This window comes from Phyllobates terribilis, unplaced genomic scaffold (genome assembly GCF_046119375.1).
Source record: "Phyllobates terribilis strain yellow unplaced genomic scaffold, ASM4611937v1 Scaffold_6__1_contigs__length_29720123, whole genome shotgun sequence".
Classification (NCBI taxonomy): Eukaryota; Metazoa; Chordata; class Amphibia; order Anura; family Dendrobatidae; genus Phyllobates; species Phyllobates terribilis.
Window position 1 is genome coordinate 2,082,799 of NW_027362766.1, and position 144,179 is coordinate 2,226,977.

The 144,179-nt window shown below is 46.7% G+C and overlaps 1 protein-coding gene across 1 annotated transcript; it reads right to left on the reverse strand.

Annotated features, from left to right (window-relative positions):
* Positions 1-2,430: 2,430 nt before the first annotated feature.
* Positions 2,431-80,514, reverse strand: KCNJ10 (potassium inwardly rectifying channel subfamily J member 10). Its single transcript, XM_073637248.1, has 2 exons — positions 80,193-80,514; positions 2,431-4,385 (listed from the first exon to the last, which is right to left on the reverse strand). Exons 1-2 carry the CDS (start codon positions 80,262-80,264, stop codon positions 3,249-3,251), a joined length of 1,209 nt encoding a protein of 402 aa, XP_073493349.1. The 5' UTR covers positions 80,265-80,514; the 3' UTR covers positions 2,431-3,248.
* Between the last annotated feature and the right edge of the window lie 63,665 nt (positions 80,515-144,179).

A 144,179-nucleotide genomic window follows, 5' to 3' on the forward strand; every position in this document is an offset into this window, starting at 1 on the left:
GTGGTGCGAGCGTGGCTTTAGCTGGTCCGGCCACCAGGAGGCGCCTCAGCTGTGCAGTGATTGCAGAGCAATGGTCATCTGTCCTTACAGGTGACAGGTGGTCACAGAGCCTGAGTGAGTGATAACAGGGAGCAATAGCCTGCAGTGTTGTGCCTGGTAGTATATTGCTACTATGCCTGCTTGTGCACTGTTAACTGCCAGCACCAGATCTGCAAGATTATCTCCGATTATAAAGACGACTCCGACCCAGCGGCATTTGTGCATTAATAGGTTTAATTTCCTAATTGTGGTTGTGTCCCTTCCATCAGCGGTGACACGTACATTCATGAATAAAGTGCAGGTTAGTTCACACAGGAAGGATCCTCCAACTCCTCCGTCTGTAGCAGCTCTAGTGTCTTCTCATGTCCCCAGTCTGTCTCTGGGTCTCCACGTGTCCTCCGTCTCTCTGCAAGTCTCTGGGTCTCCACGTGTCCCCCGTCTGTCTGCAAGTCTCCCCGTGTCCTCCATCTGTCTGTCTGCAAGTCTCTGGGTCTCCACGTGTCCCCCGTCTGTCTGCAAGTCTCCCCGTGTCCTCCGTCTGTCCGTCTGCAAGTCTCTGGGTCTCCACGTGTCCCCCGTCTGTCTGCAAGTCTCCCCGTGTCCTCCATCTGTCCGTCTGCAAGTCTCTGGGTCTCCACGTGTCCTCCGTCTGTCTGTCTGTCTGTCTGCAAGTCTCTTGGTCTCCACGTGTCCTCTGTCCGTCCGTCCGTCTCTGGGTCTCCACCTGTCCTCCGTCCGTCCGTCTCTGGGTCTCCACGTGTCCTCCGTCCGTCTGCAAGTCTCTGGGTCTCCACCTGTCCTCCGTCCGTCCGTCCGTCCGTCTGCAAGTCTCTTGGTCTCCACGTGTTCTCCGTCTATCCGTCTGCAAGTCTCTGGGTCTCCACGTGTCCTCCGTCTGTCCGTCTGCTAGTCTCTGGGTCTCCACATGTCCTCCGTCTGTCCGTCTGCAAGTCTCTGGGTCTCCACGTGTCCTCCGTCTGTCCGTCTGCTAGTCTCTTGGTCTCCACGTGTCCTCCATCCGTCTACAAGTCTCTGGGTCTCCACCTGTCCTCCGTCCGTCCGTCTGCAAGTCTCTTGGTCTCCACGTGTTCTCCGTCTATCCGTCTGCAAGTCTCTGGGTCTCCATGTGTCCTCCGTCCGTCTACAAGTCTCTGGGTCTCCACCTGTCCTCCGTCCGTCCGTCTGCAAGTCTCTTGGTCTCCACGTGTTCTCCGTCTATCCGTCTGCAAGTCTCTGGGTCTCCACGTGTCCTCCGTCTGTCCGTCTGCAAGTCTCTGGGTCTCCACGTGTCCTCCATCTGTCCGTCTGCAAGTCTCTGGGTCTCCACGTGTCCTCCGTCTGTCCGTCTGCAAGTCTCTGGGTCTCCACGTGTCCTCCGTCTGTCCGTCTGCAAGTCTCTGGGTCTCCACGTGTCCTCCGTCTGTCCGTCTGCAAGTCTCTGGGTCTCCACGTGTCCTCCGTCTGTCCGTCTGCAAGTCTCTGGGTCTCCACGTGTCCTCCGTCTGCAAGTCTCTGGGTCTCCACGTGTCCTCCATCTGCAAGTCTCTTGGTCTCCACGTGTCCTCCGTCTTGTCCGTCTGCAAGTCTCTGGGTCTCCACGTGTCCTCCGTCTGCAAGTCTCTTGGTCTCCACGTGTCCTCCGTCTTGTCCGTCTGCAAGTCTCTTGGTCTCCACGTGTCCTCCGTCTGCAAGTCTCTTGGTCTCCACGTGTCCTCCGTCTGCAAGTCTCTGGGTCTCCACGTGTCCTCCGCCTTGTCCGTCTGCAAGTCTCTGGGTCTCCACGTGTCCTCTGTCTGTCCGTCTGCAAGTCTCTTGGTCTCCACGTGTCCTCCGTCTTGTCCGTCTGCAAGTCTCTGGGTCTCCACGTGTCCTCCGTCTTGTCCGTCTGCAAGTCTCTTGGTCTCCACGTGTCCTCCGTCTTGTCCGTCTGCAAGTCTCTGGGTCTCCACGTGTCCTCCGTCTGTAAGTCTCTGGGTCTCCACGTGTCCTCCGTCTGTAAGTCTCTGGGTCTCCACGTGTCCTCCGTCTGTCCGTCTGCAAGTCTCTGGGTCTCCACATGTCCTCCGACTTGTCCGTCTGCTAGTCTCTGGGTCTCCACGTGTCCTCCGTCTTGTCCGTCTGCAAGTCTCTGGGTCTCCACGTGTCCTCCGACTTGTCCGTCTGCTAGTCTCTGGGTCTCCACGTGTCCTCCGTCTTGTCCGTCTGCAAGTCTCTTGGTCTCCACGTGTCCTCCGTCTGTCCGTCTGCAAGTCTCTGGGTCTCCACGTGTCCTCCGTCTGTCCGTCTGCAAGTCTCTGGGTCTCCACGTGTCCTCCGTCTTGTCCGTCTGTAAGTCTCTGGGTCTCCACGTGTCCTCCGTCTGTAAGTCTCTGGGTCTCCACGTGTCCTCCGTCTGTAAGTCTCTGGGTCTCCACGTGTCCTCCGTCTGTCCGTCTGCAAGTCTCTGGGTCTCCACGTGTCCTCCGACTTGTCCGTCTGCTAGTCTCTGGGTCTCCACGTGTCCTCCGTCTTGTCCGTCTGCAAGTCTCTTGGTCTCCACGTGTCCTCCGTCTGTCCGTCTGCAAGTCTCTGGGTCTCCACGTGTCCTCCGTCTTGTCCGTCTGCAAGTCTCTGGGTCTCCACGTGTCCTCCGTCTTGTCCGTCTGCAAGTCTCTCGATCCTCCTGTGACTTGTTTGTCTACAAGCCTATTGTGTCCTCTCAATATATATATCTCCTGTCTGCAGGAGATTTCCTTGTGTCCTCTGTCTGTAGGAGATCTTCTCATGTACCCCGTCTATAGATCCTCTTGTGTCCGTTGTCTACATGCCGTCTCCTTAACCCCACACACAGCCTTCAAGGCTGTCGATGGCTACTCTGGCTGGACTGTGGATCTGGTCATCTTCTCATGGTTTGCACCAGTGGTGGTTGCAGGAACATGTCTGCCTTCTCCTGCCTGGATAAGAGCAGGGTGTGATTGAGGGTCAATGACTTACTGAAGATGGGTACACAGTGGAGAGCACCCCACCCATAATGTGAGACCCGCTGCTAACACTACATCTGCTCCAGCTCCTGGACTACAGGACACGTTTTTGTCATTGTCTGGTACCTGCAGAAACATTCACCTGGTGGGTTTTCTATCCGTTCCTAGAAGGTATTAAGAAATAAGGCAGTGCATAGCGACCAAGTCTCTACTATAGGATGTAAGAGTGCCCCTCTGAGCTTCTAGGCATCAGACATTGCTGATGCGGACACTTAGGGGACTCCCGTCTTTTTCAGATTTATCCCTGAATGATTCTTCCAATTTCAGCTTTTCAGGGTCTCCAAAGCGGACAGTTTCATGGAAGCAACAGGGTGGAGATACTTTAAGGACTTGATCGAACAGACTGAAGTCAGCCACATACTTTCCACTGGAAGACAGTGAAATGATAGGGCTGAATTCATAACCCCAGAGGATCTCCTCAGGAAGGTAGGAGGTGCGCACCTGGCATGTGGCACTTGTAGGCTCCACCGTCCCACTGAGAATGACCACCAGCTCGAAGTCTCCTTCTCCAGAGCGAATGGCGACATCTCTCAGAGGACTTGACTCATCCACCACGTGATAGAAGGTGAGCGGTAGGATCAAGAAGGGACTGTCGGATGAGGTGTCCACTTGAAAGTCTACATTGATCTGGTTGAGATGAACGTTCTCGCCCTCCTTGGTGACCTGCGTGTGGAGAAGCTTTCCACTCACTTGGCATCCGATCAGTAGACTTCTACGCATGTTGGCCACTCGAATCATCAGACGGAGCTTGTTTTCATGTTGAGCCACCACAGCATTTTGACTGAATTTGATGGTTTCTGCCCTTTTCTTTGGACGAGCAATTTTTGCCAAGAAGGTTCCAGTAATGAAAATTTCTAGGATTGTAGTGAGAACCAGTTGAGTAATGAGCAGCACAATGGCCAAAGGGCATTCTTCACTGATGTAACGAAAGCCATAACCAATGGTGGTCTGCGATTCCAGGGAGAAGAGGAAAGCTCCGGTCAGTGTGTGCACCTGCATGACACAAGGTGTGTGGTTTGCCGGGGCATTAAATTCCAGCAGATCGCCATGTACTAAGGCCACCAAGTACCAGATGACTCCAAAAATGAACCAGGTTCCTGCAAATGTTGCGGAGAATAAAAGCAGCTTGTATCTCCATTGCATGTCGATGAACGTAGTCCACAGATCTTTGAGGTAGAGGAAGCTCTTGTCAGAGATGTGGTCTATGCGCACATTGCTTCGTCCATCTTTCGTCATCACGCGTCTCCTTCTTAGGCTTGAGCCAATAAGGGGCCGACTGTCAGTCTGTGTGGTCTGGCTGTAATAGACCTTCACCGGAGAAGTCATCTATGAATGGCAGAAAACAAGGAAGCATTAGCAGGAATTATGGTGACTGCTGGAGATTGCGTAGAAAGCTTACTGAAGACTGGACAGTAGTCAAGCAGGATCTGTCCGTGTCAGTTGTGGGGTCTGCACTATGGCTATACAGCTAAAGCTAGGAAGAACAATCTAGGGGATATCAGATACTGGCGCTTCATATCTGTAATACCATGTGGGGACGCGGTTTCCCTATTTGGATTGTGCTACCTCCTTAGTGAAGTCACGGATTGCTGTATTCATGCCCCTTCCTCACATAGAGGAGCTACCATGACCCCTCATTCCTGGACCCAGGACTACTGGTTTGTTGTGAAGGGGCTATGAAATGTAATTGAGCCTCTGCTTCTGGCTAGTTCTTGAACTTGGGCCCGTGCATCTGTAGTATCTGGGTATAATCTGCTCGTTGTCCTGACATCTTGCAGATGAGCCTGGTCCAACTGGGGAATAACTTACTCCTCTAATGGCGTTGTGGAGCCCTATTCTATAGCCTGAAACCGCTGCCAAGCTCATCATTTCTGAACCCATTGTTGCGTGCTAAGGACCATCCATGACCGGGTCTGAAGCAGAAACGCCTACCTCAACCTATAGACCAAACATGTTGTGAACTATCGCCCATTGCTACTACTGTACAGCTAGCTATATACCACTTGTCATCAATTAGCAAAAATGATACCATGCAAGGAACATCTCATCGGAGGGTTGTAGGCCACACTCGTCTCCTCATCGGAGGGTTGTAGGCCACACTCGTCTCCTCATCGGAGGGTTGTAGGCCACACTCGTCTCCTCATCGGAGGGTTGTAGGCCACACTCGTCTCCTCATCGGAGGGTTGTAGGCCTCACTCGTCTCCTCATCGGAGGGTTGTAGGCCACACTCGTCTCCTCATCGGAGGGTTGTAGGCCACACTCGTCTCCTCATCGGAGGGTTGTAGGCCACACTCGTCTCCTCATCGGAGGGTTGTAGGCCACACTCGTCTCCTCATCGGAGGGTTGTAGGCCTCACTCGTCTCCTCATCGGAGGGTTGTAGGCCTCACTCGTCTCCTCATCGGAGGGTTGTAGGCCACACTCGTCTCCTCATCGGAGGGTTGTAGGCCACACTCGTCTCCTCATCGGAGGGTTGTAGGCCACACTCGTCTCCTCATCGGAGGGTTGTAGGCCACACTCTACCATACCTACGTGGAAAGTGTAATGTACGTTCTTCCGGCATACTGATGAGCCACCACTAGAGGAAGCTTGTACAGAGTATGAGCTCTCTACAATGAAACTCCACAGCGGATGGTGCCGCAAAGTTTCCAGCACTTTAATTCTGAGCGAGAGGTTGGAGTGTAAGAGAGTCCAAGAGGCAAGAACTGCACAAGTAATGGAAGCAGGGTCTTAAATGTCTGACTCTCAGACATTTCAAAGCGATTCCCTAAATTGCAGTTTTCAAACGATTCAATGGACGTAGAGCGTCTTATCAATGTCATGTGCAGCAACGGAGACCACGAAGATGGAATCAAAATACTGCGCGAAATATGACTGAGGTTGACGTGAGTGAAGCAGCAGAGGCTGGTTTCAAGGAAGTGGAGATATAATTTCTGCCTGTGTGTACGGCGCTTACATATCTTTAGAACTGTTATGGCAGCATGCCGCAGCCAGGATAGGGTTAAAGATTTTAGAACAGGCTACCAGTGGGTGTGAAAGGGCTCGTAGCCTTTTATACATTCACCTCACCTAAACTAAAGCCAAAATGGTGATTGTAGCAGATGTTCCTGATTGTTCTAGAGTAACCGGACACATCCTGCTTCACTGCCCTGCGTCAAAGGTCGGTACAATGCGCTACCACTTTATCTTAAACCATATTCACCCCCCGCAGATTCCCAGATGTGAGCCAATGAGTGTCCAAACTACTGCGGGCTGCATAGGTCCAGTTCCACCAGTGGCAGAATGAACGTATGGATTTTTGCCCAGCTATTAGATTGAACGTGTCTGTTCAGCCTCATATTTCCTGACGTCTCCAAGCCAGATCCCCCACAAACTTTATGATCAGCAATTCGTACCTCAAAGTCTGAGAGAACAAACCTGTCGCAGTTTGAAAGATACCTGGTACTATGTGAACTTTCAGAAGACCAGTCTCGCAAGGAGTGACCAGCCTGAGAACTAGAGTCTGGACGTAGAGCAGAAGAACTTGGCACTCTTTGAGAATAAGAATACAGTAGCGTCCCACACGGGGCAGGACTAAACGCTGTTGAACATTATTTCAAAATGAGGGCAACTCACTGTGCTGAGCATAATCAATTAGGACTGAGGGTCCGGTCATACACCCTGACTTTAATTATCTTGTCTTCGACCGGAAGTGCTTCCAGCAGCTCAGGGGCACGGCTATGGGCAGTCCCTGTGCCCCTACTTATACCAACTTTCTCCTGGGCTGGTGGTTTTCAGTGATCAGGAGATGATGGCATTCATCTGGGCCAGATATATCGACGCCATATTCCTGTTGTAGTCTGGCCCAGAGGCCGATTTCGCTTCTTTTCTTCAGCAGCTTAGTATGAATGATATTGCTCTTTGGTTCACCGGCACGTATAGTAAGCATGAAATTACCATTTTAGATCTGGCCATTCGAAAAGATAGGGATGGACCCCTGAGTAGCTGCACTTATCACAAACCAATGGCTACCAATAGCCTATTGAAATGGGACAGCCATCACCCATTATCGTTGCGGAAGGGTATCCCCAAGGGACAGTACCTTCGGATTCAGAGGAACTGTACCCGTATTGGGGACTTGAAGATGCAGGCAACTGATCTCCATAGGAGATTCTGGGACCAAGGATACCCCTGTCAGATCTTGGACCACTCCTATGCTCACGCCATCAATGAAGATAGAAAAACACTCCTTCAGAGTCTGGATAAACAACATAACGCCATCATCCGACTCATCGGCACATATGACAACCAGGCTGAAAGGGCCCACCAGGTTTTTAAAAAACATTGGGGCATCCTTTTGGCTGACCAAAACATCAGAGACCTGGTCCCATCAACACCAAGGATCACATATCGTAGAGGGCGATCTCTAGGTGACCATCTCTCACGTAGCCTGTATTTAAGACCCCCCAAAAAACAGCATAGGCTGCACCTGCAGGTGGATGACAGTATGCAAAACCTTCACAAGTTCCTCAGCGTGGCACGCAGGCACTGGCACGCTGGATAAGTTTGTCTATGCCTCAGCGTGGCACGCAGGCACTGGCACGCTGGATAAGTTTGTCTATGCCTCAGCGTGGCACGCAGGCACTGGCATGCGGGATGCGTTTCTGCCTCCTCCTCAGCGTGGCACGCAGGCACTGGCATGCTGCATGCGTTTGTCTGCACCTCAGCGTGGCATGCAGGCACTGGCATGCTGGATGCGCTTCTGCCTGCTCCTCAGCGTGGCATGCAGGCACTGGCACGCTGGATGCATTTCTGTCTGCCTCAGCGTGACACGCAGGCACTGGCACGCTGGATGCATTTCTGTCTGCCTCAGCGTGGCACGCAGGCACTGGTACGCTGGATGCTTTTGTCTGTGCCTCAGCGTGGCACTTAGGCACTGGCACGCTGGATGCTTTTGTCTGTGCCTCAGGGTGGCACTCAGGCACTGGCACGATGGATGCTTTTGTCTGTGCCTCAGGGTGGCACTCAGGCACTGGCACGCTGGATGCTTTTGTCTGTGCCTCAGGGTGGAACTCAGGCACTGGCACGATGGATGCTTTTGTCTGTGCCTCAGCGTGGCACTCAGGCACTGGCACGCTAGATGCTTTTGTCTGCCTCAGCGTGGCACGCAGGCACTGGCACGCTGGATGCGTTTGTCTGCGCCTCAGCGTGGCACGCAGGCACTGGCACGCTGGATGCGTTTGTGCCTCAGTGTGGCACTCAGGCACTGGCACGCTGGATGCGTTTGTCTGCCTCAGCGTGGCACTCAGGCACTGGCACGCTGGATGCTTTTGTCTGCGCCTCAGCGTGGCACGCAGGCACTGGCACGCTGGATGCTTTTGTCTGCGCCTCAGCGTGGCACGCAGGCACTGGCACGCTGGATGCGTTTGTGCCTCAGCGTGGCATGCAGGCACTGACTCGCTGGATGCTTTTGTCTGCGCCTCAGCGTGGCACGCAGGCACTGGCACGCTGGATGCTTTTGTCTGCGCCTCAGCGTGGCACGCAGGCACTGGCACGCTGGATGCTTTTGTCTGCCTCAGCGTGGCATGCAGGCACTGGCACGCTGGATGCTTTTGTCTGCGCCTCAGCGTGGCACGCAGGCACTGGCACGCTGGATGCTTTTGTCTGCGCCTCAGCGTGGCACGCAGGCACTGGCACGCTGGATGCGTTTGTCTGCCTCAGCGTGGCACGCAGGCACTGGCACGCTGGATGCTTTTGTCTGCGCCTCAGCGTGGCACGCAGGCACTGGCACGCTGGATGCGTTTATCTGCCTCAGCGTGGCACGCAGGCACTGGCACGCTGGATGCTTTTGTCTGCGCCTCAGCGTGGCACGCAGGCACTGGCACGCTGGATGCGTTTATCTGCCTCAGCGTGGCACGCAGGCACTGGCACGCTGGATGCTTTTGTCTGCGCCTCAGCGTGGCACGCAGGCACTGGCACGCTGGATGCGTTTATCTGCCTCAGCGTGGCACGCAGGCACTGGCACGCTGGATGCTTTTGTCTGCGCCTCAGCGTGGCACGCAGGCACTGGCATGTTGGAGCGCAGGGGAGTGACTGCCTCCGCTTTCATATGACGTCACTTCCAGCCGCAGCGTGCGCACCAGCGTGGAACGCACGGAAACATCCATGCACGCGGTCCGTTGTATTGGATAGCCTTGGCAGGACTCCTCCATTTCATGCCCCCTAGGGTGGCGGGGAAGAGGGCATCTTGAACATGTGATCTGCCCTATCCCTGCAGTACATAGGCATAATATAAGAGACTGGGACCTTGTCACATGACCACAATTGGGGGCGTGTTTATGGGTTGTTTGAAGGTATTGAGCTCCCATCCTCTGAGCCCTGTCATACCACAATGGGCCTCTGACTACTCCGTATCATACCAACCTGAAGATGCCACCTGATGATGCAGCATATGGCGAAACGCGTAGAGGTGCAGTGGATCATTAATGACCATCTACTGCCAGAAGTGTTTTTTTTCTATTCTATCCTGATGTGCCTATATATCTCCTAGTATAGGAACTATGTTGTCTAGTGTCGGGGAGATATTGAGAAAATGTGAACCATTTCTCCCTGAAGCCCCATCACCCCTCCCTTATCTACCATTTGTCCCAAGAGAAGAGCTGACAGTCCAGCATCTGTCTCTCTGCAAATTATCACCTACAGCAGAAGTGACTTGTAAAGCTATAACCTATAAGCGATATTAAAATACGAGGGTCTTTCTCTCTAGCAGCGGCAGGGGATGATTAGACACCGGGTTTCGATCAATTTACATGTAGCTTTTGAAGCTTACTTCCCAGGACGAAAAAGGGAATTTAATAGAGGGTCCAAGGATGCCCGGCACCGATACGATATATGGAATAGCTCAAGTTTCATAATTCTGATAAGGGGTCCCATATTTTTAGTGGCAGGGTCAGCCAAGGAACAATATGCTTGTTTTTTCGTAGCCGTAAGCCCCTCCAGGGAGGTGTAGCACAAGAGCACCAGAATAACGGATCGCAGCTACGCCATGTGTGGTCTCTAAATGAAGGTAAAATCATAATAGAAAATATGGTATCACTTTTGGGCTTCTGGGATCAACCAGTGATAAGTTATCCCAAAAAACAGATATCTTAAATAAAATGTGCAGGCTAGAGTACAGCCCTGTGATGTCAGCACAGGGGGTGTATAGGCAGATCTTCCCTTAGGCATAAAAAAGTCCACGGAGGATAGATGAGCATTCTTTGCCAGGGGAGTATAGATACTATAAGCAAAGGATCGCGTTCGATAACGCTAAAATCAAATCGGGGAGCCCCTCCTCCAGCTATACTGATTCGTCTCTGTGAACTCTATAGTATGTTTCTTCTGTAATCCTGTTTATTTTATGTAACTGTCTATTCTGTAATGTAAATGTCCAATTGTAAAATCTTGTATATTTTTCCTAAACACTGCCTCCCTTTTGGATTAAATATAAAATTTAATAGTCCTGATTCTTTTGTTCTGTAATCGTTCCCTTCCCCGAAGCCATATACACTACCAGAACGCAGGCGTCCAGCCAGGCCTGTATTATATTTCAAGCTCGGCCGGTGGTGGCAGCGAATAATAATAATCGGCTATCGTGAAGCTGACAGTGACCGTACAGGGGGCGTATACCCATATTCCATGCGTTGGAATCCAGAGGTGTGACGCCATACGCTCACTGGTTGCTTGCCAATACCTCCATAGTGAGTAGTGAGGACCGTGTGCTCACGAGTCCCTGACGAAATCCTGACAGCAACGGCAGGATAGTGCATGATCTCCCCAGTGTTGTCTCTGCGAAACCTTGACAAATTATCTACCATTTTATTGTTGTATTTAGCAGGGACAACTCGGATAAACGAGGGAGGGCCACCGAGAAGCAGGGGTGCAAAATCCCATATCACTAGGGTGCCAACCTCCGCTGTTAGGCCGGTACAGCGTGGCGTCTAACCTATGGAGACACAGGCTCATGTATGGTGTTATGACCTGGGATGTTCTAAAGATACATTTACTGTTGGTCTGACCAGGGATAGTGTCCTGTCAAGGTTTATACCGGTCTCCTTCTTTATACAATTTCTATCTGTTCTGACTGTACTATCTATTGGCCGTGAGTATTGGATCAGACCTTTATCGTGTGGTTGGTGCTATATATACGATAACTGGCTGCTTTAGGGGTGACTGTTATTGGTCGGACTTAGAAAGGTTTTCCTGTGGACGTAGGCTGCATGAAGATCACATCGATTGAGCACATCTTGCGTATCTGATCAGACAGTAATTTTGGTGATACTACAATAATCACCCGATATAGGGAGAATCTTCACTGTCTAGATCTTCCCTATTTTTGTCATTTATCATGTGCTCGGATTGCCCCATTCTAGGTCTCTGAGCATTGCAGCAGATACTTATACGGGGACTGTTTTCTTCACTACACATTTCGGATGGCTGGTGCTCTTTAATATATTTACATTTAAAAATAATCTTTTAAAGGGTTTTTATATTTAGACTTTTTTTCTACGTAAACAAATTCTACTCTCAGCACTTTTTCCTCTTCTTTCTTCAAGAACCAAATTGCGAATCTACGGCAAACAACCGCAAGACCCTTCTCTGTAATCCACATCCCAAAGCGGAAAGGAGGAATGAAGTCAGACTTCATATAGAATACACAGTGGCTACAGAAAGTATTCAGACCCCTTTACATTTTTCACTCTTTGTTTCATTGCAGCCATTTGGTAAATTCTAAAAAGTTCTTTTTTTTCTCATTAAAGTCCACTCTGCACCCCATCATGACAGAAAAAAACAGAAATGTAGAAATTTTTGCAAATTATTTAAAAAAGAAAAACTGAAATATCACATGGTCATAAGTATTCAGACCCTTTGCTCGGACACTCATATTCAAGTCACATGCTGTCCATTTCCTTGTGATCCTCCTTGAGATGGTTCTGCTCCTTCATTGGAGTCCAGCTGTGTTTAATTAAACTGATAGGACTTGATTTGGAAAGGCGCACACCTGTCTATATAAGACCTCACAGCTCACAGCGCATGTCAGACCAAATGAGAATCATGAGCTCAAAGGAACTGCCCAAGAAGCTCAGAGACAGAATTGTGGCAAGGCACAGATCTGGCCAAGGTTACAAAATAATTTCTGCATTACTCAAGGTTCCTAAGAGCACAGTGGCCTCCATAATCCTTAAATGGAAGAAGTTTAGGACCACCAGAAGTCTTCCTAGGCCTGGCCGTCCAGCCAAACTGAGCAATCGTGGGCGAAGAGCCTTGGTGAGAGAGGTAAAGAAGAACCCCAAGATCACTGTGGCTGAACTCCAGAGATGCAGTAGGGAGATGGGAGGAAGTTCCACAAAGTCAACTATCACTGCAGCCCTCCACCAGTCAGGCCTTTATGGCAGAGTGGCCAGACGGAATCCTCTCCTCAGTGCAAGACATATGAAAGCCGGAATAGAGTTTACTCAAAAACACATGAAGGACTCCCAGACTATGAGAAATAAGATTCTCTGGTCTGATGAGATGAAGATAGAACGCTTTGGTGATAATCCTAAGCGGTATGTGTGGAGAAAACCAGGCACTGCTCATCACCTGCCAAATACAATCCCAACAATGAAGCATGGTGGTGGCAGCATCATAGTATGGGGGTGTTTTTCAGCTGCAGGGACAGGACGACTGATTGCAATTGAAGGAAACATGAATGCGGCCAAGTACAGAGATATCCTGGATGAAAACCTCTTCCAGAGTGCTCTGGACCTCAGACTTGGCCGAAGGTTCACCTTCCAACAAGACAATGACCCTAAGCACACAGCTAAAATAACAAAGGAGTGGCTTCAGAACAACTCTGTGACCATTCTTGACTGGCCCAGCCAGAGCCCTGACCTGAACCCAATTGAGCATCTCTGGAGAGACCTGAAAATGGCTGTCCACCAACGTTCACCATCCAACCTGACGGAACTGGAGAGGATCTGCAAGGAAGAATGGCGGAGGATCCCCAAATCCGGGGGTGAAAAACCTGTTGCATCATTCCCAAGAAGACTCATGGCTGTACTCGCTCAAAAGGGGGCTTCTACTCAATACTGAGCAAAGGGTCTGAATACTTATGACCATGTGATATTTCAGTTTTTCTTTTTTAATAAATTTGCAAAAATTTCTACATTTCTGTTTTTTTCAGTCCAGATGGGGTGCAGAGTGGACTTTAATGAGAAAAAAATGAACTTTTTAGAATTTACCAAATGGCTGCAATGAAACAGAGTGAAAAATTTAAAGGGGTCTGAATACTTTCCGTACCCACTGTATTTTTGAGTTTGAGTCAGCAGGAAGTGGAAAGGGCTTGGATATGAGGTTTGAAGGAGAGATGAGAGTCCAGGGTTACCCCAAGGCAGCGAGCTTGGAGGGACTGGGGAGAGTGGGACAGTCATTGACTTTGTTGGATAGGTCAGATGGGGGAAAGATGATGAATTCAGTTTTGTCCATGTTGAGTTTTAGAAATCTAGCAGAGAAAGATGAAATAGCGGACAGACATTGTGGGATTCTGGTTAGTAGGGAGGAGATATCGGGTCCAGAGAGGTGGATCTGTGTGTCATCAGCATAGAGGTGATACTAAAAGCCGCGAGACTCTATGAGCTGTCCCAGGCCGAAGGTGTAGATGGAGAAGAGCAGCGGTCCTACAACTGAACATTGGGGGACACCGACACATAGGGGGCGAGATGAGGAGGTGGTGTGTGAGTGGGAGACCCTGAATGTCCTGTCTGTTAGATATGAGGAGATCCAGGATAGGGCCAAGTCTTTGATACCAAGAGATGAGAGCGTCTGCAGTAAGAGGGAATGGTCCACTGTGTCGAAGGCAGATGACAGGTCTAGGAGGAGGAGGACAGAGTAGTGTCGCTTAGATTTGGCGGTTAGTAGGTCGTTGGTGACTTTAGTCAGTGCAGCTTCAGTAGAATGGTGTGATAGGAAGCCAGATTGTAAGCTGTCAAAGAGGGAGCAGGAGGAGAGGTGGAAGGACAGTTCAGAATGGGCGTGTTGTTCCAGTAGTTTTGAGGCGTAGGGGAGAAGTGATATGGGGCAGTAGCTAGACAGAGAGGATTGGTCAAGAAAGGGCTTTTTGAGGATGGGTATGATCGAGGCATGTATGAAGCATGAGGGGAATACACCAGTTGTTAGTAACAGGTTGAAAAGGTGGGTTAGGGTTGGGATGAAGACTGTGGTGAGGTTAGAGATGAGGTGGGACAAGGATTGGGTCAAGTTCACATGTGATAAGGTGTGACTTGGAAAGTTGATCTTCCATAATGGTGGAAAAGCAGGTTTTGCAGGAGGAGGATTGAGTAAATGTGAGAAGGGGCTGTGGAGCCTTTAGGCAAAAGCTTTGTCTGATGGTGTCAATCTTCTGTTTAAAGAATGAGGCAAAGTCCTCGGCTGAGATGAGAGGAGGGGGAGGAGGCACTGGGGGACGGAGGAGAGAATTGAAGGTGTTGAATAGCTGTTTAGGTTTTGTGAGACAGGGAGGATATGAGAGATGAGAAGTAGGTTTGTTTTGCTGCAGTGAGTGTGGACTTGAAAATAGTGAGGGACTGTTTGAACGCGATGAAATGCTCATTGGAGTGGGATGTTTTCCATCTATGCTCAGCAACCCTGGAGGCCCGTCACAGTTCTTTAGTAAGTTTGGTGTGCCAGGGTTGCCTGTTGATTGTGCGAGCTTTGGTATGTGTGAGGGGACGACCAATTCGAGTGCTGTAGCTGTTGTGGTGGTATATAAAGTGGCAGCAACATTTGCATTGTGTAAGGACCTTTTGTCTGTAAGAGGGAGAAGGGATTCAGAGAGTGAGTGTAGGTCAAGGTGTTTGAGATTTCTGCGAGGGTGTGCAAGTTTGGGGAGTGGGGATTGTTGCCCTGGAGAGGAGAGGGCAGAGAATGTAAGTAGGTTGTGGTCAGAAAGAGGGAGAGGTGAGTTGAAGAGGTTAGATGGGGAACAGAGGCGGGTGAAGATGAGGTCCAGCATGTGGCCGTCTTTGTGGGTGGCTGTGGAAGACCACTGAGCAAAGCTGAAGGAGGAAGTGAGAGCTAGAAGCTGAGATAGGTGAGTGGGAAGTGTCAATGGGGATGTTGAAATCACCCATGATGATAGTGGGGATGTCAGTGGAAAGGAAGTGAAGTAACCAGGTGGTGAAGTGGTTGAAGAAGGTGGTGGCTGGCCCGGGGGGGGGGGGGGCGGTTAATGACAGCTGGTTGGAGGGGGAGTAGATGCGCACACAGTGCATCTCAACAGAGGGGAAAGTAATGGAGGGTGGCAGTGGAATTGGGGAGAAGGAGCAGTTATCTGACAGGAGGATACCAACTCCTCTGCCATGCTTGCCGCTGGAGTGGGGGGTGTGGGAAAGGTGAAATCCACTGTAGGAAAGTGCAGCTGGAGAGGCTGTGTCAGAGGGGGTGAACCAGGTTTCTGTGATGCCGAGGAAGGAGAGTTTGTTAGTAATGAAAAGATCATGGATGTGGGAAAGTTTGTTACAGACAGAGCAAGCGTTCCATAGAGCTCCTGTTAGTGGGACTGGGGAAACGGGGGCTGGGTATAAGGTTAGAAGGGGTACAGAAATTTGTGGTAGATCATCGATGAGAGGTAGAAGTGACTGTGGGGATGTGGTGGGGAGGACCAGGATTTGGAGAGATATCACCAGCAGTGAGGAGGAGCAAGTGAAGTGTTAGTAGGTGGGATCAGGAGAGAGCATGAGGTGGCTGTCTGTGTTTGGAGACAGAAGATTGAATATTGAGGAACAATTCTGAGGAGGAGGTGAGATGGATGGGGAGGATGGAGAAAAATGAACAGTTCATTACAATGTGTAGGGATTAGGTGGGTGGGGAGAGAGTGAAAACATATAGACACATTGCTTAATGTGAATTTGTACTATCTTTTAGGTGCTTAGTTAAAGAGGATATAAAGTGTGGTTAGTTACCAGAATCCTGCCCTGAATAACTAAATTACGTATAGCTAGGAGGTGAGGAAACTAAGATAGGAAGAGCTAACCATTCAAGTTCCCTTTGAAACCAGAGACTCCCTGCCGTCTTGGTAATGGTAAAATCATGATAAAAAATATGATGGTACTATATCTTGCCTGAACCCCCAGGCGTGAAAATATCCTGGAAATTGTAAATCTCATAATTTTTGGAAACTGAAGCCACATCCCTAGACTAGCCCTGTTGTGATTCATCAAGGGGGTGGAGGGGTGTTGGTGTAACTCAGGGGCTGATAAAAGGTCAAGGCCAGTTCTGATCTGGGTTCCTGTAGAGATATACATATCAGTGTATGCATGATACCATTCACTGAACGTCCCCAATCAAAGTGTTCTCCTCCGCTAAACTGAATCCTCAGTGAGCGCCTTAGTAAGTTTCTTTTGTTAATCCTGTTTTATGTAACTGTATATTCTGTATTGTTTTCTCTCCCTTTATAAAATCTCTTGTATATTTTTATAAACACTGCCTATTGTTCTGGATTAAATATAACATTTAATAGTTCTGTAAACCACACCCCAAAGCCATACGCTCCCGGAAATCAGGCGTCCAGTCAGCCCGTATAGACGACTGGTGGTGGCAGCGACTAGCTCTACGGTCATCATGGAAATAGCAGTGACCGTACCGGGGTATATATTCCATTCGTCGGAATCTGAGGTGTATATACCATACGCTTACTGTTAGTTTACCAATAACCGGCCTATTGGTGGAAGAAGCCGCGGCCTCCTCATCCGTTAATCGTCGGTCAATCGCGTTATTATCCGGAAGATGGGGGGCAGCAGAGAGCTGCTCGCTCCAAAGATAACAGTGGGTGGATCTGCGTGACCTTCCCGGGCTGTTATCTTTGACAATTGGTGGCAGCGGTGGGATCTGCGTGCTCTCTCCTGTGTCATCCTTGACAGGATGTGTGTGTTTGTATATAATATATATATAATATACAACTATATATATATATATATATATATATATATATACACACTCCAATTGGTCATGGGAATAGATCCCTATGTGATGTTGGCCAGCCATAACTATATTGGATATGCTATCAAAAACATGTGAATAGGCATTGTCATAAAAATTAAGATGCATAAAATCTCTAGGAGAAAGAGCTGACAATCTAAACCCCTTTTTTAAGTAAGACCGTATGGGAAGAGAGCAAATTACGTATGGCTAAGATGTAACAAAAGCTAATTGTCGAAGGAATAAAGCATCCGGAGGTCAAAGCATCTTTGTGGTCAGTCTGGCTCCAGGGCCAGATATGAATATTGGGGTCTATATCAGTCTGATATTTATGGGAATTCGATTTCCATTGTCGTAGTGAAGGGACGGACATAACGCATCAATTCGCATCATTGTAGGACCACTAGAATCCCTCCTCCTGATAGAGGGCGCTACACCTGTCATATTTGGTAACTATGTAATGGTAAAATCATGATAAATATGATGGCAAGGTCTAATGCCGGAGACCTTCAGAGGTGAAGATATCTCATGTAATTCTGCCAGACTCAGGGCATCAAGGGAAGATATGAGGGTGTAACTTAGGAGCTAATAAAAAGCAGAACCTGGGTCTGGATCAGTATCTAGGAAGACACAGCTCACTGTGAAGGTTCTGTCCATTTCCCAATCGGATTGCTTCCGTCCGCTAAGTTCTGAGCCATTTCCGTGACCAAGATTTAGTAAGTTTCTTCTGTTAATCCTTATTATTTTCAAAAAAATAAAGGGAACACTTAAACAACAGAATATAACTCCAAGTAAATGAAACTTCTGTGAAGTCAAACTGTCCACTTAGGAAGCAACACTGATTGACAATCAATTTCACATGCTGCTGTGCAAATGGAATAGACAATAGATGGAAATTATTGGCAATTATCAAGACCCCCTCAATAAAGGAGTGGTTCTGCAGCTGGGGACCACAGACCACATCTCAGTACCAATGCTTTCTGGCTGATGTTTTGGTCACTTTTGAATGTTGGTTGTGCTTTCACACTCGTGGTAGCATGAGATGAACTCTACAAACCACAGAAGTTGCTCAGGTTGTGCAGCTCATCCAGGATGGCACATCAATGCGAGCTGTGGCAAGAAGGTTTGCTGTGTCTGTCAGCGTAGTGTCCAGAGGCTGGAGGCGCTACCAGGAGACAGGCCAGTACACCAGGAGACGTGCAGGGGGCCGTAGGAGGGCAACAACCCAGCAGCAGGACCACTACCTCCGCCTTTGTGCAAGGAGGAACAGGAGGAGCACTGCCAGAGCCCTGCAAAATGACCTCCAGCAGGCCACAAATGTGCATGTGTCTGCACAAACGGTTAGAAACCAACTCCATGAGGGTGGTATGAGGGCCCAACGTCCACAGATGGGGGTTGTGCTCACAGCCCAACACCGTGCAGGACGCTTGGCATTTGCTACAGAACACCAGGATTGGCAAAGTTGCCACTGGCACCCTATGCTCTTCACAGATGAAAGCAGGTTCACACTGGGCTTTTATTCTTGGAGTGGACTACAGGATGGCAGTGGGGCGGTCCACTCCCTCCAGCCCGAGTCTTGCATGTGACTCATCTCCACAGTTTTCATTTAAAAACCTGCAGCAAAGGTTTGGGTGAGTCAGTGGTTTGTTTGCAAGCTGCAGAGCAGGAAGCTGTGTGCTATAGAGGCCTGTGTGACAGGAACACAGAGCCCAGGAAGGCAAAGCTTCTGACACCTCGGAGCGATATGGCGGTGCAATCACCCATGGCAACTGTGTATTGTGGACAACCCAGCTGCGATCCGGAGGATAAAGCTGCCTTCTCTGTGTGAGTTATTTGGACAATAAAAACTTTAAGTTGGACATTCTTGGGTCACTGCCTATTAAATCGCACTATGTGAACACCGCTAAACTACAATATGGTAGACAATGCGGGCAGTGTGAACTGAGGCATACCCCAAGAGCTGTATGTCCGTGATCAAGCCTGCAAAACTACAGCTTAGGCCTGCCGACAACATGGAGGAGCTACTGAAGCAGTTGGTACTCACCCAGCAGCAGCAGCTGTAGTTTCAGTGGCAACAGCAGGAGCAGCACCAGCATCTCCAGTGGCAACAGCAGGAGCAGCACCAGCATCTCCAGTGGCAACAGCAGGAGCAGCACCAGCATCTCCAGTGGCAACAGCAAGAGCAGCAACACAATCAGCAGCAGCTACTGTATCTATAGCAGCAGAAAACTAATGAACGGATCTTGCAACAGATTGCAGCCCTGCGAGAGACGCCCCCAACACCAACCCCGATTTGTTCTGAGGCCCGGGACAAAGTCAGGACAGTGCTGAGGAAGATGAGTCCTCAGGATGACATGGAAGTTTTCCTCACTTTCTTCGAGCGCACTGCGGAGCGGGAGAACCTGCCAGTTTCCCAGTGGGCTGAAGTGGAGCTCCATTCCTGATGGGAGATGCCCAGAAGGCGTACTTTGACCTCACCCGGGAGGATTCCCTGAACTATGGGAAGCTGAAAGGTGAGATCCTTGCCCGACTGCGGGTTAACACTTTTATGTGCGGGCACAACATGTGTACCAGTGGTCCTTTGCGGAGTCCTGACCCGCTAGGTCGATTAGGCATATGGCTTATTACAGGTAGTCAAAAAGTGGCTCCAGCCTGAGACCTTGAGCCCAGCCCAAATGGTAGAAAGGGTAGTGGTTGACTGGCTGGTGTAAACTCTGCCAGCAGCCATACAGCGTTGGGTGGGGCAAGGGGACCCGGGTAATCTAGATCAGGTGGTTAGCCTGATCGAGCGGTACACAGCCACCCAGGACTTTGTACGGGTCTCTGCCCCACTGCGGCTATCACGCCAGACCCTGCAAGCCCAGGAGCCTGGGAAAGGGTCACGTCCCTCTGCTGGGGACAGTCGGAAACAAAGCCCATACTGAGGGAGTACCCCGGAGTGAGGGAGGCAAGAGAATAGTTTCCCCTAAATCAGTCTTGAGGACTGCTGGTGCCACCACTATTAGGTGCTGGCGATGCCAAGGGCCAGGACATGTGGCTGTCAACTGCCCCCTGACTGCTGAACCCATGGACTGTGGGTTTACATGCCGGGTGTCTATGTATGCTCGCACCGTCTACACCACGGACCCTGTCGGTCCAACGACTGAACCACATCTGTGTCGTGTGTGCGTCAATGGACATCGAGTGGAGGCTCTCTTGAACTCAGGGAGCCTAGTGACCCTCGTCCATGGGTAATTGATCTCGGGATTAGAGCCCACTGGGGGTAAAGTCGGGGTCGTTTGCATACATGGCCAACTCCGCGAATATCCGACAGCCGAGGTTACTTTTTCCACTCCGTGTGGAGAAGTTAAACATGGTGCGAGTGGTAAAGACTCTTCCTTACGGGACTGTGCTAGGAAGAGACTTACCCTTGTTTTGGTCCTTGTGGGAGAGAAAGATTAACCCTCCCAGAATAAAGATGTGTCCGGGTGCAGAACCCAAAAATCCCGAGTCAGGGATACCTGCCGTAAGGGTCGCCAACCTAGGGACAGAGTGTAATCCCGGTAGGTTTCCCCTAGAGGTATTGGCAGGAGAGGTCTAGGTGACCCCATCGGTCCCAGAGCTGGAAGTGTCCCGGAGAACGTTTGGGACAGCTCAGCTACAGGATCCAACCCGGGCACGGGAAAGAGTAATAGAGGTAAAAGGTGGCTCAGCAACCAGGTGCAGAGACAATTTTTCCGTGTATGGTGGTCAATCAAAATTTATTCTATAGGGTTAACAAGATCCGAGACGAGGTCGTGGAACAATTAGTAGTGCCTAAGTTGTACCATCGGGCGGTACTCGAGATGACACACACACACCTACCTACCGGGTGAGCATCTAGGGTTTAAAAAGACACAAGCGCATCTTGCAGCGATTCTTTTGGCCTGGGAATTACCCTGAGGTCCAGAGGTATTGTGAATCTTGCACGGAATATCAGCTGACCACACACACCGCAAGCTTCCGTAGCCCATCGGTACTTCTGCCGGTTATAGAGGTACCTTTTGAACAGATTGCGATGGATTTGGTGGGGCCCATTGTAAAGTAAGCTCGTGGTCACCAACACATACTTGTAGTCACCGATTATGCCACCCGTTGCCCAGAGGCCATTCCGCTTCGCCACATCTTGGCTAAACTTATTGCACAGGAGTTGTTTGCCATGTTCTGTCATCTTGGGTTGCCTAAGGAGATCCTTACAGATCAGGGGACTCCTTTTATGTCCAAGGTGACGAAGGAACTGTGCAAGCTGCTGAAAATAAAACAGTTGCGCACGTCGGTGTACCATCCACAGACCAACAGTTTAGTCAAACAGTTCAATAAAACCCTCAAGTCAATGTTAAAAAAGGTGGTTTCCAAGGATGGGAGGGATTGGGACATGTTACTGCCCTATTTAATGTTTGCCATCCGTGAGGTACACCAGACTTCCACAGGGTTGTCACTCTTTGGGCTACTGTACGGCAGGCATCCTAGGGGTCTACTGGATGTAGCCAAAGAGACGTGGGATCAGGAGCCTACCCCACATAAGACTGTAATAGAGAACGTGGCCAGTATGCAGGACCAGATCACGGCGGTCATGCCCATAGTAAAGGAACACCTCCTGGATGCTCAGGCAGCGCAGAGCCGAGCATATAATAGAAAGGCCACAGTTAGATCCTTTAAAGAAGGAGATCGGGTATTGGTATTAGTGTCCACTGCAGAGAGTAAGCTCTTGGCCAAGTGGCGAGGGCCATATGAAGTCCGGGAAAAGGTGGGGAAGGTAAATTATAGAGTATACCAGCCCGGGAAGAGGGAACCCAGTTATATCACATCAATTTGCTTAAAGCCTGGAAAGACCGGGAATGTATGATTATGGAGGCGACTCCGGTCGTATCGTCTGTGGACCCTTCGACACCGGCCAGGTAGGAGGCCAGAGGAGAGGTAAAAATAAGTGATGCTCTCACTAAACATCAGCGGTAATAGACTCAGAAATTAGTACAGCAGAATACGGATGTATTCTCCGAACTAGCCGGCCGTACATCTGTGATCCAACATGACATTGTTACCGAGCCTCGGGTAAGGGTACGAATGAAACTGTACCATAGGCCGGGAGACGAGCCATCGTGGCTGAGGAAAAACAAATGCTCCAGTTAGTAGTCATTGAGGAATCTAGGAGTGAGTGGGTTAGCCCTAGGACTGCCTATTAAGGAAGTATAGCCAATTTTGGGTTTTGGAGATTTAGGTGCAGAAGGGGGAGTGACCCAGAAGGGTTAAGAGCTCCAGCAGCTTTGGCCTTTTTTTTTTCCCTGGGAGGTCGCGACGACACATTGTGTGGGAGCAGTCCTGCCAAAAAGGAGACCACCAGCCTCCCATGTGGCTGCCCCTGCAAGCCAGGCCTTCCATCTGACTGGTAACTGACTCTCAATAACAGCTTGTCTCTTTTGCACCCCTACTATTGTGTTTGCATCTCTGACTATTATGTATGTATAACCCTTATGTATATAGTGTATTGTCTAGTGTGCCCTTAAGGTGATTAAATCTATAATTTAACCTTGGGCTGCTCTTTTATCTCAATCCACAAATTCTCACGTCCGTTGTTTGGTCCAACGGGGCTGGTTCCTGGCCAGATATAATCCCCCAGTCCGCTAGCAGGAATTATATTTAACAGGAACTGGTGGCAGCTCTAAAAGGTCGACCAGGTTCTGCTTCACTGGGGCTAGTGAAGGGACCTCTCAGCCTGTCAGGGGTGAGAGAGAGTGTGGTGCCACGTCAGTGACTGAGTGGGCCACCTCTTCTCACTCCCGGTGCCTTCCTGTACCAGTGTGGACAGGAGGTGTCTGTGTAGAACTGTACCAATCTAACCTTATGCGTCCCTGAAGGGGTGCAGAACGTCACATTGGTGCAAAGGGCAGATCCATAGCACGTGTTCCGTCTGACGTAACTGTGACGTCAGGCGGCTGGCGAGGTGCGGATCCTTCACATGTGGTGGCAGCGGTGGGATTCTGCGGGATCTCTCTGGTGCCATTCATCACAAGTGGTGACAGTGGTGGGATTCTGCGGGGTATCTCCGGTGCTATTCTTCACAACACTTTTCATTTAAACATTCCTTACTGTTACGCTCGCGCCCGGACTGACTGGCGTGAGCGTGATTAGTGATCCCACTGTACCATGAACCGAGGAGTGCCTGGAGGGGCGTAACTAAGTATCAACCCGATCCGACCAAGGTCGCACGGCGGCTTAGTCGACTCCACCAAGGAGGAACCGAGCAGAGGGACCAGGTGCGACTCCAGGTCAGACCCCGGTCACAGTTGTTGACCCACACCGGGGAATGCAGGAACAGGCAGGTTAGACTGGCATACAGGCAGGTGGGTATTGGCAAGTACGGCTGGTATGCATACAGGTGGGTACTGGCAAGTACGGCTGGTATGTAGACAGGTGGGCACTGGCAAGCACGGCTGGTATGCAGACAGGTGGGCACTGGCAAGCACGGCTGGTATGCAGACAGGTGGGCACTGGCAAGCACGGCTGGTATGCAGACAGGTGGGCACTGGCAAGCACGGCTGGAGTGCAGACAGGGAGATTCTGGCAAGCACGGCTGGAGTGCAGACAGGGAGGTACTAGCAGGTTGGAGCCCAGTCTGGATAGGGTCCAGTACAGACTGGGAGACAGGTACAGAGCCACAGATGCGGTAGACAAGCAGAGTAAAACGAAACCGCCGGAGCGGAGGACAAGGCAGAGCAGAGAGGAACTGCTGGTGCGGTGAGCAAGCAGAGTGGAGCGAAAACTGCAGGTGCGGTGGGCAAGGCAGAGCAGAGCGTAACCACCGGAGTGGTGGACAAGGCAGAGCATAGAGAAACCGCCGGAGCGGTGGACAAGGCAGAGCAGAGAGAAACCACCAGAGCGGTGGGTAAGTCGGAGCAGAGAAAAACCGCCGGAGCGGTAGGCAAGACAGCGGAGCGAAACCGCAGGTGCGGTGAACAAGGCAGAGCAGAGCGGAACTGCCGGAGCCGTGGGTAAGTCAGAGCAGAGAGAAACCGCCGGAGCGGTGGGCAAGACAGAGCGGAGCGAAACCGCAGGAGCGGTGGACAAGGCAGAGCAGAGCGGAACCGTCAGAGCTGTGGGCAAGACAGAGCGGAGCGAAACCACAGGTGCCGTGGACAATGCAGAGCAGAACAGGGCTGAAGGTGCAGGCAGAGAGGACAGGGCTCTGTTCACATGGAACAGACTGGAAAATACAGGAAGATACGGAGGAAGGGAAAAGGGACAAGCAAAACCAGATACACACAAGGTACTTACAATGAAGTAGCGAGTGGACACTAAACTCACAAACACAAGTACAGAGACAACGAGTTGGAGTTAGGTGCAGGTTCAGATACTGCAGGAAAAGGGAAGGTACGGACATAGAGAAAAACAGGTAACAGGCTAGGATACAGTTCAGACAGGAACTGCTACTGCAATGAGATACAAAAACGAACCTGGGAATACAGCCCCCAGAGTGGCGGAAACAGACTAGAAGTCACAGGTAACAGGCCTGGGAATACAGCCCCCAGAGTGGCAGAAACAGACTAGAAATCAGAGATAACAGGCCTGGGTATACAGCCCCCAGAGTGGCAGAAACAGACTAGAAGTCAGAGATAACAGGACAGGACCTGGCAATACAGTTGCAAAGACAAACTGAGTGAAGGTGTTGCTCAGGCACCTCCTACTGGGTGGAGGGGGTTTAAATATCCAGTGACTCACAGCAATAGGCTGGAGACGCATTAGGGGTGCGCCCACAGCAACTATAAGAATCAGGAAGTAACCGGGCCGCCGCCCTAAGCAGTCAGTCAAGAGACATGCACACAGCATGAACTGGAGCAAGGTTTGCAGGCTGGACTGACAGGTAAGATTGCGGTCTTGCATAGTTGGAGGTGGTGCACTATGCAAGCACGCCGCCAGGGATGTTACACTTACATTAGGGATGTCAAACTCAAACACACAGAGGGCCAAAATAAAAACTTGGACAAAGTCGTGGGCCAATCAGAATACAGTATAATGGGCCCCACATAGTCCTCCATACAGAATAATGGCCCCACATAGGGGTGGTGATGGTGGTGTCGCGGGCCAAATATAATCACCCTGCGGGTCAGATTTTGCCCACGGGCCTAAGTTTGATATGTATGACTTACATAGAGTTGGATAAATCTAGTAAATGAGATGACCAGATGTCCCTTGATACCGTAGATCTGTGGGTCACATGGTGACATTGCTTTCTGGATCTGTTCTCTGGACTGTGTTTCCCCTGGATGCACAGCATGAAGACTCATTACTGTTTGTGAGGCCCTGTCCTTGCTATCCTCCGTGTAGCCATAGTCACCAGGTTGGCACTCCGCTGCCTGTACACACTGGGCAGAAGAATCTTTCCAAAGACAAGACTCGTGGGTCAGAGGTTAAACCATGTGCAGGGATTTGTTGGGACTGAGGGGCCCACAATGTTCTGTGCTGTTGAGGCATGAATGGTTGGAAGCCGATGATTAATGGCCGCTCATTGTTCACAGCTAAGATCACAGGACTGCGCAGAGCCCAGGGCAGCTGAGAAAGTGTGTGCAGAAACTTGGAGGAACTTCATGCAACTGCTTCCCGGGATCCAACTCTGCATCAGGAGGATACATGGTGACATGGCTGTGATTGCAGACTATTCTACTCAGAGATCTCATGTCGTTGGGACTGTAGTAAAAAAAAGACTTGGTGGTGACATGATGGTGGCTATAATGGACCATACAAGGTGGTGACATTATGATGGCTATAATGGACCATACAAGGAGGTGACATTATGATGGCTATAATGGACCATACAAGGTGGTGACATTATGATGGCTATAATGGACCATACAAGGTGGTGACATGATGATGGCTATAATGGACCATACAAGGTGGTGACATGATGATGGCTATAATGGACCATACAAGGTGGTGACATGATGGTAGCTATGATGACAGCTGTGATGGAGGATACCTGGTTGTGAAATAATGGTGGCTGGGTACCATGGGCCATAGAAGGTGCATGATGGTGGCTGTAGTGAAGGCTACTTGATAGTGACATGATGGGAGCTGTAGTGGAGGCTACTTGATAGTGACATGATGGGGGCTGTAGTGGAGGGTACTTGATAGTGACATGATGGTGGCTGCAGTGGAGGCTACTTGATAGTGACATGATGAGGGCTGTAGTAGAGAATACTTGATAATGACATGATGGAGCCTGTAGTGGAGACTACTTGATAGTAACATGATGGAGGCTGTAGTGGAGACTATTTGATAGTGCCATGATGGTGGCTGCAGTGGTGGATACACTGTGACATCACGGTGATGATATAAAGGTGGAGGATGCATGGCGATGTCAAAGTGACTGTAAAAGGTGACTGGGTGGAAGGTATGGATGATGCCAGAGGAGCCTGGCTGTGGTGATGTAAAGATGGCTGCAGTGGAGGATACACAGTGGTTATGTTACTGCCTCTCGTGGGATTTGGATCTGACTCCATATACTAATTGTTAGAACCTTTCTGTTAGGTTTTTTTTCCTTTGCTGGTCACATGACCTTGTTGGCCTATTTAATCCTGCTCCGCCCTTCTGGCTTTGCTGGACTTCATTGTATATCTACTTTCTAGCTAGCCTGTGCTCTGTATCTAGCTCTGTTAGTTTGCTTGGTCTACGGACCTCTATGTTCTATTTTGTTTGTTCGTCTGTCTGCTACTATTTCTGTTAGGAGGTGTCCCATATTCCTCCCAGTCCTTAGTACTTGTAGGGATTCCCTCCCCACATCTATAGGTCTCCGTACAGACTAGATTAGGACTTTAGCAGGTCTGATCGCAGGATCAGGTTCCCTGTTACATCGTAGGGATTCAGCTGAGTCCTATAGTAGGGACAGATCTCCTCTCTTTCCTTAGCTTTGGTAGCAGAACATAACAGTAAGTCCAGCCTGCAAATTCTCTAAGGAAAGATTTTTTTTTTTTTCTTTGTTCCATCATGGTGTCGGTTCAGGATTTGGCTAAACACCTGCAGGGACTCTCTCTGGAAGTGGCCGAGCTCCGTCAGCACGTGAGTAACTGTCCTGGAGCATATTTCTTGGAGCCTAAGGTATGTTTGCCGGATTTATTTTTTGGTGAACATCGAGAATTTTTTTCATTTAAAAATGCTTGCTTATTGTATTTTCGTTTGAGACCCAAGTCCTCTGGGGATGAATCCCAGCGCGTAGGGTTCATAATGTCACTTTTGCGCAAAGAGCCTCAGGAGTGGGCCTTTTCTTTGCAACCTAGTGATACATGCTTCAGATCAGTGGATAGTTTTTTTTCTGCTTTAGGATTATTATATGATGATCCTGACCGTGTGGCATCAGCTGAGACTGAGTTGAGACGTTTAAAACAAGGATCAGGTAATGTGGAAAAATATTGTACTCATTTTCGTCGTTGGTCCACTCAAACAGGGTGGAACGATTCTGCTCTGAAAAGTCTATTTCTTGCTGGGCTCAGTGAAAGGGTTAAAGACCTGCTAATTGCTTATCCTACACCTGAGGATTTGCAACAGGCTATGCAATTAGCTATACGGGTGGATAGAAGACTGCGTGCTAGGGTTAATGAGAGCAAATCCTCTGCTATGTCAGTTTCTGGTTATGATAATGTGTGTACTAACAGTGGTGAACCGATGGAGATTGGATCGGTGGCACCTCGCTCTCAAGAAAAAGACCGTCGTTTTTCGGAAGGCTTGTGTTTCTATTGCGGAAAATCTGGTCATTTGATTAAAGGCTGTGAGCTTCGTATGAAGAAAGAAAAAAAAATGGTCAGTCACGCCCGTATTGCCTGTTTAAATTCCAAGGGTATATTTTTAGCTGCTTCCACGATTGCTCAGGAAAAATTAATGGAATTTCGGGTGTTTGTTGATTGCGGGTCTACACTGAATGTAATTGATGGGGGATTCGTGGAAAAACTCAATTTAAAACCTGAACCTTTATCATCCCCCATTGCTGTGGTTTCTGTGGATGGTTCCCCTTTGAAGAATATTACTCTCAAGGTCTGTGAATTTCCTCTCACTATTAATGGTGTTCACCATGAGAAATTGGATTTGGTAGTGTTGAATAACTTGCCTTCTCCAGTAATATTGGGATTGCCTTGGTTAAAATGTCACAATCCTGTACTGGATTGGTCTACCAGTGAAATTAAATCCTGGAGCCATAAATGTTATGACAAGTGTTGTAACGGGCGTATTGCAGCTTTGGATAGGGGAGAATTGCCTGTTCCTATTCAGGATTTTTGGAGAGTTTTTTCTGAGAAGGAATCGCAGGTTTTGCCTCCCCATAGAGACTATGATTGTTCTATTGAATTTGTCCCTGGAGCGATTCTTCCTAAAAGTCGTTTATTTAACCTTACTATTCCTGAGAGGAAGGCTTTGGAGGAATACATACAGACAAGCTTGGCCGCCGGTCACATTAGGCCCTCTAAGTCTCCTGTGGCGGTTGGATTTTTTTTTGTAAAAAAAAAGGACGGCGGTTTACGTCCTTGTCTGGATTTTCGTGAGATTAACAAAATTACGGTACGCAATCCTTACCCACTGCCATTGATTCCTGATCTGTTTAACCAGTTATTGGGGGCCAAGTGGTTCTCTAAAATTGACCTTAAGGGGGCATACAATCTGTTGCGCATGAAGGAGGGTGATGAATGGAAGACTGCTTTTAACACTCCTGTAGGTCATTTTGAGAATCTGGTTATGCCTTTTGGTCTTACTAATGCTCCTGCATTTTTTCAGAATCTTATTAATGACATCCTTAGACCTTTGATCGGTAAAAATGTGGTTGTGTATTTGGATGACATTTTGATTTATTCGCCAGATCTGGAGTCTCATTGGCGGAGCGTACGTGAGGTATTACAGTTATTAATGGACAATTCGCTTTTTGCTAAGCTGGAGAAATGTGAGTTCGCTGTACAGAGAATTAGTTTTTTGGGCTACATTATCTCCAGCAAAGGTTTTGAGATGGATCCGGTTAAGGTTCAGGCTGTGCAGGAATGGCCTAGGCCTATTGGTTTGAAATCGATACAGAGGTTTTTGGGTTTCGCCAATTACTATAGAAAGTTCATAAAAAAATTTTCTAGTATTGTCAAACCTCTGACTGATCTCACCAGGAAAGGTGCTGATGCGGTTCAGTGGTCTTCTGAGGCCATTGAAGCTTTTGTGTATCTCAAGGAGAGGTTCACCTCTGCTCCCATCCTTATGCAGCCTGATGTTACTAGGCCGTTTTTGGTTGAGGTTGATGCTTCCTCTGTGGGGGTTGGCGCAGTATTGTCTCAGGATAACGGGGATGGATTACATCCCTGTGCCTTTTTTTCAAAAAAATTTTCGGAGACTGAATTGAATTACGATATTGGTAATCGGGAATTATTGGCTATTAAACTCGCATTTGAACACTGGCGCCACTTCTTGGAAGGTGCGGAATTTCCCATTCAGGTTCTTACGGATCATAAAAATCTGATATATCTTGATGCTGCCAAGCGCCTGAATGCCCGTCAGGCTAGGTGGGCACTGTTTTTCTCGCGGTTTAATTTCTCCGTTACTTACATCCCTGGTACTAAGAATGTTAAGGCGGATGCCTTGTCTCGCAGTTTTTCTCCCATAGTCGGTGCTGAGAAAGAGGAAAACATTTTACAAGAAGGTGTTGTGATAGCTGCTTTAGACTCCGTTTTGGAAGATGAGATTCTTAAAGCTCAGGAGAATGCCCCATCTAACACTCCTCATGGGAGGTTGTTTGTGCCTGGGACCTTTAGGAGAGATTTGTTTGTTGAGTGTCACGAATCTCGGTTGGCAGGTCATCCCGGAATCTCTGAGACCAAGAGACTGGTGGGTCGCAGTTTTTGGTGGCCTGGATGGCAGAAGGAAGTCATTAAGTGGGTGCGCCAATGTACTATATGTGCTAGATCTAAGTCCTCACATACTCCTGCTGCGGGGTTGCTTTGTCCTTTGGAGGTCCCCAGTGCTCCTTGGACACATTTGGCTATGGACTTTATAACTGACCTTCCCCCCTCTGAGGGTTTTACTGTCATCTGGGTGGTCGTGGACCGTTTTAGCAAGATGTGTCACTTGGTTCCCTTCGTCAAACTGCCCTGCGCTAAAACTCTCGCTAAGGCCTTTGTCAAGGAAATTGTCAGACTTCATGGCGTTCCTACTGACATTGTTTCTGATAGGGGTCCTCAGTTCGTGGCTCGTTTTTGGCGTGCCTTTTGTGACAGGTTGGGAATTCATTTGTCGTTTTCGTCCGGATATCATCCTGAATCTAATGGCCAGACAGAAAGGAAAAACCAGGATGTTGAGCAGTTCTTGCGTTGTTTTGTGGCAGACAATCAAGAGGGGTGGTCTGAGTTTCTGCCACTTGCCGAATTTGCTCTGAACAATCATACATCTTCTTCTGCTGGTTGTTCGCCTTTTTTTTGTTGTTCTGGGAGACATCCGTCGTTTGGGTCGTTCTCCAAGTTGGGATCTGCCGTGCCTGAGGAGGAGAATTTTTCCGGTGATTTGGAAAGAGTTTGGACGGATGTGCGTGGTAATCTTCAGGAGGCCAACAGAAAATCTAAAGACTACTTTGATAGGAAACGACAGGAGGTTTTGTTCGCTGTTGGTGACATGGTTTGGTTGTCCTCTAGGAATCTGCGGTTGAGGATTCCTTCTAAGAAATTGGGTCCCAAGTTTGTAGGGCCCTTTAAGGTGCTTCAGGTTGTCAACCAATCTGCTGTTAGGTTGGAGGTTCCTACCTCCTGGAGAATTAATCCGGTCTTTCATGTCTCTCTGTTAAAAAAAGCTGTTGTGTCGGATGGTGACGCCTCTGCCTCTGTTCCTCCGGTGGTGGAGGACGGGGAATATGAAATTTCTCGCATCCTTGACTCTAGACGGTATAGAGGTAGTTTGCAGTATCTTGTGGCCTGGAAAGGTTTCGGACCCGAGGATAACTCTTGGGTGAGGTCAGATGATGTTTCCGCGTCCAGACTTATCAGAGCGTTTCACAGGAGATTTCCTGATAAGCCTGGTCCTAGGGGATCCGGAGGATCCTCTTAGAAGGGGGGGTACTGTTAGAACCTTTCTGTTAGGTTTTTTTTCCTTTGCTGGTCACATGACCTTGTTGGCCTATTTAATCCTGCTCCGCCCTTCTGGCTTTGCTGGACTTCATTGTATATCTACTTTCTAGCTAGCCTGTGCTCTGTATCTAGCTCTGTTAGTTTGCTTGGTCTACGGACCTCTATGTTCTATCTTTTTGTTTGTTCGTCTGTCTGCTACTATTTCTGTTAGGAGGTGTCCCATATTCCTCCCAGTCCTTTGTACTTGTAGGGATTCCCTCCCCGCATCTATAGGTCTCCGTACAGACTAGATTAGGACTTTAGCAGGTCTGATCGCAGGATCAGGTTCCCTGTTACATCGTAGGGATTCAGCTGAGTCCTATAGTAGGGACAGATCTCCTCTCTTTCCTTAGCTTTGGTAGCAGAACATAACACTAATGACATTTGGTTGTAATGGTGGGTATGTAACAGTAGTTGTAGTGGTTGTAGTGACGGGTACATACTGAAATGGTGGCTGTAGAGGCGGATATAGGGATGATCATACACTTCTTCCAGTGGAGATTGGTTGTGACTCTGGCTTCAGCTCCATTATTTGTATTAGAGGGAACATGGTACTGATGTTACAGTAGTTGTAGTGGTGGATACATTGTGGCGGGGTGTGAGACGGAGCAGGCACAGACAGCAGGCCCATGAACAATCCCACAACCATTGTTGGGACTAGGAGAATATAACACCAAATGTAGCTATGGTTCCTTAGGGTCAGTAACACAGAAAGGGACAAATCCGGGGGTGCCACCCGGTAATCCAACGCCAAGTACAATGCAACAACAGTCTCAGACTAAGTCTTCAAATCCAGCAGGGTGGCAAGACATCACAATCCCACATGGCAACTGATCTCCAATGTCCAATAGTCCAACGGATCTCCAATAGTCCATACACGCCACTAGGATCTGGCCTCAGCACAGGTCCTAGCCCTTCACACAGCACAGCATCAACTAACTAAAAAACATATGGCTTATTGTTCTCCTTCTCTTGGGATCAGCCCCCAGGTTGGGCAGAGATACAAACACCCCACCTCCTTAAACATGTACTACAGGTAACTCGAAGAATAAAGAATCTTCTAGAACTCCAGTCTCAAGCCGGTCTGCAGAGTTGTGTATTTAAGGGAAGCCCCATTCAGAGAGTAACAGACACCCAGGCCCCCACCAGATGCAGGACAGAAAATGCTAATATAGGCCTGAGTCCAGTATGGTCCATGAAAACAGGCTAGGGGGGGACACTCTCTGTTACAACCATATTCTGGTGGAGGTTTGTCCAGACTCTGGGATCACACCCGAGTTCTAGAGGTGGCCGGTCCAGACTCGGGGATTGCACCTGCGTACTTGGGTCAGCAGGTGGATTGCGGCTGGTCCAGACTCTAGGATCATGCCAGTGCCGTGGCTGGTCCAGACTCTGGGATTGCACCTGCGTACTTGGGTCAGCCGGTGCAGACTCTAGGATCATGCCAGTGCCGTGGCCGGTTCAGACTCTGGGATCGCATACGAGTTCTAGAGGCAGCCGGTCCAGACTCTGGGATCACACCTGCGTACTAGGGGCGGCCAGTCCAGACTCTGGGAATACAGCTGAGTACTAGGGGCTGCTGGTCCAGACTCTATGATCATACCAGTGCCGTGGCCGCTTCAGACTCTGGGATCGCACCTGCGTACTTGGGTCAGCCGGATCAGACTCTAGGATCATGCCATTGCCATGGCCTGTTCAGACTCTGAGATCGCGCCTGAGTTCTAGGGGCAGCCGATCCAGACTCTGGCATCACACCTGCGTACTAGGGGTGGCCAATCCAGACACTGGGATTGCACCTGCATACTAGGGGTGGCCAATCCACACACTGGGATTGCACCTGCATACTAGGGATGGCCAGTCCATACTCTGGGATCGTGCCCGAGTTCTAGGGGGGTCGGTTCAGACTCTGGCATCGTGCCCGAGTTCAAGGGGCGGCTGGTCCAGACTCTGGGATCACACCTGCATACTAGGGGCGGCCGGTTGAGTCTCTTGGATCACGCCCGAGTTCTAGATGCAGCCGGTCCAGACTCTGGGATCACACCTGCGTACTAGGGGTGGCCGGTCCAGACCCTGGGATTGCCCCTGCGTACTAGGGGCGGCCGGTCCAGACCCTGGGATCGCACCTGCGTACTAGGGGACGCTGGACCAGGCTCTGGGATCGCACCTGAGTACTAGGGGTGGCCGGTCCAGGCTCTGGGATCGCACCTGAGTACTAGGGGCGGCCGGTCCAGACTCAGGGATTGCACCTGCGTACTAGGGGCGGCCGGTCCAGACGCTGGGATCGCACCTGCGTACTAGGAGCGGCCAGTCCAGACCCTTGGATCGCACCTGCGTACTAGGGGCGGCCGGTCCAGACACTGGGATTGCACCTGCATACTAGGGATGGCCAGTCCATACTCTGGGATCGTGCCCGAGTTCTAGGGGGGGCCAGTTCAGACTCTGGCATCGTGCCCGAGTTCAAGGGGCGGCTGGTTCAGACTCTGGGATCACACCTGCATACTAGGGGCGGCCGGTTCAGTCTCTTGGATCACACCCGATTTCTAGATGCAGCCGGTCCAGACTCTGGGATCGCACCTGCGTACTAGGGGCGGCCGGTCCAGGCTCTGGGATCACACCTGCGTACTAGGGGCGGCTTGTCCAGGCTCTGGGATCGCACCTGCGTACTAGGGGCGGCCGGTCCAGACCCTGGGATCGCACCTGCGTAGTAGGGGCGGCCGGTCCAGACCCTGGGATCGCACCTACGTACTAGGAGCGGCCGGTCAAGGCTCTGGGATTGCATTTGTGTACTAGGGGCAGTCCAGGCTCTGGGATCACATTTGTGTACTAGGGGCGGTCCAGGCTCTGGGATCGCACCTGCATACTAGGGGCACCCCGTCCAGACCCTGGGATCGCACCTGCGTACTAGGAGCGGCCGGTCCAGATGCTGGGATCGCGCTCGAGTTCTAGAAAAAGCCGGTCCAGACCCTGGGATCGCACCTGCTTACTAGGGACGGCCGGTTCAGACCCTGGGATCGCACCTACGTACCAGGGGTGGCTGGTCCAGACCATGGGATCGCACCTGCGTACTAGGGGCAGCCGGTCCAGGCTCTGGGATCGCACCTGCGTAGAGGGGGCGGCCGGTTGAGACCCTGGGATCGCACCTGCATACTAGGGGCACCCCGTCCAGACCCTGGGATCGCACCTGCGTACTAGGAGCGGCCGGTCCAGATGCTGGGATCGCGCTCGAGTTCTAGAAAAAGCCGGTCCAGACCCTGGGATCGCACCTGCTTACTAGGGACGGCCGGTTCAGACCCTGGGATCGCACCTACGTACCAGGGGTGGCTGGTCCAGACCATGGGATCGCACCTGCGTACTAGGGGCAGCCGGTCCAGGCTCTGGGATCGCACCTGCGTAGAGGGGGCGGCCGGTTGAGACCCTGGGATCGCACCTGCATACTAGGGACAGCCGGTTCAGACCTTTGTATCGCACCTGCGTAGTAGGGGCGGCTGGTCCAGACCCTGGGACCGCACCTGCATACTAGGGGCAGCTGGTTGAGACACTGGAACTGCACCTGAGTTCTAGAGGAAGCCGGTCCAGGCTCTGGGATCACGCCCGAGTTCTAGAAAAAGCCGGTCCAGACCCTGGGATCGCACCTGCGTACTAGGGGTGGCCGGTCCAGACCCTGAGATCGCACCTGCGTACTAGGGGCGGCCGGTCCAACCCATGGGATCGCACCTGCGTACTAGGGGCAGCCGGTCCAGACCCTGGGATCGCACCTGCATACTAGGGGCAGCCGGTCCAGACCCTGGGATCGCACCTGCGTACTAGGGGCGGCCGGTCCAACCCATGGGATCGCACCTGCGTACTAGGGGCTGCCGTTCCAGACCCTAGGATCGCACCTGCGTACTAGGGGCAGCCCGTCCAGACCCTGGGATCGCACCTGCGTACTAGGAGCGGCCGGTCCAGATGCTGGGATCGTGCCCGAGTTCTAGAAAAAGCCAGTCCAGACCATGGGATCGCACCTGCGTACTAGGGGCAGCCCGTCCAGACCCTGGGATCGCACCTGCGTACTAGGGGCGGCCTGTCCAGACCCTGGAATCGCACCTGCATAAAAGAAGCGGCCGGTCCAGACCCTGGGATTGCACCTACGTACTAGGGGCGGCTGGTCCAGACCATGGGATTGCACCTGCGTACTAGGGGCGGCCGGTCCAGACCCTGGGATCGTACCTGCGTTCTAGATGCAGCCGGTCCAAACCCTGGGATCGCACCTGCGAACTAGGGTCAGCTGGTTGAGACACTGGCATTGGGCCCGAGTTCTATAGGCAGCCGGTCCAGGCTCTGGGATCGCACCTGCATACTAGGGGCAGCCGGTCCAGGCTCCAGGATCGCACCTGCGTAGTAGGGGCGGCTGGTCCAGACCCTGGGATCGCACCTGCATACTAGAGGCAGCTGGTTGAGACACTGGCACTGCACCTGAGTTCTAGAGGAAGCCGGTCCAGACTCTGGGATCGCGCCTGAGTTCTAGAAAAAGCCGGTCCAGACCCTGGGATCGCACCTGCGTACTAGGGGTGGCCAGTCCAGACCCTGGGATTGCACCTACGTACTAGGAGCGGCCGGTCCAGTCTCTGGGAATGCACCTGCGTACTAGGGGCATCCGGTCCAGACCCTGGGATCGCACCTGCGTACTAGGGGTGTCCGGTCCAGTCTCTGGGATCGCACCTGCGTACTAGGGGCGGCCGGACCAGGCTCTGGGATCGCACCTGCGTACTAGTGGCGGCCGGACCAGGCTCTGGGATCGCACCTGCGTAGTAGGGGGGCCGGTCCAGACCCTGGGATCGCACCTGCATACTAGGGGCGGCCGGTCCAGACCCTGGGATCGCACCTGCGTACTAGGGGCGGCTGGTCCAGGCTCTGGGATTGCACCTGCATAGTAGGGGCGGCCGGTCCTGACCCTGGGATTGCATCTGCGTACTAGGTGCAGCCGGTCCAGTGTCTGGGATTGCACCTGCGTACTCGGGTAGGCTGGTCCAGGCTCTGGGATTGCACCTGCGTACTAGGGTCGGCTGGTCCAGGCTCTGGGATTGCACCTGCGTAGTAGGGGCAGCCGGTCCAGTCTCTGGGATCGCACCTGCGTACTAGCGGAGGGTGGTCCAGGCTCTGCAATTGCACCTGCATACTAGGTTCGGCTGGTCCAGGCTCTGGGATTGCACCTGCGTACTTGGGGCGGCTGGTCCAGGCTCTGGGATCGCACCTGCGTACTAGCGGAGGGCGGTCCAGGCTCTGCGATTGCACCTGCGCACTGGGGTCGGCTGGTCCAGGCTCTGGGATTGCACCTGCGTACTTGGGGCGGCCGGTCCAGACCCTGGGATCGCACCTGCGTGGTAGGGGCAGCCGGTCCAGGCTCGGGGATCACACCTGTGTACTAGCGGAGGGCGGTCCAGGCTCTGGGATCGTACATGCATACTAGGGGCGGCTGGTCCAGGCTTTGGGATCGCACCTGCGTACTAGGGGCAGCCGGTACAGGCTCTGAGATCGCACCTGCGTACTAGGGGCAGCCGGTCCAGGCTCTGGGATCGCACCTGCGTAGTGGGGGCGGCCGGTTGAGACCCTGGGATCGCACCTGCATACTAGGGGAAGCTGGTTGAGACACTGGCACTGCACCTGAGTTCTAGAGGAAGCCGGTCCAGACTCTGGGATCGCGTCCGAGTTCTAGAAAAAGCCGGTCCAGACCTTGGGATCGCACCTGTGTACTAGGGGCGGTCGGTCCAGACCCTGGGATCGCATCTATGTACTAGGAGCGGCCGGTCCAGTCTCTGGGAATGCACCTGCATACTAGGGGCAGCCGGTCCAGACCCTGGCATCGCCCCTACGTAGTAGGGGCGGCCGGTCCAGTCTCTGGGATCGCACCTGCGTACTAGGGGCAGCCGGACCAGGCTCTGGGATCGCACCTGCATATTAGGGGAGGCCGGACCAGGCTCTGGGATCGCACCTGCGTACTAGGGGCGGCCCGTCCAGACCCTGGGATCGCACCTGCGTACTAGGGGCGGCCCGTCCAGACCCTGGGATCGCACCTGCGTACTAGGGGCGGCCCGTCCAGACCCTGGAATCGCACCTGCATACTAGAAGCGGCCGGTCTAGACGCTGGGATCGCGCTCGAGTTCTAGAAAAAGCTGGTCCAGACCCTGAGATCGCACCTACGTGCTAGGAACGGCAGGTCCAGGCTCTGGGATCGCACTTGCACACTAGGGGCGGCCGTTCCAGACCCTGGGATCGCACCTGCGTACTAGGGGCGGCCAGTCCAGACCCTGGGATCGCACCTGCGTACTAGGGGCGGGCGGTCCAGACCCTGTGATCGCACCTGCTTACTACGGGCGGCTGGTCCAGACCATGAGATCGCACCTGCGTACTAGGGGCGGCCGGTCCAGACCCTGGGATCGTACCTGCGTACTAGGGGTGGCCGGTCCAGACGCTGGGATCGCGCCCGAGTTCTAGATGCAGCCGGTCCAAACCCTGGGATCGCACCTGCGAACTAGGGTCAGCTGGTTGAGACACTGGCATTGAGCCTCGAGTTCTATAGGCAGCCGGTTCAGGCTCTGGGATCGCACCTGCGTACTAGGGGCGGCCGGTCCAGGCTCTGGGATCGCACCTGCGTACTAGGGGCAGCCGGTCCAGGCACTGGGATCGCACCTGCGTAGTGGGGGCGGCCGGTTGAGACCCTGGGATCGCACCTGCATACTAGGGGCGGCCGGTTCAGATCTTTGTATCGCAGCTGCGTAGTAGGGGCGGGCGGTCCAGACCCTGGGATCGCACCTGCGTACTAGGGGCGGCCGGTCCAGGCTCTGGAATCGCACCGGCGTACTAGGGGCGGCCCGTCCAGACCCTGGGATCGCACTTATGTAGTAGTGGCGGCCGGTCCAGACCCTGGGATCGCCACCTGCGTAGTAGGGGCGGCCTTTCCAGACCCTGGGATCGCACCTGCGTAGTAGGGGGACCGGTCCAGACCCTGGGATCGCACCTGCATACTAGGGGCGTCCGGTCCAGACCCTGTGATCGCTCCAGCATACTAGGGGCGGCCGGTCCAGACCCTGGGATCACACTTGCGTACTATCGGCGGCCGGTCCAGACCCTGGGATCGCACCTGCGTAGTAGGGGCGGCCGGTCCAGACCCTGGGATCGCACCTATGTAGTAGGGGCGGCCGGTCCATACCCTGGGATCACACCTGCGTAGTTAGGCCGGCCTTTCCAGACCCTGGGATCGCACCTGCATAGTAGGGGGGCCGGTCCACACCCTGGGATCACACCTGCGTAGTACGGGGGCCGGTCCAGACCCTGGGATTTCACCTGCATACTAGGGGCGTCCTTTCCATACCCTGAGATCGCTCCTGCGTACTAGGGGCGGCCGGTCCAGACCCTGGGATCGCACTTGCGTACTAGGGGCGGCCGGTCCAGACCCTGGGATCGCACCTGCGTAGTAGGGGCGGCCGGTCCATACCCTGGGATCGTACCTGCGTAGTAGGGGCGGCCTTTCCAGACCCTGGGATCGCACCTGCATAGTAGGGGGGCCGGTCCAGACCCTGGGATCACACCTGCGCAGTAGGGGGGCCGGTCCAGACCCTGGGATCGCACCTGCATACTAGGGGCGTCCTTTCCAGACCTTGGGATCGCTCCTGCGTACTAGGGGCGGCCGGTCCAGACCCTGGGATCGCACTTGCGTACTAGGGGCGGCCGGTCCAGACCCTGGGATCGCACCTGCGTAGTAGGGGCGACCGGTCCAGACCCTGGGATCGCACCTGCGTAGTAGGGGCGGCCTTTCCAGACCTTGGGACCGCAACTGCATAGTAGGGGGGCCGGTCCAGACCCTGGGATCGCACCTGCGTAGTAGGGGGGCCGGTCCAGGCTCTGGGATCGCACCTGCGTAGTGGGGGCGGCCGGTTGAGACCCTGGGATCGCACCTGCATACTAGGGGCGGCCGGTTCAGACCTTTGTATTGCACCTGCGTAGTAGGGGTGGCTGGTCCAGACCCTGGGATCGCACCTGCATACTAGGGGAAGCTGGTTGAGACACTGGCACTGCACCTGAGTTCTAGAGGAAGCCGGTCCAGACTCTGGGATCGCGCCCGAGTTCTAGAAAAAGCCGATCCAGACCCTGGGATCGCACCTGCGTACTAGGGGCGGTCGGTCCAGACCCTGGGATCGCACCTATGTACTAGGAGCGGCCGGTCCAGTCTCTGGGAATGCACCTGCGTACTAGGGGCAGCCGGTCCAGACCCTCGGATCGCACCTGCGTAGTAGGGGCGTCCGGTCCAGTCTCTGGTATCGCACCTGCGTACTAGGGGCAGCCGGACCAGGCTCTGGGATCGCACCTGCGTATTAGGGGCGGCTGGACCAGGCTCTGGGATCGCACCTGCATACTAGGGGCGGCTGGTCCAGGCTCCGAGATCGCACCTGTGTACTAGGGGCGGCCAGTCCAGACCCTGGGATTGCACCAGCATACTAGGGGCGGCCGGTCCAGACCCTGGGATCGCACCTGCATACTAGGGGCAGCTGATTGAGACACTGGCACTGCGCCTGAGTTCTAGAGGCAGCCGGTCCAGACCCTGGGATCGCACCTGCATACTAGGGGCAGCTGGTTGAGACACTGGCACTGCGCCTGAGTTCTAGAGGCAGCCGGTCCAGACTCTGGGATCGCGCCCGAGTTCTAGAAAAAGCCGGTCCAGACTCTGGGATCGCACTTGCGTACTAGAGGTGGCCGGTCCAGACCCTGGGATCGCACCTGCGTACTAGGGGCGGCCGGTCCAGTCTCTGGGATCACACCTGCTTTCAAGCGGAGGGTGGTCCAGGCTCTGGGATCGCACCTGCTTACTAGGGGTGGCCCGTCCAGACCCTGGGATCGCACCTGCGTACTAGTGGCGGCCGGTTGAGGCTCTTGGATCGCGCCCGAGTTATAGATGCAGCCGGTCCAGACCCTGGGATCACACCTGCGTACTAGGGTCAGCTGGTTGAGACATTGGCATTGGGCCCGAGTTCTATAGGCAGCCGGTCCAGGCTCTGGGATTGCACCTGCGTACTAGGGGCGGCCGGTCCAGATCTGGGATCGCACCGGCGTACTAGGGGAGGCCGGTCCAGACCCTGGGATCGCACCGGCGTACTGGGGGCGGCCGGTCCAGACCCTGGGATCGCATCTGCGTACTAGGGGCGGCCGGTCCAGACCCTGGGATCGCACTTGCGTACTAGGGGCAGCCGGTCCAGACCCTGGGATCGCACCTGCGTAGTAGGGGCGGCCGGTCCAGACCCTGGGATCGCACCTACGTAGTAGGGGCGGTCGGTCCAGACCCTGGGATTGCACCTGCCTTCAAGGGGCGGCCCGTCCAGACCCTGGGATCGCACCTGCGTACTAGGGGCGGCCCTTCCAGACCCTTGAATCGCACCTGCGTACTAGAAGCGGCCGGTCTAGACGCTGGGATCGCGCTCGAGTTCTAGAAAAAGCCGGTCCAGACCCTGGGATCGCACCTGTGTACTAGGGGTGGGCGGTCCAGACCCTGGGATCGCACCTGCGTACTAGGGGTGGCCGGTCCAGACTCTGGGATCGCACCTGCGTAGTATCGGTAGCCGGTCCAGTCTCTGGGATAACACCTGTGTACTAGCGGAGGGCGGTCCAGGCTCTGGGATCACACCTGCGTACTACGGTCGGCTGGTCCAGGCTCTGGGATCACACCTGCGTACTAGGGGCAGCCGGTCCAGGGTCTGTGATCGCACCTGCGTACTAGGGGCGGCTGGTCCAGGCTCTGGGATCGCACCTGCGTACTAGGGGCGGCCGGTCCAGGCTGTGGTATCGCACACGAGACTCATTGGATGGACCGCTATCGTCTAGGTTTCCTCTAGATTTTTGTTTTGTAGAGCACCAGACCATCACCTCATTACCGCTGGGAGGGAGGGAGGATCTGTCCCTGCAGACACTAACCCCTGGATCCTAGGCGGTTCCTCACAATTTAAATACTATATAGAATGCTATGGCTGACGGGAACCAAAGCTCTTCCAAGTTGCCCCTAGTGTGTTTGACAGTAATGGGCCCTGGAGCAGACTACAATGAGGTGGAAGGGCCACAAGTGGGGGGTCTGGTCCATACCAGGCGGGAGGCATTTGCTGCACCTGTGTCCTGCTTCCTGGCTGTTGGCTGGGAGGAGGAGGAGGAGGAGGAAGGTAGTGAAAGGCCCGGACTGTTGGAGGGCACAGACACTGGCACCATTGTACATTCCCGAGGAGAGGGCCTGAATGGATCTGTGGCAGCACAAAGAGCATCTTACAATGGAGGTCTCATTAGGATGCACAGAGAAGGGTGGGCTGCTGTAAGCCCCCTGCCTCCGCTCCTTTACCCTCTGTCATCAGCTACCCTTCATGTGGCTGACATGAAAAGCTCGGACCTTGAGAAGCCTCGGTGCTGGTGCCAGCAGCCGGTCCATACTGACGGTATACTCCCTGCACACTCCTCTATACACTCGGACCGGTCATCTATCTACATGCACGTTCAAGGTCCAGCTCCCAGATGGAGTGCAGATAAGATCCGCTTCTCCAGGATGAGGAACGTTGGGCGTTCGCACCGTGTCGGTTTCGTGAACGTCTCACCCTCTTGTTTTTGCAATGTGTAGATCTTATTAATAGATTAACAATAAAATCTGGATTTTATCTGCAATTGGATCTGGAAGCTGGAGCCGGCCTCTCCTAGAACCTGCATCTCCAGACGCTGGTGGTGGTGGTCTCCTGCTTCCTCACTATCGGCAACAAAGGGTGGGCTGGGGTCTTGTCAGATTTCATCTATCTATATCCATAGTCAAAAGAGATGATGGTTACCTGAAAATCACAGACGGGGTCTGTACTGAGCAAAGTGTGATCACCAGCGAAAGGACCCCGACACTAATGACGGCTGGGCCCATGTGTTCCCCCGACCATGGTGTGTCTGACCCCACGTACCGGTGTGCCCCCGACCATGGTGTGTCTGACCCCACGTGCCTGAGAGCCCCCGACCATGGTGTGTCTGACCCCACGTACCGGTGTGCCCCCGACCATGGTGTGTCTGACCCCACGTGCCTGAGTGCCCCCGACCATGGTGTGTCTGACCCCACGTACCGGTGTGCCCCCGACCATGGTGTGTCTGACCCCACGTGCCTGAGTGCCCCCGACCATGGTGTGTCTGACCCCACGTACCTGTGTGCCCCCGACCATGGTGTGTCTGACCCCACGTGCCTGAGTGCCCCCGACCATGGTGTGTCTGACCCCACATACCTGTGTGCCCCCGACCATGGTGTGTCTGACCCCACGTGCCTGTGTCCCCCCCTAACAGTAGTGTGTCTGACCCCACGTGTCTGTGTGCCCCCTAACAGTAGTGTCTGACCCCACGTGCCTGTGTGCCCCCTAACAGTAGTCTGACCCCACGTGCCTGTGTGCCCCCTAACAGTAGTGTCTGACCCCACGTGCCTGTGTGCCCCCTAACAGTAGTGTCTGACCCCACGTGTCTGTGTCCCCCCTAACAGTAGTGTCTGACCCCACGTGTCTGTGTGCCCCCTAACAGCAGTGTGTCTGACCCCACGTGTCTGTGTGCCCCCTAACAGTAGTGTCTGACCCCACGTGTCTGTGTGCCCCCTAACAGTAGTGTGTCTGACCCCACATGCCTGTGTGCCCCCTAACAGTAGTGTCTGACCCCACGTGTCTGTGTGCCCCCTAACAGCAGTGTGTCTGACCCCACGTGTCTGTGTGCCCCCTAACAGTAGTGTCTGACCCCACGTGTCTGTGTCCCCCCTAACAGTAGTGTCTGACCCCACGTGTCTGTGTCCCCCCTAACAGTAGTGTCTGACCCCACGTGTCTGTGTGCCCCCTAACAGCAGTGTGTCTGACCCCACGTGTCTGTGTGCCCCCTAACAGTAGTGTCTGACCCCACGTGTCTGTGTCCCCCCTAACAGTAGTGTCTGACCCCACGTGTCTGTGTGCCCCCTAACAGCAGTGTGTCTGACCCCACGTGTCTGTGTCCCCCCTAACAGTAGTGTCTGACCCCACGTGCCTGTGTGCCCCCTAACAGCAGTGTGTCTGACCCCACGTGTCTGTGTGCCCCCTAACAGTAGTGTCTGACCCCACGTGTCTGTGTCCCCCCTAACAGTAGTGTCTGACCCCACGTGTCTGTGTGCCCCCTAACAGCAGTGTGTCTGACCCCACGTGTCTGTGTGCCCCCTAACAGTAGTGTCTGACCCCACGTGTCTGTGTGCCCCCTAACAGTAGTGTCTGACCCCACGTGTCTGTGTGCCCCCTAACAGTAGTGTGTCTGACTCCACGTGTCTGTGTGCCCCCTAACAGTAGTGTCTGACCCCACGTGCCTGTGTTCCCCCTAACAGTAGTGTGTCTGACTCCACGTGTCTGTGTGCCCCCTAACAGTAGTGTGTCTGACCCCACGTGCCTGTGTGCCCCCTAACAGTAGTGTGTCTGACCCCACGTGTCTGTGTGCCCCCTAACAGTAGTGTCTGACCCCACGTGTCTGTGTGCCCCATAACAGTAGTGTCTGACCCCACGTGTCTGTGTGCCCCCTAACAGTAGTGTCTGACCCCACGTGTCAGTGTGCCCCCTAACAGTAGTGTCTGACCCCACGTGTCTGTGTGCCCCATAACAGTAGTGTCTGACCCCACGTGTCTGTGTGCCCCCTAACAGTAGTGTGTCTGACCCCACGTGTCTGTGTGCTCCCTAACAGTAGTGTGTCTGACCCCACGTGTCTGTGTGCCCCCTAACAGTAGTGTCTGACCCCACGTGTCTGTGTGCCCCCTAACAGTAGTGTCTGACCCCACGTGTCTGTGTGCCCCATAACAGTAGTGTCTGACCCCACATGTCTGTGTGCCCCCTAACAGTAGTGTCTGACCCCACGTGCCTGTGTGCCCCCTAACAGTAGTGTGTCTGACCCCACGTGTCTGTGTGCCCCCTAACAGTAGTGTCTGACCCCACGTGCCTGAGTGCCCCCGACCATGGTGTGTCTGACCCCACGTACCTGTGTGCCCCCGACCATGGTGTGTCTGACCCCACGTGCCTGAGTGCCCCCGACCATGGTGTGTCTGACCCCACGTGTCTGTGTGCCCCCTAACAGTAGTGTCTGACCCCACGTGTCTGTGTGCCCCCTAACAGTAGTGTCTGACCCCACGTGTCTGTGTGCCCCCTAACAGTAGTGTCTGACCCCACGTGTCTGTGTGCCCCCTAACAGTAGTGTCTGACCCCACGTGTCTGTGTGCCCTCTAACAGTAGTGTCTGACCCCACGTGTCTGTGTGTCCCCTAACAGTAGTGTGTCTGACCCCACGTGTCTGTGTGCCCCCTAACAGTAGTGTCTGACCCCACGTGTCTGTGTGCCCCCTAACAGTAGTGTCTGACCCCACGTGTCTGTGTGCCCCCTAACAGTAGTGTCTGACCCGTGTCTGTGTGCCCCCTAACAGTAGTGTCTGACTCCATGTGTCTGTGTGCCCCCTAACAGTAGTGTCTGACCCCACGTGTTTGTGTGCCCCCTAACAGTAGTGTCTGACCCCACGTGTCTGTGTGCCCCTAACAGTAGTGTCTGACCCCACGTGCCTGTGTGCCCCCTAACAGTAGTGTCTGACCCCACGTGTCTGTGTGCCCCCTAACAGTAGTGTCTGACCCCACGTGTCTGTGTGCCCCCTAACAGTAGTGTCTGACCCCACGTGTCTGTGTGCCCCCTAACAGTAGTGTGTCTGACCCCACGTGTCTGTGTGCCCCTAACAGTAGTGTCTGACCCCACGTGTCTGTGTGCCCCCTAACAGTAGTGTCTGACCCAACGTGTCGGTGCCCCCTAACAGTAGTGTCTGACCCCACGTGTCTGTGTGCCCCCTAACAGTAGTGTCTGACCCCACGTGTCTGTGTGCCCCCTAACAGTAGTGTCTGACCCCACGTGTCTGTGTGCCCCCTAACAGTAGTGTCTGACCCCACGTGTCTGTGTGCCCCCTAACAGTAGTGTCTGACCCCACGTGTCTGTGTGCCCCCTAACAGTAGTGTCTGACCCCACGTGTCTGTGTGCCCCCTAACAGTAGTGTCTGACCCAACGTGTCGGTGCCCCCTAACAGTAGTGTCTGACCCCACGTGTCTGTGTGCCCCATAACAGCAGTGTCTGACCCCACGTGCCTGTGTGCCCCCTAACAGTAGTGTCTGACCCCACGTGTCTGTGTGCCCCCTAACAGTAGTGTCTGACCCAACATGTCTGTGTGCCCCCTAACAGTAGTGTCTGACCCCACGTGTCTGTGTGCCCCCTAACAGTAGTGTGTCTGACCCCACGTGTCGGTGTGCCCCCTAACAGTAGTGTCTGACCCCACGTGCCTGTGTGCCCCCTAACAGTAGTGTCTGACCCCACGTGTCTGTGTGCCCCCTCACAGTAGTGTGTCTGACCCCACGTGTCTGTGTGCCCCCTCACAGTAGTGTGTCTGACCCCACGTGTCTGTGTGCCCCCTAACAGTAGTGTCTGACCCCACGTGTCTGTGTGCCCCCTAACAGTAGGGTGTCTGACCCCACGTGTCTGTGTGTCCCCTAACAGTAGTGTCTGACCCCACGTGCCTGTGTGCCCCCTAACAGTAGTGTCTGACCCCACGTGTCTGTGTGCCCCCTAACAGTAGTGTGTCTGACCCCACGTGTCTGTGTGCCCCCTAACAGTAGTGTCTGACCCCACGTGTCTGTGTGCCCCTTAACAGTAGTGTCTGACCCCACGTGTCTGTGTGCCCCTAACAGTAGTCTGACCCCACGTGTCTGTGTGCCCCCTAACAGTAGTCTGACCCCACGTGTCTGTGTGCCCCCTAACAGTAGTGTCTGACCCCACGTGTCTGTGTGCCCCCTAACAGTAGTGTCTGACCCCACGTGTCTGTGTGTCCCCTAACAGTAGTGTCTGACCCCACGTGTCTGTGTGCCCCCTAACAGTAGTGTCTGACCCCACGTGTGTTATTTGTGCTCCTGACAACTCATTATGTGGTCAGTGATGATCTCGCGGCCCCCCGCACCTGTTTGCACACAGCACATTACACACTTGGCGTCTGTACTTCAGCAGCGATGCCGGTGTCGCCCTCTATCTCCGTCGCCCTCCATCTCCGTCGCCCTCCATCTCCGTCGCCCTCCATCTCCGTCGCCCTCCCTCTCCGTCGCCCTCCATCTCTGTCGCTCTCCATCTCCGTCGCCCTCCATCTCCGTTGCCCTCCCTCTCCGTCGCCCTCCCTCTCCGTCGCCCTCCCTCTCCGTCGCCGTGGGTGGCCGCCATCTTTTACCATTTCTGTAACACTTATCAATTTAGCGAAATTAAAATTGCATCAAACCAAGAATACTAACTCAGCGGAGAATAGCAACCGTCAGGAGCTGACACAGTAAGGGGCGCTCAGTGATCGGCAAGGGTCCTATTAGTCAGTGTGGTCCTTGTTATTGTTCTTTCAGGTACCTCACAAGACAATAATAAGGACTGCACAATACAGAATACTGACATGTCCTCCACCGCATAGGACAAAGACTCTAAACATGTCCTCCACCGCATAGGACCAAGACTCTAAACATGTCCTCCACCGCATAGGACCAAGACTCTAAACATGTCCTCCACCGCATAGGACCAAGACTATAAACATGTCCTCCACCGCATAGGACAAAGACTCTAAACATGTCCTCCACCGCATAGGACCAAGACTCTAAACATGTCCTCCACCACATAGGACCAAGACTCTAAACATGTCCTCCACCGCATAGGACCAAGACTCTAAACATGTCCTCCACCGCATAGGACCAAGACTCTAAACATGTCCTCCACCGCATAGGACCAAGACTCTAAACATGTCCTCCACCGCATAGGACCAAGACTATAAACATGTCCTCCACCGCATAGGACCAAGACTCTAAACATGTCCTCCACCGCATAGGACCAAGACTCTAAACATGTCCTCCACCGCATAGGACCAAGAGTCTAAACATGTCCTCCACCGCATAGGACCAAGACTCTAAACATGTCCTCCACCGCATAGGACAAAGACTCTAAACATGTCCTCCACCGCATAGGACCAAGACTCTAAACATGTCCATGTGACAGGACCAAGAAGAGCGGGATGGAGGCTGAGATGACATGGCCTCCACAATAACACACCTCAGCCCAATAGAGATGTTTGAGATGTCCGTGAAGGCAAAGCGGCCGACAAGCGCCCAGCACCTCTGGGAAACCCTCCAGGACTGATGGAAGCCATTCTAGGTGAGACACCTGAGCTGCTGGAGAGGATGTCACGGGGGGTGTTAGTCCGTCATCAGAGTAATGGGGGCTTCCAGGAACAATCTGAGGGGTAACATTCTGCTTTGTGTCTCACGTTCTCTACTCCTTGTTTCAAAATGTAGGTTTCCAATGAAAGCAGCAAAACCACAGAGGAACCTAATGAGCACAGTGCAATAAGGAGGAAAGCCTCTCATGAGCAGGAATGGCCAACCCTCTCAACCCTACTGTATTCACTCTACACAAACATGTACTAAACGCATACAGTTCTGTGGAAACGTCTGAGGCAGGTGTGGAAACAATCCTGGAGAGTAAGAAGTTTCCAAAACAAGAAGAGCTAACAGTATGTGCATCACTTAACCAAATACAGAGGGACTGAAAAAAGAGAAATGTAAATTCCATTAGTATGGGTGACCACCCGTCACCTCCGTCATCAATATCCAGCGAGTCTAAGTCACCTCCGTCATCAATATCTGGTGAGTGTCCGTCGCCTCCGTCATCAATATCTGGCGAGTGTCCGTCGCCTCCGTCATCAATATCTGGCGAGTGTCCGTCGCCTCCGTCATCAGTATTTGGTGGCCGCCCGTTGCCTCCATCATCAGTATCTGGTGGCCGTCCGTTGCCTCCATCATCGGTATCTGGTGGCCGCCCGTTGCCTCCATCATCGGTATCTGGTGACCGTCCGTTGCCTCCATCATCGGTATCTGGTGGCCGTCCGTTGCCTCCATCATCGGTATCTGGTGGCCGTCCGTTGCCTCCATCATCAGTATCTGGTGACCGCCTGTTGCCTCCACCATCAGTATCTGGTGGCCGTCCGTTGCCTCCATCATCAGTATCTGGTGACCGCCTGTTGCCTCCACCATCAGTATCTGGTGACAATCCGTTGCCTCCATCATCAGTATCTGGTGACTGCCTGTTGCCTCCATTATCATTATCTGGTGACAATCCTTTGCCTCCATCATCAGTATCTGGTGGCCGTCCGTTGGCTCCATCATCAGTATCTGGTGGCCGTCCGTTGCCTCCATCATCAGTATCTGGTGACTGCCTGTTGCCTCCATCATCAGTATCTGGTGGCCGTCCATTGCCTCCATCATCAGTATCTGGTGACCGCCTGTTGCCTCCATTATCAGTATCTGGTGACAATCCGTTGCCTCCATCATCGGTATCTGGTGGCCGTCCATTGCCTCCATCATCAGTATCTGGTGACCGCCTGTTGCCTCCATTATCAGTATCTGGTGACAATAAGTTGCCTCCATCATCAGTATCTGGTGGCCGTCCGTTGCCTCCATCATCAGTATATGGTGGCCGTCCGTTGCCTCCATCATCAGTATCTGGTGGCCGTCCGTTGCCTCCATCATCAGTATCTGGTGACCGCCTGTTGCCTCCATCATCAGTATCTGGTGGCCGTCCATTGCCTCCATCATCAGTATCTGGTGACTGCCTGTTGCCTCCATTATCAGTATCTGGTGACAATCCGTTGCCTCCATCATCAGTATCTGGTGGCCGTCCGTTGCCTCCATCATCAGTATCTGGTGGCCGTCCGTTGCCTCCATCATCAGTATCTGGTGGCCGCCCGTTGCCTCCATCATCGCTATCTGGTGGCCGTCCATTGCCTCCATCATCAGTATCTGGTTACCGCCTGTTGCCTCCATCAGTATCTGGTGGCTGTCCGTTGCCTCCATCATCAGTATCTGGTTACTGCCTGTTGCCTCCATCAGTATCTGGTGGCCGTCCGTTGCCTCCATCATCAGTATCTGGTGGCCGTCCATTGCCTCCATCATCAGTGTCTGGTGGCCGCCCGTTGCCTTCATCATCAGTATCTGGTGGCCGTCCGTTGCCTCCATCATCAGTATCTGGTGACCGTCCGTTGCCTCCATCATCAGTATCTGGTGACCGCCTTTTGCCTCCATCATCGATATCTGATGGCCGTCCGTTGCCTCCATCTGTATCTGGTGGCCATCCGTTGCCTCCATAATCAGTATCTTGTGACCGCCTGTTGCCTCCATTATCAGTATCTGGTGACAATCCGTTGCCTCCATCATCAGTATCTGGTGGCTGTCCATTGCCTCCATCATCAGTATCTGGTGACCGCCTGTTGCCTCCATTATCAGTATCTGGTGGCCGTCCATTGCCTCCATCACTTCTTCTCGACACTTGTTCACAGGTTATGAATGATCTCAGCAGGAGGTTGTGCCAAACATCTTGGAGAGTTGACCCCAGATCTTCTGTGTGAGGCTTGTGCAGATCATTGTGTTCCTTCATGTGATCCCAGACAGACGGGATGATGTGAGATCAGGGCTCCGGGGCCGGATCATCACCCCCAGGACTCCTCGCTCTTAATAACATTGGCTGGATGTTGGGTGTAATTGTCCGGCTGCAGAATACATTTATAGCCACTCTGACGCCTCCTGATGGTGATACATGATGGGGAAGAACCTTCTGGGATTTCTCGAGAATGAGGACACCATAAATCCTGACCAAATCCACATCTCCATTTGGTGAAATGCAGCCGCAGACCCTCATTGTGCTGCTCTTACTGAGGGAAGGAGGTTGTTGGCCAAAATCCCGTGATACATTACCCCATTCATCCTCCCTGCAGTCGTCTTATTCCCTTTGCAGAAAAGCACCCCCAAAGTATGATGTTTCCCCCACCATGCTTCACAGTTGGGACGGTGTTCTTGGGGTTGTACTCATCCTTCTTTTTCCTCCAAACATTGCGAGTGGAGTTGATACTAAAAAGTTCTATTTTGGTCTCATCTGACCACATGACCTTCTCCCGTGTCTCCTTTGGATCTTCCAGATGGTGATTGGTGAACTTCAAATGGGCCTGGGCATGTGCTGTCGTGAGCAGGGGGGACCTTGCGTGCCCTGCAGGATTTTAATCCATGACGGCGTAGTATGTTACTAACCGTAATGTTTGAGACTGTGGTCCCAGCTCTCTTCAGGTCATTGACCAGGTCCTCCCGTGTACTTCTGGGCTGATTCCTGACCTTTCTCAGAATCATCCTTACCCCACGAGGCGAGATCTTGCATGGAGCCCCAGAACAAGGAAGATTGACAGTCATTTTGTGTTTCTTCCATTTTCAAATAATTGTGCCAACAATTGTTGCCTTCTCGCCAAGCTGCTTGCCTATTGTCCAGTAACCCATCCCAGCCTTGTGAAGGTCTACAATTTTGTCCCCGGTGTCCTTAGACAGTTCTTCGGTCTTGGCCATGGTGAAGAGGTTGGAGTGTGATTGATTGTGTGGACAGGTGTCTTTTATACAGATAATGAGTTCAAACAGGTACAAGTAATACAGGTAATGAGTGCAGAGTAAGAGGGCTTCTAAAAGAAAAACTAACAGGTCTGTGAGAGGCAGAATTCTTGCTGGTTGGTCGGTGATCCAATACTTATATGATTTTTACATTATTTCATGCAATAAAATGCAATTTAATTATGTGATTTTTTTTTTATTATTATGACCTACGATACAAATTACAGACTGCTCCATTCTTTATAGGTGGGAAAACTTTCAAAATAGGCCGTGTATCAAATACATATTTTCCCCACTGTGTGTGTGTGTGTGTGTGTGTGTGTGTGTGTGTACACACACACAGACACACATATATATATATATATATATATATATATATATATATATATATATATATATATATATATATATATATATATATACACACATAACACAATGGATCCTGGAAGCCTGTGCTAGCATTTCTTCTGCCGTGTTGCTATCAGTGTGTCAAGAGTGGGAGAAGAGGGTTGCATTGACAGCCAACATAATGGGCAGCACTTTGAACACATTTTATAAGTGGTCATAAACTTGTAAAAAACTCATGAAAGAATAAAGTTACGTTAAAACCAAGCACACCATTGTTTTTCTTATGAAATTCTCAATAAGTTTGATGTGTCACATGACCCTCTTCCCATTGAAAAAAATAAAGTTGGATCCAAAATGGCCGACTTCAAAATGGCCACCATAGTCACCACCCATCTAGAAAAGTTTTCCCCCTCCCATATACTAATGTGCCACAAACAGAAAGTTGATATCACCAACCATTCCCATTTAATCTAGGTGTATCCATATAAATGGCGCACCCTGTATGTATGTATATATATGAGATAAGCATAGATATTTATGTATATATATACACACACAAAATATATGTGTGCGCAGTATAAACAGTCATTGCCGATAATGTTGGCACCCTTGAAATTGTTCCAGTAAATGAAGTATTTCTCCCAGAAAGTTATTGCAATCGCACCTGTTTTGTTATACACGGGTTTATTTCCTTTATGTGTGTTGGAACAACACAAAAAACTGAGAAAAAAAGGCAAATTGGCCATAATTTCATTGAATCGTAGAATCTAGAATGTTCTCGTTGGAGGGGACCTTCATGGTCCTCGTGTCCACCCCCGGCTCAATGCAGGAGTCACTAAATCATCCCAGACAGATATCTGTCCAGCCTTTGTGTGAAGACTTCCAGTGAAGGAGACCTCACCACCTCTCGTGGCAGCTTGTTCCACTCATTGATCTCCTCACTGTCATACAGTGTCTTCTAATATCTAATCTGTATCTTCTCCCATTCAGTTTCATCCCATTGCTTCTAGTCTTTCCTTGTGCAAATGAGAACAAAGCCGATCCCTCTACAGTGTGACAATATACCTAAGTTGTTTTCACACGTGCTGTTGCTTAGTTCTATTCCTCCCATTCTCTACATTTTTTTGCCCAGATGTAGAATCTTGCATTCTTCCTTGTTAAATACTATTTCGTGAAGAAAAAAATGGGCCACACAAAATTGTAGGCACCTTTCCAAAAATGTGGGTAAAAAACTTTGAAAGAGCATCGCATGCTGGAAACAATCTCAACTATGGCAAGTAACAGGGGTGGCCAATATGAAAATCACACCTGAAGCCAGATGAAAAAGGGGGGGAGTGGACTCAATCTTTGTGTGTGCCACTAGGCATGGAGAACAGAAAGAGGAGAAGAGAACTGTCTGAGGACTTGAGAACCAAAATTATTGAAAAATATCAACAATCTCAAGGTTACATCTTCAGAGATTCTTGATGTTCCTTTAGGCGCAACATAATCAAGAACTTTACCACCCATGGCACTGTAGCTAATTTCCCTGGACGTGGATGGCAGAGGAAAATTGATAAAAGGTTGCAACGCAGGATAGTCCGGTTGGTGGATAAGCAGCCCCATTCAAATTCCAAAGAAATTCAAGCTGTCCTGCAGGCTCCGGGTGCATCAGTGTCAGTGTGAACTATCTATCCACATGTGAATGAAATAAAACACTATGGCAGGAGGCCTCCGCTGGTGACACAGAGACATAAAAAAGCTAGACTGGAGTTTGCCAAAATGTAAGCGAGTAAGCCAAAATCCTACTGGGAAAGCATCTTGTGCACAGATGAGATCAAGATAGAGCTTTTTGGTAAAGCACATCATTCTACTGTTTACTGAAAATGGAATGAGGCCTACAAATAAAAGGACACAGTACCTACAGTCAAATATGGTGGAGGGTCCCAGATGTTTTGGGGTTGTTTTGTTGCCTCTGGCACTGGATGCTATGACTATGTACAAGGCATCATGAAATCTGAAGATTACCATAGGAATTTGGGTCGCAATGTAGTGCCCAGTGTGAGAAAGCTGAGTTGGCGTCCTATTTCATCGGTCTTCTAGCAGGACAATGACCCCAAATATACTTCAAGAAGCCCCCAGAAATGGATGGAAACAAAGTGCTGGAGAGATCTGAAGTGGCAGCAATGAGTCCGGATGTAAATCCCATTGATCACCTGGGGAGAGATCTTACAATTGCTGTTGGGAGAAGACGTCTTCACATATGAGACCTGGAGACGATTGTAAGAAGAGTCCAAGATCCCAGCTGAGAGGTGGAAGAAGCTGATGGTTGTAGGAAGCGATAGATCGCAGGGATTTATTCCACAGGGCGCAACCAAATATTAAGGAGGGGACAACAATTGTGTCCGGTCCATTATTCAGGTTTTGTGTGAAATTATCTCCAATTTGCCTTTTTTTCTCTCTTTTTTTCTGTTCTTCCAATTCACACAAAGGAAATAAACCTGTGTATAACATGTGTAAGTGCAATAATTTTCTGGAACAATGTCAAAGGTGCCAACACTTTTGGCCATGACTGTATGTGTCATTTGTGTGAATACATAGTAAGACTCCACTCCCGATCCGGAGCTTGCTGGTACTCATGAGCAGGTAGGTGCCTAGGACGGCAGGAAAGTCAGCTCTGGGGGCAGTTGGAATGAGGAGTAGATGCGCCACCGGTAGAAGAGTCCAGGAGATAAAGTGTTTATTCCCAAAGGTCACCGGTTCAAATTGAGGAGCCGCCATGAAGAAGATTTCCCAAGAAAAGAGAAACCCCATCATCCATCTCATCGATGGTGGTCTCTCGGCTAAGAAAACTGTCAAACTGCGTCATGCGAGTGCCATGACAGCTGGAAGAACACGAAATGAAGTCCTTCCATCCATTCAAAAGCCAAGAGGTGGACGTCCAGAAAAGATATCTGGGGTCAACAAGTCAGCTCATCACAAGGTCTATCAGTTCTGGTGTGACAAACACGTCAGTGGAGGAGGCTCGTAAGCTTTGTACTAGTGAGATCACAGACGTCCATACAAGCGCCGTGCGACGCACGTTTCACAAGTCTGGAATGGTGGCCCGAAAAAAGGTGAAGAAGCCTCGACTTCAATATCATCATAAGAAGCGTCGGCTCGAGTTTGTAGAAAAAAAAGTCCAAAAAATGGACAATAGAAGATTAAAGACGGGTGATTTGGAGCGATGAGATGAAAGTCTATAGATCAGGCTCTAATGGGTCTGGAAGAAACAAGGGAAAAAGGGGCTAACGGATCAAGAAAGTGAAGTTCGGTGGAGGAAACCTGATATGGGGTTGGTTGTTTCACAGCTAAAGGCATTGGATACTTGACCAGGATTGATGGTGGTCTCTGCTGAGCTATATGTGAGAATCCTACAAGACGAGATACTTCATACACTCGAGTACTATGGGCATGAAAAGGACGACATATGCTTCAAGTCGCTGCCCTGCTGGAACACTATGTTGAGATTAGTGAAGAAATGGTTCAATGACAATGAAGTAGAGGTGCTGGATTGGCCTCCACAGTCCCCAGATCTCAACCCAATTGTGACAACACAGCTTTTCTTCTTAATTATGCCAGACAAATACAGTAAGCCAGGAGCTATATGCTTTTATCTTCATTGGCATTCTACTCTGATTGATTAACACAGACAATTGCTTGAATAATCCTGAATGTTGACACTTGAGTTGAGATGTCCTGTAACATATTGTCTGCAAATCTTGCAGGATAGAGACATGGAGTAATACTGTGATAATATGCTGATTACGTATTATACCAAACCATGCAAGTTGATTAAATGCTCAAACAATGAGTCATTAGCCCCTACCACCTGATCCTTGACCTGTGAATGATGGCTGCAAGGACAACAGTGATCTATAAAAAAGGGGTCTCTGCCTCTATTAGGTGTCATTCTACAGCATGTACGCTTAGGGGACTTCGGCTCCAGCTGGAGGAATACAGATTGGATCAATTGACCATTGCTGAACCCTCAGACGTCTTGAAGAATCCAGGTTGGGACAATCAGGTCACCTGGCCCCAGACTTCACTGTTCTCAGCTAGTTTCCTAAGCTTGTTGTTACCTTCTCTCTTTTGGGGCCCGCCAAAAGCGGGGTGCCACTGGTGGGGGTAGTCGGCCCTGGAATCCCCGAAATTGCAGCTACTCTATTCTCGGCAGGCCAGCGGAAGGGTGAGACTGTGTAATGTTGCACCATCTTGGGTATTATGCTGGGACTGTTCTGTGGGCTTATTGTCCTCTTTGTGGTTCAGTAAAGTATTGCCACGTTGTTTTACCCTCACCCTGTGTTGTCTGAGTAGCGTTACGCCCACGGAAGACCCCGGGTCTTCACACCAATCTAATACTTGTGGCTGGTGTTGAAGAATAAGCTGTATACATACCCAAGTGAGCCGACCAGTCTGCACCAACTATGGGAATGTGTAGAAGAGACCTGGGATCAGATGTCGTTCGAGACATGCTTGAATCTGATCGAGAGCTGCCCAGAATCTGCATAACTGATCATATGCTAAATAGCTGCAAGTCACATTTATGTGTGAGATTGCCAAGAGGATTGTCTATATAGTGATAAGATTTGAGAGTCCTCAGTGGTTGATACCTTTTAATGGCTAACTGAAAAGATGGTAGCAAATTGCAAGCTTTTCAGACTACTCGGGTCTCTTCATCAGGCATAGAATGACATGAAATCTGAAGAGTTACATAGGACACAGAAATAATGCAATAGATGAGACAAGTGACGTGAAGCAGAACTTTGAGTATGGGAGAGGGATAAACAATTGTGGCCGTAAATCTTGGAGCAGTTCATAGATAAGGAGTGTGAACGTTTTATTGTTATGTGATTGAAGTCTGGTCAAGTTTTATGATGACCCCACAGGTCCCGAGGAGCACATTCCTTAGTTGATGTAGAATGACATAAATCCATGCGACACATTCATTCCTGCATTGAGTGTGTCAAAGGTTGTAATAAGTTTACATTCCCAGACTCTTCTGTCTCTCTAAAATTTGAAATGACCTTTTAATACCAGTAATTTCATGTCCGTGATGTAGTGACCAGGGAAACAAAAATGTTTTGCCACAGGTAGATCTATTCTTTTTTCTTTTATTGTGTGGCGATGAGAATTTATCTTTGTTCTAAGTTTTTACCCTGTCTCCCCTACATACAGACCCCCAGCTGGACATTTGGTGCATATAATTAAGTACTTCACCTTAGATGTGATGCAGCTGAGAGTACCTGGGATCTTGTAGTCCTGATGTGAGTTGGGGATCTTTATGTTGTCCGTGGTCATTATAGATGGACAGGTTTTACATTTTTTCTAAATGCAAAAAGTAGAATCTAATTCCCAAAGGACTCTGGATTAGTGTTGAGCCACCCCCGTAGTGTTCGAGTTCGGTTCGGTTCGTCGAACACCCGTGTGTTCGCCGAACTGTTCGTCGAACTGTTCGTCGAACACCTTCGAACACCGTTAAAACCAATGGCAGGCAAACAAAAACACATAGAAACACATAGAAAACACCTTCAAAGGTGTCCAAAAGCTGACAAACTGCTCAGAAGACACAACTAACACATGGAAAAGTGACAAGTACATATAGTCATGCGAAAATAAAAGAGGTGGAGGAGTAAAAGGAGGGGGAGACACAGATATAGGCATGTCATGCCCTTCTAAAATCCAAAAAGTGAGAAGCCGACACGTTCAGTCCGCTCCTGCCCGTGCCACCTCCGTGTCGCCGGGTTTGTGCCAGAGCCGCGGTGAACCCTGACGGCCAGCCCCCCTCTCCCAATACTGGTGCCTGTCCGCTGGTGGGTCGAGAGAGCCCCCCTGTGGTGGAGGCAGCTCTAAGCTTTTTAATTTAAATTGTCTCTCTAATTTGAATGAATACACTTTAAATCCATTTACAAGGATCTATTGGAGGGCAAGTCTCATGCCAGCAGCCGCGTAATTCCAGCTCCAGTAGCGTTCACTAAAGCTGCTGCAGTTAAAAAGCTTTTATAAGGATCGAGCTCGGCTGTCCACCGCAAAGCATCCTACTGCCAGTCCCAGCCCCTATGCCTTGGGGTGCCTCCTGATGCTCTTCACTGAGTATCCCGTGGTCCCGAAGCATTTCCTTTGAAAAAATTAAGTGTCCAAACTACAGGTGGTGTAGCTTGCTTAACAGCCGGGATAATCCGCTGACTAGCAGACACTGCTACTAGGCACAAAGTATTTCCTGGGCTAGATGCAGTTAAAAATTTGTAATTAGATACTCTCGTTGGATGCTGAGAAAGCATTCCATAGAGTCTCCTGGCACGCCACATATTATTCTCTTAAAAAGCTTGGGGTAGGGGTCTAGGGGACCCTTTTATAGCCAAAATCACGGCCCTGTATCACAATACGTCACCTAGGCTGAAGATAAATGGAACTGTAGCACCCTGAGGGCTCGGTTGCTACAGAGGTATTGCACCTCACCCAGAGGTGTGATATCTCACTCTCAGGTAAGGATGGAGTGTGGATCAGGACCCGACACCTGCATGCATTACACCACATTGCCGTGGGGCAGGGCGACCAATATGCCTCTGAGATGGGCACGACAGTCCCTGTCCCTGGCTGGAGTGGGGGGAGGGAACACTGAGGAAGGGGAACCCTGTAGTGCAGGAGCAGGGAGGAAGCAGTTCCTGGGTGCATTGAGAAGGGAGTATAAAAGGTGGGCACCATCTTAGTTCAGTGCAGAGAAGTCTGAGCAGAAGTGGCAGGGAGCAGGGGCTCTGCATGAGCTCTGCTCCGGAGGCGGGCCTAGTAACAGAGACCCAGGCCTGGAAGAGGGAGAAGGAAGGAAGAGGAGTGGAGAAGGCTCCAGGAACGAGGAACGAAGGGATCTCAGGGGTGCGGACGGGCGAGTCGCCACCGCACGCCCGAATCCACCTGCGTGGAGGGGTCAGGCCAAAGGGGGAGACCGGTCCCCGAAACTAGTGGAGGCAGGAAACGACCCTCAGCTAGAAACCGGAGGCTGTGACATTTTATGTGGCGCAGCCCCTCGCTACACCCGCTAGGAAGGCACCACATAGGGTCAGGGAAACTGGCGCCAAGTTTACCAAGAGGAGGCCCGAGGCAGCCGGACAGAAGGGTTGGTAAGAAAGGCCAGACAAAGGACACACAAAGGGGGTCCTGTGAAGCGCTCCAAAGTTATCTGGGAGTTGTCTGAGCCCCTCACCTGGTGAGCACAGTACGACGTGGGCAGCCGTTACCTGCAGACGTGGTCTGGATAATAAGAACTGTGAGTAAAGGCCCTGGACTGCATCACTGACTCCGTGTCATTACTGCTGCTGCCCTGCACCATCACCCCCATCCTCCGCATACACTGCCCTGAGGCTATACTCCTCCCGTGGGGAGTTATGCTACGCTCTGCTGCACCCACAACACCAGCCTCAGCGGTCTGCCCTGGAGCGGCGGTTCACTCTGACCGCAATCCACGGGTGGCGTAGTCGGACATTTAAACATCAAAACCACATAAATAGTTCCGCCACTGGTTTGACCGCCCTGAGCCACGGAACCGGGTTGCCGCCACGGAGACTACAACCACCAGCATCAACCAAAAAGGGTCCGGCTCCGGGTGTCCCAAGGCCCAGGGGGTGCATCAGAACATTTTCATCACCTTTCACAATCACCAATGGGACAAGGCAGGGATGTCCTCTGTCCCCTCTCTTATACATCCTAGTGACGGAGCACCTGCTCTCATCAATTCGCCATAACCCCAATATTAGGTGGATTGAGGTGGGAGGCACCGAGTACAAGTGCTCTCTATTTGCTGATGATGTCCTAGTATATATCACTCAATCACATATATCCATCCCTGCTGTTATGGCTGAAATAGATCACTTTGTTACATGGTCAGATTTTAAAATCAATGCAGCGAAGTCTGAGGCCCTCGATGTCTCCCTCCCCAAATCCATATAGGATTCCATCCAGTCCAACTTTCCCTTTGCCTGGCCCTCACAGGGTATCAAATACTTAGGAATTCCTATTCATAGAGACCTCTCCCATCTATGTTATCTTAATTTTGGGCCCTTTATTGAACAACTCCATACAGACCACGGTTGGCAAGTTAGAACTGTAAGATTCACTACGTGAACCACTGGTGTTTTGTGGAAAAGCACATGTACACCGCGTTCCAAATTATTATGCAAAAAGTGTTTCGGAGTGATAAGGGAAGAATTTGTTTGTTTGTCAGTTAAACTCATTGATGGTGATGTGTGTCAGGGCTCTTTATATCACTGTAAGCAATTGCAGACACCTGTGCTAATTAGTTTGGCAGGTGTGTCCAATGAAAGGCAAGACTACTTAAGAAGGCTGTCTCACATTATTAAGCAGCCTACATTTTCTGCCAAAATGGGAAAGAAAAAGGATGTGTCGGCTGCTGAGAAGCAACAAATTGTGGAGTGTTTAGGTCAAGGCATGACTACAATCAACATTGTGCGATGATCAGGATGAAGTGTCTTGGCAATCAAGAAGTATGTAGCTGATTCACAGTACACACGTGTGCGTGCTGATAAGGGCAAATTGAGGACTCTTTCCTACAGGCAATTACGTCAGGTTGAAAGAGCAGCGGCAAAAAAGCCTTGTCATAGCAGCAGACAAGTTTTTGAAGCTGCTTGTGCCTCCAACGTCCCCCGAACAACAAGATGCAGGGTCCTTCAGAGGTTTGCAGCTGTGCATACGCCATCCTGTCGACCTCCTCTATCCACTTCACACAAGCAGAAACGGCTCCAGTGGGTCAAACATTACATGAAGACTGATTTCAAAACTGTTTTGTTCACGGATGAGTGCCGTGCAGCGCTCGATGGTCCAGATGGATGGAGTGGAGGATGGCTGGTTGATGGACACCCCACGCAAACACGGCTACAGCGCCAACAAGGAGGAGGTGGAGTAATGTTTTGGGCTGGAATCATGGGGAGAGAGATTGTCGGCCCCTTTAGGATCCCTGAAGGCGCTAAAGATGAACTCCATAATGTATGTGGATTTTCTCAAACAGCACTTCCTGCCATGGTTCAAGAAGAACCGTGTATTTCACAGCAAGATCATTTTTTTGCATGATAATGCACCGTCTCATGCTGCACATAACACATCTGCATCTCTGGCTGATATGGGCATAAAAGGGGACAAACTTATGGTGTGACCCCCATGCTCCCCTGACCTCTACCTCATTCAGAACCTCTGGAGCATCATCAAAAGGAGTGTTTATGATGGCGGGAGGCAGGTCACATCTAAGCAACAGCTCTGGGAGGGTATTCTGTCCTCATGCAAAACAATTGAAGCAGAAACCATCCAAAACCTGACAAATTCAATGGACGAGAGAGTTCAGAAGCTCCTTTCGAACAAGGGGTCCTATGTGCAAATGTAACATCACCTAGAATAAAGTTTTGAGTTGAAAACTGTTTGATTTCAGTTTCTAATAACCTGCTAATGCTTATAATTTCAAAAATGACCATTTTTTTGGTCTTTATTAAAATGAAAAGGCTGATCGAAAAGTTTGGGGGATCTAAGAGTGTGGCAACCCAGTAGTCATATTACTTCGAATTCTGACAATATGAGGGTCATGTTGCAGGTAGTGCAGCAAGAAGGCACTTATGTGTCTTGCGCATCTCGGAGCCCCAAAATTATTTTCCGGGCTAGATGCAGCTAAAAATTATTATTAATTTTAAATCTGGTGAAGCTTATTATAGATGGCCTAATAGGATCAGTGCTGCACACTGCTAAAAAAACCAAATTATTTTCCAGCCAAGATACAGATAAACATGATTAGTAATTTTAAATCTGGTGGAGCTTATTATAGATGGCCTAATAGAATCAGTACTGCACACTGCTACAAAGCCCAAATTATTTTCCAGCCAAGATACAGATAAACATGATTAGTAATTTGAAAGCTTAAAACGGTTGGTAGGGTGATTTTAACCAATCATCAAGCTTTTACTCTCCCCAGGATGACACAGGGGTAGAAAAGTCATTTCGGATCCATGATTTGTTCATCTTTATGAACGTGAGTCTGTCTACATTATTAGTGGAGAGCCGCGTGCGCTTATCTGTCAGCACACCACCAGCAGCGCTGAACACACGTTCAGACAGAACGCTAGCTGCGGGGCATAACAAGATCTCCAAGGCGTAAGTGGCTAGCTCCGGCCATTTATCCAGATTGGAAGCCCAAAAAGAGCAAGGGTCCAGTGACACAGTCATGGCTTCAATGTTTACTTGGAGATACTCCTGTACCATCGTCTCTAGGCGTTGACTATGTGTCAGACTTCTTGTCTCCTGTGGCCTTGCAAAGGATGGGCTAAAAAAGTGGTGAAATGATTCCGCAAAATTGATGTTACCAGCAGATACTGTGGTTCTGTTACGGTTTGAGTGCTGAACACTCAACGGTCCCTCGGTTGGCAAGTTGGAACTGTGAGATTCACTACGTGCACCACTGGTATTTTGTGGAAAAGCACATGTAAGATTCTGCAACAGTCTCTGCTGATACTCCTGCATGCGTGCATCCCTTTCTATGGCAGGAATAATTTCTGCAAATTTACTTTTGTACCGGGGATCTAACAGTGTGGCAACCCAGTAGTCAGGATTATTTCTAATTCTCACAATTCGAGGGTCATGTTGCAGGTAGTGCAGCAAGAAGGCACTCATGTGTGTTGCGCATCCAGGAGCACCAAGTCCCTGTTGTGTTGGTGGCGAGGTAACAATCATGCTTCCTTCCTCTGTCCTCTCCCCCCAACCTCGCACAACAGAAATGTGATCAAGGTCTCCCTCATCTGATGACTCTTCCATCAGTTCGTCCTCCACTTCTTCCTGGGCTCCTGCACCTTCCTCACTAGTTTGGCTGCTACCATGCGCCCTGGTAAAACCATCTCCCCCACCCTCACATGCCTGCCGCCTTGGTGCTGCCGACCGTCTGGACCTTGCAGATGTTAGCCCTTCCGCATACAACTCCTCCTCCTCTACTTCCACCACCTCCTCTTGTGCCACCACCTGACTCCGAATTCTGTTTAACATGTGCTCCAGCATGTAAATCACCGGAATAGTCATGCTGATAATGGCATCGTCAGCACTAAACATCTTCGTCGCCATTTCAAAACTGTGCAGAATGGTGCATAGGTCCCTGATCTGAGACCACTCCTCCAGCGTGATTTGCCCCACCTCTGGATCTCGTTGGCCCAGGCTATACGTCAGAACGTATTGCACCAGGGCTTGTCGGTGCTGCCACAGTCGCTGCAACATGTGCAGAGTTGAATTCCACCGGGTAGGCACATCGCATTTTAGCCGGTGAAGTGGCAGGCCCAACGACTTCTGTAGAGATGTAAGTCGCTGAGCTGCGGGATGCGAACGGCGGAAGTGAGCACACAGCGACCGTGCCCTCTGCAGAAGGCCATCTAGTCTGGGATAGTGGGCTAAAAATTGCTGGACAACCAGGTTCAACACGTGAGCCATACAAGGCACGTGTGTGACATTGCCCCGGCGAAGGGCCGCACCCAGGTTTGCAGCATTGTCGCACACGGCCTTCCCTGGTTTCAGGTCCAGTGGAGACAACCATTCATGAAATTGGTTCTCCAGAGCTGACCACAACTCCTCAGCTGTGTGACTCACATTTCCCAGACATTTCAATGTAAAAACCGCCTGATGACGTTGAGCCCTACTGCCAGCATAGTAAGGAGGTGTGCAGGATCCCTTCTGCGCAGTTAGAAAGCTTGTGGCATGACCAGACAGGCTTTGGGTGCAGGTGGAAGACCGAGAGGAGGTTGAGGAGGCAGAAGCAGTGGAGGAACTTTGACATAAAGAGGATTGACGCACAACTCGTGGGGACGGCAAGACTTGGACAGCAGCCCCTTGTCCTGCTGTCACCATAGTTACCCAGTGCCCAGTCAGCGACATGTAACGCCCCTGTCCATGCCTACTCGTCCAAGTGTCTGTGGTGAAATGCACCCTGTCACACACAGAGTTTCTCAAAGAAGCGGTGATGTTGTGTGCGACATGCTGGTGGAGCGCAGGCACACCTTTCTTTGAGAAGTAGTGCCGACTGGGCATCTGGTACTGGGGCACTGCGACGGACATAAGGTCTCGAAAATCCTCTGTGTCCACCAGGCGGAAAGGCAGCATTTCTGTAGCCAAGAGCTTGTAGATGGTGAAATTCAACCTCTTAGCTTTCTCATGGCTAGGAGGAAATGGTCTTTTACTTGTCCACATCTGAGGGACCGAGGGCTGGCTATTGTGCTTAGACGGGGTTGATAAGGGTGTCCCCGGCAAACTGCCGGTCTGTGAGGAAGATGCAGGCGGACATGTTAGGTTGCCTTGATCCAAAGGTGGTGCTATCGATGTCGGACAGCGCTCAACACCAGCTGGTGTTACCACCTCCAAAGAAAATGATGACCTGCCAATCACACTGGCTGTTGCGGGTAAAGAGGTGGCAGGTCTGCGTCCCAAAACAGGTGTGACTGCTGTCCCCCCAGTCACAGAGGATGAAGAGGCCGCGGATGCACAAGATATGGCAGACGGTGGTTGGCCCGGCCGGCTAGGCCGCATTGTAGCACACTGAGCTTCCCACTGCAACTTATGCTTCATGTCCATGTGCCGGTTCATGCATGAAGTACTCAAACTATGTATTTTTTGGCCTCTACTTAGCTTTTGCTGACAAATGTTACAGATAACACTAGTTGGGTCATCTTTATCGATCTGAAAAAATGCCCAGGCTATGCAAGGCTTAGCACCCATGCGACCTGAAGAGCCACCACGACTTGTGGTGAGAGGCAGAGTTGTGTTTGAGGATGCAGTTGTTGACGTGCTTCCAGTACTACGTCTCTGTCCAGGAAGGCGCAACCTGACCTCGTCGTCACTAGCATCTTCCTCCACCTCCTCTGCTGACCTCATCTCTTGGCTGACTGTGGGTTGACAGTAAGTGGGATCTCCGACCTCATCATCATCACCCTGAGCGTTATCACACCCGTCGTCCTCAGAGCCAACCTGTTCCTGCCCTGACAAAAAACTAAAGTTGTCGCTCCAATCAGGTATTTGAGTCTTATCATCGTCTTCCTCATTGTCTCCACCAACAGGAGTTACAGTTTGGGAATGAGGGTCTACATTATGGTCAGAACCTTCTGCGTCTGGTCCTGGATCCGACTCATAAAGATTCTGGGCATCAGTGCAGATCATTTCCTCGTCTGGATTCACAGAAGCGCTGGAGTCGACCTCTGATTCCCAGGCTATAGTATGAGTAAACAGCTCTGCAGACTCAACCATCTGTTCTACCTCATACTCAGACGGGCAGCTGGAGATTTGGGAGCTGTGAGGAAGCAAGTGCGATTTGGGTGACACCTTTGAGGACTGGAGTATTTGTGATGTTGAAGTTGATGTGGAGGAGAGCCCACTTAAAGGAGCACTTGATATCCGTTGAAGCACCTGCTGTTTTTGTGCCTCATCTGGAATTTGTAGCGATTGGCGTGGCCGTAAGAAAGGGATCTTTTCACATTGTCCGCTAAAAGAAGTAGACATTTTAGTTTGGCTGGAAGATGGTCTTTCTTCTGCACCTACCCCACGGACACAACCTTTTTTCCCCTTCCCAACACGCCTATTCCCCTTTCCACCAGCAGCAGGCCTTTTTCCACTCATTTTGGTGGTTAACTAATTCACAACTCTGGAGTTGTTTGCACAAAAAAACAATGGATGGTAACCGAGCAGAGCTGAGTGGCCAAACTGTGGTATTAGGCCAAAACTATTGGCTGGGTTAGATGCAGAAAAAAATTATATTCAATTTGCAACCTGATGGAGGTCAGTATAGATGGACTAATAGAACAAGTCCCACACACTGCTAGAAGCCAAATATTTTTTCAGAGCTAGATGCAGAAAAAAATTATATTCAGTTTGCAACCTGATGGAGGTCAGTATAGATGGACTAATAGAATGATGCTATGACCAAAAGATTTTACTTCACTAGGTGCAGTAAAAAAATTGGTATTCTATACACAGGTGGTATATCTTGCAACACAGATAGGCTACTCCACTGACTAACACACTCTGCAATAGGCCAAAAAGGATTAGCTTTGCTAGATTCAGCCAAATGCTGTGAAAAAAACTTGCACAGCACTGGCACAGACCTGCCTGGCAAAAACTGATAGGAACTGATGTAACCTAGTCCTGAAAAGGACTCCAATTACAATTAGTCTTTACTCCCACAATCTATCTATTTAAGAGCACAGACCTGCCTGATAAAAGTCGTAGGAAATGCTGTAACCTAGTCCTTAAAAGGACTGCAATCACAACTATTCCCTACTCCCAAGCTATCTGTAGATTTGTGCGAAAATTGGCTTGAAATTAACAAGGTATAGCGCACACAGCAACAGCGGTGCCGTCTAACACGCAGCTGCAGCAGTGAGAAAATGGTGGCGACGGGGAAAATGGCTTGGTCTTATAGGGCAAGGACATGTGACATACACAGCCAATGACACATGCCCTTGCTTGTGTGAAACAAAGCACTTCGCTGCGTGTGTGCGCTGCTGATAGGCTGACAGATTGCACCTCCCCACTGCAAATGCGGGAAAGAGAAAAAAAAATGGAGATCTTCATTGTTCCTGCAGAGATCCATCCCCTGCCCCTCCCCCCGCCCCGCTGTACACTCAAACTGCGTATTAACATTAATTTTCATCATTACTGAGAAAAAATCCAGTTATGATTTTGGTGCACGAACAGTTATCGAACATAACCTCGAACAGCCGAATTTTTCTCAAATTGTTCGTGTTCGCCGAACGGCTCGAACACCGCCCAAAACAGCTCGAATTTGAGAACAGTTCGAGTCGAACAACGCTCATCTCTACTCTGGATTACAAACCCAATTCTTCATACCTACAATACTCATTATGCATGAAACCTTTGTCACAGTACTTCTGGGGACTAAGGAACCACCTGTTACATGTCTTCTACAGCATCAAGAGTAAAGTCCAAGGGCAATTTGAAACTCGGAGGAAAATACTTACAGAAAACACAGAACAAAGATTACAGCAATACTGCAACAAACTACGGACCCTTCTGATTCATAACAAGGAAAAGAAGCTGCACAGATTGCGCCTAAACTCAGGACACTATACAAACATACACAAAACAAAGCCAAAACCTGACAACTTGGACAACCACTCCATTCCAGACACAGAAGCATCTAACTGTGTCATCAATCTCTCAGATTATACACCCAACAAAGCGGAGCTGGCTGTGCTTTCTAGAGGACTCTCATTTTATCCTACTAAGGCCCTAGATAAAACTGAACTCTGTAGAGATATGGGGAATTATTTCAGGATACTGTGCCTGAGGGAATACTTCAATGCTACAGAAGATTCAGAGCCCACCCGAACTGAAGGAAAAGGGATCTCGACAACCAAGAAGAGGTCAGACTGGACACCTCCACCTGGATGAAACCCTCATTTGGATACATATATAGACTCCTTCAGACATGTGATAAAATCCACCATCCTAGACACAAACAGGAGACAAGCATCCAACATCAGTGCCCAGGAGAGAAAGGCCATACAATCTATGGAAACCAGTGAAGAAATCAACATTAAACCTGCTGACAAGGGTGGTGCAATAGTCATGATGAACACATCAGACTACATGAAGGAAGCAAACAGACAACTGGTGGACACGCGCTACTACAAAACACTGGAGTCTGACCCTACACAGGACTATTACAAGGAACTAAACAAGTTGGTATCGTGTCTGCCTGACGAATCCATAAGAGCCTGATACCAGAGAGTCGAAGAATGGGGACGTTCTATATGCTCCCCAAAATCCACAAATCTGGAAATACCAATTATTTCATGTGTGGGCACCCTTACTGAGAAAGTTTCTGGATGGGTAGAGTGTGTTCTTAAACCCCTGGTAAAGAGTACACCCAGCTACATTCAGGACACAACAGACCTACTGAATAAACTAGCAGCAATAGGTCCTCTATCAGAAGGAACCATCCTGGCCACCATGGATGTGGAATCTTTGTATTCTAATATCCCACACCAGGATGGATTAAATGCCTGCAAAATCTTCATGGAAAATACAGGAATTGTTGCTGATTCTGTGCTTAAAATTACAGAATTCATCCTCGCCCACAATTACTTTGAATTTGATAACAACATATATCTACAGGAAACTGGTACAGCGATGGGAAGTAAAATGGCTCCACAGTACGCAAATCTTTTCATGGCTGTTATGCACACGCCCGGACTGACTGGCGTGTGCGGGTGTTGTGGTTCCACTGGACCATGGACCGGAGAGTGCCTGGAGGGGCGTGACTAAGTATCTGGCCGATCCGACCAAGGTGGCACGACGGCATACGACGCCAGTGCACCAGGGAGAAACCGGGCAGAGGGACCAGGTGCTACTCCAGGTCAAACTCCGGACACGGGGGTTGACCCACACTGGAATTACTGGAACAGGCAGGTTAGGCTGGCACAGACTGGTGGATGTAAGCAAACACGGCAAGTATGCAGAGGGGTGGATACAGGCGAGTATGCAGGCAGGGAGGTACTGGCCGAAAGGACGGGCTGGAGCACAGAAAGGTTAAGACCCAGTACAGACTGGGTCACAGAACCGCAGATGCGGTAGACAACCACAGCAGAGAGGGAACGCCCAAAGCGGTGGGCAAGAACAGAGCAGGACGGGGCTGCAGGAGCAGCGGGCACAAGCAGGGCAGGACAGGACTGCCGGAGCAGCGGGCAGAAGCAGGGCAGGACAGGACTGCCGGAGCAGCGGGCAGAAGCAGGGCAGGGCAGGACAGGACTGCCGGAGCAGCGGGCAGAAGCAGGGCAGGACAGGACTGCCGGAGCAGCGGGCAGAAGCAGGGCAGGACAGGACTGCCGGAGCAGCGGGCAGAAGCAGGACAGGACTGCCGGAGCAGCGGGCAGAAGCAGGGCAGGACAGGACTGCCGGAGCAGCGGGCAGAAGCAGGGCAGGACAGGACTGCCGGAGCAGCGGGCAGAAGCAGGGCAGGACAGGACTGCCGGAGCAGCGGGCAGAAGCAGGTCAGGACAGGACTGCCGGAGCAGCGGGCAGAAGCAGGGCAGGACTCAGTTCAGACACGGGAACAGATACTGCAAGACAGGAGAAATAGACAGGACTCAGTTCAGACAGGAACAGATACCGCAAGGCAGGGACACAAACAGGACACTGTTCAGACGGGAACAGATACCGCAAGGCACAGACAGGCAGATCTAGGAATACAGCCCCTAGAAGGCGAAAGAACAGGCAAGAAGCGTGTTCACAAGAACAGACCACAGTTCAGACACAGAACTGGAAAACAGGCAGGAAAACAGGATAGGACCTGGCATGTCAGAGACAAAAAGCCAACTGACAGGACACAATGCTCAGGCGCCATCTTGAGGAAGAAGGTGGTATAAATACCCAAAGATGGACAGCAATAGGCTGAAGGTGCAACAGGGGCGTGTCCGCAGCAGGTACAAGAAACAGGAAGTTCAGCGGGCGTCGCCCTATGCAGCCAAAACAGACAAACAGACAGCAAGGAGGGAAGCCAGAGAGACATTCTGGACTGGAGATCAAGTGCGCGCTCTTGCACAGTGGGAGATGGACCACCATGCAAGGACGCCGCCAGGTATGTTACAATGGCCAAGCTTGAAAGTGACTTTCTGTCCTCATGTCCCATCAGGCCTCTGGCCTACTGTCGTTACATTGACGATATTTTAATCATCTGGACGGGGTCTGAGGAACAGCTGAAGACGTTCCATCAACACTTTAATCGATTTCATCCCACCATCAACCTAACACTCAACTACTCCTGGACTGAAATTAACTTTTTGGACACCATCATCAAGCTACAGAACAATGAAATAGAGACATCCTTGTACCGGAAACCAATCGACCGTCCTACATACCTTAAATGGGACAGTTTCCATCCGAAACACAAACTATTGTCTACAGCCAAGCCATCAGATACAATCGGATATGTTCTAACCAGATGGATAGAGACAAACAACTTGATGGCCTCAGAAAGACCTTTTTGAATCAGTGCTACCATCCAAGAACAATTGAGAACCAGATTACAAGAGCCACCAGAATATCAAGGAATCACCTCCTACAATACAAAACCAAACAAGAAAGCAGCCGGGTGCCTCTAGTAGTCACCTACAATCCAAATCTGGAGGCACTAAGGAGAGCAGCACGGAAACTACAACCCTTACTACAAAAAGATGGCCGATTACTATCCATATTTCCAGACCTCCCACTTTTGTGTTTCAGGCAGCCCCCAAATCTAAGAAGCATCATTGTCAGAAGCTCCGTGTCATCTCCACCAGCTACAGGAACCTTCTCTGCTACCAGAAAAAGTGTAAAACCTGTCCGTGTATAACGACCACAGACAAGATAAAGATTCCCAATTCACATCAGGACTATAAGATCCCAGGTATGTTCAGCTGTATCACATCTAATGGGGTGTACTTAATTATATGTACCAAATGTCCAGCTGGGGTCTGTATGTAGGGGGGAGACAGGGCAAAAACTTAGGACAAGGATGAATCAACATCGCCACACAATAAAAGAAAAAAGAATAGATCTACCTGTGGCCAAGCATTTTTGTTTCCCTGATCGCTCGGCTTCACGTCGGTTGTCTCATCTATTGCATTATTTCTGTGTCTTATTGTGTATAAATATGTGACTCTTCAGATTTCATGTCATTCTATGCCTGATGAAGAGACCCGAGTAGTCTCGAAAGCTTGCAATTTGCTACCATCTTTTCAGTTAGCCATTAAAAGGTATCAACCACTGAGGACTCTCAAATCTTAATATTTTTCTATCTACTGGCTAACACGGCAGAAAGATATACATTTTCCCTGTATAAAATGATGGGAGTCTCACGCTCAAAGCAGTTGTGGATGGTGAGATATGGAGCCTGAAAGTCAGAAGGTCACAACATTGTTACCCTTTTGCTCTTCACTGTATTTGTATGTATGTGTATATATACAGTTATGCTCAAAAGTTTACACACCCCGGCAGAATTTTTCCTTTCTTGGCCTTGTTTCAGAGAATATGAATGATAACAAAAAACCTTTTTCTCCCCTCATGGTTATTGGTTGGGTGAAGCCATTTATTGTGTTTTCTCGTCAAATCTTAATGACAACCAAAAACATCCAAATGACCCTGATCAAAATGTCACATACCCCAGTTCTTAATCCCGTGTATTGCCCCCTCTAACATCAATGACAGCTTGAAGTCTTTTGTGGTAGTTGTGGATGAGGTTCTTTATTTTCTCAGATGGTAAAGCTGCCCATTCTTCTTGGTAAAAAGCCTCCAGTTGAGTGGCTCAATGATATTGAGGTCAGGAGACTGAGATGGCTACTCCAAAACCTTCACTTTGTTCTGCTGTAGCCAATGACAGGTCAACTTGGCCTTGTGTTTTGGATCGTTGTCATGTTGGAGCGTCCAAGTACGTCCCATGCGCAGCTTCCGGGCTGATGAGGGCAAATTTGTCTCCAGTATTTGCTGATAACGTGCTGCATTCATCTTTCCTTCAACTTTTACCAAGTTTCCTGTGGCTTTGTAGCTCACACGTCCCCAAAACATCAGCGATCCACCTCCGTGCTTTACTGTCGGAATGGTGTTCCTTTCATCATAGGCCTTGTTGACCTCTCTCCAAATTTAACATTTATGGTTGTGGCCACAAAGTTCAATTTTGGTCTCATCACTCCAAATCACCTTGTTCCAGAAGTTTTGAGGCTTGTCTCTGTGCTGTTTGGCGTATTGTAGGCGAGATACTTTGTGGCATTTGTGCAGTAATGGCTTTCTTGTTGCATTCCGAACAATTTTCCTGGCAGTTGTGGCCGAAATTTCTGTTGGTCTACCTGACCGTGGTTTGTTTTTTACAGAGCCCCTGATTTTCCATTTGTTAATCACAGTTTGAACGCTGCTGACTGGCATTATCAATTCCTTGGATATCTTTTTGTATCCCTTTCCTGAGTTATACAGTTCAACTACCTTTTCCCGTAGATCCATTGACAATTCTTTTGCTTTCCCCGTGACTCACAATCCAGAAACGTCACTGGTTGGATGAAAGATGCAAGAGTTTGTCTGGATCCCAGAAACTCACTCAGCTTTTATGCACACACACTGATTACAAGCAAACAGGTCACAGGTGAAGATGTTACCTTTAGTAGCCATTCAAACCCATTTGTGTCAAATTCTGTGCATGTTATCAGGCCAAAATCACCGGGGTATGTGAACTATTGATCAGGGTCACTTGGATGTTTTTGGTTGTCATTAAGATTTGAAGAGAAAACACAGTAGTTTGACAATAAATGGCTTCACCCAACCAATAACCATGAGGGGAGAAAAAGCTTTTTTTGATATCATTCATATTCTCTGAAACAAGGCCAAGAAAGCAAAAATTCTGCCGGGGTATGTAAACTTCTGAGCACAACTGTACATACAGTTGAAACCAGAATTATCCATAAAGACACATCTCCATGTGTTTCTCAATTTCTGACATGAAATCAGAATAAACCTTTCCCGTTTTAGGTCAGTTAGGATTATACCATCATTTTTAATATTTGCCAAATGCCAGAATAATGAGAGGAGAGAAGGTTTTAAGGCATTTTATTACTTACTGCAAAGTCAGCAGTTTCCATACACTAAGATTACTGTGTCTTTAAACAATTCTGGACTGCCCATATGATGATGTCATGTGTTTGGAAGCTTCAGATAAGTTTTTGGCAACATCTGAGTTAATTAGAGACACACCTGTGGATGTATTTTAATGCACACATGAAACACACTGCATCATGTAGCATCATGGGAAAGTCTAAAGAAATCAGCCAAGATATCAGGAAGAGAATTGTGGACTGGCACAAGTCTGGCTCATCCTTGGGTACAATTTCAGGATCCCTGAAGGCGCCTCGTTCATCTGTACAAACAATTATACACAAGTACAAACAAGATGGCAATGCCCAGCCATCATACGGCTCAGGAAGGAGACGGGTTCTGTCTCCCAGAGATGAACGTGCTTTGGTCTGACATGTGCATATCAACCCAAGGACAAAAGCAAAAGACCTTGTGAAGATGATGGCGGAAGCTGGTAAGATTGTGTCAATATCCACAGTGAAACAGGTACTGTATCAACATGGGCTGAAAGACCACTCTGCCAGGAAGAAGCCATTACTCCAAAAGAAACATAAAAAAGCCAGATTAATGTTTGCAGATGCACACAGGAACAAAGACCTTAATTTTTGGAGACATGTCCTGTGGTCTGATGAAACTAAAATGGAACTTTTTGGGCATAATGACCACTGTTACGTTTGGAGATAAAAGGGAGAAGCCTGGAAACCTAAGAACACCATCCCAACTGTGAAACACGGGGGTGGCAGCATGATGTTGTGAGGTTGTTTTGCTGCAGGAGGGACTGGTGCACTTCACAAAATAGATGGCATCATGAGAAAAGAAGATTATGTGGCAATGCTGAAGCAACATCTCAAGACATCAGCCAGGATGATAAAGCTTGGGTGGAAATGGGTCTTCCAAATGGACAATGACCCGAAGCATACTGCCAAAATAGTAACAAAGTGGCTGAAGGATAATAAAGTCCATGTTTTGGAGCGGCCATCACAAAGCCCTGATCTCAATCCTATAGAAAATTTATGGACAAAGCTGAAAAGGCCGCGAGCGCCGAGCAAAGTGACCTACAAACCTGGATCAGGTACAGCAGTTCTGTCAGGAGGAATCGGCCCAAATTCCACCAACTATTGTGAGAAGCTTCTGGAAGGAGATCCCAAACGTCTGACCCAAGTCATTCAGTGTAAGGACAATGGTACCAAATACTAATGAAATGGTGGAAACTTCTGACTCTGCAGTAAGTAATAAAAATGCCTGAAACCTTCTCTCTCTCATTATTCCGGCATTGGGCGAATATTAAAGATTATGGTAAAATCCTAATTGTCCTAAAACGGGAAAGGTTTATTCTGATTTCATGTCAGATATTGGGAAAAACATCATATGTGTCTTTATATATAGTGGATGGAAACTTCTGGTGTCACCTGTGTGTATATATATATATACAAACACAACTCCACATATGTTACATACATATACATTATATATACGCACACAATACAGCTATACACTGCCTGATCGCACACATTACACGTTCTGCGCTCAGTATATAAACTAGTGTCATAAATATGGGACCTATAACAATCTATACCAGGCACCCAATGTATATACATAATCACTCATACGTTACACATATTGGGGACATATATACTGTGCGCACACGTGTGTATATGCAGGTACATTACACACACACATTACACACACACTGCATGCACACACGTCTATATGCGGGTACATTACACACACACTGTGCACACACATGTGTATATACAGGTACATTACACACACACATTACACACACACTGTGCACACACATGTGTATATACAGGTACATTACATACACACTGTGCGCACACATGTGTATATACAGGTACATTACACACACACTGTGCGCACACATGTGTATATACAGGTACATTACACACACACTGTGCGCACACATGTGTATATACAGGTACATTACACACACACTGTGCGCACACATGTGTATATACAGGTACATTACACACACACTGTGCGCACACATGTGTATATACAGGTACATTACACACACACTGTGCGCACACATGTGTATATGCGGGTACATTACACACACACTGTGCACACACGTGTATATGCGGGTACATTACACACACATGTGTGTATATACAGGTACATTACACACACACATTACACACATACTGTGTGCACACACGTCTATATGCAGGTACATTACACACACATTACACACACACTGTGCGCACACATGTGTATATGCAGGTACATTACACACAAACAGTGCGCACACACGTCTTTATGCGGGTACATTACACACACACTGTGTGCACACATGTGAATATGCGGGTACATTACACACACACATTACACACATACTGTGTGCACACACGTCTATATGCAGGTACATTACACACACACTGTGCGCACACATGTGTATATGCGGGTACATTACACACACACATTACACACACACTGCATGCACACACGTCTATATGCGGGTACATTACACACATACTGTGCACACATGTGTATATGTGGGTACATTACACACACACATTACACACACACTGCATGCACACACGTCTATATGCAGGTACATTACACACATACTGTGTGCACACATGTGTATATGCGGGTACATGACACACACATTACACACACACTGTGCACACACATGTGTATATGCGGGTACATTACACACACACTGTGCGCACACATGTATATATACAGGTACATTACACACACACATTACACACATACTGTGTGCACACATGTGTATATGCGGGTACATTACACACACACACATTACACACACACTGTGCACACACATGTGTATATGCGGGTACATTACACACACACACATTACACACACACTGTGCACACACATGTATATATGCGGGTACATTACACACACACATTACACACACACTGTGCACACACATGTGTATATGCGGGTACATTACACACATACTGTGCGCACACATGTGTATATACAGGTACATTACATACACACTGTGCGCACACATGTGTATATACAGGTACATTACACACACACTGTGCGCACACATGTGTATATACAGGTACATTACACACACACTGTGCGCACACATGTGTATATACAGGTACATTACACACACACTGTGCGCACACATGTGTATATACAGGTACATTACACACACACTGTGCGCACACATGTGTATATGCGGGTACATTACACACACACTGTGCACACACATGTGTATATGCGGGTACATTACACACACACACATTACACACACACTGTGCACACACATGTGTATATGCGGGTACATTACACACACACACACATTACACACACACTGTGCACACACATGTATATATGCGGGTACATTACACACACACATTACACACACACTGTGCACACACATGTATATATGCGGGTACATTACACAAATACTGTGCGCACACATGTGTATATACAGGTACATTACACACACACTGTGCGCACACATGTGTATATACAGGTACATTACACACACACTGTGCGCACACATGTGTATATACAGGTACATTACACACACACTGTGCGCACACATGTGTATATGCGGGTACATTACACACACACTGTGCGCACACATGTGTATATGCAGGTACATTACACACACACTGTGCACACACATGTATATATGCGGGTACATTACACACACACTGTGCGCACACATGTATATATGCGGGTACATTACACACACACTGTGCACACACATGTATATATGCGGGTACATTACACACACACTGTGTACACACATGTATATATGCGGGTACATTACACACACACTGTGCACACACATGTATATATGCGGGTACATTACACACACACTGTGCACACACGTGTGTATATGCGGGTACATTACACACATACTGTGCGCACACATGTGTATATACAGGTACATTACACACATACTGTGTGCACACATGTGTATATGCGGGTACATTACACACACATTACACACACACTGTGCACACACATGTGTATATGCGGGTACATTACACACACACATTACACACATACTGTGTGCACACATGTGTATATGCAGGTACATTACACACATACTGTGTGCACACGTGTATATGCGGGTACATTACACACACACTGTGCACACACATGTATATATACAGGTACATTACACACACACATTACACACATACTGTGTGCACACATGTGTATATACAGGTACATTACACACACACTGTGCGCACACATGTGTATATACAGGTACATTACACACACACTGTGCGCACACATGTGTATATGCGGGTACATTACACACACACTGTGCACACACGTGTATATGCGGGTACATTACACACACATGTGTGTATATACAGGTACATTACACACACACATTACACACATACTGTGTGCACACACGTCTATATGCAGGTACATTACACACACATTACACACACACTGTGCGCACACATGTGTATATGCAGGTACATTACACACAAACAGTGCGCACACACGTCTTTATGCGGGTACATTACACACACACTGTGTGCACACATGTGAATATGCGGGTACATTACACACACACATTACACACATACTGTGTGCACACACGTCTATATGCAGGTACATTACACACACACTGTGCGCACACATGTGTATATGCGGGTACATTACACACACACATTACACACACACTGCATGCACACACGTCTATATGCGGGTACATTACACACATACTGTGCACACATGTGTATATGTGGGTACATTACACACACACATTACACACACACTGCATGCACACACGTCTATATGCAGGTACATTACACACATACTGTGTGCACACATGTGTATATGCGGGTACATGACACACACATTACACACACACTGTGCACACACATGTGTATATGCGGGTACATTACACACACACTGTGCGCACACATGTATATATACAGGTACATTACACACACACATTACACACATACTGTGTGCACACATGTGTATATGCGGGTACATTACACACACACACATTACACACACACTGTGCACACACATGTGTATATGCGGGTACATTACACACACACACATTACACACACACTGTGCACACACATGTATATATGCGGGTACATTACACACACACATTACACACACACTGTGCACACACATGTGTATATGCGGGTACATTACACACATACTGTGCGCACACATGTGTATATACAGGTACATTACATACACACTGTGCGCACACATGTGTATATACAGGTACATTACACACACACTGTGCGCACACATGTGTATATACAGGTACATTACACACACACTGTGCGCACACATGTGTATATACAGGTACATTACACACACACTGTGCGCACACATGTGTATATACAGGTACATTACACACACACTGTGCGCACACATGTGTATATGCGGGTACATTACACACACACTGTGCACACACATGTGTATATGCGGGTACATTACACACACACACATTACACACACACTGTGCACACACATGTGTATATGCGGGTACATTACACACACACACACATTACACACACACTGTGCACACACATGTATATATGCGGGTACATTACACACACACATTACACACACACTGTGCACACACATGTATATATGCGGGTACATTACACACATACTGTGCGCACACATGTGTATATACAGGTACATTACACACACACTGTGCGCACACATGTGTATATACAGGTACATTACACACACACTGTGCGCACACATGTGTATATACAGGTACATTACACACACACTGTGCGCACACATGTGTATATGCGGGTACATTACACACACACTGTGCGCACACATGTGTATATGCAGGTACATTACACACATACTGTGTGCACACATGTGTATATGCGGGTACATTACACACACACACATTACACACACACTGTGCACACACATGTGTATATGCGGGTACATTACACACACACACACATTACACACACACTGTGCACACACATGTATATATGCGGGTACATTACACACACACATTACACACACACTGTGCACACACATGTATATATGCGGGTACATTACACACATACTGTGCGCACACATGTGTATATACAGGTACATTACACACACACTGTGCGCACACATGTGTATATACAGGTACATTACACACACACTGTGCGCACACATGTGTATATACAGGTACATTACACACACACTGTGCGCACACATGTGTATATGCGGGTACATTACACACACACTGTGCGCACACATGTGTATATGCAGGTACATTACACACACACTGTGCACACACATGTATATATGCGGGTACATTACACACACACTGTGCGCACACATGTATATATGCGGGTACATTACACACACACTGTGCGCACACATGTGTATATGCAGGTACATTACACACACACTGTGCACACACATGTATATATGCGGGTACATTACACACACACTGTGTACACACATGTATATATGCGGGTACATTACACACACACTGTGCACACACATGTATATATGCGGGTACATTACACACACACTGTGCACACACGTGTGTATATGCGGGTACATTACACACATACTGTGCGCACACATGTGTATATACAGGTACATTACACACATACTGTGTGCACACATGTGTATATGCGGGTACATTACACACACATTACACACACACTGTGCACACACATGTGTATATGCGGGTACATTACACACACACATTACACACATACTGTGTGCACACATGTGTATATGCAGGTACATTACACACATACTGTGTGCACACGTGTATATGCGGGTACATTACACACACACTGTGCACACACATGTATATATACAGGTACATTACACACACACATTACACACATACTGTGTGCACACATGTGTATATGCGGGTACATTACACACACATTACACACACACTGTGCACACACATGTGTATATGCGGGTACATTACACACACACTGTGCGCACACATGTATATATACAGGTACATTACACACACACATTACACACATACTGTGTGCACACATGTGTATATGCGGGTACATTACACACACACACATTACACACACACTGTGCACACACATGTGTATATGCGGGTACATTACACACACACACATTACACACACACTGTGCACACACATGTGTATATGCGGGTACATTACACACATACTGTGCGCACACATGTGTATATACAGGTACATTACATACACACTGTGCGCACACATGTGTATATACAGGTACATTACACACACACTGTGCGCACACATGTGTATATACAGGTACATTACACACACACTGTGCGCACACATGTGTATATACAGGTACATTACACACACACTGTGCGCACACATGTGTATATACAGGTACATTACACACACACTGTGCGCACACATGTGTATATACAGGTACATTACACACACACTGTGCGCACACATGTGTATATGCGGGTACATTACATACACACTGTGCGCACACATGTGTATATGCAGGTACATTACACACATACTGTGTGCACACATGTGTATATGCGGGTACATTACACACACACTGCTTGCACACACGTCTATATGCAGGTACATTACACACATACTGTGTGCACACATGTGTATATGCAGGTACATTACACACACACTGCATGCACACACGTCTATATGCGGGTACATTACACACATACTGTGCACACACGTCTATATGCGGGTACATTACACACACACTGTGCGCACACATGTGTATATACAGGTACATTACACACACACTGTGCGCACACATGTGTATATACAGGTACATTACACACACACTGCGCGCACACACTGCATGCACACACGTCTATATGCGGGTAGATTACACACATACTGTGCACACATGTGTATATGCGGGTACATTACACACACACATTACACACATACTGCATGCACACACGTCTATATGCAGGTACATTACACACACACTGCATGCACACACGTCTATATGCGGGTACATTACACACATACTGTGTGCACACATGTGTATATGCAGGTACATTACACACATACTGTGTGCACACATGTGTATATGCGGGTACATTACACACATACTGCATGCACACACGTCTATATGCGGGTACATTACACACATACTGTGTGCACACATGTGTATATGCGGGTACATTACACACACACTGCATGCACACATGTGTATATGCGGGTACATTACACACACACATTACACACACACTGCATGCACACACGTCTATATGCGGGTACATTACATACATACTGCATGCACACATGTGTATATGCGGGTACATTACACACACACATTACACACACACTGCATGCACACACGTCTATATGCGGGTACATTACATACATACTGTGTGCACACATGTGTATATGCGGGTACATTACACACACACATTACACACACACTGCATGCACACATGTGTATATACAGGTACATTACACACATACATTACACACACACTGTGCGCACATCTATATAGATGTGTAATGTGTATATACGTCTGTGTGCGTATATCTTGATGTAGTAATCAGAGTGGGGGGCGCTGATCGCCCTCTTTGGGGGGACTCACCGTGTCGGGTCCAGTGGATGGCAGGTGCAGAGTCTCAGGCTCCAGAGACTGACACAGCCGGGCTGAGATCATCTGCAGAAGATCGGGCAGAGGAGCCAGGAGCTGTGATTGGTGGGAGACGGAGGGGTAGAAACTTTCTGCAAGGCTCTAATGAGGTGGAAATGAATGGAGACCCCGCATCACATTACTGGGGGTGGGGGAAGAACAGAAGAGGAGCAAACTCCACAGAATACTAACTGGGACCTCACAGAATACCGAGCCCTGATCGGACCCAGCTCTGAGCGCTCCTTCCAAGCCATCCGAAGCCCCCTGCCGCTATCCTGTGCCCACCCGTCACTATCCTGTGCCCACCCGTCGCTATCCTGTGCCCACCCGCTGATATCCTGTGCCCACCCGCCGATATCCTGTGCCTACCCCCTAATACCATGTGCCCACCCGTCAATATCTTGTGCCCACCTACCACTAACCTGAAAGCTAACAACCTCCCTAATCTCCTAATACCTCTCCACACATAATCTGAAGTATATAAACTGTCCTCTCCATACATCTCTGTCCTAATCTCCTGATACCTCCTCACACATAATCTCCAGTATATAACCTGTCCTCTCCATACATCTCTACCCTAATCTCCTGATACCTCCTCACACATAATCTCCAGTATATTACCTATCCTCTCCATACATCTCTGCCCTAATCTCCTGATACCTCCCCACACATAATCTCCAGTATATAACCTGTCCTCTCCATATATCTCTGTCCTAATCTCCTGATATCTCCTCACATATAATCTCCAGTATATAACCTGTCCTCTACATATATCTCTGTCCTAATCTCCTGATACTTCCTCACACAATCTCCAGTATATAACCTGTCCTCTCCATACATGTCCTAATCTCCTGATACCTCCCCACACATAATCTCCAGTATATAACCTGTCCTCTCCATACATCTCTGCCCTAATCTCCTGATACCTCTCCACATAATCTCCAGTATATAAGCTGTCCTCTCCATACATCTCTGCCCTAATCTCCTGATACCTCCTCACACATAATCTCCAGTATATAACCTGTCCTCTCCATACATCGCTGTACGAATCTCCTGATACTTCCTCACACATAATCTCCAGTATATAACCTGTCCTCTCCATACATCTCTGCTCTAATCTCCTGATACCCCCACACACATAATCTCCAGTATATAACCTGTCCCCTCCATACATCTCTGCTCTCATCTCCTGATACCTCCTCACACATAATCTCCAGTATATAACCTGTCCTCTCCATACATCTCTGCCCTAATCTCCTGATGCCTCTCCACACATAATCTCCAGTGTATAATCTGTCCTCTCCATATATCTCTGTCCTAATCTCCTGATACTTCCTCACACAATCTCCAGTATATAACCTGTCCTCTCCATACATGTCCTAATCTCCTGATACCTCCCCACACATAATCTCCAGTATATAACCTGTCCTCTCCATACATCTCTGCCCTAATCTCCTGATACCTCTCCACATAATCTCCAGTATATAACCTGTCCTCTCCATACATCTCTGTCCTAATCTCCTGATATCTCCTCACACATAATCTCCAGTATATAACATGTCCTCTCCAAACATCTCTGCCCTAATCTCCAGATATTTCCTCACAGATAATCTCCAGTATATAACCTGTCCTCTCCATACATCTCTGCCCTAATCTCCTGATACCTCCCCACACATAATCTCCAGTATATGTCTCCTCTCCATATATATCTGCCCTAATCTCCTGATACCTCCTCACACATAATCTCCAGTATATAACCTGTCCTCTCCATACATCTCTGTCCTAATCTCCTGATACTTCCACACACATAATCTCCAGTATATAACCTGTCCTCTCCATACATCTCTGCTCTAATCTCCTGATACCTCATTTCACATAATCTCCAGTATATAACCTGTCCTCTCCATACATCTCTGCTCTAATCTCCTGATACCTCATTTCACATAATCTCCAGTATATAACCTGTCCTCTCCATACATCTCTGCCCTAATCACCTGATACCTCCCCTCACATAATCTCCAGAAAATAACCTGTCTTCCCCATATATCTCTGCCCTAATCTCCTCATACCTCCTCACACATAATCTCCAGTATATAACCTGTCCTCTCCATACATCTCTGCCCTAATCTCCTAATATCTCTTCACACATAATCTCCAGTATATAACCTGTCCTCTCCATACATCTCTGCCCTAATCTCCTGATACCTCCTCATTTAATCTCCAGTATATAACCTGTCCTCTCCATACATCTCTGCCCTAATCTCCTGATACCTCCTCACACATAATCTCCAGTATATAACCTGTCCTCTCCATACATCTGTCCTAATCTACTGATACGTCCCCACACATAATCTCCAGTATATAACCTGTCCTCTTCATACATCTCAGCCCTAATTTCCCGATACCTTCCCACACAATCTCCAGTATATAACCTGTCCTCTCCATACATCTCTGCCCTAATCTCATGATACCTCCCCACACAATCTCCAGTATATAACCTGTTCTCTCCATACATCTCTGCCCTAATCTCCTGATACATCCCACACATAATCTCCAGTATATAACCTGTCCTCTCCATATATCTCTGCCATAATCTCCAGTTTATAACCTGTCCTCTCCATACATCTCTGCCCTAATCTTCTTAAACCCTCTCACACATAATCTCCAGTATATAACCTGTCCTCTCCATATATATCTGCCCTAATCTCCTGATACCTCCCCACACATAATCTCCAGTATATAACCTGTCCTCTTCATACATCTCTACCCTAATCTCCTGATACCTCCTCATTTAATCTCCAGTATATAACCTGTCCTCTCCATACATCTCTGCCCTAATCTCATGATACCTTCCCACACATAATCTCCAGTATATAACCTGTCCTCTCCATACATCTCTGCCCTAATCTCCTAATATCTGCTCACACATAATCTCCAGTATATAACCTTTCCTCTCCATACATCTCTGCCCTAATCTCCTGATACCTCCCCAAACATAATCTCCAGTATATAACCTGTCCTCTCCATACATGTCTGCCCTAATCTCCTGATACCACCCCACACATAATCTCCAGTATATAACCTGTCCTCTCCATATATCTCTGCCATAATCTCCAGTATATAACCTGTCCTCTCCATACATCTCTGCCCTAATCTCCTGATATTTCCTCACACAATCTCCAGTATATATCCTTTCCTCTCCATACATCTCTGCCCTAATCTCCTGATATTTCCTCACACAATCTCCAGTATATAACCTGTCCTCTCCATACATCTCTGCCCTAATCTCCTGATACCTCTCCACATAATCTCCAGTATATAACCTGTCCTCTCCATACATCTCTGCCCCAATCTCCTGATACCTCCCCACACATAATCTCCAGTATATAACCTGTCCTCTCTATATCTCTGCCCTAATCTCCTGATACCTCTCCACATAATCTCCAGTATATAACCTGTCCTCTTCATACATCTCTGCCCTAATCTCCTGATACCTCCCCACACATAATCTCCAGTATTTAACCTGTCCTCTCCATACATCTCTGCCCTAATCTCCTGATACCTCCCCACACATAATCTCCAGTATTTAACCTGTCCTCTCCATACATCTCTGCCCTAATCTCCTGATACCTCCCCACACATAATCTCCAGTATTTAACCTGTCCACTCCATACATCTCTGCCCTAATCTCCTGATACCTGCCACACATAATCTCCAGTATTTAACCTGTCCTCTCCATACATCTCTGCCCTAATCTCCTGATACCTGCCACACATAATCTCCAGTATATAACCTGTCCCCTCCATACATTTCTGTTCTAATCTCCTGATATCTGCTCACACATAATCTCCAGTATATAAACTGTCCTCTCCATATATCTCTGCCATAATCTCCAGTATATAACCTGTCCTCTCCATACATCTCTGACCTAATCTCCTGATACCTCCCCAAACATAATCTCCAGTATATAACCTGTCCTCTCCATACATATCTGCCCTAATCTCCTGATACCACCCCACACATAATCTCCAGTATATAACCTGTCCTCTCCATATATCTCTGCCATAATCTCCAGTATATAACCTGTCCTCTCCATACATCTCTGCCCTAATGTCCTGATACCTCCCCACACAATCTCCAGTATATAACCTGTCCTCTCCATACATCTGTCCTAATCTCCTGATACCTCCCCACACATAATCTCCAGTATATAACCTGTCCTCTCCATACATCTCTGCTTTAATCTCCTGATACCTCCTCACACATAATCTCCAGTATATAACCTGTCCTCTCCATATATCTCTGCCCTAATCTCCTGATACCTCCCACATAATCTCCAGTATATAACCTGTCCTCTCCATACATCTCTGCCATAATCTCCAGTATATAACCTGTCCTCTCCATACATCTCTGCCCTAATCTCCATAAACCCCCTCACACATAATCTCCAGTATATAACCTGTCCTCTCCATACATCTCTGCTTTAATCTCCTGATACCTCTTCACACATAATCTCCAGTATATTACCTGTCCTCTCCATACATCTCTGCCCTAATCTCCTGATACCTCCTCACACATAATCTCCAGTATATAACCTGTACTCTCCATACATCTCTGCCCTAATCTCATGAGATCTCCCCACACATAATCTCCAGTATATAACCTGTCCTCTCCATACATCTCTGCACTAATCTCCTGATATCTCCCCACACATAATCTCCAGTATATAACCTGTCCTCGTCATACATCTCTGGCCTAATCTCCTGATGCCCCCTCACACATAATCTCCAGTATATAACCTCTCCTCTCCATACATCTCTGCCCTAATCTCCTGATACCTCTTCACACATAATCTCCAGTATGTAACCTGTCCTCTCCATACATCTCTGCCCCAATCTCCTGATACCTCCCCACACATAATCTCCAGTATATAACCTGTCCTCTCCATACATCTCTGCCCCAATCTCCTGATACCTCCCCACACATAATCTCCAGTATATAACCTGTCCTCTCCATACATCTCTGCAGTAATCTCCTGATACCTCCTCATTTAATCTCCAGTATATAACCTGTCCTCTCCATACATCTCTGCCCTAATCTCCTGATACCTCCTCATTTAATCTCCAGTATATAACCTGTCCTCTCCATACATCTCTGCCCCAATCTCCTGATACCTCCCCACACATAATCTCCAGTATATAACCTGTCCTCTTCATACATCTCTGGCCTAATCTCCTGATACCCCCTCACACATAATCTCCAGTATATAACCTGTCCTCTCCTTACATCTCTGCCCTAATCTCCTTAAATCTCCCATACATAATCTCCAGTATATAACCTGTCCTCTCCATACATCTCTGCCCCAATCTCCTGATACCTCCCCACACATAATCTCCAGTATATAACCTGTCCTCTCCATACATCTCTGCCCTAATCTCCTGATACCTCCTCATTTAATCTCCAGTATATAACCTGTCCTCTCCATACATCTCTGCCCTAATCTCCTGATACCTCCCCAAACATAATCTCCGGTATATAACCTGTCCTCTCCTTACATCTCTGCCCTAATCTCCAGATACCTCCTCACACATAATCTCCAGTATATAACCTGTCCTCTCCATATATCTCTGCCCTAATCTCCTGATACCTCCCCACACATAATCTCCAGTATATAACAAATCCTCTCCATACATCTGAGTCCTAATCCCCTGGTATCTCCCCACACATAATCTCCAAAATATAACCTGTCCTCTTTATACATCTCTGCCCTAATGTCCTGATACCTCCCCACACAATCTCCAGTATATAACCTGTCCTCTCCATACATTTCTGCCTAATCTCCTGATACCTCCCCACACATAATCTCCAGTATATAACCTGTCCACTTCATACATCTCTTTCATAATCTCCTGACACCTCCAACACATAATCTCCAGTATATAACCTGTCCTCCCCATACATCTGTGCCCTAATCTTCTGATACCTCCTCACACATAATCTCCAGTATATAACCTGTCCTCTCCATACATCTGTCCTAATCTCCTGATACCTCCCCAAACATAATCTCCAGTATATAACCTGTCCTCTCCATACATCTCTGCTTTAATCTCCTGATACCTCCTCACACATAATCTCCAGTATATAACCTTTCATCTCCATACATCTCTGCCCTAATCTCCTGATACCTTCCCACACATAATCCCCAGTATATAAACTGTCCTCTCCATACATCTCTGCCCTAATCTCCTGATACCTCCCACACAATCTCCAGTATATAACCTGTCCTCTCCATACATCTCTGTCCTAATCTAATGATATTTTCTCACACATAATCTCCAGTATATAACCTGTCCTCTCCATACATCTCTGCCATAATCTCCAGTATATAACCTGTCCTCTCCATACATCTCTGCCCTAATCTCCTTAAACCCCCTCACATATAATCTCCAGTATATAACCTGTCCTCTCCATACATCTCTACCCTAATCTCCTGATACCTCCTCATTTAATCTCCAGTATATAACCTGTCCTCTCCATACATCTCTGCCCTAATCTCCTGATACCTCCTCACACATAATCTCCAGTATATAACCTGTACTCTCCATACATCTCTGCCCTAATCTCATGAGATCTCCCCAAACATAATCTCCAGTATATAACCTGTACTCTCCATACATCTCTGCCCTAATCTCATGAGATCTCCCCACACATAATCTCCAGTATATAACCTGTCCTCTCCATACATCTCTGGCCTAATCTCCTGATACCCCCTCACACATAATCTCCAGTATATAACCTCTCCTCTCCATACATCTCTGCCCTAATCTCCTGATACCTCCCCACACATAATCTCCAGAATATAACCTGTCCTCTCCATACATCTCTGCTTTAATCTCCTGATACCTCTTCACACATAATCGCCAGTATATAACCTGTCCTCTCCATACATCTCTGCCCTAATCTCCTGATACCTCCTCATTTAATCTCCAGAATATAACCTGTCCTCTCCATACATCTCTGCCCCAATCTCCTGATACCTCCCCACACATAATCTCCAGTATATAACCTGTCCTCTTCATATATCTCTGGCCTAATCTCCTGATACCCCCTCACACATAATCTCCAGTATATAACCTCTCCTCTCCATACATCTCTGCCCTAATCTCCTGATACCTCCTCACACATAATCTCCAGTATATAACCTCTCCTCTCCATACATCTCTGCCCTAATCTCCTGATACCTCCTCACACATAATTTCCAATATATAACCTGTCCTCTCTTTACATCTCTGCCCTAATCTCCTTAAATCTCCCATACACAATCTCCAGTATATAACCTGTACTCTCCATACATCTCTGCCCTAATCTCCTGATACCTCCCCACATATAATCTCCAGTATATAACCTCTCCTCTCCATACATCTCTGCCCTAATCTCTTGATACCTCCTCACACATAATCTTCAGTATATAACCTCTCCTCTCCATACATCTCTGTCCTAATCTCCGTATACCTCCCACATATAATCTCCAGCATATAACCTGTCCTCTCCATACATCTCTGTCCTTATCTCCTGATACCTCCCACATATAATCTCCAGTATATAAACTATCCTCCACATACATCTCTGTCCTAATCTCCTGATACCTCCTCACACATAATCTCCAGTATATAACCTTTCCTCTCCATACATCTCTGTCCTAATCTCCTGATACTTCCTCGCACATAATCTCCAGTATACAACCTGTCCTCTCCACACATCTCTGCTCTAATCTCCTGATACCTCCTCACACATAATCTCCAGTATATAACCTGTCCTCTCCATACATCTCTGTCCTAATCTCCTGATACCTCCTCACACATAATCTCCAGTATATAACATGTCCTCTCCATATATCTGTCCTAATCTCCTGATACCTCCTCACACATAATCTCCAGTATATAACCTGTCCTCTCCATACATCTCAGTCCTAATCTCCTGATACCTCCTCACACATAATCTTCAGTATATAACCTGTCCTCTCCATACATCTCTGCCCTAATCTCCTGATACCTCCTCACACATAATCTCCAGTATATAACCTGTCCTCTCCATATATCTCTGCCCTTATATCCTGATACCTCCCCACACATAATCTCCAGTATATAACATGTCCTCTCCATACATCTCTGTCGTAATCTCCTAATATCTCCCAACACATAATCTCCGGTATATAACCTGTCCTCTTTATACATCTCTGTCCTAATCTCCTGATACCTACCACACATAATCTCCAGTATATAACCTGTGCTCCCCATACATCTCTGTCCTAATCTTCTGATAACTGACACACACATAATCTCCAGTATGTAACCTGTGCTCCCCATACATCTCTGTCCTAATCTCCTGATATTTCCTCACACATAATCTCCAGTATATAAACTGTCCTCTCCATACATCTCTGCCCTAATCTCCTGATACCACCCCACACATAATCTCCAGTATACGTGTCCTCTCCATATATATCTGCCCTAATCTCCTGATACCTCCTCACACATAATCTCCAGTATATAACCTGTCCTCTCCATACATCTCTGTCCTAATCTCCTGATACCTCCCCACACATAATCTCCAGTATATAACCTGTCCTCTCCATACATCTCTGCCCTAATCTCCTGATACCTCCAGACACATAATCTCCAATATATAACCTGTCCTCTCCATACATCTCTGCCCTAATCTCCTGATACCTCCAGACACATAGTCTCCAGTATATAACCTGTCCTCTCCATACATCTCTGCCCTAATCTCCTGATACCTCCACACACATAATCTCCAGTATATAACCTGTCCTCTCCTTACATCTCTGCCCTAATCTCCTGATTCCTCATCACACATAATCTCCAGTATATAACCTGTCCTCTCCATACATCTCTGTCCTAAACTAATGATATTTCCTCACACATAATCTCCAGTATATAACCTGTCCTCTCCATACATCTCTGCCATAATCTCCTGATATTTCCTCACATAATCTCCAGTATATAACTTGTCCTCTCCATACATCTCTGCCCTAATCTCCTGATACCTCCTCACACAGTCCTCTCCATACATCTATGCCCTAATCTCCTGATATCTCCCCACATATAATCTCTAGAATATAACCTGTCCTCTCCATACATCTATGCCCTAATCTCATGATACCTCCCCACACATAATCTCCAGTATATAACCTGTCCTCTTCATACATCTCTGCCCTAATCTCCTGATACCTCCCACATATAATCTCCAGTATATAACCTGTCCTCTCCATACATCTCTGTCCTAATCTCCTGATACCTCCCACATATAATCTCCAGTATATAACCTATCCTCCACATACATCTCTGTCCTAATCTCCTGATACCTCCTCACACATAATCTCCAGTATATAACCTTTCCTCTCCATACATCTCTGTCCTAATCTCCTGATACCTCCTCGCACATAATCTCCAGTATACAATCTGTCCTCTCCATACACCTCTGCTCTAATCTCTTGATACCTCCTCACACATAATCTCCAGTATATAACATGTCCTCTCCATACATCTCTGCTCTAATCTCCTGATACCCCCCACACATAATCTCCAGTATATAGCCTGTCCCCTCCATACATCTCTGTCCTAATCTCCTGATACTTCCACATACATAATCTCCAGTATATAACCTGTCCTCTCCATACATCTCTGCCCTAATCTCCTTAAACCTCCCACACAAAATCTCCAGTATATAACCTGTGCTCTCCATACATCTCTGTCCTAATCTCCTGACGCCTCCCCACACATAATCTCCAGTATATAACCTGTCCTCTCCAAACATCTCTGTCCTAATCTCCAGATATTTCCTCACACATAATCTCCAGTATAGAACCTGTCCTCTCCATATATCTCTTTCCTAATCTCCTGATATCTCCTCACATATAATCTCCAGTATATAACCTGTCCTCTCCATATATCTCTGTCCTAATCTCCTGATACATCCACATACATAATCTCCAGTATATAACCTGTCCTCTCCATACATCTCTGCCCTAATCTCCTTAAACCTCCCACATATAATCTCCAGTATATAACCTGTCCTCTCCATACATCTCTGTCCTAATCTCCTGATGCCTCCCCACATATAATCTCCAGTATATAACATGTCCTCTCCAAACATCTCTGTCCTAATCTCCAGATATTTCCTCACACATAATCTCCAGTATAGAACCTTTCCCCTCCATACATCTCTGTCCTAATCTCCTGATACCTCTTCACACATAATGTCCAGTATATGACCTGTCCTCTTTATACATCTGTCCTAATCACCTGATACCTCCTCATTTATTCTCCAGTATATAACCTGTCCTCTCCATACATCTCTGCTCTAATCTCCTGATAACTCCCCACACATAATCTCCAGTATATAACCTGTCCTCTTTATACATCTGTCCTAATCACCTGATACCTCCTCATTTATTCTCCAGTATATAACCTGTCCTCTCCATACATCTCTGCCCTAATCTCCTGATACCTCCTCACACATAATCTCCAGTATATAACCTGTCCTCTCCATATATATCTGCCCTAATCTCCTGATACCTCCCCACACATAATCTCTAGTATATAACCTGTCCTCTCCATACATCTCTGTCCTAATCTCCTGATACGTCCCCACACATAATCTCCAGTATATAACCTGTCCTCTCCATACATCTGTCCTAATCTACTGATACATCCCCACACATAATCTCCAGTATATAACCTGTCCTCTGCATACATCTCAGCCCTAATTTCCTGATACCTCCCTACACATAATCTCCAATATATAACCTTTCCTCTCCATACATATCTACCCTAATCTGCTGATACCTCTCCACATAATCTCCAGTATATAACCTGTCGTCTAGATACATCTCTGCCTAATCCCCTGATACCTCCCCACACATAATCTCCAGTATATAACCTGTCCTCTCCATACATCTCTGCCCTAATCTCCTGATATCTCCTCACACACAATCTCCAGTATATAACCTGTCCTATCCATACATCTCTGTTCTAATCTCCTGATATCTCCTCACACATAATCTCCAGTATATAACCTTTCCTCTCCTTACATCTCTGTCCTAATCTCCTGATACCTCCTCACACATAATCTCCAGTATATAACCTGTCCTCTCCATATATCTCTGTACTAATCTCCTGAAACTTCCACACACATAATCTCCAGTATATAACCTGTCCTCTCCATACATCTCTGCCCTAATCTCCTGATATCTGCCACACATAATCTCAAGTATAAAACCTGTCCTCTCCATACATCTCTGTCCTAATCTCCTGATATCTCCTCACACATAATCTCCAGTATATAACTTGTCCTCTCCATACATCTCTGTCCTAATCTCCTGATACCTCCTCACACATAATCTCCCGTATATAACCTGTCCTCTCCATACATTTCTGCCTAATCTCCTGATATTTCCTCACACATAATCTCCAGTATATTACCTGTCCTCTTCATACATCTCTGCCCTAATCTCCTGATACCCCCTCACACATAATCTCCAGTATATAACCTCTCCTCTCCATACATCTCTGCCCTAATCTCCTGATACCTCACCAAACATAATCTCCAGTATATAACCTGTCCTCTCCATACATCTCTGTCCTAATCTCCTGATACCTCCTCACACATAATCTCCAGTATATAACATGTCCTCTCCATATATCTCTGCCCCAATCTCCTGATACCTCCCCACACATAATCTCCAGTATATAACATGTCCTCTTCATACATCTGAGTAATAATCCCCTGGTACCTCCCCACACATAATCTCCGGTAAATAACCTGTCCTCTTTATACATCTCTGCCCTAATCTCCTGATACCTCCCCACAAATAATCTCCAGTATATAACCTGTCCTCTTCATACATCTCTGCCCTAATCTCCTGATACCTCCCCACACATAATCTCCAGTATAGAACGTGTCCTCTCCATATATATCTGCCCTAATCTCCTGATACCTCCCCACACATAATCTCCAGTATATAACCTGTCCTCTCCATACATCTCTGTCCTAATCCCCTGGTACCTCCCCACACATAATCTCCAGTATATAACCTGTCCTCTCCATTCATCTCTGTCCTAATCTCCTGATACCTCCAACACATAATCTCCAGTATATAACCTGTCCTCCCCATACATCTGTGTCCTAATCTCCTGATACCTCCTCACACATAATCTCCAGTATATAACCTGTCCTCTCCATACATCTCTGTCCTAATCTCCTGATACCTCCCCACACATATTCTCCAGTATATAACCTGTCCTCTCCATACATCTCTGCTTTAATCTCCTGATACCTCCTCACACATAATCTCCAGTATATAACCTGTCCTCTCCATACATCTCTGTCCTAATCTCCTGATACCTCCAACACATAATCTCCAGTATATAACCTGTCCTCCCCATACATCTGTGTCCTAATCTCCTGATACCTCCTCACACATAATCTCCAGTATATAACCTGTCCTCTCCATACATCTCTATCCTAATCTCCTGATACCTCCCCACACATAATTTCCAGTATATAACCTGTCCTCTCCATACATCTCTGCTTTAATCTCCTGATACCTCCTCACACATAATCTCCAGTATATAACCTGTCCTCTCCATACATCTCTGCCCTAATCTCCTGATACCTTCCCACACATAATCTCCAGTATATAAACTGTCCTCTCCATACATCTCTGCCCTAATCTCCTGATACCTTACACACAATCTCCAGTATATAACCTGTCCTCTCCATACATCTCTGTCCCAATCTAATGATATTTCCTCACACATAATCTCCAGTATATAACCTGTCCTCTACATACATCTCTGCCCTAATCTCCTTAAACCCCCTCACACATAATCGCCAGTGTATAACCTGTCCTCTCCATACATCTCTACCCTAATCTCCTGATACCTCTCCACATAATCTCCAGTATATAACCTGTCCTCTTCATACATCTCTGCCCTAATCTCCTGATACCTCCCCACACATAATCTCCAGTATATAACCTGTCCTCTCCATACATCTCTGCCCTAATCTCCTGATACCTCCTCACACAATCTCCAGTATATAACCTGTCCTCTCCATACATCTCTGCCCTAATCCCCTGATATCTCCTCACACATAATCTCCAGTATATAACCTGTACTCTCCATACATCTATGTCCTAATCTCCTGATACCTCCCCACACAATCTCCAGTATATAACCTGTCCTCTCCATACATCTCTGCTTTAATCTCCTGATACCTCTTCACATATAATCTCCAGTATATAACCTGTCCTCTCCATACATCTCTGCCCTAATCTCCTGATACCTCCTCACACATAATCTCCAGTATATAACCTGTACTCTCCATACATCTCTGCCCTAATCTCATGAGACCTCCCACACATAATCTCCTGTATATAACCTGTCCTCTCCATACATCTCTGCCCTAATCTCCTGATACCTCCTCACACATAATCTCCAGTATATAACCTCTCCTCTCCATACATCTCTGCCCTAATCTCCTGATAACTCCCCACACACAATCTCCAGAATATAACCTGTCCTCTCCATACATATCTGCTTTAATCTCCTGATACCTCTTCACACATAATCACCAGTATATAACCTGTCCTCTCCATACATCTCTGCCCTAATCTCCTGATACCTCCTCATTTAATCTCCAGTATATAACCTCTCCTCTCCATACATCTCTGTCCTAATCTCCTGATAACTCCCCACACATAATCTCCAGAATATAACCTGTCCTCTCCATACATATCTGCTTTAATCTCCTGATACCTCTTCACACATAATCACCAGTATATAACCTGTACTCTCCATACATCTCTGCCCTAATCTCCTGATACCTCCTCATTTAATCTCCAGTATATAACCTGTCCTCTCCATACATCTCAACCCCAATCTCCTGATACCTCCCCACACATAATCTCCAGTATATAACCTGTCCTCTCCATACATCTCTGTCCTAATCTCCTGATACCCCCTCACACATAATCTCCAGTATATAACCTGTCCTCTCCATACATCTCTGCCCTAATCTCCTGATACCTCCTCGCACATAATCTCCAGTATATAACCTGTCCTCTCCTTACATCTCTGCCCTAATCTCCTTAAATCTCCCATACATAATCTCCATTATATAACCTGTACTCTCCATACATCTCTGCCCTATTCTCCTGATACCTCCCCAAACATAATCTCCAGTATATAACCTGTCCTCTCCATACATCTCTGCCCTAATCTCCTGATACCTCCCCACACATAATCTCCAGAATATAACCTGTCCTCTCCATACATCTCTGTCCTAATTTCCTGATACCTCCCCACACATAATCTCCAGTATATAACCTGTCCTCTCCATACATCTCTGCTTTATTCTCCTGATACCTCTTCACACATAATCGCCAGTATATAACCTGTCCTCTCCATACATCTCTGCCCTAATCTCCTGATACCTCCTCATTTAATCTCCAGTATATAACCTGTCCTCTCCATACATCTCTGCCCTAATCTCCTGATACCTGCCCAAACATAATCTCCAGTATATAACCTGTCCTCTCCATACATCTGTCCTAATCTCCTGATACCTCCTCACACATAATCTCCAGTATATAACCTGTCCTCTCCATACATCTCTGTCCTAATCTCCTGATACCTCCTTACACATAATCTCCAGTATATAACCTGTCCTCTTCATACATCTCTGCCCTAATCTCCTGATACATCCTCACACATAATCTCCAGTATATAACCTGTCCTCTCCATATATCTCTGCCCTAATCTCCTGATAATTCCCCGCACATAATCTCCAGTATATAGCATGTCCTCTCCATACATCTCTGTCCTAATCTCCTGATACCTCCTCACACATAATATGCAGAATATAACCTGTCCTCTCCATACATCTCTGCCCTAATGTCCTGATACTTCCCCACACAATCTCCAGTATATAACCTGTCCTCTCTACATCTCTGCCCTAATCTCCTGATACCTCCTCACACATAATCTCCAGTATATAACCTGTCCAATCCATACATCTCTGCCCTAATCTCCTGATACCACCCCACACATAATCTCCAGTATATAACCTGTCCTCTCCATACATCTCTGCCCTAATCTCCTGATACCTCCAGACACATAATATCCAGTATATAACCTGTCCTCTCCATACATCTCTTCCCTAATCTCCTGATACCTCCAGACATATAATCTCCAGTATATAACCTGTCCTCTCCTTACATCTCTGCGCTAATCTCCTGATACCTCATCACACATAATCTCCAGTATATAACCTGTCCTCTCCATACATCTCTGCCATAATCTCCAGTATATAACCTGTCCTCTCCATACATCTCTGCCCTAATCTCCTGATATTTCCTCACACAATCTCCAGTATATAACCTGTCCTCTCCATACATCTCTGCCCTAATCTCCAGAAACCCCCTCACACATAATATCCAGTATATAACCTGTCCTCTCCATACATCTGTGCTCTAATCTGCTATCTCCCCACATACAATCTCCAGTATATAACCTCTACTCTCCATACATCTCTGCCCTAATCTCCTGATACCTCCTCACACATAATCTCCAGTATATAACCTGTCCTCTCCATACATCTATGCCCTAATCTCCTGATATCTCCCCACATATAATATCTAGAATATACCCTCTCCTCTTCATACATCTCTGCCCTAATCTCCTGATACCTTCCCACACATAATCTCCAGTATATAACCTGTCCTCTTCATACATCTCTGCCCTAACCTCCTGATACCTACCCACACATAATCTCCAGTATAAAACCTGTACTCTCTATATATATCTGCCCTAATCTGCTGATACCTCCTCACACATAATCTTCAGTATATAACCTGTCCTCTCCATACATCTCTGTCCTAATCCCCTGGTACCTCCCCACACAAAATCTCCAGTATATAACCTGTACTCTACATACATCTCTGCCCTAATCTCATGAGATCTCCCCACACATAATCTCAAGTATATAACGTGTCCTATCCATACATCTATGCCCTAATCTCCTGATACCTGCCCAAACATAATCTCCAGTATATAACCTGTCCTCTCCATACATCTATGTCCTAATCTCCTGATACCTCCTCAAACATAATCTCCAGTATATAACCTGTCCTCTCCATACATCTCTGTCCTAATCTCCTGATACCTTCTCACACATAATCTCCAGTATATAACCTGTCCTCTCCATACATCTCTGCCCTAATCTCCTGATACCTCCTCACACATAATCTCCAGTATATAACCTGTCCTCTCCATACATCTCTGCCCTAATCTCCTGATACCTCCTCACACATAATCTCCAGTATATAACCTGTCCTCTCCATATATCTCTGCCCTAATCTCCTGATACCTCCCCACACATAATCTCCAGTATATAACATGTCCTCTCCATACATCTCTGTATTAATCTCCTGATACCTCCTCACACATAATCTCCAGTATATAACCTGTCCTCTCCATACATCTCTGTCCTAATCTCCTGATATCTCCTCACACATAATCTCCAGTATAAAACCTGTCCTCTCCTTACATCTCTGCCCTAATCTCCTGATACCTCCAGACACATCATCTCCAGTATATAACCTGTCCTCTCCTTACATCTATGCCCTAATCTCCTGATACCTCCTCAAACATAATCTCCAGTATATAACCTGTCCTCTCCATACATCTATGTCCTAATCTCCTGATACCTCCTCAAACATAATCTCCAGTATATAACCTGTCCTCTCCATACATCTCTGTCCTAATCTCCTGATACCTTCTCACACATAATCTCCAGTATATAACCTGTCCTCTCCATACATCTCTGCCCTAATCTCCTGATACCTCCTCACACATAATATCCAGTATATAACCTGTCCTCTCCATACATGTCTGCCGTAATCCCCTGATATCTCCTCACACATAATCTCCAGTATATAACCTGTACTCTCCATACATCTCTGTCTTAATCCCCTGGTACCTCCCCACACAAAATCTCCAGTATATAACCTGTCCTCTCCATACATCTCTGTCCTAATCTCCTGATATTTCCTCACACATAATCTCCAGTATATAACCTGTCCTCTCCATACATCTGTGCTCTAATCTGCTATCTCCCCACATATAATCTCCAGTATATAACCTCTCCTCTCCATACATCTATGCCCTAATCTCCTGATACCTCCCCACACAAAATCTCCAGTATATAACCTCTCCTCTTCATACATCTCTGAACTAATCTACTGATACCTCCTCACACATAATCTCCAGTACATAACCTGTCCTCTCCATACATCTCTGCCCTAATCTCCTGATACCTCCCCACACATAATCTCCAGTATATAACCTGTCCTCTTCATACATCTCTGCCCTAATCTCCTGATACCTACCCACACATAATCTCCAGTATATAACCTGTACTCTCTATATATATCTGCCCTAATCTCCAGATACCTCCCCAAACATAATCTTCAGTATATAAACTGTCCTCTCCATACATCTCTGTCCTAATCTCCTGATACCTCCCACATATAATCTCCAGTATATAACCTGTCCTCTCCATACATCTCTGTCCTAATCTCCTGATACCTCCCACATATAATCTCCAGTATATAACCTGTCCTCTCCATACATCTCTGTCCTCATCTCCTGATACCTCCCACATATATTCTCCAGTATATAACCTATCCTCCACATACATCTCTGTCCTAATCTCCTGATACCTCCTCACACATAATCTCCAGTATATAACCTTTCCTCTCCATACATCTCTGTCCTAATCTCTTGATACCTCCCCACACATAATCTCAAGTATACAACCTGTCCTCTCCATACATCTCTGCTCTAATCTCCTGATACCTCCCCACACATAATCTCCAGTATATAACCTGTCCTCTTCATACATCTCTGCCCTAATCTCCTGATACCTACCCACACATAATCTCCAGTATATAACCTGTACTCTCTATATATATCTGCCCTAATCTCCAGATACCTCCCCAAACATAATCTTCAGTATATAAACTGTCCTCCACATACATCTCTGTCCTAATCTCCTGATACCTCCCACATATAATCTCCAGTATATAACCTGTCCTCTCCATACATCTCTGTCCTAATCTCCTGATACCTCCCACATATAATCTCCAGTATATAACCTGTCCTCTCCATACATCTCTGTCCTCATCTCCTGATACCTCCCACATATATTCTCCAGTATATAACCTATCCTCCACATACATCTCTGTCCTAATCTCCTGATACCTCCTCACACATAATCTCCAGTATATAACCTTTCCTCTCCATACATCTCTGTCCTAATCTCTTGATACCTCCCCACACATAATCTCAAGTATACAACCTGTCCTCTCCATACATCTCTGCTCTAATCTCCTGATACCTCCTCACACAATCTCCAGTATATAACCTGTCCTGTCCATACATCTCTGTCCTAATCTCCTGATACCTCCTCACACATAATTTCCAGTATATAACCTGTCCTCTCCATACATCTCTGACCTAATCTCCTGATACCTTCCCACACATAATCTCCAGGTATATAACCTGTCCTCTCCATACATCTCTGCCCTAATCTCCTGATACCTCCCACACATAATCTCCAGTATATAACCTGTCCTCTCCATACATCTCTGCCCTAATCTCCTGATACCTCCTCACACATAATCTCCAGTATATAACCTTTCCTCTCCATACATCTCTGCCCTAATCTCCTGATACCTCCCCAAACATAATCTACAGTATATAACCTGTCCTCTCCATACATGTCTGCCCTAGTCTCCTGATACCACCCCACACATAATCTCCAGTATATAACCTGTCCTCTCCATACATCTCTGCCATAATCTCCAGTATATAACCTGTCCTCTTCATACATCTCTGTCCTAATCTCCTGATTCCACCTCACACATAATCTCCAGTATATATCATTTCCTCTCCATACATCTCTGCCCTAATCTCCTTAAACCCCCTCACACATAATCTCCAGTATATAACCTGTCCTCTCCATACATCTCTACCCTAATATCCTGATTCCTCTCCACATAATCTCCAGTATATAACCTGTCCTCTAGATACATCTCTGTCCTAATCTCCTGATACCTCCTCACACATAATCTCCAGTATATAACCTGTACTCTCCATACATCTCTGCTTTAATCTCATGAAACCTCTTCACACATAATCTTCAGTATATAACCTGTCCTCTCCATACATCTCTGCCCTAATCTCCTGATACCTCCTCATTTAATCTCCAGTATATAACCTGTCCTCTCCATACATCTCTGCCCCAATCTCCTGATACCTCCCCACACATAATCTCCAGTATATAACCTGTCCTCTTCATACATCTCTGGCCTAATCTCCTGATACCCCCTCACACATAATCTCCAGTATATAACCTGTCCTCTCCTTACATCTCTGCCCTAATCTCCTTAAATCTCCCATACATAATCTCCAGTATATAACCTGTCCTCTCCATACATCTCTGCCCTAATCTACTGATACCTCCCCAAACATAATCTCCAGTATATAACCTGTCCTCTCCATAAATCTCTGTCCTAATCTCCTGATACCTCCTCACACATAATCTCCAGTATATAACCTGTCCTCTCCATACATCTCTGCCCTAATTTCCTGATACCTCCTCACACATAATCTCCAGTATATAACCTGTCCTCTCCATATATCTCTGCCCTAATGTCCTGATACCTCCCCACACAATCTCCAGAATATAACCTGTCCTCTTAATACATCTCTGCCATAATCTCCTGATACCCCCTCACACATAATCTCCAGTATAAAACCTCTCCTTTCCATACATCTCTGCGCTAATCTTCTGATACCTCCTCACACATAATCTGCAGAATATAACCTGTCCTCTCCATACATCTCTGCTTTAATCTCCTGATACCTCTTCACACATAATCTCCAGTATATATAATGTCCCCTACATACATCGCTGCCCTAATCTCCTGATACCTCCCACACATAATCTCCAGTATATAACCTGTCCTCTCCATACAACTCTGCTCTAATCTCCTGATACCTCCTCACACATAATCTCCAGTAAATAACCTTTCCTCTCCATACATCTCTGCCCTAATCTCCTGATACCTCCCCAAACATAATCTCCAGCATATAACCTGTCCTCTCCATACATGTCTGCCGTAATCCCCTGATATCTCCTCACACATAATCTCCAGTATATAACCTGTCCTCTCCATTCATCTGTGCCCTAATCTCCTGATACCACCCCACACATAATCTCCAGTATATAACCTGTCCTCTTCATACATCTCTATCCTAATCTCCTGATAGCTCCCCATACATAATCTCCAGTATATAACCTGTCCTCTCCATACATCTCTGCCCTAATCTCCTGATACCTCCCCACACATAATCTCCAGTATAGAACGTGTCCTCGCCATATATATCTGCCCTAATCTTCTGATACCTCCCCACACATAATCTCCAGTATATAACCTGTCCCCTCCATACATCTCTGCCCTAATCTGCTGATACCTCCCCACACATAATATCCAGTATATAACCTGTCCTCTACATACATCTCTGCCCTAATCTCCTGATACCTCCAACACATAATCTCCAGTATATAACCTGTCCTCCCCATACATCTCTGCTTTAATCTCCTGATACCTCCTCACACATAATCTGCAGTATATAACCTGTCATCTCCATACATCTCTGCCCTAATCTCCTGATACATTCCCACACATAATCTCCAGTATATAAACTATCCTCTCCATACATCTCTGCCCTAATCTCCTGATACCTCCCACACAATCTCCAGTATATAACCTGTCCTCTCCATACATCTCTGTCCTAATCTAATGATATTTCCTCACACATAATCTCTAGTATATAACCTGTCCTCTCCATACATCTCTGCCATAATCTCCAGTATATAACCTGCCCTCTCCATACATCGCTGCCCTAATCTCCTTAAACCCCCTCACACATAATCTCCAGTATATAACCTGTCCTCTCCATACATCGCTCCTCTAATCTCGTGATACCTCCCCACACATTATCTCCAGTATATAACCTGTCCTCTCCATACATCTCTGCCCTAATCTCCTGATACCTCCAGACACATAATCTCCAGTATATAACCTGTCCTCTCCATACATCTATGTCCTAATCTCCTGATACCTCCTCACACATAATCTCCAGTATATAACCTGTCCTCTCCATACATCTATGCCCTAATCTCCTGATATCTCCCCACATATAATCTCTAGTATATAACCTGTCCTCTCCATACATCTATGCCCTAATCTCCTGATACCACCCCACACATAATATCCAGTATATAACATGTCCTCTCCATACATCTCTGCCCTAATCTCCTGATACCTCCAGACACATAATCTCCAGTATATAACCTGTCCTCTCCATACATCTCTGCCCTAATCTCCTGATACCTCCAGACATATAATCTCTAGTATATAACCTGTCCTCTCCTTACATCTCTGCCCTAATCTCCTGATACCTCATCACACATAATCTCCAGTATATAACCTGTCCTCTCCATACATGTCTGCCGTAATCCCCTGATATCTCCTCACACATAATCTCCAGTATATAACCTGTCCTCTCCATACATCTCTGTCCTAATCTCCTGGTACCTCCTCACACATAATCTCCAGTATATAACCTGTCCTCTCCATACATCTCTGCTTTAATCTCCTGATACCTCTTCACACATAATCTCCAGTATATAACCTGTCCTCTCCATACATCTCTGCCCTAATCTCCTGATACCTCCTCATTTAATCTCCAGTATATAACCTGTCCTCTCCACACATCTCTGCCCTAATCTCATGAGACCTCCCCACACATAATCTCCAGTATATAACCTGTCCTCTCCATACATCTCTGCCCTAATCTACTGATATCTCCCCACACATAATCTCCAGTATATAACCTGTCCTCGTCATACATCTCTGGCCTAATCTCCTGATACCCCCTCACACATAATCTCCAGTATATAACCTCTCCTCTCCATACATCTCTGCCCTAATCTCCTGATACCTCCTCACACATAATCTCCAGTATATAACCTCTCCTCTCCATACATCTCTGCCCTAATCTCCTGATACCTCCCCACACATAATCTACAGAATATAACCTGTCCTCTCCATACATCTCTGCTTTAATCTCCTGATACCTCTTCACACATAATCGCCAGTATATAACCTGTCCTCTCCTTACATCTCTGCCCTAATCTCCTGATACCTCCTCATTTAATCTCCAGTATATAACCTGTCCTCTCCATACATCTCTGCCCTAATCTCCTGATACCTCCTCATTTAATCTCCAGTATATAACCTGTCCTCTCCATACATCTCTGCCCCAATCTCCTGATACTTCCCACACATAATCTCCAGTATATAACCTGTCCTCTTCATACATATCTGGCCTAATCTCCTGATACCCCCTCACACATCATCTCCATTATATAACCTCTCCTCTTCATACATCTCTGCCCTAATCTCCTGATACCTCCTCACACATAATCTCCAGTATATAACCTGTCCTCTCCATACATCTCTGTCCTAATCTCCTGATACCTCCCCACACATATTCTCCAGTATATAACCTGTCCTCTCCATACATCTCTGCTTTAATCTCCTGATACCTCCTCACACATAATCTCCAGTATATAACCTGTCCTCTCCATACATCTCTGTCCTAATCTCCTGATACCTCCAACACATAATCTCCAGTATATAACCTGTCCTCCCCATACATCTGTGTCCTAATCTCCTGATACCTCCTCACACATAATCTCCAGTATATAACCTGTCCTCTCCATACATCTCTGCTTTAATCTCCTGATACCTCCTCACACATAATCTCCAGTATATAACCTGTCCTCTCCATACATCTCTGCCCTAATCTCCTGATACCTTCCCACACATAATCTCCAGTATATAAACTGTCCTCTCCATACATCTCTGCCCTAATCTCCTGATACCTTACACACAATCTCCAGTATATAACCTGTCCTCTCCATACATCTCTGTCCCAATCTAATGATATTTCCTCACACATAATCTCCAGTATATAACCTGTCCTCTACATACATCTCTGCCCTAATCTCCTTAAACCCCCTCACACATAATCGCCAGTGTATAACCTGTCCTCTCCATACATCTCTACCCTAATCTCCTGATACCTCTCCACATAATCTCCAGTATATAACCTGTCCTCTTCATACATCTCTGCCCTAATCTCCTGATACCTCCCCACACATAATCTCCAGTATATAACCTGTCCTCTCCATACATCTCTGCCCTAATCTCCTGATACCTCCTCACACAATCTCCAGTATATAACCTGTCCTCTCCATACATCTCTGCCCTAATCCCCTGATATCTCCTCACACATAATCTCCAGTATATAACCTGTACTCTCCATACATCTATGTCCTAATCTCCTGATACCTCCCCACACAATCTCCAGTATATAACCTGTCCTCTCCATACATCTCTGCTTTAATCTCCTGATACCTCTTCACATATAATCTCCAGTATATAACCTGTCCTCTCCATACATCTCTGCCCTAATCTCCTGATACCTCCTCATTTAATCTCCAGTATATAACCTGTCCTCTCCATACATCTCTGCCCTAATCTCCTGATACCTCCTCACACATAATCTCCAGTATATAACCTGTACTCTCCATACATCTCTGCCCTAATCTCATGAGACCTCCCACACATAATCTCCTGTATATAACCTGTCCTCTCCATACATCTCTGCCCTAATCTCCTGATACCTCCTCACACATAATCTCCAGTATATAACCTCTCCTCTCCATACATCTCTGCCCTAATCTCCTGATAACTCCCCACACACAATCTCCAGAATATAACCTGTCCTCTCCATACATATCTGCTTTAATCTCCTGATACCTCTTCACACATAATCACCAGTATATAACCTGTCCTCTCCATACATCTCTGCCCTAATCTCCTGATACCTCCTCATTTAATCTCCAGTATATAACCTCTCCTCTCCATACATCTCTGCCCTAATCTCCTGATAACTCCCCACACATAATCTCCAGCATATAACCTGTCCTCTCCATACATATCTGCTTTAATCTCCTGATACCTCTTCACACATAATCACCAGTATATAACCTGTCCTCTCCATACATCTCTGCCCTAATCTCCTGATACCTCCTCATTTAATCTCCAGTATATAACCTGTCCTCTCCATACATCTCAACCCCAATCTCCTGATACCTCCCCACACATAATCTCCAGTATATAACCTGTCCTCTCCATACATCTCTGTCCTAATCTCCTGATACCCCCTCACACATAATCTCCAGTATATAACCTGTCCTCTCCATACATCTCTGCCCTAATCTCCTGATACCTCCTCGCACATAATCTCCAGTATATAACCTGTCCTCTCCTTACATCTCTGCCCTAATCTCCTTAAATCTCCCATACATAATCTCCATTATATAACCTGTACTCTCCATACATCTCTGCCCTATTCTCCTGATACCTCCCCAAACATAATCTCCAGTATATAACCTGTCCTCTCCATACATCTCTGCCCTAATCTCCTGATACCTCCCCACACATAATCTCCAGAATATAACCTGTCCTCTCCATACATCTCTGTCCTAATTTCCTGATACCTCCCCACACATAATCTCCAGTATATAACCTGTCCTCTCCATACATCTCTGCTTTATTCTCCTGATACCTCTTCACACATAATCGCCAGTATATAACCTGTCCTCTCCATACATCTCTGCCCTAATCTCCTGATACCTCCTCATTTAATCTCCAGTATATAACCTGTCCTCTCCATACATCTCTGCCCTAATCTCCTGATACCTGCCCAAACATAATCTCCAGTATATAACCTGTCCTCTCCATACATCTGTCCTAATCTCCTGATACCTCCTCACACATAATCTCCAGTATATAACCTGTCCTCTCCATACATCTCTGTCCTAATCTCCTGATACCTCCTCACACATAATCTCCAGTATATAACCTGTCCTCTTCATACATCTCTGCCCTAATCTCCTGATACATCCTCACACATAATCTCCAGTATATAACCTGTCCTCTCCATATATCTCTGCCCTAATCTCCTGATAATTCTCCGCACATAATCTCCAGTATATAGCATGTCCTCTCCATACATCTCTGTCCTAATCTCCTGATACCTCCTCACACATAATATGCAGAATATAACCTGTCCTCTCCATACATCTCTGCCCTAATGTCCTGATACTTCCCCACACAATCTCCAGTATATAACCTGTCCTCTCTACATCTCTGCCCTAATCTCCTGATACCTCCTCACACATAATCTCCAGTATATAACCTGTCCAATCCATACATCTCTGCCCTAATCTCCTGATACCACCCCACACATAATCTCCAGTATATAACCTGTCCTCTCCATACATCTCTGCCCTAATCTCCTGATACCTCCAGACACATAATATCCAGTATATAACCTGTCCTCTCCATACATCTCTTCCCTAATCTCCTGATACCTCCAGACATATAATCTCCAGTATATAACCTGTCCTCTCCTTACATCTCTGCGCTAATCTCCTGATACCTCATCACACATAATCTCCAGTATATAACCTGTCCTCTCCATACATCTCTGCCATAATCTCCAGTATATAACCTGTCCTCTCCATACATCTCTGCCCTAATCTCCTGATATTTCCTCACACAATCTCCAGTATATAACCTGTCCTCTCCATACATCTCTGCCCTAATCTCCAGAAACCCCCTCACACATAATATCCAGTATATAACCTGTCCTCTCCATACATCTGTGCTCTAATCTGCTATCTCCCCACATACAATCTCCAGTATATAACCTCTACTCTCCATACATCTCTGCCCTAATCTCCTGATACCTCCTCACACATAATCTCCAGTATATAACCTGTCCTCTCCATACATCTATGCCCTAATCTCCTGATACCTTCCCACACATAATCTCCAGTATATAACCTGTCCTCTTCATACATCTCTGCCCTAACCTCCTGATACCTACCCACACATAATCTCCAGTATAAAACCTGTACTCTCTATATATATCTGCCCTAATCTGCTGATACCTCCTCACACATAATCTTCAGTATATAACCTGTCCTCTCCATACATCTCTGTCCTAATCCCCTGGTACCTCCTCACACATAATCTCCAGTATATAACCTGTCCTCTCCATACATCTCTGTCCTAATCCCCTGATACCTCCCCACACAAAATCTCCAGTATATAACCTGTACTCTACATACATCTCTGCCCTAATCTCATGAGATCTCCCCACACATAATCTCAAGTATATAACGTGTCCTATCCATACATCTATGCCCTAATCTCCTGATACCTGCCCAAACATAATCTCCAGTATATAACCTGTCCTCTCCATACATCTATGTCCTAATCTCCTGATACCTCCTCAAACATAATCTCCAGTATATAACCTGTCCTCTCCATACATCTCTGTCCTAATCTCCTGATACCTTCTCACACATAATCTCCAGTATATAACCTGTCCTCTCCATACATCTCTGCCCTAATCTCCTGATACCTCCTCACACATAATCTCCAGTATATAACCTGTCCTCTCCATACATCTCTGCCCTAATCTCCTGATACCTCCTCACACATAATCTCCAGTATATAACCTGTCCTCTCCATATATCTCTGCCCTAATCTCCTGATACCTCCCCACACATAATCTCCAGTATATAACATGTCCTCTCCATACATCTCTGTATTAATCTCCTGATACCTCCTCACACATAATCTCCAGTATATAACCTGTCCTCTCCATACATCTCTGTCCTAATCTCCTGATATCTCCTCACACATAATCTCCAGTATAAAACCTGTCCTCTCCTTACATCTCTGCCCTAATCTCCTGATACCTCCAGACACATCATCTCCAGTATATAACCTGTCCTCTCCTTACATCTCTGCCCTAATCTCCTGATACCTCCTCACACATAATATCCAGTATATAACCTGTCCTCTCCATACATGTCTGCCGTAATCCCCTGATATCTCCTCACACATAATCTCCAGTATATAACCTGTACTCTCCATACATCTCTGTCTTAATCCCCTGGTACCTCCCCACACAAAATCTCCAGTATATAACCTGTCCTCTCCATACATCTCTGTCCTAATCTCCTGATATTTCCTCACACATAATCTCCAGTATATAACCTGTCCTCTCCATACATCTGTGCTCTAATCTGCTATCTCCCCACATATAATCTCCAGTATATAACCTCTCCTCTCCATACATCTATGCCCTAATCTCCTGATACCTCCCCACACAAAATCTCCAGTATATAACCTCTCCTCTTCATACATCTCTGAACTAATCTACTGATACTTCCTCACACATAATCTCCAGTACATAACCTGTCCTCTCCATACATCTCTGCCCTAATCTCCTGATACCTCCCCACACATAATCTCCAGTATATAACCTGTCCTCTTCATACATCTCTGCCCTAATCTCCTGATACCTACCCACACATAATCTCCAGTATATAACCTGTACTCTCTATATATATCTGCCCTAATCTCCAGATACCTCCCCAAACATAATCTTCAGTATATAAACTGTCCTCTCCATACATCTCTGTCCTAATCTCCTGATACCTCCCACATATAATCTCCAGTATATAACCTGTCCTCTCCATACATCTCTGTCCTAATCTCCTGATACCTCCTCACACATAATCTCCAGTATATAACCTTTCCTCTCCATACATCTCTGTCCTAATCTCTTGATACCTCCCCACACATAATCTCAAGTATACAACCTGTCCTCTCCATACATCTCTGCTCTAATCTCCTGATACCTCCCCACACATAATCTCCAGTATATAACCTGTCCTCTTCATACATCTCTGCCCTAATCTCCTGATACCTACCCACACATAATCTCCAGTATATAACCTGTACTCTCTATATATATCTGCCCTAATCTCCAGATACCTCCCCAAACATAATCTTCAGTATATAAACTGTCCTCCACATACATCTCTGTCCTAATCTCCTGATACCTCCCACATATAATCTCCAGTATATAACCTGTCCTCTCCATACATCTCTGTCCTAATCTCCTGATACCTCCCACATATAATCTCTAGTATATAACCTGTCCTCTCCATACATCTCTGTCCTCATCTCCTGATACCTCCCACATATATTCTCCAGTATATAACCTATCCTCCACATACATCTCTGTCCTAATCTCCTGATACCTCCTCACACATAATCTCCAGTATATAACCTTTCCTCTCCATACATCTCTGTCCTAATCTCTTGATACCTCCCCACACATAATCTCAAGTATACAACCTGTCCCCTCCATACATCTCTGCTCTAATCTCCTGATACCTCCTCACACAATCTCCAGTATATAACCTGTCCTGTCCATACATCTCTGTCCTAATCTCCTGATACCTCCTCACACATAATTTCCAGTATATAACCTGTCCTCTCCATACATCTCTGACCTAATCTCCTGATACCTTCCCACACATAATCTCCAGGTATATAACCTGTCCTCTCCATACATCTCTGCCCTAATCTCCTGATACCTCCCACACATAATCTCCAGTATATAACCTGTCCTCTCCATACATCTCTGCCCTAATCTCCTGATACCTCCTCACACATAATCTCCAGTATATAACCTTTCCTCTCCATACATCTCTGCCCTAATCTCCTGATACCTCCCCAAACATAATCTACAGTATATAACCTGTCCTCTCCATACATGTCTGCCCTAGTCTCCTGATACCACCCCACACATAATCTCCAGTATATAACCTGTCCTCTCCATACATCTCTGCCATAATCTCCAGTATATAACCTGTCCTCTTCATACATCTCTGTCCTAATCTCCTGATTCCACCTCACACATAATCTCCAGTATATATCCTTTCCTCTCCATACATCTCTGCCCTAATCTCCTTAAACCCCCTCACCCATAATCTCCAGTATATAACCTGTCCTCTCCATACATCGCTCCTCTTATCTCCTGATTCCTCTCCACATAATCTCCAGTATATAACCTGTCCTCTAGATACATCTCTGTCCTAATCTCCTGATACCTCCTCACACATAATCTCCAGTATATAACCTGTACTCTCCATACATCTCTGCTTTAATCTCATGAAACCTCTTCACACATAATCTTCAGTATATAACCTGTCCTCTCCATACATCTCTGCCCTAATCTCCTGATACCTCCTCATTTAATCTCCAGTATATAACCTGTCCTCTCCATACATCTCTGCCCCAATCTCCTGATACCTCCCCACACATAATCTCCAGTATATAACCTGTCCTCTTCATACATCTCTGGCCTAATCTCCTGATACCCCCTCACACATAATCTCCAGTATATAACCTGTCCTCTCCTTACATCTCTGCCCTAATCTCTTTAAATCTCCCATACATAATCTCCAGTATATAACCTGTCCTCTCCATACATCTCTGCCCTAATCTACTGATACCTCCCCAAACATAATCTCCAGTATATAACCTGTCCTCTCCATAAATCTCTGTCCTAATCTCCTGATACCTCCTCACACATAATCTCCAGTATATAACCTGTCCTCTCCATACATCTCTGCCCTAATTTCCTGATACCTCCTCACACATAATCTCCAGTATATAACCTGTCCTCTCCATATATCTCTGCCCTAATGTCCTGATACCTCCCCACACAATCTCCAGTATATAACCTGTCCTCTTAATACATCTCTGCCATAATCTCCTGATACCCCCTCACACATAATCTCCAGTATAAAACCTCTCCTTTCCATACATCTCTGCGCTAATCTTCTGATACCTCCTCACACATAATCTGCAGAATATAACCTGTCCTCTCCATACATCTCTGCTTTAATCTCCTGATACCTCTTCACACATAATCTCCAGTATATATAATGTCCCCTACATACATCGCTGCCCTAATCTCCTGATACCTCCCACACATAATCTCCAGTATATAACCTGTCCTCTCCATACAACTCTGCTCTAATCTCCTGATACCTCCTCACACATAATCTCCAGTAAATAACCTTTCCTCTCCATACATCTCTGCCCTAATCTCCTGATACCTCCCCAAACATAATCTCCAGCATATAACCTGTCCTCTCCATACATGTCTGCCGTAATCCCCTGATATCTCCTCACACATAATCTCCAGTATATAACCTGTCCTCTTCATACATCTCTATCCTAATCTCCTGATAGCTCCCCATACATAATCTCCAGTATATAACCTGTCCTCTCCATACATCTCTGCCCTAATCTCCTGATACCTCCCCACACATAATCTCCAGTATAGAACGTGTCCTCGCCATATATATCTGCCCTAATCTCCTGATACCTCCTCACACATAATATCCAGTATATAACCTGTCCTCTACATACATCTCTGCCCTAATCTCCTGATACCTCCAACACATAATCTCCAGTATATAACCTGTCCTCCCCATACATCTCTGCTTTAATCTCCTGATACCTCCTCAAACATAATCTCCAGTATATAACCTGTCATCTCCATACATCTCTGCCCTAATCTCCTGATACATTCCCACACATAATCTCCAGTATATAAACTGTCCTCTCCATACATCTCTGCCCTAATCTCCTGATACCTCCCACACAATCTCCAGTATATAACCTGTCCTCTCCATACATCTCTGTCCTAATCTAATGATATTTCCTCACACATAATCTCTAGTATATAACCTGTCCTCTCCATACATCGCTGCCCTAATCTCCTTAAACCCCCTCACACATAATCTCCAGTATATAACCTGTCCTCTCCATACATCGCTCCTCTAATCTCGTGATACCTCCCCACACATTATCTCCAGTATATAACCTGTCCTCTCCATACATCTCTGCCCTAATCTCCTGATACCTCCAGACACATAATCTCCAGTATATAACCTGTCCTCTCCATACATCTATGTCCTAATCTCCTGATACCTCCTCACACATAATCTCCAGTATATAACCTGTCCTCTCCATACATCTATGCCCTAATCTCCTGATATCTCCCCACATATAATCTCTAGTATATAACCTGTCCTCTCCATACATCTATGCCCTAATCTCCTGATACCACCCCACACATAATATCCAGTATATAACATGTCCTCTCCATACATCTCTGCCCTAATCTCCTGATACCTCCAGACACATAATCTCCAGTATATAACCTGTCCTCTCCATACATCTCTGCCCTAATCTCCTGATACCTCCAGACATATAATCTCTAGTATATAACCTGTCCTCTCCTTACATCTCTGCCCTAATCTCCTGATACCTCATCACACATAATCTCCAGTATATAACCTGTCCTCTCCATACATGTCTGCCGTAATCCCCTGATATCTCCTCACACATAATCTCCAGTATATAACCTGTCCTCTCCATACATCTCTGTCCTAATCTCCTGGTACCTCCTCACACATAATCTCCAGTATATAACCTGTCCTCTCCATACATCTCTGCTTTAATCTCCTGATACCTCTTCACACATAATCTCCAGTATATAACCTGTCCTCTCCATACATCTCTGCCCTAATCTCCTGATACCTCCTCATTTAATCTCCAGTATATAACCTGTCCTCTCCACACATCTCTGCCCTAATCTCATGAGACCTCCCCACACATAATCTCCAGTATATAACCTGTCCTCTCCATACATCTCTGCCCTAATCTACTGATATCTCCCCACACATAATCTCCAGTATATAACCTGTCCTCGTCATACATCTCTGGCCTAATCTCCTGATACCCCCTCACACATAATCTCCAGTATATAACCTCTCCTCTCCATACATCTCTGCCCTAATCTCCTGATACCTCCTCACACATAATCTCCAGTATATAACCTCTCCTCTCCATACATCTCTGCCCTAATCTCCTGATACCTCCCCACACATAATCTACAGAATATAACCTGTCCTCTCCATACATCTCTGCTTTAATCTCCTGATACCTCTTCACACATAATCGCCAGTATATAACCTGTCCTCTCCTTACATCTCTGCCCTAATCTCCGGATACCTCCTCATTTAATCTCCAGTATATAACCTGTCCTCTCCATACATCTCTGCCCTAATCTCCTGATACCTCCTCATTTAATCTCCAGTATATAACCTGTCCTCTCCATACATCTCTGCCCCAATCTCCTGATACTTCCCACACATAATCTCCAGTATATAACCTGTCCTCTTCATACATATCTGGCCTAATCTCCTGATACCCCCTCACACATCATCTCCATTATATAACCTCTCCTCTTCATACATCTCTGCCCTAATCTCCTGATACCTCCTCACACATAATCTCCAGTATATAACCTGTCCTCTCCTTACATCTCTGCCCTAATCTCCTGATACCTCCCCAAACATAATCTCCAGTATATAACCTGTCCTCTCCATACATCTGTGCCGTAATCCCCTGATATCTCCTCACACATAATCTCCAGTATATAACCTGTCCTCTCCATACATCTCTGTCCTAATCCCCTGGTACCTCCCCACACAAAATCTCCAGTATATAACCTGTACTCTCCATACATCTTTGTCCTAATCTCCTGATAACTCCTCACACATAATCTCCAGTATATAACCTGTCCTCTCCATACATCTCTGCCCTAATCTCCTGATACCTCTTCACACATAATCTCCAGTATATAACCTGTCCTCTCCATACATCTCTGTCCTAATCTCCTGATACCTGCAGACAAATCATCTCCAGTATATAACCTGTCCTCTCCTTACATCTCTGCCCTAATCTCCTGATACCTCCTCACACATAATATACAGTATATAACCTGTCCTCTCCATACATCTCTCCACTAATCTCCTGATACCTCCTCACACACAATCTCCAGTATATAACCTGTCCTCTCCATACATCTCTGTCCTAATCTCCTGATACCTCCTCACACATAATCTCCAGTATATAACCTGTCCTCTCCATACATCTCTGCCCTAATCTCCTGATACCTCCTCACACACAATCTCCAGTATATAACCTGTCCTCTCCATACATCTCTCCACTAATCTCCTGATACCTCCTCACACATAATCTCCAGTATATAACCTGTCCTCTCCATACATCTCTGCCCTAATCTCCTGATACCTCCTCACACACAATCTCCAGTATATAACCTGTCCTCTCCATACATCTCTGTCCTAATCTCCTGATATCTCCTCACACATAATCTCCAGTATAAAACCTGTCCTCTCCTTACATCTCTGCCCTAATCTCCTGATACCTGCAGACACATCATCTCCAGTATATAACCTGTCCTCTCCTTACATCTCTGCCCTAATCTCCTGATACCTCCTCACACATAATCTCCAGTATATAACCTGTCCTCTCCATACATCTCTGTCCTAATCTCCTGATACCCCCCACACATAATCTCCAGTATATAACCTGTCCTCCCCATACATCTCTGTCCTAATCTTCTGATACCTCCCACACATAATCTCCGGTATATAACCTGTCCTCTTTATACATCTCTGCCCTAATGTCCTGATACCTCCCCACACAATCTCCAGTATATAACCTGTCCTCTCTACATCTCTGCCCTAATCTCCTGATACCTCCTCACACATAATCTCCAGTATATAACCTGTCCTCTCCATACATCTCTGCCCTAATCTCCTGATACCTCCTCACACATAATCTCCAGCATATAACCTGTCCTCTCCATACATCTCTGCCCTAATCTCCTGATACCTCCTCACACATAATCTCCAGTATATAAACTGTCCATTCCATACATCTCTGCCCTAATCTCCTGATACCACCCCACACATAATATCCAGTATATAACCTGTCCTCTCCATACATCTCTGCCCTAATCTCCTGATACCTCCAGACACATAATCTCCAGTATATAACCTGTCCTCTCCATACATCTCTGCCCTAATCTCATGATACCTCGAGACATATAATCTCCAGTATAAAACCTGTCCTCTCCATACATCTCTGCCCTAATCTCCTGATACCTCATCACACATAATTTCCAGTATATAACATGTCCTCTCCATATATTTCTGCCCTAATCTCCTGATACCTCCAACACATAATCTCCAGTATATAACCTGTCCTCCCCATACATCTGTGTACTAATCTCCTGATACCTCCTCACACATAATCTTCAGTATATAACCTGTCCTCTCCATGCATCTCTGTCCTAATCTCCTGATACCTCCCCACACATAATCTCCAGTATATATCCTGTCCTCTCCATACATCTCTGTCCTAAACTAATGATATTTCCTCACACATAATCTCCAGTATATAACCTGTCCTCTTCATACATCTCTGCCATAATCTCCAGTATATAACCTGTCCTCTCCATACATCTCTGCCCTAATCTCCTGATATCTCCCCACATATAATCTCTATAATATAACCTGTCCTCTCCATACATCTATGCCCTAATCTCCTGATACCTCCCCACACATAATCTCCAGTATATAACCGCTCCTCTTCATACATCTCTGCCCTAATCTACTGATACCTCCTCACACATAATCTCCAGTATATAACCGCTCCTCTCCATACATCTCTGCCCTAATCTCCTGATACCTCCCCACACATAATCTCGAGTATAGAACCTGTCCTCTTCATACATCTCTGCCCTAATCTCCTGATACCTACCCACACATAATCTCCAGTATATAACCTGTAATCTCTATATATATCTGCCCTAATCTCTTGATACCCCCCCCACACATAATCTCCAGTATATAACCTGTCCTCTCCATACATCTCTGTCCTAATCTCCTGATAGCTCCCGCATATAATCTCCAGTATATAACCTGTCCTCTCCATACATCTCTGTCCTAATCTCCTGATACCTCCCACATATAATCTCCAGTATATAACCTATCCTCCACTTACATCTCTGTCCTAATCTCCGGATACCTCCTCACACATTATCTCCAGTATATAACCTTTCCTCTCCATACATCTCTGTCCTAATCTCCTGATACCTCCTCACACATAATCTTCAGTATATAACCTGTTCTCTCCATACATCTCTGCTCTAATCTCCTGATACCTCATCACACATAATCTCCAGTATATAACCTGTCCTGTCCATACATCTCTGTCCTAATCTCCTGCTACCTCCTCACACATAATCTCCAGTATATAACCTGTCCTCTCCATACATCTCTGCTTTAATCTCCTGATACCTCTTCACACATAATCTCCAGTATATAACCTGTCCTCTCCATACATCTCTGCCCTAATCTCCTGATACCTCCTCATTTAATCTCCAGTATATAAACTGTCCTCTCCACACATCTCTGCCCTAATCTCATGAGACCTCCCCACACATAATCTCCAGTATATAACCTGTCCTCTCCATACATCTCTGCCCTAATCTACTGATATCTCCCCACACATAATCTCCAGTATATAACCTGTCCTCGTCATACATCTCTGGCCTAATCTCCTGATACCCCTCACACATAATCTCCAGTATATAACCTCTCCTCTCCATACATCTCTGCCCTAATCTCCTGATACCTCCTCACACATAATCTCCAGTATATAACCTGTCCTCTCCATACATCTCTGCCCTAATCTCCTGATACCTCCCCACACATAATCTACAGAATATAACCTGTCCTCTCCATACATCTCTGCTTTAATCTCCTGATACCTCTTCACACATAATCGCCAGTATATAACCTGTCCTCTCCATACATCTCTGCCCTAATCTCCTGATACCTCCTCATTTAATCTCCAGTATATAACCTGTCCTCTCCATACATCTCTGCCCTAATCTCCTGATACCTCCTCATTTAATCTCCAGTATATAACCTGTCCTCTCCATACATCTCTGCCCCAATCTCCTGATACTTCCCACACATAATCTCCAGTATATAACCTGTCCTCTTCATACATATCTGGCCTAATCTCCTGATACCCCCTCACACATAATCTCCATTATATAACCTCTCCTCTTCATACATCTCTGCCCTAATCTCCTGATACCTCCTCACACATAATCTCCAGTATATAACCTGTCCTCTCCTTACATCTCTGCCCTAATCTCCTTAAATCTCCCATACATAATCTCCAGTATATAACCTGTACTCTCCATACATCTCTGCCCTAATCTCCTGATACCTCCCCAAACATAATCTCCAGTATATAACCTGTCCTCTCCATACATCTGTGCCGTAATCCCCTGATATCTCCTCACACATAATCTCCAGTATATAACCTGTCCTCTCCATACATCTCTGTCCTAATCCCCTGGTACCTCCCCACACAAAATCTCCAGTATATAACCTGTACTCTCCATACATCTTTGTCCTAATCTCCTGATAACTCCTCACACATAATCTCCAGTATATAACCTGTCCTCTCCATACATCTCTGCCCTAATCTCCTGATATCTCCTCACACATAATCTCCAGTATATAACCTGTCCTCTCCATACATCTCTGTCCTAATCTCCTGATACCTCTTCACACATAATCTCCAGTATATAACCTGTCCTCTCCATACATCTCTGTCCTAATCTCCTGATACCTGCAGACAAATCATCTCCAGTATATAACCTGTCCTCTCCTTACATCTCTGCCCTAATCTCCTGATACCTCCTCACACATAATATACAGTATATAACCTGTCCTCTCCATACATCTCTGTCCTAATCTCCTGATACCTCCTCACACATAATCTCCAGTATATAACCTGTCCTCTCCATACATCTCTGCCCTAATCTCCTGATACCTCCTCACACACAATCTCCAGTATATAACCTGTCCTCTCCATACATCTCTCCACTAATCTCCTGATACCTCCTCACACATAATCTCCAGTATATAACCTGTCCTCTCCATACATCTCTGCCCTAATCTCCTGATACCTCCTCACACACAATCTCCAGTATATAACCTGTCCTCTCCATACATCTCTGTCCTAATCTCCTGATATCTCCTCACACATAATCTCCAGTATAAAACCTGTCCTCTCCTTACATCTCTGCCCTAATCTCCTGATACCTGCAGACACATCATCTCCAGTATATAACCTGTCCTCTCCTTACATCTCTGCCCTAATCTCCTGATACCTCCTCACACATAATCTCCAGTATATAACCTGTCCTCTCCATACATCTCTGTCCTAATCTCCTGATACCCCCCACACATAATCTCCAGTATATAACCTGTCCTCCCCATACATCTCTGTCCTAATCTTCTGATACCTCCCACACATAATCTCCGGTATATAACCTGTCCTCTTTATACATCTCTGCCCTAATGTCCTGATACCTCCCCACACAATCTCCAGTATATAACCTGTCCTCTCTACATCTCTGCCCTAATCTCCTGATACCTCCTCACACATAATCTCCAGTACATAAACTGTCCACTCCATACATCTCTGCCCTAATCTCCTGATACCACCCCACACATAATATCCAGTATATAACCTGTCCTCTCCATACATCTCTGCCCTAATCTCCTGATACCTCCAGACACATAATCTCCAGTATATAACCTGTCCTCTCCATACATCTCTGCCCTAATCTCATGATACCTCGAGACATATAATCTCCAGTATAAAACCTGTCCTCTCCATACATCTCTGCCCTAATCTCCTGATACCTCATCACACATAATCTCCAGTATATAACATGTCCTCTCCATATATTTCTGCCCTAATCTCCTGATACCTCCAACACATAATCTCCAGTATATAACCTGTCCTCCCCATACATCTGTGTACTAATCTCCTGATACCTCCTCACACATAATCTTCAGTATATAACCTGTCCTCTCCATGCATCTCTGTCCTAATCTCCTGATACCTCCCCACACATAATCTCCAGTATATATCCTGTCCTCTCCATACATCTCTGTCCTAAACTAATGATATTTCCTCACACATAATCTCCAGTATATAACCTGTCCTCTTCATACATCTCTGCCATAATCTCCAGTATATAACCTGTCCTCTCCATACATCTCTGCCCTAATCTCCTGATATCTCCCCACATATAATCTCTAGAATATAACCTGTCCTCTCCATACATCTATGCCCTAATCTCCTGATACCTCCCCACACATAATCTCCAGTATATAACCGCTCCTCTTCATACATCTCTGCCCTAATCTACTGATACCTCCTCACACATAATCTCCAGTATATAACCGCTCCTCTCCATACATCTCTGCCCTAATCTCCTGATACCTCCCCACACATAATCTCGAGTATACAACCTGTCCTCTTCATACATCTCTGCCCTAATCTCCTGATACCTACCCACACATAATCTCCAGTATATAACCTGTACTCTCTATATATATCTGCCCTAATCTCCTGATACCCCCCCCACACATAATCTTCAGTATATAACCTGTCCTCTCCATACATCTCTGTCCTAATCTCCTGATACCTCCCGCATATAATCTCCAGTATATAACCTGTCCTCTCCATACATCTCTGTCCTAATCTCCTGATACCTCCCACATATAATCTCCAGTATATAACCTATCCTCCACTTACATCTCTGTCCTAATCTCCGGATACCTCCTCACACATTATCTCCAGTATATAACCTTTCCTCTCCATACATCTCTGTCCTAATCTCCTGATACCTCCTCACACATAATCTTCAGTATATAACCTGTCCTCTCCATACATCTCTGCTCTAATCTCCTGATACCTCATCACACATAATCTCCAGTATATAACCTGTCCTGTCCATACATCTCTGTCCTAATCTCCTGCTACCTCCTCACACATAATCTCCAGTATATAACCTGTCCTCTCCATACATCTCTGCCCTAATCTCCTGATACCTCCAGACACATAATCTCCAGTATATAACCTGTCCTCTCCATACATCTCTGCCCTAATCTCCTGATACCTCGAGACATATAATCTCCAGTATATAACCTGTCCTCTCCTTATATCTCTGTCCTAATCTCCTGATACCTCATCACACATAATCTCCAGTATATAACCTGTCCTCTCCATACATGTCTGCCGTAATCCCCTGATATCTCCTCACACATAATCTCCAGTATATAACATGTCCTCTGCATATATTTCTGCCCTAATCTCTTGATACCTCCAACACATAATCTCCAGTATATAACCTGTCCTCCCCATACATCTGTGTACTAATCTCCTGATACCTCCTCACACATAATCTTCAGTATATAACCTCTCCTCTCCATGCATCTCTGTCCTAATCTCCTGATACCTCCCCACACAATCTCCAGTATATAACCTGTCCTCTCCATACATCTCTGCTTTAATCACCTGATACCTCCTCACACATAATCTCCAGTATATAACCTGTCCTCTCCATACATCTCTGTCCTAAACTAATGATATTTCCTCACACATAATCTCCAGTATATAATTTGTCCTCTCCATACATCTCTGCCATAATCTCCAGTATATAACCTGTCCTCTCCATACATCTCTGCCCTAATCTCCTTAAACCCCCTCACACATAATCTCCAGTATATAACCTGTCCTCTCCATACATCGCTCCTCTAATCTCCTGATACCTCCCCACACATAATCTCCAGTATATAACCTGTCCTCTCCATACATCTCTACCCTAATCTCCTGATACCTCTCCACATAATCTCCAGTATATAACTTGTCCTCTAGATACATCTCTGTCCTAATCTCCTGATACCTCCTCACACATAATCTACAGTATATAACCTGTACTCTCCATACATCTATGTCCTAATCTCCTGAAACCTCCCCACACATAATCTCCAGTATATAACCTGTCCTCTCCATACATCTCTGTCCTAATCTCCTGAAACCTCTTCACACATAATCACTAGTATATAAACTGTCCTCTCCATACATCTCTGCCCTAATCTCCTGATACCTCCTCATTTAATCTCCAGTATATAACCTGTCCACTCCATACATCTCTGCCCTAATCTCTTGATACCTCATCACACATAATCTCCAGTATATAACCTGTCCTCTCCATACATGTCTGCCGTAATCCCCTGATATCTCCTCACACATAATCTCCAGTATATAACATGTCCTCTCCATATATATCTGCCCTAATCTCCTGATACCTCCAACACATAATCTCCAGTATATAACCTGTCCTCCCCATACATCTCTGTCCTAATCTCCTGATACCTCCCCACACATAATCTCCAGTATATATCCTGTCCTCTCCATACATCTCTGCTTTAATGACCTGATACCTCCTCACACATAATCTCCAGTATATAACCTGTCCTCTCCATACATCTCTGTCCTAAACTAATGATATTTCCTCACACATAATCTCCAGTATATAACTTGTCCTCTCCATACATCTCTGCCATAATGTCCAGTATATAACCTGTCCTCTTCATACATCTCTGCCCTAATCTCCTGATACCTCCTCACACATAATCTCCAGTATATAACCTGTCCTCTCCATACATCTATGCCCTAATCTCCTGATATCTCCCCACATATAATCTCTACAATATAACCTGTCCTCTCCATACATCTATGTCCTAATCTCCTGATCCCTCCCCACACATAATCTCCAGTATATAACCTGTCCTCTCCATACATCTCTGCCCTAATCTCTTGATACCTCCCCACACATAATCTCCAGTATATAACCTGTCCTCTTCATACATCTCTGCCCTAATCTCCTGATACCTACCCACACATAATCTCCAGTATATAACCTGTCCTCTCCATACATCTCTGCTCTAATCTCCTGATACCTCATCACACATATTCTCCAGTATATAACCTGTCCTGTCCATACATCTCTGTCCTAATCTCCAGATACCTCCTCACACATAATCTCCAGTATATAACCTGTCCTCTCCATACATCTCTGCCCTAATCTCCTGATACCTTCCCACACATAATCTCCAGTATATAACCTGTCCTCTCCATACATCTCTGCCCTAATCTCCTGATACCTTCCACACATAATCTCCAGTATATAACCTGTCCTCTCCATACATCTCTGTTCTAATCTCCTGATACCTCCTCACACATAATCTCCAGTATATAACCTGTCCTCTCCATACATCTCTGCCATAATCTCCAGTATATAACCTGTCCTCTCCATACATCTCTACCCTAATCTCCTGATACCTCCCCACACATAATCTCCAGTATATAACCTGTCCTCTCCATACATCTCTGCCCTAATCTCCTGATACCTCCTCACACATAATCTCCAGTATATAACCTGTCCTCTAGATACATCTCTGTCCTAATCTCCTGATACCTCCTCACACATAATCTCCAGTATATACCCTGTCCTCTCCATACATCTCTGCTTTAATCTCCAGAAACCTCTTCACACATAATCTCCAGTATATAACCTGTCCTCTCCATACATCTCTGCCCTAATCTCCTCATACCTCCTCATTTAATCTCCAGTATATAACCTGTCCTCTCCATACATCTCTGCCCCAATCTCCTGATACCTCCCCACAAATAATCTCCAGTATATAACCTGTCCTCTTCATACATCTCTGGCCTAATCTCCTGATACCCCCTCACACATAATCTCCAGTATATAACCTCTCCTCTCCATACATCTCTGCCCTAATCTCCTGATACCTCCTCACACATAATCTCCAGTATATAACCTGTCCTCTCCTTACATCTCTGCCCTAATCTCCTTAAATCTCCCATACATAATCTCCAGTATATAACCTGTCCTCTCCATACATCTCTGCCCTAATCTCCTGATACCTCCCCAAACATAATCTCCAGTATATAACCTGTCCTCTCCATACATCTGTCCTAATCTCCTGATACCTCCTCACACATAATCTCCAGTATATAACCTGTCCTTTCCATATATCTCTGCCCTAATCTCCTGATACCTCCCCACACAATCTCCAGTATATAACATGTCCTCTCCATACATCTGAGTCCTAATCCCCTGGTACCTCCTCACACATAATCTCCAGTATATAACCTGTCCTCTTCATACATCTCTGCCCTAATGTCCTGATACCTCCCCACACAATCTCCAGTATATAACCTGTCCTCTCCATACATTTCTGCCTAATCTCCTGATATTTCCTCACACATAATCTCCAGTATATAACCTGTCCTCTTCATACATCTCTGCCCTAATCTCCTGATACCCCCTCACACATAATCTCCAGTATATAACCTCTCCTCTCCATACATCTCTGCCCTAATCTCCTGATACCTCCTCACACATAATCTCCAGTATATAATCTGTCCTCTCCATACATCTCTGCTTTAATCTCCTGATACCTCTTCACACATAATCTCCAGTATATATCCTGTCCTCTATATACATCGCTGCCTTAATCTCCTGATACCTCCCACACATAATCTCCAGTATATAACCTGTCCTCTCCATACATCTGTGCTCTAATCTCCTGATACCTCCTCACACATAATCTCCAGTAAATAACCTTTCCTGTCCATACATCTCTGCCCTAATCTCCTGATACCTCCCCAAACATAATCTCCAGTATATAACCTGTCCTCTCCATACATGTCTGCCGTAATCCCCTGATATCTCCTCACACATAATCTCCAGTATATAACCTGTCCTCTCCATACATCTGTGCCCTAATCTCCTGATACCACCCCACACATAATCTCCAGTATAGAACGTGTCCTCTCCATATATATCTGCACTACTCTTCTGATACCTCCACACACATAATCCCCAGTATATAACCTGTCCTCTCCATACATCTCTGTCCTAATCTCCTGATACCTCCTCACACATAATCTCCAGTATATAACCTGTCCCCTCCATACATCTCTGCCCTAATCTTCTGATACCTCCCCACACATAATCTCCAGTATATAACCTGTCCTCTACATACATCTGAGTCCTAATCCCCTGGTACCTCCCCACACATAATCTCCAGTATATAACCTGTCCTCCCCATACATCTCTGTCCTAATCTCCTGATACCTCCAACACATAATCTCCAGTATATAACCTGTCCTCACCATACATCTCTGCTTTAATCTCCTGATACCTCCTCACACATAATCTCCAGTATATAAACCGTCCTCTCCATACATCTCTGCTCTAATCTCTTGATACCTCCTCACACATAATCTCCAGTAAATAACCTTTCCTCTCCATACATCTCTGCCCTAATCTCCTGATACCTCCCCAAACATAATCTCCAGTATATAACCTGTCCTCTCCATACATCTCTGTCCTAATCTAATGATATTTCCTCACACATAATCTCCAGTATATAACCTGTCCTCTCCATACATCTCTGCCATAATCTCCAGTATATAACCTGTCCTCTCCATACATCTCTGCCCTAATCTCCTTAAACCCCCTCACACATAATCTCCAGTATATAACCTGTCCTCTCCATACATCGCTCCTCTAATCTCGTGATACCTCCTCACACATAATCTCCATTATATAACCTGTCCTCTCCATACATCTCTGCTTTAATCTCCTGATACCTCTTCACACATAATCTCCAGCATATATCCTGTCCTCTATATACATCGCTGCCTTAATCTCCTGATACCTCCCACACATAATCTCCAGTATATAACCTGTCCTCTAGATACATCTCTGTCCTAATCTCCTGATATCTCCTCACACATAATCTCCAGTATATAACCTGTACTCTCCATACATCTATGTCCTAATCTCCTGATACCTCCCCACACATAATCTCCAGCATATAACCTGTCCTCTCCATACATCTCTGTCCTAAACTAATGATATTTCCTCACACATAATCTCCAGTATATAACCTGTCCTCTCCATACATCTCTGCCCTAATCTCCTGATACCTCCTCATTTAATCTCCAGTATATAACCTGTCCTCTCCATACATCTCTGCCCCAATCTCCTGATACCTCCCCACACATAATCTCCAGTATATAACCTGTCCTCTTCATACATCTCTGGCCTAATCTCCTGATACCCCCTCACACATAATCTCCAGTATATAACCTGTCCTCTCCTTACATCTCTGCCCTAATCTCCTTAAATCTCCCATACATAATCTCCAGTATATAACCTGTCCTCTCCATACATCTCTGCCCTAATCTTCTGGTACCTCCCCAAACATAATCTCCAATATATAACCTGTCCTCTCCATACATCTCTGTCCTAATCTCCTGATACCTCCTCACACATATTCTCCAGTATATAACCTGTCCTCTCCATACATCTCTGCCCTAATCTCCTGATACCTCCTCACACATAATCTCCAGTATATAACCTGTCCTCTCCATACATCTCTGCCCTAATCTCCTGATACCTCCTCACACATAATATACAGTATATAACCTGTCCTCTCCATACATCTCTCCACTAATCTCCTGATACCTCCTCACACACAATCTCCAGTATATAACCTGTCCTCTCCATACATCTCTGTCCTAATCTCCTGATACCTCCTCACACATAATCTCCAGTATATAACCTGTCCTCTCCATACATCTCTGCCCTAATCTCCTGATACCTCCTCACACACAATCTCCAGTATATAACCTGTCCTCTCCATACATCTCTCCACTAATCTCCTGATACCTCCTCACACATAATCTCCAGTATATAACCTGTCCTCTCCATACATCTCTGCCCTAATCTCCTGATACCTCCTCACACACAATCTCCAGTATATAACCTGTCCTCTCCATACATCTCTGTCCTAATCTCCTGATATCTCCTCACACATAATCTCCAGTATAAAACCTGTCCTCTCCTTACATCTCTGCCCTAATCTCCTGATACCTGCAGACACATCATCTCCAGTATATAACCTGTCCTCTCCTTACATCTCTGCCCTAATCTCCTGATACCTCCTCACACATAATCTCCAGTATATAACCTGTCCTCTCCATACATCTCTGTCCTAATCTCCTGATACCCCCCACACATAATCTCCAGTATATAACCTGTCCTCCCCATACATCTCTGTCCTAATCTTCTGATACCTCCCACACATAATCTCCGGTATATAACCTGTCCTCTTTATACATCTCTGCCCTAATGTCCTGATACCTCCCCACACAATCTCCAGTATATAACCTGTCCTCTCTACATCTCTGCCCTAATCTCCTGATACCTCCTCACACATAATCTCCAGTACATAAACTGTCCACTCCATACATCTCTGCCCTAATCTCCTGATACCACCCCACACATAATATCCAGTATATAACCTGTCCTCTCCATACATCTCTGCCCTAATCTCCTGATACCTCCAGACACATAATCTCCAGTATATAACCTGTCCTCTCCATACATCTCTGCCCTAATCTCATGATACCTCGAGACATATAATCTCCAGTATAAAACCTGTCCTCTCCATACATCTCTGCCCTAATCTCCTGATACCTCATCACACATAATCTCCAGTATATAACATGTCCTCTCCATATATTTCTGCCCTAATCTCCTGATACCTCCAACACATAATCTCCAGTATATAACCTGTCCTCCCCATACATCTGTGTACTAATCTCCTGATACCTCCTCACACATAATCTTCAGTATATAACCTGTCCTCTCCATGCATCTCTGTCCTAATCTCCTGATACCTCCCCACACATAATCTCCAGTATATATCCTGTCCTCTCCATACATCTCTGTCCTAAACTAATGATATTTCCTCACACATAATCTCCAGTATATAACCTGTCCTCTTCATACATCTCTGCCATAATCTCCAGTATATAACCTGTCCTCTCCATACATCTCTGCCCTAATCTCCTGATATCTCCCCACATATAATCTCTAGAATATAACCTGTCCTCTCCATACATCTATGCCCTAATCTCCTGATACCTCCCCACACATAATCTCCAGTATATAACCGCTCCTCTTCATACATCTCTGCCCTAATCTACTGATACCTCCTCACACATAATCTCCAGTATATAACCGCTCCTCTCCATACATCTCTGCCCTAATCTCCTGATACCTCCCCACACATAATCTCGAGTATACAACCTGTCCTCTTCATACATCTCTGCCCTAATCTCCTGATACCTACCCACACATAATCTCCAGTATATAACCTGTACTCTCTATATATATCTGCCCTAATCTCCTGATACCCCCCCCACACATAATCTTCAGTATATAACCTGTCCTCTCCATACATCTCTGTCCTAATCTCCTGATACCTCCCGCATATAATCTCCAGTATATAACCTGTCCTCTCCATACATCTCTGTCCTAATCTCCTGATACCTCCCACATATAATCTCCAGTATATAACCTATCCTCCACTTACATCTCTGTCCTAATCTCCGGATACCTCCTCACACATTATCTCCAGTATATAACCTTTCCTCTCCATACATCTCTGTCCTAATCTCCTGATACCTCCTCACACATAATCTTCAGTATATAACCTGTCCTCTCCATACATCTCTGCTCTAATCTCCTGATACCTCATCACACATAATCTCCAGTATATAACCTGTCCTGTCCATACATCTCTGTCCTAATCTCCTGCTACCTCCTCACACATAATCTCCAGTATATAACCTGTCCTCTCCATACATCTCTGCCCTAATCTCCTGATACCTCCAGACACATAATCTCCAGTATATAACCTGTCCTCTCCATACATCTCTGCCCTAATCTCCTGATACCTCGAGACATATAATCTCCAGTATATAACCTGTCCTCTCCTTATATCTCTGTCCTAATCTCCTGATACCTCATCACACATAATCTCCAGTATATAACCTGTCCTCTCCATACATGTCTGCCGTAATCCCCTGATATCTCCTCACACATAATCTCCAGTATATAACATGTCCTCTGCATATATTTCTGCCCTAATCTCTTGATACCTCCAACACATAATCTCCAGTATATAACCTGTCCTCCCCATACATCTGTGTACTAATCTCCTGATACCTCCTCACACATAATCTTCAGTATATAACCTCTCCTCTCCATGCATCTCTGTCCTAATCTCCTGATACCTCCCCACACAATCTCCAGTATATAACCTGTCCTCTCCATACATCTCTGCTTTAATCACCTGATACCTCCTCACACATAATCTCCAGTATATAACCTGTCCTCTCCATACATCTCTGTCCTAAACTAATGATATTTCCTCACACATAATCTCCAGTATATAATTTGTCCTCTCCATACATCTCTGCCATAATCTCCAGTATATAACCTGTCCTCTCCATACATCTCTGCCCTAATCTCCTTAAACCCCCTCACACATAATCTCCAGTATATAACCTGTCCTCTCCATACATCGCTCCTCTAATCTCCTGATACCTCCCCACACATAATCTCCAGTATATAACCTGTCCTCTCCATACATCTCTACCCTAATCTCCTGATACCTCTCCACATAATCTCCAGTATATAACTTGTCCTCTAGATACATCTCTGTCCTAATCTCCTGATACCTCCTCACACATAATCTACAGTATATAACCTGTACTCTCCATACATCTATGTCCTAATCTCCTGAAACCTCCCCACACATAATCTCCAGTATATAACCTGTCCTCTCCATACATCTCTGTCCTAATCTCCTGAAACCTCTTCACACATAATCACTAGTATATAAACTGTCCTCTCCATACATCTCTGCCCTAATCTCCTGATACCTCCTCATTTAATCTCCAGTATATAACCTGTCCACTCCATACATCTCTGCCCTAATCTCTTGATACCTCATCACACATAATCTCCAGTATATAACCTGTCCTCTCCATACATGTCTGCCGTAATCCCCTGATATCTCCTCACACATAATCTCCAGTATATAACATGTCCTCTCCATATATATCTGCCCTAATCTCCTGATACCTCCAACACATAATCTCCAGTATATAACCTGTCCTCCCCATACATCTCTGTCCTAATCTCCTGATACCTCCCCACACATAATCTCCAGTATATATCCTGTCCTCTCCATACATCTCTGCTTTAATGACCTGATACCTCCTCACACATAATCTCCAGTATATAACCTGTCCTCTCCATACATCTCTGTCCTAAACTAATGATATTTCCTCACACATAATCTCCAGTATATAACTTGTCCTCTCCATACATCTCTGCCATAATGTCCAGTATATAACCTGTCCTCTTCATACATCTCTGCCCTAATCTCCTGATACCTCCTCACACATAATCTCCAGTATATAACCTGTCCTCTCCATACATCTATGCCCTAATCTCCTGATATCTCCCCACATATAATCTCTACAATATAACCTGTCCTCTCCATACATCTATGTCCTAATCTCCTGATCCCTCCCCACACATAATCTCCAGTATATAACCTGTCCTCTCCATACATCTCTGCCCTAATCTCTTGATACCTCCCCACACATAATCTCCAGTATATAACCTGTCCTCTTCATACATCTCTGCCCTAATCTCCTGATACCTACCCACACATAATCTCCAGTATATAACCTGTCCTCTCCATACATCTCTGCTCTAATCTCCTGATACCTCATCACACATATTCTCCAGTATATAACCTGTCCTGTCCATACATCTCTGTCCTAATCTCCAGATACCTCCTCACACATAATCTCCAGTATATAACCTGTCCTCTCCATACATCTCTGCCCTAATCTCCTGATACCTTCCCACACATAATCTCCAGTATATAACCTGTCCTCTCCATACATCTCTGCCCTAATCTCCTGATACCTCCCACACATAATCTCCAGTATATAACCTGTCCTCTCCATACATCTCTGTTCTAATCTCCTGATACCTCCTCACACATAATCTCCAGTATATAACCTGTCCTCTCCATACATCTCTGCCATAATCTCCAGTATATAACCTGTCCTCTCCATACATCTCTACCCTAATCTCCTGATACCTCCCCACACATAATCTCCAGTATATAACCTGTCCTCTCCATACATCTCTGCCCTAATCTCCTGATACCTCCTCACACATAATCTCCAGTATATAACCTGTCCTCTAGATACATCTCTGTCCTAATCTCCTGATACCTCCTCACACATAATCTCCAGTATATACCCTGTCCTCTCCATACATCTCTGCTTTAATCTCCAGAAACCTCTTCACACATAATCTCCAGTATATAACCTGTCCTCTCCATACATCTCTGCCCTAATCTCCTCATACCTCCTCATTTAATCTCCAGTATATAACCTGTCCTCTCCATACATCTCTGCCCCAATCTCCTGATACCTCCCCACAAATAATCTCCAGTATATAACCTGTCCTCTTCATACATCTCTGGCCTAATCTCCTGATACCCCCTCACACATAATCTCCAGTATATAACCTCTCCTCTCCATACATCTCTGCCCTAATCTCCTGATACCTCCTCACACATAATCTCCAGTATATAACCTGTCCTCTCCTTACATCTCTGCCCTAATCTCCTTAAATCTCCCATACATAATCTCCAGTATATAACCTGTCCTCTCCATACATCTCTGCCCTAATCTCCTGATACCTCCCCAAACATAATCTCCAGTATATAACCTGTCCTCTCCATACATCTGTCCTAATCTCCTGATACCTCCTCACACATAATCTCCAGTATATAACCTGTCCTTTCCATATATCTCTGCCCTAATCTCCTGATACCTCCCCACACAATCTCCAGTATATAACATGTCCTCTCCATACATCTGAGTCCTAATCCCCTGGTACCTCCTCACACATAATCTCCAGTATATAACCTGTCCTCTTCATACATCTCTGCCCTAATGTCCTGATACCTCCCCACACAATCTCCAGTATATAACCTGTCCTCTCCATACATTTCTGCCTAATCTCCTGATATTTCCTCACACATAATCTCCAGTATATAACCTGTCCTCTTCATACATCTCTGCCCTAATCTCCTGATACCCCCTCACACATAATCTCCAGTATATAACCTCTCCTCTCCATACATCTCTGCCCTAATCTCCTGATACCTCCTCACACATAATCTCCAGTATATAATCTGTCCTCTCCATACATCTCTGCTTTAATCTCCTGATACCTCTTCACACATAATCTCCAGTATATATCCTGTCCTCTATATACATCGCTGCCTTAATCTCCTGATACCTCCCACACATAATCTCCAGTATATAACCTGTCCTCTCCATACATCTCTGCTCTAATCTCCTGATACCTCCTCACACATAATCTCCAGTAAATAACCTTTCCTGTCCATACATCTCTGCCCTAATCTCCTGATACCTCCCCAAACATAATCTCCAGTATATAACCTGTCCTCTCCATACATGTCTGCCGTAATCCCCTGATATCTCCTCACACATAATCTCCAGTATATAACCTGTCCTCTCCATACATCTGTGCCCTAATCTCCTGATACCACCCCACACATAATCTCCAGTATAGAACGTGTCCTCTCCATATATATCTGCACTACTCTTCTGATACCTCCACACACATAATCCCCAGTATATAACCTGTCCTCTCCATACATCTCTGTCCTAATCTCCTGATACCTCCTCACACATAATCTCCAGTATATAACCTGTCCCCTCCATACATCTCTGCCCTAATCTTCTGATACCTCCCCACACATAATCTCCAGTATATAACCTGTCCTCTACATACATCTGAGTCCTAATCCCCTGGTACCTCCCCACACATAATCTCCAGTATATAACCTGTCCTCCCCATACATCTCTGTCCTAATCTCCTGATACCTCCAACACATAATCTCCAGTATATAACCTGTCCTCACCATACATCTCTGCTTTAATCTCCTGATACCTCCTCACACATAATCTCCAGTATATAAACCGTCCTCTCCATACATCTCTGCTCTAATCTCTTGATACCTCCTCACACATAATCTCCAGTAAATAACCTTTCCTCTCCATACATCTCTGCCCTAATCTCCTGATACCTCCCCAAACATAATCTCCAGTATATAACCTGTCCTCTCCATACATCTCTGTCCTAATCTAATGATATTTCCTCACACATAATCTCCAGTATATAACCTGTCCTCTCCATACATCTCTGCCATAATCTCCAGTATATAACCTGTCCTCTCCATACATCTCTGCCCTAATCTCCTTAAACCCCCTCACACATAATCTCCAGTATATAACCTGTCCTCTCCATACATCGCTCCTCTAATCTCGTGATACCTCCTCACACATAATCTCCATTATATAACCTGTCCTCTCCATACATCTCTGCTTTAATCTCCTGATACCTCTTCACACATAATCTCCAGCATATATCCTGTCCTCTATATACATCGCTGCCTTAATCTCCTGATACCTCCCACACATAATCTCCAGTATATAACCTGTCCTCTAGATACATCTCTGTCCTAATCTCCTGATATCTCCTCACACATAATCTCCAGTATATAACCTGTACTCTCCATACATCTATGTCCTAATCTCCTGATACCTCCCCACACATAATCTCCAGCATATAACCTGTCCTCTCCATACATCTCTGTCCTAAACTAATGATATTTCCTCACACATAATCTCCAGTATATAACCTGTCCTCTCCATACATCTCTGCCCTAATCTCCTGATACCTCCTCATTTAATCTCCAGTATATAACCTGTCCTCTCCATACATCTCTGTCCTAATCTCCTGATACCTCCCCACACATAATCTCCAGTATATAACCTGTCCTCTCCTTACATCTCTGCCCTAATCTCCTTAAATCTCCCATACATAATCTCCAGTATATAACCTGTCCTCTCCTTACATCTCTGCCCTAATCTCCTTAAATCTCCCATACATAATCTCCAGTATATATCCTATCCTCTCCATACATCTCTGCCCCAATCTCCTGATACCTCCCCACACATAATCTCCAGTATATAACCTGTCCTCTTCATACATCTCTGGCCTAATCTCCTGATACCCCCTCACACATAATCTCCAGTATATAACCTGTCCTCTCCTTACATCTCTGCCCTAATCTCCTTAAATCTCCCATACATAATCTCCAGTATATAACCTGTCCTCTCCATACATCTCTGCCCTAATCTTCTGGTACCTCCCCAAACATAATCTCCAATATATAACCTGTCCTCTCCATACATCTCTGTCCTAATCTCCTGATACCTCCTCACACATAATCTCCAGTATATAACCTGTCCTCTTCATACATCTCTGGCCTAATCTCCTGATACCCCCTCACACATAATCTCCAGTATATAACCTGTCCTCTCCTTACATCTCTGCCCTAATCTCCTGATACCTCCCCACACAATCTCCAGTATATAACATGTCCTCTTCATACATCTGAGTCCTAATCCCCTGGTACCTCCCCACACATAATCTCCGGTATATAACCTGTCCTCTTTATACATCTCTGCCCTAATCTCCTGATACCTCCCCACAAATAATCTCGAGTATATAACCTGTCCTCTTCATACATCTCTGCCCTAATGTCCTGATACCTCCCCACACAATCTCCAGTATATAACCTGTCCTCTCCATACATTTCTGCCTAATCTCCTGATATTTCCTCACTCATAATCTCAAGTATATAACCTGTCCTCTTCATACATCTCTGCTCTAATCTCCTGATACCCCCTCACACATAATCTCCAGTATATAACCTGTCCTCTCCATACATCTATGCCCTAATCTTCTGATACCTCCTCACACATAATCTGCAGAATATAACCTGTCCTCTCCATATATATCTGCACTAATCTCCTGATACAACCCCACACATAATCTCCAGTATATAACCTGTCCTCTCCATACATCTCTGTCCTCATCTCCTGATACCTCCTCACACATAATCTCCAGTATATAATCTGTCCTCTCCATACATCTCTGCTTTAATCTCCTGATACCTCTTCACACATAATCTCCAGTATATAACCTGTCCTCTCCATACATGTCTGCCGTAATCCCCTGATATGTTCTCACACCTAATCTCCAGTATATAACCTGTCCTCTCCATACATCTGTGCCCTAATCTCCTGATACCACCCCACACATAATCTCCAGTATGTAACCTGTCCTCTTCATACATCTCTGCCCTAATCTCCTGATACCTCCCCACACATAATCTCCAGTATGTAACCTGTCCTCTACATACATCTGAGTCCTAATCCCCTGGTACCTCCCCACACATAATCTCCAGTATATAACCTGTTCTCTCCACACATCTCTGTCCTAATCTCCTGATACCTCCAACACAATCTCCAGTATATAACCTGTCCTCTCCATACATCTCTGTCCTAATCTAATGATATTTCCTCACACATAATCTCCAGTATATAAACTGTCCTCTCCACACATCTCTGCCATAATCTCCAGTATATAACCTGTCCTCTCCATACATCTCTGCCCTAATCTAATGATATTTCCTCACACATAATCTCCAGTATATAACTTGTCCTCTCCATACATCTCTGCCCTAATCTCCTGATACCTCCCCACACATAATCTCCAGTATATAACCTGTCCTCTCCATACATCTCTACCCTAATCCCCTGATATCTCCTCACATATAATCTCCAGTATATAACCTGTCCTCTCCATACATCTCTACCGTAATCCCCTGATATCTCCTCACATATAATCTCCAGTATATAACCTGTACTCTCCATACATCTGTGGTTTAATCTCCTGATACCTCTTCACACATAATCTCCAGTATATAATCTGTCCTCTCCATACATCTCTGCCCTAATCTCCTGATACCTCCCCACACATAATCTCCAGTATATAACCTGTCCTCTCCATACATCTCCATACATCCATACGAAAAAACGGAGAGTGGTGGTCATGGGGGATTCCCTGTTAAGAGGAACAGAGGCCGCTATCTGCAGACCAGACATAACCTCAAGAGAAATGTGCTGTCTTCCAGGAGCAAAAATGAAAGATGTGTCTGACAGGATATCAAGACTCTTCAGACCTACAGATCACTACCCATTCCTGCTAATACATGTGGGGACAAATGACACCGCAAGAAAGGACCTGGAAACCATCTGCAGTGACTTTGAAGACTTAGGCAAGAAAGTGAAAGAATTGGGAGCGCAGGTGGTCTTCTCATCCATCCTCCCAGTGGATGGCCATGGAACAATGAGGTGGAATAAGATTCTACAGGTGAACAACTGGCTACGTCGATGGTGCCGTCAACAAGGATTTGGATTTCTGGATCATGGAATGAATTACCTATACGATGGACTACTTGCTAGAGATGGGGTGCGCCTTACGAAGACTGGAAAATATGTATTTGGAAGTCGCCTTGCTACACTCATCAGAAGAGCTTTATACCAGAACAATGTGGGAAGGGAAGCAAAAGGCCAGAAAAAGCCATACAGCTGACAAATACTATTGAGATCTCTGCTACTGGAAGTGGAAAGGAAGAACAAAGACCAAACAATTTAAATAATAAAAATATGGGAGGAAGAGAAACCAATCACAAACTAAAATGTTTTTATACAAATGCACAAAGCATGGGCAACAAACAAGGAGAATTGGAACTACTAATGCAGGAAAAGGAATATGATGTCATTGGAATCACTGAAACTTGGTGGGACGATACACATGATTGGAATAAAAGGCTAAAAGGATACAACTTATTTGCAAGAAACAGAATTGATAAATGAGGAGGAGGTGTCGCATTGTATGTTAGAAAAGCGTATATCTGCACAGAGATTGAAGCTTCAGAGACTGGGAGTTCTGTGGAAACTGGGTAAGAATACAAGGAGTGAACAACGGAAAGGACACCATTGTAGGCATTTACTACAGGCCACCTGGGCAAGCTGAAGATATGGATGAACTCTTTATGTATCAAATGACCAAGTTCTCCAAAAAATATGACGTAGTGGTCATGGGAGATTTCAACTATCCAGACATTTGTTGGGAATCTCTCTCAAGTAAAACTAACAGGTCAAGCAAATTCTTATCCTCTCTTGCTGACAACTTTATCTTCCAAAAGGTAGGGGAGAAAACAAGGGGATCTGCTACTTTGGATCTAATCCTTATAAACAGGGAGGAAATGGTTGAGGAGGTAAAGGTGGCTGGGACCCTAGGAGGCAGCGATCATGCTATTATAGAATTTTGGATAACTAGAGGAGGAAGACATGTGAAGACTCAAACTTCAAGGTTAGATTTTAGAAAGGCAGATTTTAAGAGACTCAGAAAGAGAATAGGAGGGATCCAATGGCTGGATGTCCTTAAGGACAAAAATGTCCAGGAAGGATGGGAAATTTTTAAAAATGAGATTCTCAAAGCACAATCGTTAACAATCCCGAAAAGTAGGAAGAATGGGAAGCATTTAAGGAAACCAGGATGGATGAACACAGAACTTAAACACATGCTAAAAAGAAAGAAAGAAATGTTTATTAAATGGAAAGAGGGAGGCATATCTAAAGAAGATTATAATGCAGTCTGCAGATCCTGCAGGGCACGTATCAGGTTAGCTAAAGCTGACAATGAATTAAGGCTTGCAAGAGACGTCAAAAGCAATAAAAAAGGATTTTGGGGGTATGTCAAAAGTAAAAGAAAAGTCAAAGATGCTATAGGATTTTTACAGGATGAAAATGGAGAAATGGTAAGAGAGGATGTTGAGAAGGCCGAACTTTTTAATTCCTATTTTGCATCTGTTTTCTCTCAGAAAGAAAATGTAACATCAACTGATCTTCACTGTCCTTTTAAAGGAATAGAGGAATCCAAGTTATATGTAAACAGAAAGATTGTGAGGGAATATTTAGCTAACATAAATGAGTTCAAGTCTCCAGGTCCAGATGAATTACACCCCAGAGTACTGAAGGAGATCGTAGAAGAAATTTTAGAACCACTCTCCATAATCTTTGAAAATTCTTGGAGAACAGGAGAAGTCCCAGAAGACTGGAGAAGAGCAAATGTTGTTCCTATCTTCAAAAAGGGGAAGAAGGTGGACCCAGGGAACTATAGGCCGGTGAGTCTGACTTCTATACCAGGAAAGATATTTGAACAAATTATTAAACAACATGTATGTAAGTACATGGATAAGAATGAAGTGATTAACCAGAGTCAGCATGGGTTTGTAACTAACAAGTCATGTCAGACTAACTTAATTTCCTTCTATGACAGAATCACTGACTGGGTGGATCAGGGAAATGCTGTAGATATAGTATATCTTGACTTCAGCAAAGCATTTGACAAAGTATCTCACACCATCCTTATTGAAAAAATGACCAAGTATGCAATGGACCAGGCAACTGTTAGGTGGATTCATAACTGGCTTAGTGATCGGACTCAAAGGGTGGTTGTAAATGGCTTCACATCCAGCTGGATGAATGTCTCAAGTGGGGTACCACAGGGCTCCGTCCTGGGACCTGTATTGTTCAACATCTTTATCAATGATTTAGATGAAGGAATTGAGGGTAAACTGATTAAATTTGCTGATGACACAAAGCTAGGAGGGATAGCTAATACTAGAGAAGAGAGAGAGAGGATTCAAAAAGACCTAAATAAACTGGAGCAGTGGGCAGCAACCAACAGAATGGTTTTTAACAGGGAAAAATGCAAAGTACTACATCTGGGCAATAAAAATGAAAAAAGCATATACAGAATGGGAGGAATAGAGCTAAGCAACAGTACATGTGAAAAAGACTTAGGTATACTAATAGATCATAGACTGAACATGAGTCAACAGTGTGATGCAGCAGCAAAAAAGGCAAATACAATTCTGGGATGTATTAACAGAAACATACAGTCTAGATCACGTGAAGTCATTATCGGTCTTTAATCCTCTTTGGTCAGACCTCATCTGGAATACTGTGTACAGTTTTGGGCACCACATTTTAAAAAAGACATCGACAAACTGGAGCAAGTTCAGAGAAGAGCGACCAGAATGGTGACTGGTCTGCAAACCATGTCCTATGAGGAACGGTTGCAGGATTTGGGAATGTTTAGCTTGCAAAAAAGAAGACTGAGAGGAGACTTAATAGCTGTCTACAAATATGTCAAGGGCTGTCACATTGTAGAAGGATCATCTTTATTCTCATTTGCACAAGGAAAGACTAGAAGCAATGGGATGAAACTAAATGGGAGGAGACACAGATTAGATATTAGAAAAAACTTTTTGACAGTTAGGGTGATTAATGAGTGGAACAGGCTGCCACGAGAGGTGGTGAGTTCCCCTTCAATGGACGTCTTCAAACAGAGGCTGGACAGACATCTGTCTGAGATGATCTAGTGAATCCTGCTTTGAGCAGGGGGTTGGACCAGATGACCCAGGAGGTCCCTTCCAACTCTACCATTCTATGATTCTATGATTCTATGATCTCTGCCCTAATCTCCTGATACTTCCTCATTTAATCTCCAGTATATAACCTGTCCTGTCCATACATCTCTGCCCTAATCTCCTGATACCTCCCCACACATAATCTCCAGTATATAACCTGTCCTCTCCATACATCTCTGCCCTAATCTCCTGATACCTCCTCACACATAATCTCCAGTATATAACCTGTCCTCTCCATACATCTCTGCCCTAATCTCCTGATATCTCCCCACACATAATCTCCAGTATATAACCTGTCCTCTCCATACATCTGTGCCCTAATCTCATGAGACCTCCCCACACATAATCTCGAGTATATAACCTGTCCTCTCCATACATCTCTGCCCTAATCTCCTGATATCTCCCCACACATAATCTCCAGTATATAACCTGTCCTCGTCATACAGCTCTGGCCTAATCTCCTGATACCCCCTCACACATAATCTCCAGTATATAACCTCTCCTCTCCATACATCTCTGCCCTAATCTCCTGATACCTCCTCACACATAATCTCCAGTATATAACCTCTCCTCTCCATACATCTCTGCCCTAATCTCCTGATACCTCCTCACACATAATCGCCAGTATATAACCTGTCCTCTCCATATATCTCTGCCCTAATCTCCTTAAATCTCCCATACATAATCTCCAGTATATAACCTGTCCTCTCCATACATCTCTGTCCTAATCCCCTGGTACCTCCCCACACAAAATCTCCAGTGTATAACCTGTACTCTCCATACATCTCTGTCCTAATCTCCTGATACCTCCTCACACATAATCTCCAGTATATAACCTGTCCTCTCCATACATCTCTGCCCTAATCTCCTGATACCTCCTCACACATAATCTCCAGTATATAACCTGTCCTCTCCATACATCTCTGTCCTAATCTCCTGGTACCTCCTCACACATAATCTCCAGTATATAACCTGTCCTCTCCATACATCTCTGCCCTAATCTCCTGACACCTCCCCACACATAATCTCCAGTATATAACATGTCCTCTCCATACATCTCTGTCCTAATCTCCTGATAGCACCACACACATAATCTCCGGTATATAACCTGTCCTCTTTATACGTCTCTGCCCTAATCTCCTGATACCTCCTCACACATAATCTCCAGTATATAACCTGTCCTCTTCATACATCTCTGCCCTAATGTCCTGATACCTCCCCACACAATCTCCAGTATATAACCTGTCCTCTCCATACATCTCTGCCCTAATCTCCTAATATCTCCTCACACAATCTCCAGTATAAAACCTGTCCTCTCCTTACATCTTTTCCCTAATCTCCTGATACCTCCAGACACATCATCTCCAGTATATAACCTGTCCTCTCCTTACATCTCTGCCCTAATCTCCTGATACCTCCTTACACATAATATCCAGTATATAACCTGTCCTCTCCATACATGTCTACCGTAATCCCCTGATATCTCCTCACACATAATCTCCAGTATATAACCTGTCCTCTCCATACATCTCTGTCTTAATCCCCTGGTACCTCCCCACACAAAATCTCCAGTATATAACCTGTCCTCTCCATACATCTCTGTCCTAATCTCCTGATACCTCCCACACATAATCTCCAGTATATAACCTGTCCTCTCCATACATATCTGCCCTAATCTCCTGATACCTCCTCACACATAATCTCCAGTATATAACCTGTCCCCTCCATATATCTCTGCCCTAATCTCCTGATACCCCCTCACACATAATCTCCAGTATATAACATGTCGTCTCCATACATCTCTGTCCTAATCTCCTGATAGCTCCACACGCATAATCTCCGGTATATAACCTGTCCTCTTTATACATCTCTGCCCTAATCTCCTGATACCTCCCCACACATAATCTCCAGTATATAACCTGTCCTCTTCATACATCTCTGCCCTAATGTCCTGATACCTCCTCACACATAATCTCCAGTATATAACCTGTCCTCTCCATACATCTCTGCCCTAATCCCCTGATATCTCCTCACACATAATCTCCAGTATATAACCTGTCCTCTCCATACATCTCTGTCTTAATCCCCTGGTACATCCCCACACAAAATCTCCAGTATATAACCTGTCCTCTCCATACATCTCTGCCCTAATCCCCTGGTACCTCCTCACACATAATCTCCAGTATATAACCTGTCCTCCCCATACATCTCTGTCCTAATCTTCTGATACCTCCCACACATAATCTCCGGTATATAACCTGTCCTCTCCATACATCTCTGTCCTAATCTCCTGATATTTCCTCACACATAATCTCCAGTATATAACCTGCACTCTCCATACATCTCTGTCCTAATCACCTGATATTTCCTCACACACAATCTCCAGTATATAACCTGTCCTCTCTACATCTCTGCCCTAATCTCCTGATACCTCCTCACACATAATCTCCAGTATATAACCTGTCCACTCCATACATCTCTGCCCTAATCTCCTGATACCACCCCACACATAATCTCCAGTATATAACCTGTCCTCTCCATACATCTCTGCCCTAATCTCCTGATACCTCCAGACACATAATCTCCAGTATATAACCTGTCCTCTCCATACATCTCTGCCCTAATCTCCTGATACCTCCAGACATATAATCTCCAGTATATAACCTGTCCTCTCCTTACATCTCTGCCCTAATCTCCTGATACCTCATCACACATAATCTTCAGTATATAACCTGTCCTCTCCATACATGTCTGCCGTAATCCCCTGATATCTCCTCACACATAATCTCCAGTATATAACATGTCCTCTCCATATATATCTGCCCTAATCTCCTGATACCTCCTCAAACAATCTCCAGTATATAACCTGTCTTCTCCCGACATCTCTGTCCTAAACTAATGATATTTCCTCACACATAATCTCCAGTATATAACTTGTCCTCTCCATACATTTCTGCCATAATCTCCAGTATATAACCTGTCCTCTCCATACATCTCTGCCCTAATCTCCTGATACCTCCTCACACATAATATCCAGTATATACCTTTACTCTCCATACATCTCTGCCCTAATCTTATGAGACCTCCCCACACATAATCTCCAGTATATAACCTGTCCTCTCCATACATCTCTGCCCTAATCTCCTGATATCTCCCCACACATAATCTCCAGTATATAACCTGTCCTCGTCATACATCTCTGGCCTAATCTCCTGATACCCCCTCACACATAATCTCCAGTATATAACCTCTCCTCTCCATACATCTCAGCGCTAATCTCCTGATACCTCCTCACACATAATCTCCAGTATATAACCTCTGCTCTCCATACATCTCTGCCCTAATCTCCTGATACCTCCCCACACATAATCTCCAGAATATAACCTGTCCTCTCCATACATCTCTGCTTTAATCTCCTGATCCCTCTTCACACATAATCGCCAGTATATAACCTGTCCTCTCCATACATCTCTGCCCTAATCTCCTGATACCTCCTCATTTAATCTCCAGTATATAACCTGTCCTCTCCATACATCTCTGCCCCAGTCTCCTGACACCTCCCCACACATAATCTCCAGTATATAACCTGTCCTCTCCTTACATCTCTGCCCTAATCTCCTTAAATCTCCCATACATAATCGCCAGTATATAACCTGTCCTCTTCATACATCACTGGCCTAATCTCCTGATACCCCCTCACACATAATCTCCAGTATATAACCTCTCCTCTCCATACATCTCTGCCCTAATCTCCCGATACCTCCTCACACATAATCTCCAGTATATAACCTGTCCTCTCCTTACATCTCTGCCCTAATCTCCTTAAATCTCCCATACATAATCTCCAGTATATAACCTGTACTCTCCATACATCTCTGCCCTAATCTCCCGATACCTCCCCAAACATAATCTCCAGTATATAACATGTCCTCTCCATACATCTATGCCGTAATCCCCTGATATCTCCTCACACATAATCTCCAGAATATAACCTGTCCTCTCCATACATCTCTGTCCTAATCCCCTGGAACCTCCCCACACAAAATCTCCAGTATATAACCTGTACTCTCCATACATCTCTGTCCTAATCTCCTGATACCTCCTCACACATAATTTCCAGTATATAACCTGTCCTCTCCATACATCTCTGCCCTAATCTCCTGATACCTCCTCACACATAATCTCCAGCATATAACCTGTCCTCTCCATACATCTCTGTCCTAATCTCCTGGTACCTCCTCACACATAATCTCCAGTATATAACCTGTCCTCTCCATACATCTCTGCCCTAATCTCCTGATACCTCCTCACACATAATCTCCAGTATATAACCTGTCCTCTCCATATATATCTGCCCTAATCTCCTGATACCTCCCCACACATAATCTCCAGTATATAACATGTCCTCTCCATACATCTCTGCCCTAATCTCCTTAAATCTCCCATACATAATCTCCAGTATATAACCTGTACTCTCCATACATCTCTGCCCTAATCTCCCGATACCTCCCCAAACATAATCTCCAGTATATAACATGTCCTCTCCATACATCTCTGCCCTAATCTCCTTAAATCTCCCATACATAATCTCCAGTATATAACCTGTACTCTCCATACATCTTTGCCCTAATCTCCTGATACCTCCAGACACATCATCTCCAGTATATAACCTGTCCTCTTTTTACATCTCTGCCCTAATCTCCTGATATCTCCTTACACATAATATCCAGTATATAACCTGTCCTCTCCATACATGTCTGCCGTAATCCCCTGATATCTCCTCACACATAATCTCCAGTATATAACCTGTCCTCTCCATACATCTCTGTCTTAATCCCCTGGTACCTCCCCACACAAAATCTCCAGTATATAACCTGTCCTCTCCATACATCTCTATCCTAATCTCCTGATACCTCCCACACATAATCTCCAGTATATAACCTGTCCTCTCCATACATCTCTGTCCTAATCTCCTGATATTTCCTCACACATAATCTCCAGTATATAACCTGTCCTCTTCATACATCTCTGTCCTAATCTCCTGATACCTCCTCACACATAATCTCCAGTATATAACCTGTCCTCTCCATACATCTCTGCCCTAATCTCCTGATACCTCATCACACATAATCTCCAGTATATAACCTGTCCTCTCCATACATGTCTGCCATAATCCCCTGATATCTCCTCACACATAATCTCCAGTATATAACATGTCCTCTCCATATATATCTGCCCTAATCGCCTGATACCTCCTCACACAATCTCCAGTATATAACCTGTCCTCTCCATACATCTCTGCCCTAATCTCCTGATACCTCCCCACACATAATCTTCAGTATATATCCTGTCCTCTCCATACATCTCTGCTTTAATCACCTGATACCTCCTCACACATAATCTCCAATATATAACCTGTCCTCTCCATACATCTCTGTCCTAAACTAATGATATTTCCTCACACATAATCTCCAGTATATAACTTGTCCTCTCCATACATCTCTGCCATAATCTCCAGTATATAACTTGTCCTCTCCATACATCTCTGCCCTAATCTCCTGATATTTCCTCACACATAATCTCCAGTATATAACCTGTCGACTCCATACATCTCTGCCCTAATCTCCTGATACCACCCCACACATAATCTCCAGTATATAACCTGTCCTCTCCATACATCTCTGCCCTAATCTCCTGATACCTCCAGACACATAATCTCCAGTATATAACCTGTCCTCTCCATACATCTCTGCCCTAATCTCCTGATACCTCCAGACATATAATCTCCCGTATATAACCTGTCCTCTCCTTACATCTCTGCCCTAATCTCCTGATACCTCATCACACATAATCTCCAGTATATAACCTGTCCTCTCCATACATCTCTACCCTAATCTCCTGATATTTCCTCACACAATCTCCAGTATATATCCTGTCCTCTCCATACATCTCTGCCCTAATCTCCTGATACCTCTCCACATAATCTCCAGTATATAACCTGTCCTCTTCATACATCTCTGCCCTAACCTCCTGAAACCCCATCACACATAATATCCAGTATATAACCTGTCCTCTCCATACATCTGTGCTCTAATCTACTGATACCTCCTCACACATAATCTCCAGTATATAACCTGTCCTCTCCATGCATCTCTGCCCTAATCTCCTGATACCTCCCCACACATAATCTCCAGTATATAACCTGTCCTCTCCATACATCTCTGTCCTAATCTCCTGATACCTCCAACACAAAATCTCCAGTATATAACCTGTCTTCCCCATACATCTCTGTCCTAATCTCCTGATACCTCCCCACATATAATCTCCAGTATATAACCTATCCTCCACATACATCTCTGTCCTAATCTCCTGATACCTCCAACACAAAATTTCCAGTATATAACCTGTCTTCCCCATACATCTCTGTCCTAATCTTCTGATACCTCCCACACATAATCTCCAGTATATATCCTGTCCTCTCAATACATCTCTGTCCTAATCTCCTGATATTTCCTCACACATAAT

What these genes read in the sequence shown, in the direction of transcription:
- KCNJ10 (XM_073637248.1), bottom strand. Translation starts at nt 80,264, where the DNA reads ATGATCTCAGCCCGGCTGTGTCAGTCTCTGGAGCCTGAGACTCTGCAC. An exon ending in CATCCACTGGACCCGACACG is followed by an intron (nt 4,386 to 80,192) that starts GTGAGTCCCCCC and finishes TGCCATTCATAG; the next exon opens with ATGACTTCTCCGGTGAAGGT.